This window comes from Rhinopithecus roxellana, chromosome 19, assembly GCF_007565055.1.
Source record: "Rhinopithecus roxellana isolate Shanxi Qingling chromosome 19, ASM756505v1, whole genome shotgun sequence".
NCBI lineage: Eukaryota > Metazoa > Chordata > Mammalia > Primates > Cercopithecidae > Rhinopithecus > Rhinopithecus roxellana.
In genome coordinates this window covers 39951392-40079069 of record NC_044567.1, presented here as the reverse complement: position 1 = coordinate 40079069, position 127678 = coordinate 39951392, and the positions used below count along the sequence as shown (strand labels likewise).

The window sequence follows — 127678 nt, the reverse complement described above, 5'->3', positions numbered from 1 at the left end:
AAGTAAACTAAAAACAGGGATAATTAGAGTGTGGGGATTTGGAGGGACCATAAATCTGCGGCGCCTTTTCCACTGGAATCAGGAGCCTTTATGGCTTATTGAGTTTTATTTTGAGAGAAATGAGATCCCTGGCTTTGGTGCAGGCGGGTGTGCACTCTGAGCGTCTTTCGTGGGGCGGGGGGGAGGGGGGAGCGAGGAGATTCGCGCAGCCAGGGCGCTGCGAACCCCGAGTCTCGGTCCTCGAAGGCGGCAGGAGAAACAGCGCGCTGTGCCCCGACCCCTCTCGCCCCCAGGGCATTTCTCTCCCCAGCTCGGAAACCGCGACTTGGGACGAGCTGGGGGAGGTTCCCCAGGGCTCCAGACGCCCGGGCCGAAAACCAGGCCATGGGTACCAAACCCGACTCTAGGCGGGGATTCACTTTGTCCCCACCCAAACTCTGATGAGCTATTTGGGAGTGCGCGGGGACTGGGAAGTGGCCGATTTTTATAACGTTCTTCTTTCGACTCCGGCTTCCGAGCCCACTGCCCATCGTGCCTCCTTCGCCTCCGCCCTTTGTTCTAAATTGGGGAGGGGGGACAGGGGAGAGAAAAGGACACAAAATCACCCCCCGCCCCGTCAAATCCTTAAATTTCCAATCTTCCGCAAAATGGCCAGGAATCCATTTCACTCCAGTTCTATCCCCCACCGGGTGGAGGCCAGCTTTCCAATCTCCCACACAGGCAGGATCTTTCCCACTTCCGAAAGTCTTCAAACCCAGTCACCCCAAATGCAAACATCGTGTGAAACCCCATTAATCAGTTAAGAAAGTAGGAAGAGCTCTGACTCAGCTGCCTCTAATTTTGGGAGGAGAAAGTGAGTTTCTCTTTCATCAAGTACCCCAAAATAACAGCGCTCCTTCCCTTCAGCCCGCTTCAACCGCAGCCTTGCCTTTGTTGTAAGACTCCTGTCCTTCCTAGAAAGGGGGGCGGGGAGGACTACAGGCTCACATTCCGAAGAGTTTTGTCCCCAAAACTGTTAGAAGATTCTTTTGTTTGACGTGCGCATGGGGGAGGGGAAGGAGCCCGCTCAGGCTACTCGGCCTCCTCGGACCCCGCAGAATACCTGCAAAGCCCATGGGCGTCTCCTAACCGTCTAAGTCCGGGGCTCCGGGGGCTAGTAGGGGCTGCTCCGAGACAAGGCGAGCTGCCTGCCAGACTGGGGCCAATATCGGGTTTTCCCAACCCAAGCTTCCTCCGAACACAACCCCCTCAAAACTGAGCATCCCTGGAAAATCCGGATTTTCCAGGAGGACGGGGTGGGGAGGGCTCCGGAGAACAAAGCCCGGTCATTCCAGCTCTGAGGCCGAGGCAGGGCGCACCACCTCCCGGGCGAATTCAATCGGAGCTGCAGAAAAGGGACAAGCATTTCCAAACTGGCACCCGCTCCGAGCCCACGGTGAGGGTGGAAAAGAGTCCCGGGTGGAAGCTGCAGGAATACCTTGGGCCGGGGTCTACCCCGTGTTCGGCGGACCCCCGAACCCCGCAGAAAGACACGTTTGCAGCGAAAGGATCTTACACACCAACCGGGATTTTATTCGTTCCCTAACGAGAGTGCGCACTGGGAGCGCGGGAAACAAGGAAAACGCACGTACCTGGCGGCGCTCAGAGGGCGGCCTCGCGGGCCCTCCGCTGGCGAAGGCCCCCAGAAGCCACTCCCCGCCCAGCTGCTCGCCCCACGGCCAGTCCCTCCCTCCCCGGCGACGCACCCCGCCGAGTCAGCTCACAGGAAGCTCCAGGAGCCGGAGACCCGGCTCGCCTTTCCGGGAGCTGCGTCCGTCTTCGACCGCCAGGGCCCGAGTCCTCTTCCCGGCCAGAGGGTCCCCGCGGTGGGTCCTGGCTCGGGCACGTCCTTCTGGGTTCGAGTTCCCGCGTTCCCAGATTCCTGGCCGAAATGTGGAGACTGACGCGGAGCCCTCGGGGAAGACAAGGCGGCGGCGGCCGCCGTCCGAGCAGGAGCCCCGGGGCGGGAGGGGTGCAGGGCAGAGAAGGCGGGCGGAGGAGCGGGCGGGATCCCAGCGCCCCGCGCCCCGCGGCCACCGCCCTCCGGGGCGCCCAGCCCCACCCACGTGGAACCGCCCCACCCACGTGGAACCGTCCCGCCCCCGCCGCCCCGCCCCGCGAGGGAAGGCGCCCGAGCAACGCCGCACACCAGCAACTCCCGGCCCCGGGCCCGAAACGCCGCGCCCCTCCCCCTGGGCCGCGCTCCCCGCCTCCCCAGCGCGCGGCTCCCGCCCGACCCGCGCTCTCGCCCGGCCCGCCCCCAACCCCGCCCAATCACCGCCCGCCGCGGCCGCTCCCTTTGTCTGAGCCGCCGGCGCAGGCCAATGGGATCGCGCGGAGGCGCGGGAGGCTTGGCCAATGGGTGGCCCAGGGGGCGTGGCTGGCGGGAGGCGCTGCAGGCGGCCGGGATCTGTGCGCGGAGACTGGAGACTGCGGCGCCCGCGGTTGCTCCCCAGACGCCTAGCTACAGCCAGCAGGATCCCGCCGCCGTGTTGTGGGTTTCCGACCCTCCCTCCGCTGTCGGGAGAAGCGCCCGAGTCGGGAGGGAGGTGGGAGAAGATGACCCCGCGTCCAGGCTGCGGGGAGCGGGACGGCGGTTTGAATGGACATGGTCAGCCCCGGGGCCGGAGAGGGTTCGGCTCAGAGCAGCCTGGGTTAGGTTCAGAGCCCTGCTGTGCACGTTTCCGCGAGGATCTGCAGAGAGACGTACAGGCGACGCAGGCCCCGGGAAGGAAGGAGGGTGCCTGGGCTCGGACGAACGATAACGCTGTGTTCTGTACAAAGGGATCCGTACAAAGGGATCCTGGAGTCCAGGGAATGCGTCCCAGGCCCCGAGCCCGGACAGGGTTCGTGAGATTGGCGTCCGCTGCCCCGGGCTCACCCCGAATGGGGAGTGACCCCTGTCGCCTGAGCTGTGTCACATTGAGGGGAAATGCCAGGACACCCTCAGCAGGGCCCAGGGACTGAGATCTGGAGCGGAGCACAGCCAGGCGGCGTGGCCTGTGCCCTCCGCCCTGCCCAGAGGGAGTCTTCTTCCAGGCTGGAGCGAGCATCTCCCCTGGAGCAAGGGATGAAGGAAGGGGCTCCTGTGCCCTCAGTCCGGCCCTGTAGGGCAGCAGGGGCGGAGAATGCCTGGACCTTCTTATCCCTGATTGCCTTCACCGTGGCAGGAGAAAAAGTGACAAAACTGTCTTTGAGATGCCAAAGAGCTGGTGAGTGTCGCCTTCTCTGTAACAGAAACATGTGAAGCGGGTTGTCTGCTTCGAGGTGGAGGACTTTAGTGCGCTGTGTCCTGCATCTTCTTTAAAAGTAACAGACACAGTCTTAATTTCCTGAGAAGGAGGCACATGTGGGTGTCAGTGGTCCTAGGCCTCAGGGAACGTGCTTTTCACATTTTCCTAAGTTTCCAAATCTTGTCAAAGTGAAATCACAAACCAGAATAAAAACAGGAGCAAAGCAGCCCCTGACTGTGAGATTTCAAAGGGCCTCTCCCTGCAGGGTCCAGTCCATCCCTGCAGAGTAAGTGGAACCCTGGGCATAAATAAGGCACAGCATGGCAGAGGAGCCAGCACCAGGGAACACAGTCTTATCACAAACATCCCAGGACCTGCTGGAGTCCTGCCGGGCCAGCCTGGGCCTTCTCAGTCCTTATGTCCCTGGCACTGTTGTCACCAAAGCTACCATCCAACTCAACTGCTGTTGCCAAAGCCACTAGACAGCAACTTTTAAGGCTCCACCCTGGGGTTCCCCACTCCAGGGGTCACCAGAATTCTGAGGGAGGCACTCTCTGTGTCCCCTGAGGTCCACAGCAGCTCCGGGGTCTGGGGGACGCAGGCAGGACTTCCTAGCATCCTGACCTCCTCCAGCCCTGGTTGCAGTCCACAGACCCACATCAATATGACCTTAATGGTGTGGCTCCCAGGGATTAAGCAGCCAAGGCCAGAGACCTGGATAGGTTTAGAGGCTGAGAAGGGATTTAATCAAGGTAGCCCTCCATACAGTTCCTCCTGACACCCTCCTCTCCTGTTTCCAGTCCCTGAAAATGACATTAAAAAAACAAAAAACCTGACACACTCCTCTCCTGTTTCCAGTCCCTGGAGATGACCAAAAAAAAAAAAAAAAAACCTGAGGCCAGGCGCAGGGGCTCACGCCTGTCTCTCATCCCAGCACTTTGGGAGTCCGAGGCAGGCAGATCACCTGAGGTCAGGAGTTCAAGACCAGCCTGACCAACATGGAGAAACCCCGTCTCCACTAAAAATACAAAATTAGCCAGGCGTGGTGACGCATGCCTGTAGTCCCAACTACTCAGGAGGCTGAGGCAGAATTGCTTGAACCCAGGGGGTGGAGGTTGTGGTGAGCCGAGATCGTGCCATTGCACTCCAGCCTGGGCAACAACAAGAGTGAAACTCCATCTCAAAAAAAACAAAAACAAAAAAACTGTAAGTCTATTATAACCAGGAGGGATAAGAAGGGTGCCCTCCGTGGCCCAGAAATCTGGAGGAGTCATGGGGAGACAGGGGTGGGGGACGTTGCTCTGGCTGGAGGGAAGAAACGACAGCCTTGGTGCCCAGAAGTGAAACCTGCTGGCAGGTGACGGCAGCTCCCAGGGGAGCCGAGGGGCCCTGGGACAGTTGTAGGGGGATGGCTGGGGGTGTCTGTGGGAGGGCAGCCTCACTCTTGGCTGAGTATACTCAGCACAGGCGATGGACAGAGAAGAGATCCCATTGTAGAATAACACCTAGAGAGAGCGGGGAGTCATGGGCCCCAAGCCGTCAGCCACAGCTGAGGTGCCTGACCATGTGCTGATGGACAAGCAGGGATCCCACACACAGCTGGGATCACCAACCCCAAGGACGCACCACAAACCAAAGAACTAACACGAGCGAACTAACCAGCGCAGAGCCTGCGCTGTCCAGCGAGATTGGGTGCCCCTCGTCCTGGGCCTGGGCTAGATTGAATCCGCCAGGTTCCCTGGCAAGGGGTGTGCCCAGGTGGCCACCTGCAGTGGAGGTGACAGCAGTGACGTGTGCCTCTCCTGTGACTGGCCCAAAAGGCCCTCTGTTCACTTTCCCTTTCCCAGGGCCTGGCAACAACCAAGGTGACACAGGAAGCTTTGCTTGAGGACAACAGAGTCACCCTCAGCCTGGGGCCCTGAATGACTGGCCATTGTCAAACTGAAACCCTGCCATGGTTGTCAAGAGAGAAATCCACTTCTCTTTTGTTTAGGCATTTACACCAGTCTATGCCTTAGAGCAGTTTAACTTACAATTCAATTAGCGAGTTAATCATTGGTTTTTCACTCCCCTGTAGCAGAATTTTACCTCCATCTTCTCGCCGTGGCCTCTGGGTGGTGGGTGGGCTCTCCTCCCTTGACTTTGGACTGGCTCTGGCCAGTCGGATGGAGGTAGCAGATTCAAAGTGGGCAAAGGCTTGGAACATGCCAGCAAGGGCAGCCTGGTCTTCTGCTTGCCAGGGACCCACTGCAAGCAGGCCGTGCCCCAGAGAAGAATGGAGAAGGATGGAGGATGCAGATACTGACGGGTGCTCCAAGGAGGAGCGAGAAACCTGGGTGGACCTCAGCCCGGCCCACATCCCAGAACCCGGAGGCCAGGGGCTCGGCCGGGTGGAGGTGGGCCCTAGCCCTGTGAGCGTGAGAATTGCTGCCAAGCTTTGAGGTCCTCGTTATGCAGCATTGTTGTGGCAGTAGCCGACTGATACGCCTGCCCCAATCACACAGAAGTCGGTACACAGGGCGCTGGGTCGGTGGTTGGACTGGGGACACGGAAACGGATGTGGTGAATTGGAGATGATAACACACGTCCCTTGGTGTGCCGAGGCAAAGGCTTGGGAACGCTGGGAAGGGGGAGGAAAGAGCCAGAAGGTTAGTGTGAGGCGCGCCTTCCCTGTAGCTTGGCCACCGTTTCCAGAAAGTGAGGGCTGGTTTGCAATTAGAGTTATCCCAGAAAGATGAGACTCACAGGTTGAAAGAGCCACTGTTTATGCCTCAAACAGTAGGAGAAAAGATGGTGGCTGTTCAAGGCCTGTCACTCAGGCAGCTCAGTCCAACAAAAGTGTGCAGGCCTGCGGCAGAGATCAGATGAAGGCTCAGGTTGCGGGGGAGGGGAGCAGATGGCTTTAATGAATCATCTGTCAGTTGGACCCACGGAAAGGCTCCGCCCATCCTAGACAGGCAGGCTTTGGGCTGGGTCTGCTCCCTGGAGACGATGGTGACTTTTTCTAACACGAGGTGTGGAAGGAAGGGTGGGTCTCACAGATGTCTGGAGGCCAAGGGCTGGCTGGCCGCCGTCCGGCTGTCCAACAGAAGCCGTTACCCCTTCTCATGGGGCCCCTGGCTGCTCTGCACTCCCAGGCTCCTTTGCAGGAGGTGTGGCTGAGTAACTGGTGGTGTCCAACAGAATCTGGCAGAAGCAACGTGCGCCAGTTTCAGGAGTACGTGAACCTTCCAGGAGGCTTTTAGGGTTCCCCCTTCTGATGGCTGGAATGGGGACATCAGAGAGATTGTAGAAGGCAAATGTGCAAGATGACAGGGCAGCCTTCAGCCTGGGGCCCACCCAGGCCCCACCCCGCAGGAGCATTTGCTCAGGCAGATCAGGGATAAATTAGCTGCTGGCTGGCGTGGGCAGCTATGTTTGGGGTCTGTTTGCTACAGTTGTGTAACTTGCACTGAGCAAGAGTCTCGGAACACACAGTGTTCAAAAACAACACCAGTAATAGCTTCAGAGAGAAGAGAAAGATATTTTCCTCTTTCAAAAAAGAATCTGGGGACTTGAACTCAGATTTTTGCTTTTTTCCGTATAATTTTACGTATTATTCAAAAATTTACAGAAGATTCAGAAATAATAACCAACAAAACCACATTCATGTGAACAAATAAAAATAAGCTTTGGGGCCGGGCACTGTGGCTTGCGCCTGTAATCCCAGCACTTTGGGAGGCCAAGGTGAGTGGATTGCTTGAGGTCAGGCATTTGAGACCAGCTTGACCAACATGGTGAAACCCTCGTCTCTACTAAAAATACAAAAATGAGCTGGGTGTGATGTCAGGTGCCTGTAATCCCAGCTAGTTGGGAGGCTGAGGCAGGAGAATCACTTGAACCCGGGAGGCAGAGGTTGCAGTGAGGCAAGATTGCGTCATTGCACTCCAGCCTGGATGACAAAGCAAGACTCTGCCTCAAAAAATATAAAAAATAAGTAAAAATAAGCTTAGGAAGATACTTCCCAAAAGTCCACTAGATATCTTGGGAAATTAAAATGTGGGGCATTGAAACAGGAAATCCTCAAACCAATGGGCCTCAGCTGAGCCTGAGTGAGTGGGCTGGGAGGTCCAGCCAGAGAATTCAGTGGAACACAGGTCACAGGGCAGAAAGGTTATAATGTGTGAAGGAAAAGTTCAGAAACATGGAAAACAGGCCCAGTGTTTTCTCCATCCACTTAAATGGAATTCCAGGGCAGAGGGAACGGGAGGGAGAGAATGTTAAAGGAAACCAAGAAAGAAAACTGCCGAGAGCCGAAAAGACACTTGAAGACGTTTTGGAACACAGGGAAAAAAGAGAAAAGTGTCAAGTGGGGAAAAAACCTGTGAGTTTAAACAAACAACAACAAAAAAGACAGTGAAGAAGAAGAAGGAGGGGAGAAGGAGCAGGAAGAGGAAGAAGAAGAGGAGGAGGAGGAGGAAGGAAAAAAGAAGAAAGGAGGAGGGGAAGACGAGATGAAAAAGCCTTCATCTGACATCACACATTGGCAACCTGGGATTCAGACACTGTGGAGGGGGCACCTTCACGGCTCGGAGGGGAAGATTTGGAGGCTCTAATTCGATGCCAGGCCCAACAGCCATTCAGTGGGGAGGAAGAACAAACACTGTTTTCGGTCATGCCAAGTGCTCAGAGAGTTTCTTTCCAACAAGTACTCTCTGAAATCGTTACTAGATGAGGTCCCCTAGCAAAACAAAACACAAGTCCAAGAGGGAGATGAGAGATACATGGGCCAGTGAGGGGCTTCATGTTGGAAACACACCTCTCTGCAAGGCAGCTCTGGATGATGCCAGCATGGGCCGTGGGAGGGGAGGAGGAGGGAGGGAAAACCGCACAGCGGCCGCGTCTTTTCAGAGGGGATCATGTACGACTGAGGAACTCTGGACGGGGGTAGGAAGAGAGAAATACAGTGCACATGTTAAACATTTAAAATAACTGGCTGGGCGCGGTGGCTCATGCCTGTAATCCCAGCACTTTGGGAGCCTGAGGTGGGTGGATCACCTGAGGTCAGGAGTTTGAGACCAGCCTGGCCAAGATGGTGAAAGCTTGTCTCTACTAAAAAATACAAAAATTAGCTGGGCATGGTGTCAGACACCTGTAATGCCATCTACTTGGGAGGCTGAGGCAAGAGAGTAATTTGAACTGAGGAGGCGGAGGTTGCAGTGAACCAAGATTGCGCCACTACACTCCAGCCTGGACAAGAGTGAAACTCCATCTCAAAAAAAAAAAAAAAAAAAAAAAATTAACGTCACCACTAGATAAATAGAAATATGTAAATCTTCCAAACCATTAGAAGAAAAAAATGGGACAGGCCGGGCATGGTGGCTCACGCCTATAATCCCAGCACTTTGGGAAGCCTAGGTGGGCGGGTCACCTGAGGTCAGGAGTTCGAGACCAGTTTGGCCAACATGGTGAACCCTCGCCTCTACTAAAAATACAAAAATGAGCCGAGTGTAGTGATAAGCGTCTGTAATCCCAGCTGCTCAGGAGGCTGAGGCAGGAGAATCACTTGAATCCAGGAGAGGTTGTGGTGAGCCAAGATGGCACCACTGCACTCCAGCCTGGGCAACAAGAGCAAGACTCCGTCTCAAAAAAAAAAAATAAATAAATAAATGGAACAAAGAAGACTTGATGAATCTAACAAAAGCAGGAAATGGGGGGCTGTCAGGCAGACAGGAACAGTAAGAAAATGCGGCAACTGAAACCCCAGAGCTAAGTGCCAGGAGGAGGCCCCATGCAGTCATCTCAACAAATGTGAGCAAATCACAGTCATGCATGAAACAACAGATACGCACGGCTTAGATAAAAATTCACAATCCACACGCGCACTGTCATTGAGGCCAACCCCAACCACTGCCCGCCCCAGGTGCTGGCCTCGGCCCAGTGTCCCTAACCCCACAGAAAGACCGCCGGCAGGAAGTTCATGGGAGAGCCAGAGGGTATGTGGACTTGAATAGGGCAACATTATCATCTTTAAAAAATTATTTGGAGGGCCGGGCGCCGTGGCTCACACCTGTAACCTCAGCATTTTGGGAGGCCAAGGCGGGGGGATCACGAAGTCAGGAGTTAGAGACCAGCCTGGCCAGCATGGTAAAAGCCCATCTCAACTAAAAATACAAAAATGAGCCAGGTGTGGTGCTGCACACCTGTAGTCCCAGCTACTCGGGAGGCTGGGGCAGAAGAAGTATCACTTGAACCCAGGAGGCGGAGGTTTTGGTGAGCAGAGATTGCGCCATAGCACTCCAGCCTGGGTGACAGAGCAAGACCCCGTCTCAAATAATTAAAAAAAAAAAAATTATTTGGGCTTGTTTGGTTTTGTGGAGTTTTTGAAGCAGGGAGTACAGCAGCAGGATCACAGCTCATTGCAGCCTCAACCTTTCAGGGTCAAGCAATCCTCCCACTTCAGCCTCCCAAGTAGCTGGGACCAGAGGGTTTGAGCCACTACACCCAGCTAATTTTTCGTGTTTGCTTTGTAGAGATGAGGTCTTGCTGTGTTGTCCAGGCTGGTGTGAAACTCCTGGCCTCAAGTGATCCTCCCTGCTTGACCTCCCAAGGTGCTGGGATTACAGGCGTGAGCCACCACACCCCGTCCCACTTTTCTTTTTTTTTTTTTTTTTGGCTAATCAGCCCCAACTCATTATTCATTTTCACTGATCTCTAACTAAAATTTGATATTCCCTTCAGTGACGAATGTACGACGTAACTGAAATAACTAAAATGACTCAAATCATGCTGTGATCGTTGCAGATGTCTTTTTTTTGAGACGGAGTCTTGCTCTGTCACCCAGGCTAGAGTGCAGTGGTGCCATCTTGGCTCATTGCACCCTCTGCCTCCCGGGTTTAAGTGATTCTCCTGCCTCAGCCTCCCAAGGAGCTGGGACTATAGGTGCACGCCACCACTTCTGGCTTATTTTTGTATTTTTAGTAGAGACGGGATTTCACCATGTTGGCCAGGATGGTCTCTATCTCCTGACCTCATGGTCCATCCACCTCGGCCTCCCAAAGTGCTGGGGTTACAGACGTGAGCCACCGCGCCTGGCCAGCCAGGCTGGTCTTAAACTCCTGATCTCAAGTAATCCACCTGCCTTGGCCTTCAAAGTGCTGGGATTACAGGCATCAGCCACCACACCCGGCCACAGATATCTTAAAATACTGTTTCTGTTCATCACAAACACATGTACTGCATGTACCAGAACTTTTGTGATCCATTAATAGGTATAATTAATATGCATTAATGTGTACAAGTATAAAAAATATATGCAGGGGCAGGGCGTGCTGGCTCATGCTGTAATCCCAGTGTTTTGGGAGGCTGAGGAAATAGGATTGCTTGAGTCCAGGAATTCAAGACCAGCTGGGCAACATGGGGAGCCCCTGCATCTCTACAAAAAATTTAAAAATTAGCTAGGCATGGTGGTGCATGCCTGTAGTCCCAGCTACTTAGGAGGCTGAGGCAGGATTGCTTGAGGCCAGGAGTTCAAGGCTGCAGTGAGCCGTGATTGTGCCACTGCACTCCAGCCTGGACAACAGAGCAAGACCTTGTCTCAAAAAAGAAATTAAGAAAGAAAGCAAGAAATATATAATATATATTATATATATATTTATATATATATTTATATATATAAATATATATTATATATAATATATATTTTTATATATTTATATATTTATATATATATATATTTATATTTATATATATATATATATTTATATATATATATATTTATATTTATATATATATTATATATTTATATATATATATCTTTCTCTTTCTCTCTCTCTTTCTCTCTCTCCTTTCTTTATCTTTCTCTTTCTCTCTCTTCTCTCTTCTCTCTCTCCTCTCTCTTTCTCTTTCTCTCTCTCTTCTCTCTCTTTCTTCTCTCCTCTCTCTTTCTCTCTTCTCTCTCTTTCTCTCTTCTCTCTCCCTCTCTCTCTTTTATTATTGTATTTCAGTGTAATTGGTTCTCTTTATAATCCTATATACTTTATTTTAAAAACACTTTTGAGATGGGGTCCACCAACTTCGTCAGTGCCAAGAGGGGCCCGGGCCAATGATGGTGACCATGGTCACAGCCGGGCTGGGTGGATGTGGGGCAAGTGTTGCACGCTGGACACAAGGGCAGTGTGCCCCAGGGCTGCTGGGGGAGACGCTCTCCCCTTCCTCTGGATCCCCTGGGTGTAAGTGGGACACCTGCCCCTGCCACGGTGCCTGCCAACTGACTTGCTCCTGTCCTGAGTCAGAGCTGAGAAGTGTAAGGACTTGGGACTGGGAGGTGCTGGGACCTCTGGGTGCTGCCCGTGCACCTGCCCATCTCAGTTGTGTGAAATGTTCTGCTTCTTGATCATAGAGGTCCATTTGAGGCAGAGGCTCTGTGACCCGCACACACCTCCCAGAAGAAGATAATGCAGAAACACTGAAACTGGAAAGAGGGAAAAAGTTGCCCCACACAAAGGTTCCGTTTTTTGACCCGGGTGTAGGCTGCATGGGTGTGTTCATTATGTGGGCATTTGTAGGACAGTACATTGAAAATAGGTGTCCTTTGATATATGTTTATTATCCTTCAACAAAACAGACAAATGCTAGCAAAAAAAAGGAACAGATATCATAATATTAATAAAAGACACAAAGAAATAAAGACCACAAATATGGGATGGGTAGAAACCCATATGATTTCCGCTACAACCCTCACAGAGATATGCCAGCTGCATCGGCTGCTTCTGTAACCGTCCAGCTGCAAATGCCAGGAAACTTCCCAGCGCACAGGTTTGTCTACTGCAGTGCAGTGGAAGAGGGTAGAAGTCCAAGGTGAATGCAGCCACCTGTGACATCATCTCAGATAAGGGTTCTGTCTCTTGGTGGTTTTTGGCTTCTGTCCTTGTGGTTGGGAGATGGTTGCTGCCCCCCCAGTCAAGATATCCTGTTCCAGAAGAAGGAAGAGCTGAGGCAACAGGCCATCTCCACAAAGCTTCTCTCTTTCTGCCTACATCTCCTTGGCCAGAACCAGGTCATATGGACAACCCTATCTCTGAGGGAGACCAGGAATCTGGGCATTTCCCTTGAGAAGAGGAAGGCAAAGAGAAGGGTGGGAGTAGGTGACGAGCCTCTTTCTTACAGAGTCTGCCACACCAGTTGTGGACTACCATGGACCAACCAACATATCTTCAAAACAGAGAGAGCAAAAAATCATAGAAGCACACATATTAATAAATCCACATTTAGTCTCAGAAATTGAGACACAAGTGGACCCAAAGCAATTACGGATATAATAGATTTGAAAAGCACAAATAGGCCGGGTGCAGTGGCTTACGCCTGTAATCCCAGCACTTTGGGAGGCCAAGGCAGGCAGATCACGAGGTCAGGAGATCGAGACCATCCTGGCTAACATGGCGAAACCCTGTCTCTACTAAAAAATACAAAAAAATTAGCTGGGCATGGTGGCGGGTGCCTGTAGTCCCAACTACTCAGGAGGTTGAGGCAGGAGAATGGCGTGAACCCAGGAGGCAGGGCTTGCAGTGAGCCGAGATTGTGCCACTGCACTCCAGCCTGGGCAACAGAGCGAGACTCCATCTCAAAAACAAAAAAAAGGCCGGGCGCAGTGGCTCACGCCTGTAATCCCAGCACTTTGGGAGGCCGAGATGGGCGGATCATGAGGTCAGGAGATCGAGACCATCCTGGCTAACATGGTGAAACCCCGTCTCTACTAAAAAATACAAAAAACTAGCCGGGCGAGGTGGTGGGCGCCTGTAGTCCCAGCTACTCGGGAGGCTGAGGCAGGAGAATGGCGTAAACCGGCCAGGCGGAGCTTGCAGTGAGCTGAGATCCGGCCACTGCACTCCAGCCTGGGTGACAAAGCGAGACTCCGTCTCAAAAAAAAAAAAAAAGAAAAAAAAGAAAAAGAAAAGCACAAATAACAAACAATCCAAAGGATCTATATAATGGAACTTTATAATCATTGAACAGAGACTATATTATTTTCACACATAAGTTAGTCCCCAGAATTGAACATTTATTGGACCACAAAAGAAATCTCAATAGGTTACAAGCAGAAACCATACAGTTGACATTCTTTGACTATAATGAAATCACTTAGAAATTAAGAGTAAGAGCCAGGTGCAGTGGCTCACGCCTATAATCCCTCCTAGCACTTTGGGAGGGCAGGAGGACTGCTTGAGGCCAGGAGTTCAAGACCAGCCTGGTCAGCTGGGCCCGGTGGCTCATGCCTGTAATCCCAGCATTTTGGGAGGCAAAGGTGGGTGGATCACAAGGTCAGGAGATCAAGACCATCCTGGCTGACACGGTGAAACCCCGTCTCTACTAAAAATACAAAAAATTAGCCGGGTGCAGTGGCACCCGCCTGTGGTCCCAGCTACTCGGGAGGCTGAGGCAGGAGAATCGCTTGAATCTGGGAGGCGGAGCCTGCAGTGAGCCAAGATTGTGCCACTGTACTCTAGCCTGGGCGACAGAGTGAGACTGTCAAAAAAACAAAACAAAACAAACAAAAAAAAAACAACGCCACCAGGTCCAGATGGTCTCAAAAAAAAAAAAAATTTTTTTTTTGAGACGAAGTCTCGCTCTGTTGCCCAGGCTGGAGTGCAGTGGCACAGTCTTGGCTCACTGCAAGCTCCACCTCCCAGGTTCGAAAGATTCTCCTGCCTCAGGGTCCCGAGTAGCAGGGACTATGGGCGCGTGCCTCCGTGCCGGGCTGATATTTTGTATTTTTAGTAGAGACGGGGTTTCACCGTGTTAGCCAGGAATGGTCTTGATCTCCTGACCTCGTGATCAGTCCGCCTCCGCCTCCCAAAGTGCTGGGATTATAGGTGTGAGCCACCGCGCCTGGCCCTGGTGGCATTTTTTTTTTTTTTTTGAGACAGAGTCTCGCTCTGTCGCCCAGGCTGGAGTGCAGTGGCCGGATCTCAGCTCACTGCAAGCTCCGCCTCCCGGGTTTACGCCGTTCTCCTGCCTCAGTCTCCCGAGTAGCTGGGACTACAGACGCCCACCACCTCGCCCGGCTAGTTTTTTGTATTTTTTTTAGTAGAGATGGGGTTTCACCGTGTTAGCCAGGATGGTCTCGATCTCCTGACCTCGTGATCCACCCGTCTCGGCCTCCCAAAGTGCTGGGATTACAGGCTTGAGCCACCGTACCCGGCCCCTGGTGGCATTTTTATGAGTAGATCATGATCACATTTCCAGCGTCTTCCATGATTATTTCTACTTCTTCTTGAGTCAAAATTTAGTATTTTGTTTTCTAGAAAGTGGTCTACATGTTTTTTTTTATTTTGTTGATGCAGAGTTGTACCTAGAGTTCTCATAATTAAAACAAAACAAAACTTTCCATTGGTATCTTCAGCCTCCGTTCTCATTCACCACGTGTAACGTGCACACAAACACCCTCCTTCCCACCGCTCAGGAGGTGACTTCACTCCATCGGTTCTCCCTTCTCTCTCCTGTATCCCATCATGTCTGTTTTTCTCTACTTGCTTTCTCTCCTCAACTTATAAACATGCTCAAGTTTCTCTCATCCTAAAAGTAAACAGCAATAAACCAACTAATGAAAAATAACTCCCTTCACACTAAATGCCCCGTTCATCTGTCCCACTCCCTCTCTCCTCAGCAGAACATCTGGAAAGAATCGTCTTCACCAGGGCTTCCGTGATTTTGTTTTTTTCCCAAGCCATTGCAGACTAATACTTTTGTAAAAGATAATAAAATGAATTACTGGAAAAGTGAAGTCAAAGCCCTAAAGACCCAAAATGCAGGCCTCATTCTGTGAGATTCGGCTCAGCAGGCGTGGATCACTCTGCCGCTGGCCATCCAAGTTGCTGAACACTTGCCCTCCCCATTCCTGGGCTTATCTTGACATGGACTAAACACACAGCTCAGCACAGGCCTGTTCTGAGGCCACACCTGGAGAGGAGCACTGCTCCGCACATCCCATCCACTTCTGGGCCACCCATATCCTCCTGAATCTGCAGCTCCTGGCTTCTGCTTCTCCCCACTTTGCTCAGGCAAAAGTCCCCCAAGGCTTCCAGGATTTTTCTGCCTTTATCTCCAGGCACCTCCTTGACTGTTTTTGTTCCTTTTCTTTTCTGTGTCTCGCCCTGTCACCCAGGCTGGAGTGCAGTGGTACAATCTCAGCTCACTGCAACCTCTGCCTCCCAGGTTCAAGCAATTCTCCGGCCTCAGCCTCCCAAGTAGCTGGGACTACAGGCGTGTGCCACCACGCCCAGCTAATTTTTGTACTTTTAGTAGAGATGGGGTTTCACCATGTTGGCCAGAATGGTCTTGATCTCTTGACCTCGTGATCCGTCCGCCTTGGCCTCCCAAAGTGTTGGGATTACAGGCGTGAGCTGCCGCGCCCGGACTTTATATGTATTTTAAGACGGAGTCTCCCTCTGTTACCCAGGCTGGAGTGCAGCAGTGGGATCCTCGGCTCCCTGCAGCCTCGACCTCCTGGGCTCAAGGGATCCTCCCACCTCAGCCTCCTGAGCAGCTGGGACCACAGGTGCGTACCACCACACCTGGTAATTTTTGTAATTTTTGTAGAGATGAGGTGTTCTTATGTTGTCAAACTGGTCTCGAACTCCTGGACTCAAGCGATGCTCCTGCCTCAGCCTCCCAAAGTGCTGAGATTATAGGCATGAGCCACCGCGCGGCTTCTGCTGCTTTCTTTGCTAGCGTTGCTCTCTCCTGTCCCCCACACGTCTCTATTTCTTTGCGATCTCCTTGATAGGCCCTTCTTTCTCTGCCCAGCCCTTGAACAGTGGTACCCTGGGCCCAAGGCTCCTCTCTCTGCCACTCTCTCAGGATGACTGCAGTCATCAGGGTCTGATTTCCAGCCACACCCCCGTGTTGAGGACTAGTAAGTCTATCCTCCCAGCCATAACCTCCTTCCTGTCCTTTGGTGCCTCTACTTGCATGGCCATGGCACCTGGCGGCCAACATGGCTGCACCAGTTAGAATTCTTGAAATTAACTTGAGAGGGTGCAGGTGGGCTCACAGATCAGAGGAGAGAGCTGCACATCCTGGCATCCAACAAGACAGGAGGCGAGGCTGCTCCTGAGATCCAGATGGGGAGCCCGGGGCACCTACTTGGGCTGTACCATGGGATGCGTCTTCTGTGCTCCAGGTACTAATGCAGCATCACAAACAATCCCAAAGCCGAATGACTAGAACCCCCACGTCATGGTGCTCACGCTCTGTGGGCCTGCAGTTTGGACTGGGCAACCCGGGCTGACTTGTCTTTGCTCCATGATGTCTGAGGTCTCCGTTGGGAAGACTCCACAGCTGGGAGTGACTTGAACTGCCTGGGGACTGGAATCACGTGGAAACCTCTTCCTTCATGTATCTGATGGTTGCTCCTGGCAATCAGTGGGGCACTTGGCTGGACTGTCTACCAGAGTAGTTGAAGGACCAGGCCCGGTCCCTCTACGCTGCCTGGGCTTCCTCACGACATGGCAGTCTCGGGGGCTGGGGCTTCTCACACAGTGGCTCGGGCTCTGCAGGCGAATATCCCGCAAGAACCAGGGGGAAGCTACAGGGCTTCTCTGAGCCGGCCACACCAGCCGCCAAGGCCAGCTCTGATTCCAGGGGAGGGTGTAGACCCACTCGCAATGGGAGTACCACCAAATAACGGGTGAACATGTTTTTTTTTTTTTTTCTCCTTTGAGATGGAGTCTCGCACTGTCACCCAGCCTGGAGTGCAATGGCATGATCTCTGCTCGCTGCAAGCTCTGCCTCCTGGGTTCACACCATTCTCCCGCATTCACACCATTCTCCTGCCTCAGCCTCCCAAGTAGTTGGGACTACAGGCACCCGCCATCACGCCTGGCTAATTTTTTTATTTTTTATTTTTTTGTATTTTTAGAAGAGACGGGGTTTCACCGTGTTAACCAGGATGGTCTCGATCTCCTGACCGCGAGATCCGCCCACCTCAGCCTCCCAAAGTCCTGGGATTACGGGTATGAGCCACCGCACCTGGCTGTGAACGTGGTTTTTTTTGTTTTGTTTTGTTTTTCTGTTTTTTGTTTGTTTGTTTTGAGACGGAGTCTTGCTCTGTCGCCAGGCTGGAGTGCAGTGATGCGATCTCAGCTCACTACAACCTCCGCCTCTTGGGTTCAAGAGATCCTCCTGCCTCAGCCTCCTGAGTAGCTGGAACAGCAGGCGCCCGCCACCTCGCCCAGCTAATTGTTTGTATTTTTAGTGGGGACGGGTTTTCACCATGTTGGCCAGGCTGGCCTCGAACTCCTGACCTCGTGATCCGCCCGCCTCGACCTCCCAAAGTGCTGGGGTTACAGGGGTGAGCCACTGTGCCTGGCCTCGTGAACATGTTTTGTTGTCCAACTGCTGCATCAGGGAAACGTTTTCCGAATCTCTGTCACTGCTGCAGAGTCCAAAGCCCCAGGGGCAAGAGTCATGCTGCGGAGACTCCTGTCCACAGGCGGGATTCTCCCTGGGAGAGCCCATGTTGAATTCTGATTCCGAGCCAGGAAATTTGGTTTCTTCACTTGCGGCGGGGGCCCAGGAAGCTGGCAGAACAGGCTCCCTTAGTGATTCTGGTGCAGGTTCCTGTGGAAACCTGACTCAGACGCATCCGTGTAACTTTCTCCTGGTTTTCCCAGTGTGTGAGTGGTCAAAGCGGTGCTAAAGGGCAGCAGGGGCGTGGCTGAGGCAGTGGTGGACAAAGAGCCACTGCTCCACGCTCTGCTCCACGCTCTGCTCCACGCAGGGCCACTGCTTGCCTGCTGTGCCCTTGAGTCCCTTCCTGGAGGTCCTCACACCAAGCCTTGGTCACCGAGGGGTGAACAAATGATTGGAAATTGGTTCCCAGGTTCTGGCGGGGTATGGGGTGCTGATGAACTTGGTCTGAGCGGGATCCCATAAGAGTAAAAGACAGCCCCAGGCAGTTGTGGGAGGAGTTGCGAGGCATGGCGGATGGGAGCTGGGGCTGCGGGGGGCTGTGGCCCCTGGGAACTGGCCTTGCTTCCTGGACTGTCTTTGTGCACCAACCTCGACTGCGTCCCCTCCTAGCCTGGGAGTTGCACGTGACAGCAGGTCCCGCCTGCTGTGTATTCTGGGCTCCAGCCCAGTGCCTGGCTCCCAGCACATTCTCAAATAACAGACGTGGAATTGCAGTGGGAGGTCATGGCCTAGTGGAGGTGGTGGACTTGGGAAGATATGCATCTTCTCTGCAGACCCTGGAGGTCTCCTGAGACTTCGTCTCATAATCGACTTGGGAATTTGCCAACAGGCAGAGCCTTGGCCAACAATATGTAATGATTATGTAAAATCACACACGCACACGCATGCACGTGAACACGCGCACACGCAAACACACCAGGATATTTTTGGTAAGCTTTTGCATTTGAAATAGTTGTAGTTTCACATGCAGTTACCAGAAGTAATACAGTAGGCCGGGCGCGGTGGCTCGCGCCTGTCATGCCAGCACTTTGGGAGGCCGAGGCGGGAGGATCACCTGAGGTCGGGAGTTTGAGACCAGCCTGACCAACACGGAGAAACCCCATCTCTACTGAAAATACAAAATTAGTTGGGCGTGGTGGTGCATGCCTCTAATCCCAGCTACTTGGGAGGCTGAAGCAAGAAAATCGCTTGAACCTGGGAGGCGGAGGTTGCAGTGGGCCGAGATCGCACCACTGAACTCCAGCCTGGGCAACAAGAGTTAAACTCTGTCCCAAAAAAAAAAAAGAAAAGAAAAGAGAAAGAAATAACACAGTGATCCCACATACCCTTTTCCCCATTTCTCCCAATGGTAACATCCTGCAAAACTATACTACAATGCCCCAGCAAGGATAGCGAGGATACTGGCATAGGGATCATCAAGACACAGAGGCTTTCCATCGCCATAAGGGTCTGGGTGTTGCCTGTTTACAGCCACACCCAAAGGGCCTCCATCCTCTCCTGAGCCCCGTGGTGGGATGGGCTGTTTTCTCTTAGCATAATTCTCTGGAAATCCATCCGGGCTGTGGTGTCAAGAGCTCGCTCCTTCCTTCCTTCCTTCCTCTCTCTCTCTCTCTCTCGCTCTTTCTTTTCTTTCTCTCTTTCTCTTTCAAACAGAGTCTCGCTCTGTCACCCAGGTTGGAGTGCAGTGGTGCGATCTCAGCTCACTGTAACCTCTGTCTCCTGGGTTCAGGTGATTCTCCTGCCTCAGCCTCCCGAGTAGCTGGGATTACAGGCACCCAGCACCACACCCAGCTAATTTTTGTAGTTTTAGTAGAGATGGGGTTTCGCCATATTGGCCAGGCTGGTCTCGAACTCCTGACCTTAAATGATCCGCTCACCTCGCCCTCCCAAAGTGCTGGGATTTACAGGCGTGAGGTACCGTGCCTGGCCAAGAGCTCATTCATTTATTTGTTGAGTAGTATTCCAGGGTATGGAGGTACCACAGTGTCTTTGACCGTTAACCCACTCAGAGGCATCTGGGTTCTTTCTACGGTTGGCTCTTATGAATAGAGCTGCATGTACATTTGTGTTTAGGATTTTGTGTGAACATAAATCTTTACTCTGGGACAAATGCCTAGGAATGCAATTGCAGGGCTCTTTAGTAGTTACATGTGTAATTTTAATTTGTTGTTGTTGTTGTTTAGATGAAGTCTCACTCTGCCGCCCAGGCTGGAGTGCAGTGGCGTGATCTCCTCTCCCTCCCTCCTTCCCTCCCTCCCTCCCTTCCTTCCTCTCTCTCTTTCTCTCTTTCTCTCTTTCTTGGAATCTTGCTTTGTCACCAGGTTGGAGTGCAGTGGCGTGGTCTCAGCTCACTGCAGCCTCCACCTCCCAGGTTCAAGCAATTCTCCTGCCTCAGTCTCCCAAGTAGCTGGGACTACAGGTGCGTACCACCATGCCCGGCTAATTGTTTTGTAATTTTAGTAGACACGGGGTTTCACCATGTTGGCCAGGATGGTCTTGATCTCCTGACCTCGTGACCTGCCCACTTCGGCCTCCCAAAGGGCTGGGATTACAGGCGTGAGCCACCATGCCCGGCCCATCTTTATTTCTTATCCAACGATAAATTGTATTTCCTTAAAGGTAACATCTTCCTTAAAGATAAACCTTCACCTCCCAAGTTCAAATGATTCTCCTGTCTCAGCCTCCTGAGTAGGTAGAATTACAGGCATGCGCCACCATGTGTAGCTAATTTTTGTATTTTTAGTAGAGACAGGGTTTCACTATGTTGGCCAGACTGATCTTGAGCTCCTGACCTCAGGTGATCCACCCGCCTCGGCCTCCCAGAGTGCTGGGATGACAGGCGTGAGCCACCACGCCCGGCCTGGACTGGGAACTCTTGAATGTCATTGTTGACTGATAAGGCAGCTCAGTGAGGTCAGAGAGCAAGAGGACCACTCTTTGAAAATCTAATTTAAAACATGATCCATTTTTATTTTTTGAATTTGTCTTTCTTTGTATTTCATGACTGTGGTATTTTTGAACAGTACAGGCTGGTTACTTTGTAAAATATCTCCAAGTTTGGGTTTGTCTAGGGGCTCCTGATGATTGGATACCATTTCTGGAGTTTGGGCAGGCACAGCTCAGAAGTGATGGTGTTCTCCTCAGTGCAGTGTGTCACGAGCCACACGATGATATGCTGGGACTCGTTCCACCCCGGTGATAGTAGTTTATTATCTGGCTAAGGTGATGTCTGCCAGGTTCCTTCACTGTACAGTTAATGAATTTACTTTGTACTTACTAATTAACAACTAGTAAAGAGTAAATGCTGTGTGAGGAGATTTGAGGCTACATGGATTGCCTGCTTCCACTGGCCTTTCACCAGTAGTTTAAGCGCTGGAGTTCACACTTCCCTGAATCAATGAATATGCTGGTTGCCAAATGGAAGTTCTCTTTCTTTCTTTTTTTTGTCTCGCTCTTTTGCCCAGGCTGGAGTGCAGTGGCATGATCTCAGCTCACTGCAACCTCCACCTGCCAGGTTCAAGCGATTCTCCTGCCTCAGTCTCCTGAGTAGCTGGGACTACAGGGGTGTGCCACCATGCCTGGCTAATTTTTTGTATTTTTTGTAGAGACGGGGTTTCACCATGCTGGCCAGGCTGGTCTCAAACTCCTGATCTTGTGATGCGCCCACCTCTGCCTCCCTAAGTGCCAGGATTATAGGCATGAGCCACCATGCCTGGCCTACTTTTTTTTTTTTTTTTTTTTGAGACGGAGTTTCACTTTGGTTGCCCAGACTGGAGTACAGTGTTATAATCTCAGCTCACTGCAACCTCTGCCTCCTGGGTTCAAGTGATTCTCCTGCCTCAGCCTCCTAAGTAGCTGGGATTACAGGTGCATGCCACCATGTCTAGCTAATTTTTTGTATTTTTAGTAGAGACAGGGTGTCACCATGTTGGCCAGGCTGGTCTCAAACTAACCTCAGGTGATCCTACCTGTCTCAGCCTCCAAAAGTGCTGGGATTACACGTGTAAGCCACCATGCCCAGCCATGTCAAATGGAAGTTTTATAATTCCATTATTCCTTTTGCTGCAACCCCCATTTATGTATAAATTGTCCTAGGTTTGGCCAGAGGGAAGCCCCTTGAGCCATCTCTTGCCTTTTGACACATCTCCATCTTTTATTTATTTATGTTGAGATGGTCCCACTCTGTTGCCTAGGCTGGAGTGCAGTGGTGCAATCTTGGCTCACTGCAGCCTCGACTGCCCCAGCTCAAGTGATCTTCCTGCTTCAGCTTCCCGAGCACCTGGGACCACAGACATGTGTCACTGATATGGTGTGGCTGTGTCCCCATGCAAATCACGTCTTGAGTTGTCGCTCCCATAATTCCCCTGTGTGGTGGGAGGGACCCAGTGGGAGGAAATTGATCATGGGAGTCGGGTCTTTCCCGTGCTGTCTTCATGAGGTAGTAAATAAGTCTCACGGGATCTGATGGTTTTTTTTTTTTTTTTGAGATGGAGTCTCACTCTGTCGCCCAGGCTGGAGTGCAGTGGCGTGATGTTGGCTCACTGCAAGCTCCGCCTCCCGGGTTCATGCCATTCTCCTGCCTCAGCCTCCCGAGTAGCTGGGACTACAGGCGCCCGCCACCACGCCCAGCTAATTTTTTGTATTTTTTTAGTAGAGACGGGGTTTCACCGTGTTAGTCAGCATGGTCTGGATCTCCTGACCTCGTGATCCGCCCGCCTCGGCCTCCCAAAGTGCTGGGATTACAGGCATGAGCCACCACGCCCAGCCTGTTTCCCTGAGTGCTTCCTGACTTCCTGGCACAACAGGATATCCCAGGCTCATCTCAAACATTCCCTGCCCCAGCCCTGGATGTAGCCTTCGCTCCAAAGAACCTCTGTTCCTGTTAGTGGGAAACGGAACTGAGATCTGGGCAGGGCATTGGGTGTGCACATGACTACTGGGACTTCATTGTTTCTGGGCCCTTCTGACAGGCAGAGCTGGGAACTGCACACACACACACACACAAACACACACCCCTCTACCTCGCTATATTCATTTACTGTATGAAAAAGTATGAAGCCGTGCATGGTGGCACATGCTTGTAGTCCAAGCTACTCAGGAGGCTGAGGAGAGAGGATCAGTTGAGCCCAGGAGTTTGAGGTTACAGTGAGCCTTGATCACTGCACCCCAGCATGGGCAGCAAGAGTGAGACCCTTAACAAAAAAGAAAGAGAGAGAGAGAGCGAGACCGGGCACGGTGGCTCACACCTGTAATCCCAGCACTTTGGGAGGCCGAGGCAGGCGGATCACAAGGTCAGGAGTTCGAGACCAGCCTGGCCAATGTGGTGAAACTCCATCTCTACTAAAAATACAAAAATTAGCTGGGTGTGGTGGCGCATGCCTATAATCCCAGCTACTCAGGAGACTGAGGCAGGAGAATTGCTTGAACCCGGGAGGCGGAGGTGGCAGTGAGCTGAGATTGTGCCATTGCACTGTAGCCTGAGTGACACAGTAAGACTCCATCTCAGAAAAAAGAAAAGAAAAGCCACATGCATTCACACCAATACTGCAATTGTAGTCCAGCACCAGAGAGCTGACTCCAGCCTTCCTCCTTTCCATGTTTGATTAAGACTTTCATCTCGGCCGGGCGCGGTGGCTCAAGCCTGTAATCCCAGCACTTTGGGAGGCCGAGGCGGGCGGATCACAAGGTCAGGAGATCGAGACCATCCTGGCTGACACGGTGAAACCCCGTCTCTACTAAAAAATACAAAAAACTAGCCGGGCGAGGTGGCGGGCGCCTGTAGTCCCAGCTACTCGGGAGGCTGAGGCAGGAGAATGGCGTAAACACAGGAAGCAGAGCTTGCAGTGAGCCGAGATCGTGCCACTGCACTCCAGCCTGGGCGACAGAGCGAGACTCCGTCTCAAAAAAAAAAAAAAAAAAAAAAAAAAAAGACTTTCATCTCCACTGACCAGCGCAGCCGGGCACCTCCTCCTTTGTGACTCCCCTTGCCCATGGGGAGAAGCGGGCTTCACCTCCTTTAGGATGCCTCCTCCCTGCTCCCCTGCTTGCATGCCTTGCTCTCTGACCTCCTGTCGCTCCTCCCACCATGCAAGGCACTAGCTAGTTCCTTGACTCCCACTAAAGGGAAGGGAAGGGAAAACGGGAGGGAGTCGTATGCATGTCCTCGGGCTGCCGTACCAAACGACCACAAACTGAGGGCTTCAAATAACAGAAATGTGGCCGGGCGCAGTCACTCATACTTATAATCCCAGCACTTTGAGAGGCCGAGCCCGGTGGATCACCTGAGGTCGGGAGTTTGAGACCAGCTTGACCAACATGGAGAGAAACCCTGTCTCTACTAGAAATACAAAATATTAGCCGGGCGTGGTGGCATGTGCCTGTAATTCCAGCTGCTCTGGAGGCTGAGGCAGGAGAATCACTTGAATCCGGGAGGCGGAGGTTGTGGTGAGCCGAGATTGCGCCATTGCACTCCAGCCTGGGTGACAGAGCGCGACTCCGTCTCCAAACAGCAACAACAGCAACGACAACAACAACAAAACCACAACAGAAATTCATTTTCTTGTGGCTCTGGAGGCCTGAAGTCTGAGAACAAGGTGTCGGCAGGACTGGTTCTGTCTCAGGTTCTGCAGGAGAACTTGGCCCAGGCCTCTCCCCCAGCTCCTGGCGACCCTTGTAGACCCTACTCCATCTTTGACTCCGTCTTCACGCACCCTTCTGTCCCCTCCACTTGTCCCTGTGATAAAATGTCCCTCTTTCTTTTCTTTTTTTTTTTTGAGACAGAGTCTAACTCTGTCACCCAGGCTGGAGTGCAGTGGCACGATCTCAGCTCACTGCAAGCTCCGCCTCCCGGGTTCATGCCATTCTCCTGCCTCAGCCTCCCGAGTAGCTGGGACTACAGGCGCCCGCCAGCACGCCCAGCTAATTTTTTATATTTTTTAGTAGAGACAGGGTTTCACCATGTTAGCCAGGCTGGTCTGGATCTCCTGACCTCGTGATCCGCCCGCCTCGGCCTCCCAAAGTGCTGGGATTACAGGCGTGAGCCATCGCACCCGGTCAAAATGTCCCTCTTTCTATAAGGATGAGAGTCACTGGATCAGGGCCTTGGTAATAAAACGAAATTCCCTTCCAGTTCAGCTGCCAACACAGCCGCAGGCAGGTTCTCTCATCTTCACTTGGTCACATCTGCAAAGACGCTATTTCCAAATAAGGCCGCAGTGTCAGGCGCGGGGGATGAGGAGGACTTCAGTGTACCTCCTGGGGGGACCCAGTGCCGGAACACGGTGGGTGGAACCGCATCTGTAATAGGCCCAAGGGGTTTCTCTGCACCGTCATCCCAGATACCTGGGTGTGGTGTCTGAGTTCAACAGCCAGAGAGGGGCCCGGACCTGCATGGGGGCAGCCAGGGCAGAGGCTGTGTTGGGGACAGGAGGGCTGCTGGCAGCACCACAGACACGGGACAGGGCAGCCCTGCCCAGGGATAAGGCCCCCTCACCTCGTGACAGCTGGGGGACACTGGCTTGGAGGCCCTTTCACGACGCACCAGCTCCAGCCTCAGCCCCAAGAGAGGCTCCGGCCTTTGCTTCTGGCCTTAGCACCGCAGTGGCCTGAGGTCGCAGGTCCAACAGGCTGGGAAGGCCAGAGCGGATCTTCCTGGACTGCCCAGGGGGTCTGTGAGGGGGCTTACCCCAGTCCCAGCGCTGCCCGCAGTGTGAGCTGAGTGACCCTGAGTGACAGCCAAGACCTCCCAGGCTCAGTTCCTTCATGTCCAGTAAAGGGGCTGACCGGAGGCCCCCACCTGAGTTGGTGCCCACAAGCACCCCTGCCCGGAGGCCGCCCTTCCAGCTCTGTGGTAGCATCGGGCCATTTAGAACCCTGTGCTGGGCTTACAACTTAAAGCAGCGGTTCCCAACCTTTGTGACCCCCAGGACGGGTTTTGTGAAAGGCAGTTTTTCCACGGGCAGTGAGGGTGGTGGTGGTTTCGGGATGAAACTGTTCCACCTGAGACCATCAGCCGTTAGAGTCGCATAAGAAGGGTGCAACCCAGGTCCCTCGCATACGCAGTTCACACTAGGGTTCTCGGGTTCTGCGCCTATGAGAATCCAACGCCACCGCTGACCTGGCGGGAGGCGGAGCACAGGCCGGGACGCTGACTCGCCAGCAGCTCACTTGCTGCGGCGTGGTCCAGTTCCTAACAGGACGCCAACAGGTCCGTGGCCCGGGGGGGTTGAGGACCCCTGACTTAAAGGACACCCCCAGCCTGATAAGCACCGTCACTGAGCGCAGGCTGGCACGGAGGCCGCAGAGGGCTGCCCCCTGGGTGTTGCTAAGCACCCCGCCCCGGGAGGGAACCGGCTCTGAAACCTGCTGTCGCAGCAGGGTCAGCTGGGATGCTGTCGCATTTTAGCAGGACTGGGTCAAAGCTGGCGTCTGGAATTCAGAAGGAAAAATCAGACATTGCTGGGCCAATCATGGAAGCGGCCTCTCCCCAGAGAGCTGGGGAAATTGAGGCCCAGAGAGACGTATGGAGTCACTGGTGGGATGGGACCACCTACCTGTCTGCTGCGGACCAGCCCCCGTCTCTGCCCTGGGCAAGGTTCTGTTTGGGGCCAGGAAGACACGGGCCTAGAGCTCAGGGGAAAGGCTGGAAAGGGCCTTGGAGTGGACGCTTATCTCCACTGGAGTGCACAGAGGCTGGACGCACACCGCCCTCTGCGCTCACGGGTTCATTTGTTTGATGAATTTGTCATAACTTGAAAGGCTCTGGTTTATATGCTAACTTCCTGTTCCAGTTCAGTGCCAACATAACCACAGGCAGGTTAATTGCGTGTCCATCAACACGCCCGGGAGCGAGCCAAGCCTTCCCTCCCGCCTTCATGGCCACAGATTCCTGCAGCCAGAGCGCTCTGGCGCATGGGCAGGGGCTGTGGCGGGTGCCAGCCCCGCAGGAAGCCCCGCATGCCAGGTGCTACAGCCAGGCCTGCCCTGGACTGCAGGTCCTCCGTCCTTCAGTCCTTCCTGTGAAGTAGTCCAGCTGGGGGTGGGAAGGGAGGTGCCTGTGACTGCTGGAGAGACTCCTCCAGCCACCCTCAACCAATAAAATGCTCTTCACCCAGCAATTCTACTTCCAGGGATGTCTCCCACCACCAAGTCCCACCAGGGTGCCACGACGTAGAGGCAGGACATTTGTGGGAACGTGCCGGCGGCACCTGGAGCTGGACGCAGGCTAAGTGCCTGGGACGGGGAGGCTGGGTAAGGGAGGGGTGAGCCAAGGCCATGGAGTCTGGTAGCCATGGAGAAGAAGGAGATTACGTGGACAAGTGGTTAAAGACCTTCTAGGTGCTGCTCCCAGACAAAGGTGAGGTGCCACGCCTGTGCCGTGGGTGGGACTTTGCTAAAACCAAATGGGAGGTGAACCGTGCCTGGAGGGTCCCTGAACAGTATAATCTTCTATGCCTTTGAGGTGTAAAAGCAGTGTTGTTTTACTTTCCTAAACTGCTGTAACAAATTTCCACAAAGTTGTTCATGTTAAACAACAAAGTTCCATTCTCTCACGGGTCTGGAGGCCACAAGTCCAGAATCAAGGTGCCCGAGGGCCTCATTCCCTCTGGAGGCGCCCGGGGAGGCGGGGTCGGGGGCATCCTTCCTGGTCTCTTCCAGCTTCTGGGGGCCCCAGGTGCTCCTGGGCTTGCAGCCCCACATGGCTCCAGCCTCCGCCCCCACCTCCGCGCACCGCCCCACAGGCCTCCAGCCTCCGCCCCACCTCCGCGCACCGCCCCACAGGGCTCCAGCCTCCGCCCCACCTCCGCGCACCGCCCCACAGGGCTCCAGCCTCCGCCCCACCTCCGCGCACCGCCCCACAGGGCTCCAGCCTCCGCCCCACCTCCGCGCACCGCCCCACAGGGCTCCAGCCTCCGCCCCACCTCCGCGCACCGCCCCACAGGGCTCCAGCCTCCGCCCCACCTCCGCGCACCGCCCCACAGGGCTCCAGCCTCCGCCCCCACCTCCGCGCACCGGCCCACAGGGCTCCAGCCTCCGCCCCACCTCCGCGCACCGCCCCACAGGGCTCCAGCCTCCGCCCCACCTCCGCGCACGGCCCACAGGGCTCCAGCCTCCGCCCCCACCTCCGCGCACCGCCCCACAGGGCTCCAGCCTCCGCCCCACCTCCGCGCACCGTCTCCACTCTGGGTCTCAGTCACCCTCTGACTTTCCCTTTCCCCAATGTCTAAGTATCATTGGATTTAGGGCCCAACCTAAGTTCAGGGTGACCTCGTCCGGAAATTAGATGTCAATCAGAAGCTGGAGGTTAATGGGGCCCCAGCTCTATGAATGCAGGGTCTATGTCCTGGGAGGAGGTGACAGTCCAAGCGGGACCTGGACACCTGGGAACCCGGGTGTCTGGACACTTGGAGCCTGGACATCTGGACGCTAGGACACCTAGACACCCCCACAACACCCCTTTCCCCAAGCCCAGGCTTCCCTGACCGGCCTTGTGTCCAGGGCCCACAAGGAGGAGGGGGTGGTGGTAAGAAGGAAGGCGTCGGAAGCTACCACTGAGGCATCGATGTGTGTTTGAGGCCTCAGAACCGAGTGCAGCCAAGAGCGTGGACCATGCAAAGACCAGCTGGCCAGGCCTGGTGCAGCTGAGGCGGCTTATCCCAGACTGCACCCCTGGGGAGTCCCCACCCACCTCGTGTGGCGCTTTCCCACGTGGCAACCCCAAAGCCAGCAGGTGCAGTGTTTGGGTCAGGCTACCTGGGCAATGTCCACAGCTGGGGGGCCTTGGACAAGGGACCTCTGGTGCTCATTTGGACAGCGGCATCACCGTGGCTGCCTTCGGGCTGGTGGGATTACCCAGTGGGACAGCTCAGGAGGCAACCTTTTTTTTTTTTTTTTTGAGATGGAGTCTTGCTCTGTCACCCAGACTGGAGTGCAGTGGCGCAATCTCGGCTCACTGCAACCTCTGCCTCCCGGGTTCAAGCAATTCTGCTGCCTCAGCCTCCCCAGTAGCTGGGATTACAGGTGTGCACCACCACGCCTGGCTAATTTTTGTATTTTTAGTAGAGATGGGTGTCACCATTGTTGGCCAGGCTGGTCTCTAACTCCTGACGTCAAGTGATCCACCCACCTCGGCCTCCCAAAGTGCTGGGATTACAGGTGTGAGTCACTGCGCCCAGTCAGGGCCACCTTTCAACAGATGGGCCCCGGCGGCCATTCTCGGGCGGGACTGATCTGGTCCTGCTGCTGCCTTCACTGAGGGGCGCCTGGAGAACCAGGTGACTCTGCGCTCCCAGCCCGGCTGGGTCTGCCCTGGAGTCTGGGGCTCGTGACGGTGTCCCTGTGTGTAGGTCTGCAGAACAAGGTGGTGCAGGAAGGCTGGGCCCTGGGTCCCACTGACCAAAGCTCTGGAACTTCCTTCTCCATGTTGGATGCAGGCTCGGGCTGGAGCTGTGATGCACCAGCACCCTGCTGGGGGTGGGCGGAAAGTACAGAGCCCCAAGGTCCAGGGGCAGCTCTGCTCTCTCTGCCCAGTGGGCCCATGGCAGCCTTAGCGGGGAGTCAGGGTACAGAGGGGTGGCAGAGGACCCTCGGCAGAGCTCAGGGTCCCTCGTGCCCCCAGGCCTTCTCTGTGGAGACTGGGAGGCTTGGAGGTCCTGGGGCAGCTGCAGGCCCTTTCTGGGCTGGCTCTTCACATGCACAGATGTGCCCTGGAGCTCCCTGGCCATGATCTGCCTTCACAGAAACCCCGGGGGGCCAGACAGGAAGGCTCCAGAGAAACGGGCTGTCCGGCTGTCAAGGAGCTCGCATCCAGATGGGGTCCCTCGGCAGACTTGGCGAGGACATACAGAACGCAAAATAAATGCCCCGAGGGTGTGTCTTATGGCCCGCAGCACGGGCCTGGTGGATCTTGGTCAGCCTTTCTTTGACCCCAGTAGTGGGGCGCCAGTGCCTCCTCATGGCTGGCCCTGCTCCTTGTCACTGCTGGGAGCCAATGATCCCCTCTCATTCTCCCAGGCACCCCCTGAGAGAGACTTGTGTGAGTCCTATTTTCTTTTTTTTTTTTTTTTTTTTTGAGACGGAGTCTCGCTCTGCCGCCCAGGCTGGAGTGCAGTGGCCGGATCTCAGCTCACTGCAAGCTCCGCCTCCTGGGTTCCCGCCATTCTCCTGCCTCAGCCTCCCAAGTAGCTGGAACTACAGGCGCCCGCCACGTCGCCCGGCTAGTTTTTTGTATTTTTTAGTAGAGACGGGGTTTCACCGTGTTAGCCAGGATGGTCTCGATCTCCTGACCTCGTGATCCGCCCGTCTCGGCCTCCCAAAGTGCTGGGATTACAGGCGTGAGCCACCGCGCCCGGCCGTTTTTTGTATTTTTTTTTAGTAGAGACGGGGTTTCACCATGTCAGCCAGGATGGTCTCGATCTCCTGACCTCGTGATCCGCCCGTCTCGGCCTCCCAGAGTGCTGGGATTACAGGCGTGAGCCACCGCGCCCGGCCGTTTTTTGTATTTTTTTTTTAGTAGAGACGGGGTTTCACCGTGTTAGCCAGGATGGTCTCGATCTCCTGACCTCGTGATCCGCCCGCCTCGGCCTCCCAGAGTGCTGGGATTACAGGCGTGAGCCACCGCGCCCGGCCGTTTTTTGTATTTTTTAGTAGAGACGGGGTTTCACCGTGTTAGCCAGGATGGTCTCGAATCTCCTGACCTCGTGATCCGCCCGCCTCGGCCTTCCAGAGTGCTGGGATTACAGGCGTGAGCCTCCGCGCCCGGCCGTGAGTCCTATTTTCTTCTTTCTTTCTTTTTTTGAGATAGGGTCTCAGTCTGTTGTCTAGGCTGTGGTGGGATCAGTGCTTAATGCTGCCCCAACCTCCTGGGCTCACGCAGTCCTCCCGCCTCAGCCTCTGGAATAGCTGGAACTACAGGTACGTGCCACCACACCCAGGCAATTTTTTGTTTTTATTTTGTAGAGTGGGGGGTCTCATTATGTTGCCCAAGCTGGACTTGAACTTCTAACCTCAAGCAATCCTGCTGCCTCGGTCTCTCAAAATGCTGGGATAACAGGCATGTACCACCGTGCCTGGCTTAGTCTGATCTTTTTTTTTTTTGAGACAGTCTCACTCTGTCGCCCAGGCTGGAGTGCAATGGCGCAAACTCAGCTCACTGCAACCTCTGCCGCCCAGGTTCAAGTGATTATCTTGCCTCAGCCTCCTGAGTAGTTGGGATTACAGGCACCTGCCACTGCGCCTGGCTAATTTTTGTATTTTTAGTAGAGACAAAGTTTCACCATCTTGGCCAGGCTGGTTTTGCACTCCTGACCTCATGATCTGCTTGCTTTGGCCTCCCACAGTGCTGGGATTACAGGCGTGAGCCACCCCTCCCAGCCAAGTCTGATTTTCAAATGAGGCTCAGCAGGTCCTGGAGCTACCTGGTTGCCCACACACAGGCAGATCTGGGAGAAGGTGGTTTCCTGTGGGGTCCTGGGACCTGTTGCAGACAGAGCCTCTAACCCTACTCCTGGTGGGGGCCTAGTCCTAGATACCTGGGGAAGTTGCTGAGCTTCAGTTCCTGGGCCCTTGGTCCCTGGCACCCCAGAGCCTGCCTGGCCTCTGACCCCTCCAGCCTCTCACGTTTTCCTTCTTTTCCTCAAGGCTCCTCTCCCATTTTCTAAACCTTCTCCTTCAAAACAACCCTCTCAAGGCTGGGTCCTAGAGCAAAGATCCTCAGGGTCGGCCGGGTGCAGTGGCTCACGCCTGTAATCCCAACACTGTGGAAGGCCAAGGTGGGCAGATCACCTGAGGTCAGGAGTTTAAGAACAGCCTGCCCAACATGGTGAAACCCTGTCTTTACTAAAAATACAAAAATTAGCTGGGCGTGGTGGCAGGTGCCTGTAATCCCAGCTACTCGGGAGGCTGAGCAGTAGAATCGCTTAAACCCGGGAAGTGGAGGTTGTGGTGAGCCGAGATCGTGCTACTGCTCACCAGCCTGGTGACAGAGTGAGACTCCATCTAAAAAAAAAAAAAAATCCTCAGGGTTCCCGGGAACCTACTGGAGCCAGGGGCAGCCACATCTGGATGGAAACCGCAGTGCCCTATGGGGTCAGGCACATGCTAGAGGCAGCCGGGTCCCAGAGGAGGAGGAAGGAGAGGAGGTGCTGGCCTCGGGGGCAGGGGTGTGGGGGACAGGGCTAAGCCGGCCGTCTCCACTAGAAGCAGGCAGCCCTTCCTGAAATGGACTTTGAGAGTCTGTGATATCATACTTGACGTCACTGCCTGCCGGAGTCAGGAACCGGCCCAGAGTGTCATCCATCCCCTTCGCTTCAAGCCTGACTCAGAAGGTGGAATTGTGCCCCCCAAATATGTCCAAGTCCTGACGCCCTCATACCTGTGAATGTGACCTTATTTAGAAATAGGGTTGGCCGGGTGCGGCAGCTCACACCTGTAATCCCAGCACTTTGGGAGGCCGAGGCGGGCGGATCACCTGAGGTTGGGAGTTTGAGACCAGCCTGACCAACATGGAGAAACCCCCTCTCTACTAAAAATACAAAAAATTAGCTGGGCGTGGTGGCACATGCCTGTAATCCCAGCTACTCGGGCTGAGGTAGGAGAATCACTTGAACCCGGGAGGCAGAGGTTGCGGTGAGCTGAGATCATGCCATTGCACTCCAGCCTGGACAACAGGAGCAAAACTCCATCTCAAAAAAAAAAAAAAAAAAAAAAGAAATATGGTCTTTGCAGCTGTAATCAAGCTAAGATGAGGTCAGACTGGAGTAGAGTGGGCCCTAATCCAGTGCCTGGTGTCCTTCTAAGAGTGAGACACTGAGGCCGGGTGCGGTGGCTCCTTTGGGAGGCCGAGGTGGGTGGATCACGAGGTCAAGAGATCGAGACCATCCTGGCCAACATGGTGAAACCCCGTCTCTACTAAAAATACAAAAATTAGCTGGGTGTGGTGGCGTGCACCTGTAGTACCAGTTACTTGCGGGGTTGAGGCAGGAGAATCACTTGAACCCTGGAGGCGGAGATTGTGATTGGCCGAGATCGTGCCACTGCACTCCAGCCTGGGCGACAGAGCAAGGCTCCATCTCAAAAAATATAAATAAATAAATAAATAAATAAATAAATAAATAAATAAATAAGTGAGACACTGAGCCAGTCCCAATGCCAATGAGCTGTGCACTTAAAAATGGTTAAAATAGTAAATTATATATATAGCTACAATTTAAAAAATAACCATATAAAATTTTGGCCGGGTGTGGTGGCTCAAACCTGTAATCTCAGCACTTTGGGAGGCCGAGACGGGTGGATCACGAGGTCAGGAGATCGAGACCATCCTGGCTAACACGGTGAAACCCCGTCTCTACTAAAAAAATACAAAAAACTAGCCGGGCGAGGTGGCAGGCGCCTGTAGTCCCAGCTACTTGCAGGGGGCTGAGGCAGGAGAATGGCGTGAACTTGGGAGGCGGAGCTTGCAGTGAGCTGAGATCCAGCCACTGCACTCCAGCCCGGGAGACAGAGCGAGACTCCATCTCAAAAAAAAAAAAAAAGAAAAATTTTAGGAGCCTGAAGTTGTGGGGCGTGTACACAGTGAGGGACCGCACCACCCGCCAGCAGCTTTCATCTGTCAACTCCTAGTGAGACAAACACAAACCCATCAAAAAAAGGAAAAATTGCAAATGGTTCTGATTTCGAGGGTAAGTGCTTGTTTGCTTGCAGGGCATTTGAGTATATGAAGCCAAATGGACAAATTCAAACCCGGGCGTTGTTAGCAGGCAAGTTACTGAAATACTTCATTCAGTTTCGCCACCTGACAATATACAATTTTAGAAAGAATATACAAAAAAAGAGTGAGGCAGAGAAAGATTAGAGACCGCCTGAAGCTGGGACAGAGGCTGCGACAGGCCTCCCTGCAGAGCCCCCGGAAGGATTCACACCAACACAGGTTGGTGGCCAGCTTCTGGCTTCTCAGTCCATAAGAAAAGAACTTCCTGCCATTGAAGCACCCAGTCTGTGGCCATTTGTTGCATAGCCGAGGACACCAAGGCCCACACCCAGCTATGTGTGCGCCCTGGGGAAGCAGAGGGTGAGGGGGACTCTCTGCTCCCAGGGTCAGTGCTTGGCGGGGTCTCCCAGGAGCAGGTGGGACAGGGCTCCTCCCTTCTCCAGGGCAGGTTGGGAGGCCTCAGGGAGCTCCACCTGCCAGGAATGTCCATGGGCCCAGGAAGCACAGGGTGGGGTTCCTGAAAGCTCTGGATGCTGTGGCTGGAGAAAACAGGCTGTTCCAGGGAGGGGCCCTGGGACTGCGGCCACACACGGGCTTGGAAGGATCTGGCCTGTGCCTGGGCACTTAGCCTGAGTGTCGGGGGGACCAGGGCCTGTGCAGGTCACGTGGCCTCCACGGCGTCAGCTCCAAGGGACACCGCTCGGCCTCTTAGTCAACCCGGGGACGACTCCTTCCTGGTGGGACCTCCCTTCTTGAGGCTTTCAGGAGACATTCTTGTGTCTCTGGTCTCTGCTTCCCGGCCCCTCCTTCCTCCTGAAGCTCCATCCTGTGTCCAGTGTCCCTGAGATGACCTCATCCACACCGGTTTCCCATTCCGTGCTCTGCAGCAGGCTCCGGAGTCCACATCTCCAAGCCAAGTAGGCGTCCCTCACATGCTCCTGCTCAAACCGGCCGCCTGACTACTTCTTTGAGCCCGGCAGACGGCCACGCAGAGCCCTGAGTTGCCATGGAATCTACTGGCCCTCTGGCACCCAGCTCAGTGAGAGCCCCCCCACCCCAGGAGCACAGGCCCGTGGCTGTGTCCCCCACACCCACATGAACACCCACAACAGATCTGGGGCATCTTCAAAATTCAGGCAATGTCCAGCTTGGGCCTTCCCAGCCAGTCGGCTCCCTCCCCGACCCAGCACCGTTACCTCTTCCCTGGCCCTGCATCGCCTCCACTGGGACCCCCTCTGGTTCCCTCCCTGTAAGCAGCCCAGGCTCCAAGAACTCCACGGGCCCCCCAAGGCACAGTCCCGGAGCCAAAGTCTTCCCCTCGGCCTTCCAAGACCTCTGGAATCCAGCCACCGGCTTGAACCCTCTGACCTCATCTCTTCTCCGCTCCCCATTTCCTGCCCCACTGAAGGCCCAGCTGCCTCCTTTCCTTCCTGGAAGCCCCAGGGCCTTTGTGCCTTCCAGTCCCCTAATCAGAAATGCCCCCCAGCTGTATGCCTCCTCCTTGCCTGCAGTACTGTGCTCCAAGGTCACCTTGGCTGCCCCGTTGAACACTGCAGCCCCCATGCAGTCCCTTGAGCAGCTATGCACACTCTCGACAACGTAGGTGCCAGCGCTTGGCTCCGTGCCGTGTCCCAGCTCCTGTGCACCCACACTGGCCCTATGTGCCCATGTGGTGACTGAATCAGGCAGCCGGCTGACCCATGGGGTGCCCCTTCCCTGAGAGCTGCTTCCTTCCTCATCCACAGGGTACTCAGAGACTGGCCCCAGGCTGGGCCTCTGTCTGGAGCGCCTGGGATGACTGCAGAGGCTGCTGTCAAGGTAGCTGTGCTCCGTGGCCAGGACAAGCAAGTTGACCTGGGGCCCAGGACACTACGATGAACTCTCTGGCCCCACAGCCCGGCCCTGAGCCTCCTCTACTGAAGCCAGCGGGGTCCTGGATGATTGGCCCAGGAATAAGCAAAGAGACCCTGGACCAGAGGGCGGGTCCAGAAAGCGGCCCCTCCCCTATGCCGATTGATAACAAAGGCCTCTGCAGAGCAGGGGGCAGAGGTGGCCTTTCCCTGCCAGGTACCCAGTATCGGTTGGACATTGACAGAAGAAAGTGACCCCATCCCCACAATTAATTTAAAATGAGTCATACAGCAGGCTAGGCACGGTGGCTCACACCTGTAATCCCAACACTTTGGGAGGCCGAGGCAGGCAGATCACTTCAAGCCAGGAGTTCAAGACCAGCCTGGCCAACATGGTGAAACCCTGTCTCTGCTAAAAATACAAAAATTAGCTGGGCGTGGTGGCACACTCCTGTAATCCCAGCTACTCGGGAGACTGAAGCACAAGAATCATTTGAACCTGGGAGGCAGAGGTTGCGGTGAGCTGAAATTGCACCACCACACTCCAGCCTGGGTGACAGAGCGAGACTTTATCTCAAAATATAATAATAAAAAATGAAATAAAATAAGACGTAGAACAAAGTGTGAAAAATAAGCCCCAAAACTTCTAGAATAAAACATAGCAAAATCTCTTCAAGACACTGTGGTCAGGCCAGACGCAGTGGCTCACACCTGTAATCCCAGCACTTTGGGAGGCCGAGGTGGGTGGATCACCTGAGGTCAGGAGTTCGAGAACAGCCGGGCCAACATGGTGAAACCCTGTCCCTACTAAAAATACAAAAATTAGCTAGGTATGGTGGCAGGCACCTGAAATCCCTCCTATTCGGGAGGCTGAGGCAGGAGAATCACTGGAACCCAGGAGGTGGAAGTTGCAGTGAGCTGAGATCACGCCACTGCACTCCGACCTGGGTGACAAAGCAAGACTCCATCTCAAAAGAAAAAAGAAGACACTGTGGTTAGCAAAGATTTCTAAGATAGAACACAAAGGGACTTGCCATAAAAGACTGGACTTCCGGCCCGGCGCGGTGGCTCAAGCCTGTAATCCCAGCACTTTGGGAGGCTGAGAAGGGTGGATCACGAGGTCAGGAGATCGAGACCATCCTGGCTAACACGGTGAAACCCCGTCTCTACTAAAAAATACAAAAAACTAGCTGGGCGAGGTGGCGGGCGCCTGTAGTCCCAGCTACTTGGGAGGCTGAGGCAGGAGAATGGCGTGAACCCGGGAGGCGGAGCTTGCAGTGAGCTGAGATCCGGCCACAGTACTCCAGCCCGGGCGACAGAGCGAGACCATGCCTCAAAAAAAAAAAAAAAAAAAAAAAAGACTGGACTTCCTTAAAATCAACCACTTCAAGACACCATCAAGAGAGTGAAAAGGTAAGTTGCAGACGAATGCGCTGTTTGCCTCGGTGTGTCTCCATAGATTCTGGACCAAAGTCTTCTGCCCAGATATATCAAGAACTCCTACAAACTGATGAGAAAAAGATAAACAAACCAGTTTTTTAAATGGGCAATACACTTGAACAGGCACTTCACAGACCTGAGGCACATTGAAAGCGCTAAATGCAGTGAAAAACTGGTCAGCCTCATTAGTCACCAGGGAAATAAGCATTTAAACCACAGTGAGATGCCACTTCATACCTTCACAAAGGCTAAAATTACGGACTGACTATTCTTTCTTTCTTTATTTATTTTGGAGACAGAGTCTTGCTCTGTTGCCCACACTGGAGTGCGGTGGTACGATCTTGGCTCACTGCAACCTCTGCCTCCTGGGTTCAAACTATTCTCCTGCCTCAGCCTCCCAAGTAGCTGGAATTACAGGCATGCACCACTACACAAGGCTAATTTTTGCATTTTTAGTAGAGATGGGGTTTTACCACGTTCGTCAGGTTGGTTTTGAACTCTTGATCTCAGATGATCCACCCACCATGGCCTCCCAAAGTGCTGGGGTTACAGGTTTCAGCCACTGCGCCTGGCCAAAGACTGCCTATTCTAAACGTTGGTGAGGATGTGGAACAACCACAGCTCTCCTCTCCTTCCAGTGGGAGTTTAACGTGGCACAACCTCCTGAAAACACAACCTCCTGGAAACCATTTGGTGACTCTGTGAATTCCTATGCCTTCCGTAGGACCCCGTAATTCCACTCCTAGATGGAGTTAACCTGTGATGGTTAATTTTCTGTGTCAACTTGTCTGGGGCACGGGGTGCCCAGATGTTTGCTCAGCACAATTTGGGCTGTTTCTTCGAGGGTGTTTCTGGATGAGATGACCCGGTGCTCTCAGTGAAGCTGACTGCCCTCCCCAGTGTGGGCTGGCCCCATGCGCTCAGCTGAGGAAACACTGGGATGGAATAAGAAATCCCAGGAGTCAGAAGGCCGGCTTTCCCTGGGTCTCAAGCCAGCCAGCTTTCAGCCTGGAGTGGTGGTATCGCCCTCTGGGGTCTCCAGGGTGCCAACTGTGGCTCTCGGGGCTTGTCAGCCTCCATCACCACAAGAGCAGATTCCTTCTCATCGATCTCTTTCTCCAGATACAGAGATGGGTGTGTCTCCTGTTGGCTCTGGTTCTTTGGAGAACCCCGGCTAATACACACCCAAGATGGAGAAAGGCTTCTATGACCAAGGGACACAAACAGGAACCTACCGAGCAGAGTTCCTCATCACAGCCCTTGTGCGTTTTTTTTTTTTTTTTTGAGATGGAGTCTCGTTCTGTCGCCCAGGCTGGAGTGCAGTGGCTGGATCTCAGCTCACTGGCTCACTGCAAGCTCCGCCTCCCGGGTTTACACCATTCTCCTGCCTCAGCCTCCTGAGTAGCTGGGACTACAGGCCCCCGCCACCTCGCCCGGCTAGTTTTTTGTATTTTTTTAGTAGAGACGGGGTTTCACCATGTTAGCCAGGATGGTCTCGATCTCCTGACCTCGTGATCCGCCCGTCTCGGCCTCCCAAAGTGCTGGGATTACAGGCTTGAACCACCGCGCCTGGCCCCTTGTGTGTTTCTTTAGGGATACCGTAACAAAGTTCCCCAATCGGGCAGCTTAAAGCAACACCAGTGCATTCTCTCACAGTCTGGGAAACCAAGGCCTGGAATCAAGGCGTGGGCAGGATTGGCTCCTGAAAGCTCTGAGGGAAAATCCTTCTGGCACCTCTCCCCAGCTTCTGGGGGCTGCAGCAACGCCCCCGTGTATCTGTGTCTAGACTCCCTCCGCCTCGATCTTCTTTTTTTTTTTTTTTTTTTTTTTTTTTTTGAGACGGAGTCTCGCTCTGTCGCCCAGGCTGGAGTGCAGTGGCCGGATCTCAGCTCACTGCAAGCTCCACCTCCCAGGTTTACGCCATTCTTCTGCCTCAGCCTCCCGAGTAGCTGGGACTACAGGCCCCCGCCACCTCGCCCGGCTAGTTTTTTGTATTTTTTAGTAGAGACGGGGTTTCACCGTGTCAGCCAGGATGGTCTCGATCTCCTGACCTCGTGATCCGCCCATCTCGGCCTCCCAAAGTGCTGGGATTACAGGCTTGAGCCACCGCGCCCGGCCTCCGCCTCGATCTTCTAAGGACACCTGTCATTGGATTTAGGACCCACCCAACTCCAAGATAATCTCAGCTCAATGTCATTAATGAATGACATTTACAAAGATTATTTTTCCAAAGAAGGTTCCTTTCATAGGATCTGGGTAGACACATCTTTTGGGTGCCACCATTCAACAAGCCCCAGACCAGAAATAACTGAAATGTCCATCAGTGGGAGGCTGGGTCAGTGTGCGGTGGTTTATTTCTACAATGGAATACAATTCAGCAACCAAGAGGAACCGCTGATGCACGCGGCGACTCAGATGAATCTCCCAGGCATGACACTGAACTCAAGCAGTAAGACAGGACTAAGGCCTGAGGAAGGTGAAGCGACACACGTGAGCTGGCTCAGTATTTGTTTGTTTGTTTTTTTCCAGATGGAGTTTTGTTCTTGTTGCCCAGGCTGGAGTGCAATGGCGTGGTCTCAGCTCACTGCAACCTCCGCCTCCCTGGTTCAAGCAATACTTCTGCCTCGGCCACCCAAGTGGCTGGGATTACAGGTACTCGCTACCACATCCAGCTAATTTTTTTGTATTTTTAGTAGAGATGGGGTTTCTCCATGTTGGTCAGGCTGGTCTCAAACTCCTGACCTCAGGTGATCCACCCGCCTTGGCCTCCCAAAGTACTGGGATTATAGGTGTGAGCCACTGCACCGGGCTCGGGCCTTTTTTTTTTTTTTAAAAAAAAAAGAGAGAGTTTGCTCTGTCACCCAGGCTGGAGTGCAGGTGGTATGATCTCAGCTCACTGCAGCCTCCACCTCCCGGGTTCAAGAAATTTTCCCACCTCAGCCTCCCGAGTAGCTGGGATTACAGGCACCCACCACGCCTGACTAATTTTTGTATTTTTAGTAGAGACAGGGTTTCACCATGTTGGCCAGGCTGATCTCGAACTCCTGATCCCAGGTGATCCACCTGCCTCGGCCTCCCAAAGTACTGGGATTACAGGTGTGAGCCACCGCGCCCGGCTGAGACTCTTTTGATGTCAGAAAAAATGCCTAATGCCAGAATCTGGGCTCATGGTGTGTGGGCGGCTCCACATGGGGTTTGGCACGTATGTTGAGGGGTCTGCCTTTGCCCCTCCCTTCCTGGGCCCAAGCGGATGGGGTAGCAGGCGGGGAGGGGCCTCAGTTGTCCGGGTGGGACCCCTCCACACAGGATGGGGTGTCCTGCTGGGTGAGGGAGCCTCAGGGTTCCCATGCAATCTGAACGCTGGAGCTTGGGTCTCCTCCCCAGGGTGCAACAGGCCTCACATCATAGGGCACCCCCACCCTACCTCCCCCTCAACCCCACTCAGTCAGGCCAGGCTCTGCCTAGGCCCCTTGGGGCTGCAGTTTCTCAGGAAACAGCACTGCCCAGGGCACCTCCCCCGCAGCAGCCACTGCCCACCCCACCCTGGGCATCACTCCTTGCGGCCTGACAGGTGCATGCCGGTGGCAGCATGGCAGCAGGCTCCCTGTGCAGTGTGCTTCCTGCCAGGGAACTCGTTGGCCTCCTGCTGGCATCACACATCCCTGACCCTCCCTGAGGGTCCTCCCAGGTTTCTCAGGCCTGGGACAGGGGGCAGAGCAGCAGGAGACAGAAGTGGTGATCCACCAGGCAAGGGGCTGGGCTGGCGAAGGCACCCCCTGGGATCCCTGGCCAGGCTGGGGCCAGGAATGGGAGAGGCTCAGGGCGGGTGCTGGGGCAGAGCCCGGGAGCTGGAGGAGAAGCAGGTGGGGAGAGAGCAGAGCCCCACTGAAGGGAGCCACAGTGAGCCCCAGCCACAGATGGGACAGGCCTCGAGTCCTCTTTGGCCAGGAGACTTCCAGGACGAATGGTGAGAATGCAGGGGTGGGCCGCCAGGAGCCTAGGAGCCCGTCCACACCTGCCAGGCACCGTCTGTACGAGAGGCCAGCTTCCAGCGTGGTTGAGGTCCCAGGTCCCTCCAGCGCCCAGCAATGCCTGGGTCCCAGACAGCACAGTTGCTGCCTCCTTCTCACCAGCAGGACCTGCTGAGCATCTGAGATGCCTGGGGTGTCACAGGTGAGCCAGCAGTGACAGGTGGGAGGTGATGTGTCATGGGTGAGCTAGTGGTAGCGGGTGGGAGGTGCTGAGCCAGTCCTGGGTGACATATGGGTGGATGGGAGATGTCCCATGCCACACTTTGTTTTTTTTGTGGGTTTTTTTTTTTTTTTTTTTGAGACGGAGTCTCGCTCTGTCACCCAGGCTGGAGTGCAGTGGCCGGATCTCAGCTCACTGCAAGCTCCGCCTCCTGGGCTCACGCCATTCTCCTGCCTCAGCCTCCCGAGTAGCTGGGACTACAAACACCCGCCACCTCGCCCGGCTAGTTTTTTGTATTTTTAGTAGAGACAGGGTTTCACCGTGTTAGCCAGGATGGTCTCGATCTCCTGACCTCGTAATCCGCCCGTCTCGGCCTCCCAAAGTGCTGGGATTACAGGCTTGAGCCACTGCACCCGGCTTTTTTTTTTTTTTTTTTTTTTTTTGAGATGGAGTCTTGTTGTGTCATCCAGGCTGGAGTGCAGTGGCAAGATCTCGGCTCACTGCAAACTCCGCCTCCTGGGTTCACACCATTTTCCTGCCTCAGCCTCCTGAGAAGCTGGGACTACAGGTGCCCACCACCATGCCCCTCTAATTTTTTGTATTTTTAGTAGAGACGGGGTTTCACCGTGTTAGCCAGGATGGTCTCCATCTCCTGACCTTGTGATCCACCCACCTCGGCCTCCCAGAGCGCTGGGATTACAGGCGTGAGCCACCGCGCCCCAGGCCACACTTTGAAAAGGACAAATGGACCGGGATGCTGCCCTCGAGCTCATAATGTGCACCTGGCTGTGCCTCCGTTCCCCAACCCCCCGCTCTCCCCCAGATCCCCCCTGCTCCCGGGTCCCCACCCCCTGCCCCCACCCCGGGCAAGCCTCAGGGGTGGGGGCTGTGCCTGCAGGAGCAGAGCCAGAACAACTGGCAGAGACCAAACCTGGTCATCCCTCACAGGCTATGTGGCCATGGGCAAGTCACTCTACCTCTCTGGGTCCCGGTCTCCACATTTTCAGAGTAGGGGCAGTTTCTCTGTGCCCTGAAAGTGGCTGGGAGTCTAGGTCAGGTGACAGCTCAGGGCAAGTTCTCAAGGGCCCCAGAAGCATCTAGGGTGCAGGGGAGGCTCCAGGATCCCCAGTTTCCCACTTTTAAATGAGGTGACTCGAGACCCTCTGAGATGAAGGGACCCTGGACATTGATCATTTTGACCTCACATCTCTAGGAGCATGTCCAGAGTCTGCCATTCCTTCCAGAAAGGAAAAAGGAGAGCTCACGCCAAGGTCTCCCTTGTTTAGCCAGGGAGGTGGGAGTGGGGTCGAGGGGCAGCCAGGAAACATGAGCACATTCGTCATGGGGGGCAGGGGCTGCACGGGTGGCCGGGCAAGGCGAGTCCATGGTCAGCACCAGCGGCAAACTGTCCTCTCCCTGTGCCTCAGTTCCCTTCTCTGTAAAACAGGAGAACTCTGCACCCCACCCCCCATGCCGAAGTGTGGGGCAAAGCTGCGAAGGTGCTGGTGCCCGGCCACCCTCAGTCAAGGCGGCCAGAAGCCCTCGGTGAGTGGACGTGGCCCCACAGGGATGTAGGGGATGAGGCAGAACCCAAGGCTCCCGGAGTTCCCAGTCCATGCTCCCCTGCACGCAGGCCCACCCGCCGCCCTTTCCAGAGAGAAAAAGAAATTTGTCTAAAGCCTGTCAGAACGGCCCCAGACTCCACACTGGTGACGTCTGCATCCCCCCGGGCACCGGTGTGGCCTCAGTCCTTCCTCCCAGCCAGTTCACACCACCCTTGCTCCCTGCCCGCCCCCAGGTCCTGGTCCTTCTGCCACAGGCTGGTAGGCGCCCAACAGCCCAATGGCAGCTCAGATGGAGACTGGGGTCCTGGATCTGCTGGGGGGAAAGTCACAGCCACACCCTCCACCGGGCTGGGGACAGCTGCCCATAGGCCAGGCCAGTGCTGGGATTATGTCTGGGGCCACCCAACAAAGGACCACAAATGGGGCAGCTGCAGACAACAGAAGTTTATTCTCTCCCTGTCCTGGTGGCCGGAACCAAAATCAAGCTGTCGGCAGGACCGTCCTCTGTCCGCAGGCTGCAGGGGAGGTTCCTTCTGCCTCTTCTGGCGTTTGGTGGCCCCAGGCGTCCCGTGGCCTTGGCCGTGTCACTCCAGTCTCTGCCTCGTCTTCGTGTGGCCTCTCTCACCCTCCTCAAATCTTCTCCGATCTCTATCTTCTAAGGGCCTTTGTCTCTGGACAAAGACCCTTTTCCCAAATAAGCCTGTTGTGTTCACAGGCTCCAGGTGGACCCATCATTTGGGGGCCCACTGCAGTGCAGCTCCTACAGTACTTCAGAGTCGGAGACAGGGCCACTCATGGCCATGAGGCCACAAATGGGTGTGGGGCCTGAGAGCAGCAGGCGGGTCACCCAACACCAGACAGGAGCAAGCCCAGGCAGGGGCGGCCGAGAGAGCCGGGAGGGTGATCGGGTGAGGCGCCTGCCCTCAGAGGAAGAGACGGGACAGGGCACACGGCGGGGCCTCACCCGCACCCTCTGGTTCTCCCCGTGCCTTGGGGCCACCCCCACTCCATCCTGTTCCTTCACTCCCCTATTGGAGAGGGTTTTCCCACGATGGCCTGGACATGGAGGGCTCGGGAGGTGGGTGACCTGCCCAGTGTGCCCAGCTGGAACTGGCCGACTTGGGCCCAGGTCCGTGTGAGTCCCGGGCCCCGCCGCCTCCTGAGACCAAGGAGCATTTCCCTCTCTGGCGATGGGCACGGGAGTTCCTGCCCTGCGCTTCTAGCAGGATGGCGACTGTCCGGCGGGCCCCGAGAGGAGGCAGCTGCTGTACCCTCTGCACTGGCTCTCAGGGATGGCTGGGCTGTTAGGCCCGAGCTAGACCTGGGGCCGCCGTGTGGAGAGGTGGCCCCAGGAGCCCACTGTCTTGGATGTGGGCCACCCCCATGCCTGTGCCTGTCCCCATCACACACCAGGCAGGCCCCACTAGCGCCCACACCCTCACCAGGGTGCTCCATGGCCCCTCTTCTGGTCCCCACCCATGTGTCAGCTCCTCACAGTTCCAAGGGGCCACCCAGCATCCCTGGGGCCCAAGCCCTTGGAGGATGCGGTCTGGGAGGGTGGGACAGACACCTCTTCCCCAGGCCTGCCTCTGATGTGTCACCCAAACCTTTAAACTTTGCACCTCAGGTTTATGTATTTATTTATTTATATTTTTTTGAGACAGACTCGCTCTGTTGCCCAGACTGCAGGGCAGTGGCGTGATCTCGCCTCACTGCAACCTCTGCCTCCCAGGTTCACGTGATTTTCCTGCCTCAGCCTCCCGAGTAGCTGGGATTACAGGGGCGCGCCACCACACTAATTTCTGTTTTTTAGTAGACATGGGGTTTCACTATGTTGGTCATGCTGGTCTCGAACTCCTGAGCTCAAGTGATCCACCTGCCTCAGCCTCCCAAAGTGCTAGGATTACAGGCATCAGCCAACGCGCCTGGCGGGACCTCAGGTCTATAATCATCTAAATCACCCAACAGGGGGAGGCAGCAAGACCTGGGCAGGCAGGGCCAGGCAGGAGGGCCATCCGCCTGTCCCCTCCCCACCCCCAGCTCTCCCAGGCACTACAGCCTGGGGCAGCCCCTCCCCCAGGGCCCCACCCTCAGCCTCCTGTGCGGGTGAGGAGGAGCAGGCAGCCTCACTGGAGCCCAGATGACCAAGCTGAGGCGCTCCCCTGCCCCACCCCACCTGCATTTGAGGGGTGGGCTCTGTTTGTGGCCATGGGGAAGGACAGACCCCCACACTCCACAAAGCCCTCCCCTTGGCTGCTCGGGCGTCTGGGCCAATTCTGGTTGTCCTGAACCAGAGGCCACCAGTGGCCCCTGTGGAGGCTCAGAACCAAAATCTCACATTCTTGGAGGCTCTTGGGGTCCTCAGGGTTGAGGAGTGCAGCAGCGTGCAGGCTGGGAGGGAAGCCTGGGATCAAATCCTGCCTCCCCTTCTTCCTGTTGGGTGGCCTTGATGGGGAGTGAGGGCTTCCTGGTGACTGAGCCTCAGTGTCCTTGTGTGTCCTGGGCTCGGAGAAGTCCCTTCTGGAGGCAGGAGGGTCCCTTCCTCGTGGTCAGGGCAGGGAGGAAATGCGCCCCAAGGAAGGATGGCAGCGCCCACTGCGCCCGTTTCTTCTTCCCCCCACTCCGGGCTCCTCCTCTGATTCTGTGTTGGGGACTCTTTTCTCCCCCTCAGAGTCTGAGGCTTCTAGGCCTGTGCTGTTCATACCTTGACCCCACCCCAGCCCCCATGTTCACAAGCCCATATCCGCCGGAGCCGCTTGTGACATACGACCCTCTCCTAGAAGTCCCTGGGCTCCACTCGCCCCCACAGGGTTTCCAGCCTGCTTGCAGGCCCAGGGTCCTAGGACGGGTGCAGGGAGGCGAAGTGGCCCCCAGCCCACGGACCCACACCATGCAGAAAATTCGGCAAAACCCAGCTTCCCCTGAGTGAGGTGGCTGTCCCAGGGCAAGCTTGGTGAGGGCATTGTTGCCCCACTGTCCCTTGGCCTTGGCAGGGTGAGGTTATGGCGTGGGCAAGACTCAGGGGTGCAGAAATCAGAAGGGGGATCCAAAAGGGGGTCCAGCCCTGCCGGGCAGCCTCACCACCTGGTGGCTCATCACCCCCATGCAGGCGATCCGCTCCCCCTCCAGGGCGGGGCTCCAAACCGCTCTGGGGGAGGCTGGCCTCAGCCCGGTGTCGGGGGACCTGGGCCCATGTGCATGGATGCTGCCAGGCACCCTGCCCCTCTGGCTCCCTGGGGCCCTGGGCCTCTCGCCGGCAGGAATGCCGTCTGTGCTGTCTGGCCAGGGCTCCCCTCACTGTGCACACTGGCGTTTTGGGGCGTGGGAAGGAGTTCAAGGCTGGTTTCTGTCTCCCTGTCAAGCCCTGACTGGAGTGCAATCAGAGGCTGGCCAGTGGCTCCCCGGGCACCTAGGGGAGGCTGTGGGCAAACTGAGACAGTCCAGAGCCTACAATCACTCCAGGAGCCTGTGGGGCAGGGATGGGGCTGAGGGGGCCTGGCACCCTGTGGGTTCCCCAGCTGTGTGGGTGGGGACAGAGCCCACCTTGCAGCCTCTGATCTCTGGCAGGGGGAGGCTGGACATTTGTTTGGAATAGTCTTCATTGGTTTGCTTTGTTTTCTTTTTTTTGAGACGGAGTCCCTCTCTGTTGCCCAGGCTGGACTGCAGTGGCAAGATCTCGGCTCACTGCAACCTCTGCCTCCTGGGTTTGAGCAATTCTCGTGCCTCAGCCTCCCAAGTAGCTGGGACTGCAGGTGCCTACCACCACGCCTGGCTAATTTTTGTATTCTTAGTAGAGACAGGGTTTCACCAAGTTGGACAGGCTGGTCTTGGGACTCCTGGCCTCAGGTGATCTACCCGCTTCAGCCTCCCAAAGTGCTGGGATTACAGGTGTGAACCACCATGCCTGGCCTGTTTTGTTTTCTGATTACAATATGAGTACATTTCAAAAGGGCAATTTGAAAAATATAGAACATTTTAAAGAAGAGAATATAACCCGGCCGGGCGCGGTGGCTCAAGCCTGTAATCCCAGCACTTTGGGAGGCCGAGACGGGCGGATCACGAGGTCAGGAGATCGAGACCATCCTGGCTAACACGGTGAAACCCCGTCTCTACTAAAAAATACAAAAAACTAGCCGGGCGAGGTGGCGGGCGCCTGTAGTCCCAGCTACCCGGGAGGCTGAGGCAGGAGAATGGCGTAAACCCGGGAGGCGGAGCTTGCAGTGAGCTGAGATCCGGCCACTGCACTCCAGCCCGGGAGATAGAGCGAGACTCCGTCTCAAAAAAAAAAAAAAAGGCCGGGCGCGGTGGCTCAAGCCTGTAATCCCAGCACTTTGGGAGGCCGAGACGGGCGGATCACGAGGTCAGGAGATCGAGACCATCCTGACTAACACAGTGAAACCCCGTCTCTACTAAAAATACAAAAAAAAAAACTAGCCGGGCGAGGTGGCGGGCGCCTGTAGTCCCAGCTACTCGGGAGGCTGAGGCGGGAGAATGGCGCAAACCCGGGAGGCGGAGCTTGCAGTGAGCTGAGATCCGGCCACTGCACTCCAGTCCGGGCGACAGAGCGAGACTTCGCCTCAAAAAAAAAAAAAAAAAGAAGAGAATATAACCCACCCATCAACCCATCACACTATACCCAGGTGCACTACCTCCAGCTTCCAGGTCTCCCAACCTCGGCTGAGGGTCTCCTTATACTTCTCCCTTCTGTAATGGGGTCGTCCTGCGGGGGCTGGGGCCTGCGTGGATGGATGCCCAGGGTGGGGGCTACCACCAAGACCTCCCCAGCAATGCGGTGCATGCTGGAACCAGACCAGGACCGGTGCGTACTCACCATGAGCTTCTGTTGCCATCTGGGCCTGGGTTGGGAGCAGGAATCTCTGGGGAAGGCCAAGTATATTTCGGAGTCATCAGGATCAGGACCACCCTCTCCCTCCCCCAGTGTCTGCAGCCATTTTCATAGGAAAAAAACTGGGTTTAAAAAAGCTGTTCCAGACCTCGGGACCTGAAACTGATTTCTACCCTTCCGTGTGGCCCTAAGGCTCCCAGGCACGAGGCGCGTAGCTCGGGAAAGACAGTGCCTCTGACACCCATTTAAGAGTTAACTGAGGCCAAAAAGCAGCTCTGCACGCCCCTCCTGTTCAGAGGCCCACTGATCCCCTGGTCCCATGGTCACCACGGGGCATGGGTGCAGACAAAGCTGTGTTCATGGAAGCCCTGGGCCTGATGACAGTGGCACAAGGACCCCATTCTCTACTGTCCCCAGCTGCATCCCCTCCCCCAGCGGACCTGACATCAGAGACAGCGGGTCAGACATCCCGGGAGCTCCCACTCCCACCCCAGGGCGCAGGCTCAGCTGCTGGGGCTCAGGGAAATTCACAAGGGGGCCTGTGTCGGGGAGACAGGGGGTGGATGAGCTGCCTGAGTGGTGCAGACAGCTGTGGCTTGGCCCAGCAAGTCTTCAGTGGGAAGCTGCCTGCATTTTTACAACTGATTTTTGAACCTGAAAGTGGAGGTTCACATCCAGCCTGTTCAACGTAATCTTGTTGGTTTCAGTCCAACCTGACCTTTTGGAATCTGCTTTCCAGACTCTTGCCATATATTAGCAGTTCCTCCCGGCTGCAGGCTGCGATCTGCCTTGCTGGGGCCTCATCCCAGTGACAGAGAAACAGGCCAGCCGCGAGCTTTGGGAAGGGCTTCCCAGGGAGAGCTGGACCCTGACACATCTTTCTGTGGGTGCTGTGGCCAAGGCGCCCAATGGCTGGTCATGAGGCCCATTTTGCTCTGCCCCTGGTCTACAAGGTAGAAGTTGGGACACATCATGTCTGCCCCAGCCATGAGTCTTAGGGTTGTCCGAGGCCCAAAAGCCAGCCAATCCTAGGACTAGTTTTCCAGAAGAATCCAGGGCCTATGCACCCAGGCCCCAGGTGTGAACAAGAGCATGTTATTTGTTCTCACAGTCTCCTTCTGCTCATCCGTAAAATGGGCATGGCCACCATGCCCTCTATGTCCCAGGCTGTCTAGAGGGTTGAACAGGCAGGGTAGGATCCGGTACCCCTGCTGCCGACGATAACCACGCAGGCCAGAGAGGTGAGTAATGGAGTTGGCTCAGGCAGGGCAGGATTGGAGTTGGCTGAGGCCTGGCCCTCCCGTTCCCTCTCTGGGCTATGAACCAGGGTTCTGTTTGTCCCCTGGGGCTGTCTCCCTCAGGCCAGGGCTTCTTTATTCTCCCTGTTTAGCACCAGGGGCATGGGGATGGCAGCATCATTTCCCCAAGCAGCCCCCACAGGGCTCCCTGGATTCCTCTCTGAGAAACACATGCGCCGGCTCCGGTCATGGCTGTGTGTAACCCAGCACGACAGGACAAGTGCTACAAGACCAACGCCTGCAGGGCCGCAGCAAGTGCCCCGAGGGGCGGAGGAGAGGGTAGGGGGTATGCCGGCGCCCGGCAGCGTCGCTGTCCCCGCGCCACCCCCCGGTGTGACCTTTCCTGACACGCGGACAAAGGCCAGCAGAGCAGGCGGCGCCTTTAAGGACTCGGCGCGGAGGGTTCGGTGCCAGGAGGCGCCGGGGGGCGGAGGGAGCGGGCGCTCGAGGCCAGAGGAGCGACCCCCGGCAGCCACCCAGGCGCGCCCCGCTCGTCTCTCGCTCTCTTCTCCCACTTGCGCCGGCCGGGGACGGGCGCGGCGGCGAGGGCGGGGGCTGGGCAGCCGGGGTCCTCCCTCCCCAGCTGTGCTGGAGGCAGCGGGGCGCTCCCCGGACCTGGGGCACGGACGGAGGACCGAGGGCGCGTCGGAGCCTCATCCGGCTTGGGCCCTCGGAGCGGGAGCGACCCGGGTGCGGGGCCCCACTCTGCCTGGCCGCCCCGGGCACGGAGCTGAGGTTGCGGCCCGCGAAGGGGTGCGGTCGGGCGGGGGTCGCGCGCCCGAAGCACGCGGCCTGGGCTCTGGAATCCGGGAGAAGCCTCCGGCACGGGCTTCCGAGCGCACAAACTCGGGGACGCCCTTGCTCTGGTCCCTGGTTCCCTCCCCGAAAAGCGAGGGGGACGGGGCTGGAGGGAAAGGGATTCGGCTTCGCTCCGTTCTCGTCAATTTTCTGTTTAATGTCACCGGGCCCCACTGTGGGAGTAGGAAGCACGTCACCCGGGCCATAAATTTGCGGTGATGGCGCCTCCGGCCGCCTCCCCAGACGGAGGGACAGGGCCGACTCCGGAGCAGGTGGGGCCGCCGGGACTCGACCCCCACGGTGGGCGCTGCGCGGCTTCTCCCGACGCGGGTCCCGGGCGCGCTTGGCCGCCCCTCCTGCCGCATCCGCCCGCGCGCCCGGCCCCGCCGCGGGATTTCCAAAGGGCTTTTGTTCCGGGCTTGGATGTAGACGCTTTGAGTTTTTACCACCCGCCTCAGGAGACTTTTTGCTTGGAAAAGTCCTGCTATTAAAACAAAAACAAAAAACAATCAATTCCAGAGGGAAGAAAATGCCTCCAGTGTGTCTCTGCGCTTCCCCCGGGCCGAGGGCGGTCGTCGGGGCTGCGTATTGCCCGGACCCCGGGTAGTGGAGGCGCAGAGACCTGGCCCTAATGGACTTCGCTCGGAAAGGCCCCGGCAGAAGTGGCCGGGAGAGCGGGCTGCTGCGCGGGTCTGGGCCCTGGCCCGGGGCAGGCTCCTCTGGCCTTCCTGCCTTGGCTGTTGGGAAAGGGATTTTTCGGGAGTCTCCCTTTCGGGGCACTTTCCCCGAAACTCTTCTCCCACCTGGGGAATTACCCCTGCAGCGAGTACTGATGCTTCATGAATTGAAGTAGAATACGTATTTGTGCAGGCCAGAAAAAAAATGAATCTATTGAATTAGTTTTAATTTAATGGATCAACTGTCCCGTTAACAAAAGAGGTGGTGGCCGTATTTGGAGCAGGCGGAGGCAGCAGTCAGGTGGTCCAGGGGCTGGAGGTGAGGGCTCTGCCCCAGGCACACGCTGCTCTGTGAGAATTCCAAATAACTTACTGGAGGGCTATAAATGCTGTAGGTAACCAGGCCAAGGACTCCAGTGGCCCCAGAAGTCGCAGGGGAGAGGCAGTCTGTCCCCTCTGGTGCAGCCCAGGGAGGGCCTGCAGCCTCCCAATGGGAGCCATGGCCAAGGGAGAGAAAAGTCTCCAGAGCTGGAGGGCAGGTGGGCGGTGGGGCTCATCTCAGGGGCGGGGCGTGGGGGTTTATGGGCCAGGACCCACTAGAAGGCTGGGTCTGGGAGGTGCGGGGGGAGCCCAGGTCGATCTGGTGTGTGCCCTGCCGGATGCCCCGAGGCCTCCTGCTTGTGTTGGCAGCAACTGCCTTTGGGAGCCCTCAGCTGGGGCCACGATGCTGGCAGGGTGAGGCCTGGCAGGGTCTGGGGCTTTTGGAGGGTGGGGGCTAAGGGAACCCCTGGTGGAAGCTGGCTTCAGAGTTCCTGCCTGCCTTGAGGATGGGTGGGAAGGGGCCGGGCCCTGCCCTCCTGCTGCCTGGGTTCTGTAACTGATGCTCAGAGGACAGGGTGGGGTTGGGTGGGAGACCTAAATGCTCCATGGTCCTGTAGGTCACCGCTGGCCTGGCCCCGCCACCCAGCCTGTACCCCTCCACTAGGGCCCTCCCACCAATGTGAGAATAGGCCTGGGGAAGTCTGGGCCGCCGAGGCCCTCTGAGCCCCACTGTCCAGACACCCTGACAGCGATACGTGTAAACACAGCCAAACAGTGGAGAGCCAAATAGTGGAGACAGGCAGCCGTGACGCCCCTTCACCTCTGCAGCCAGGCCTGGTCTGGCAGGGAGTGGAGGCAGGTGTCCTTGCAGGGAGGGCCTGAAGCCAGGCTCTGCTCTGGAGGATGCTCCCAGAAGGACCACATAAGCAGTGCCCTCATTTGGATTGGTCCTGCCTGAGCACTGTCCCCAAGCAGGGCAGTTTCAGCCACTAGGCCCTCCCAGCCCCCATCTGTCTGATCTGGACTTTTTCTCCCGGGTCTGGCTTCCTGTCCCCGTTGTCCTTGTGGGTAGGAAGACTGAGGGCTGTTTGGGGTCAACCTCCTGTGGGGAAAACCAATTACTCTTTATTCCAGCAGATCCCCAAAGCGCATCCCTTGGCCCAGAGATTCTCAGAGAACCCTGCCCCTCCAGGTCCCCTCCAGGTCCACCCCCAGACTGGCTGCCTGTGGGGAAGGAGCCCGCCTTTAGGGAAGGCAGCCTGGCACAGTGGAGATTCCCAGGGCTCCTGGGCCTTTCTCCAGTCCTCCAGCCGCAGAGGAGGTGACAGTGACCAGGAGGCTGGAAGGGCAGCAGGACAATGGTGAGTGGAAGGGGGCTGGGAGGCTCCCTCCTCAGCATGGGGGCCCCTGGCAACTCCCACCTTCCTTGGTCCCCTCTAATAATTGCAACAATCACACTGTCACTAATAAAAAGGCAGGGGAAACCAGGCGGAGGGGCACTTCTGTCCTTTATGAAAATCACTTTAATTTAACCCAGATGGGTCTCCTTGATAACCTCATACAACAAGCACCCTGAATTATACTTTCCGTGCAAACACACTGGTTATATTTAGTCACAAATTACGACTCTGTGTTTAACAAGCAACTTTGAGAACGGGGAGGGGGCCGGGCAGCCTCCTGACCTGGTTGGACAAAACCGGCAACTGCAGCAATGGAGCCCCCTCACTGGAGGGGAGTCCAGAAAGTCGCGCCCCGGGCTCCTGAGTCCCTTTCCTCTGCTGCTCTGATTTCTTTAAAAAACTTACAACCTCCTCCCAAGGTCTGTCGAGGAGACCATGGCCTGCAGGTACAACCTGAACCTCTCCCAGGATCCCTGGGACTTCTGCCTTCCCACATCCCCAACCTGGCTCCCCGCTTAGGCCGGAGCCGGGACTCTCTGGGAGGGCCCAAGAAGGGACAGACAGCCTTGTGCGCCGGGCTGGGAGCTGTGTGTGCCTGGAAGACAATCTCCCACCCAGGCCTGGCCCCTGACAAGCCTTGCTCCTCTGTGGCCTGCCTCAGCCCCCATACCCTGGGCCTCAGCCCAGGCGCTGGGGACGAGGGTGCAGCGCTCCCTCCATGCAGCCCCCTCCCCTGCCACCTCATCCTCTGGGTCCTGATAAATAAAGGGGCTGTGATTGGAAGCTTTGTTTTCAGTGGGGGCAGCCCCCTTCGCTTCAGAACCTTCGCCGTCCTCTCCCCTCCACAACAGTTCTGCTCCTAGGAAGGGTAAGCTCCCGAAGGCAGAAGCTGTGGCAGAGAAAAGGCTGCCCCCCACCTCCAAGGCACAGACCCTGGGGCTTCCCAATCCTCCCCAGAGCCAGAAGTCACACTGCTGAGCAGGGGAGGTGAGGGGGGGAGCACATGGACCTTTCCCCCACACCCTCTTCCCTCCAGGCACCAGGAAAGGCCCTGATGGAAAGAACTCCCCCCAGTCTATAGCAGAGGAGCTCCTACAGGCAGATGGGTGGGGTGGGGTGGGGGGTCAGGGCCTCTTCTGGGAGGGAGTGGGATTGTTCCTAACCCCCCGCCCCAGCTGTCCTCCCGAACACTGATTCTGGGGTGGGGGTGAGCTGCTGCTGTCCTCCGGTGGAGGGAGGTCTCTGCTGTGAACCATTTTAGGCCCCCCACCTCGACCCCTGCCTACCCCTCCTGATGCCAGCCCCAGTCTCAGGCCTGGCCCCTGGACTTGTCTCCCTGTGCCTCTGGTGGGAAGAATTAAAAGTCAATTTTTGTCATCAAGAAATTGTTTCCAATTTGCCCTTTGACTAACAGCCCAGGGAACAATGGAGTGACACCCAACACAGGATTACTGGGGGTGCCGTGCTGCTGCTCTCTGGCCGAAGCAGGCATTTATTTGGAGCAATGGCTAATTCACAATTTCATGCAACTTGCCTGACACCCCCACCCCCTTATATTAAAAAATGATTATTTATGTGATTATTTCAGACAGAGCAGGATCTCAGTGGTTTGGGAGCCGGGAGACCTACATCTGCTGCCATTCTTGGGGAGCGTGGGGGTGGGAGAGGAGTGCTGGAGGGGGCTCCAGGGCTGGGCCCAGTTCTGGGGGAACAGGGGCCCCTAGGCTGGAAGGGAGAAGGTGGTTCTCGGGAGTGCTTCTGCATGTGTGATGTGCCTCTGCATGCATGTTTTGTGCATGTGGGAGTGTGACATGCTGCATGAGGCTCACCTGTCTGCCCATCTGTGCTGTCGGTTTGGGTGTATACACTTCCAAGTGATTCACATGTTGGCACATGAGTGCGTACAGACAGACGTATGTGCACACCCTCAAGACTGTGCACAAGTGTGTGCGTGCATTCAAGTGTGATGTGTGAGCCGGCCTGCCAGGTGTAGAAACGCAGCTGGTTATGTGGGGTGGGGGTTTATCTTCTCCCTAGGCCAGAGGGCAAACCTGGAGTGGTGTCTGCCAGCCCCATGGCAGTAACCCCAGATCCTGCTGGAGAGGGATCAAGGTGGGGTTCAAGGCCACTCCTGGCACTATTCCAGGCCCCACTGGGTGTCCACAGGCCCAGCCTCACTTGCAGCCCACTCATCTGTAAAGCTGCAGGAACTTCGGAGACCTGGGCACTCCAGCATCAAGACTGACCTTGGGTTTATTATCCCCTCTCCTTTCTCCCTCCTCTGTCCCCTCCCTGGTCCTCTCCTCAGTGGAAGGCGAACCTGCAGATCCCCATACCATGTTCCTCTAAAATTAAAAACATTTGTTAGCTCTGGACAGCCGGAAGAGTAAAAAAGGAAACCAAGGAGGTTTCCTCCAAGCAGATCGCCAGCCTGAGCTCCCAGCGGCCCAAGTCTTCCAGGAGAACTCGGGAGCTTATTTTGGTATTGCGGGAGCTGCCCAGCGGCCAGGCGCCCGTGCTGGGCAGCTGCCAGCCCCTCTCCACCAAGTCCAGCAGACCCGTCTGCAGTTATTTGCTGTAACAACTGTTTTGAAACAGTATTGAAAAAAAAAAACAAAAAGCCCAGTACAATTTGTTTTAAGTGAACACTGGGGGAGGAGGAGGCAGGAGTGGGGAGGAAGGAGAAGGACAGGGAGCCTCTGCAGTGCTCTGGAAGGTGCACTCAATGCCTCGGGGCCTTTGCCCACCTGGCCGAGCAGCCTCTCTTGGGGACACGAAGGGACCAGCACTTGGGGGATGTGAAGCCAGTGCTCACCCTGGGGATCTGGTGAGGCTGAGCTAGAAGGGTCTAAACTAGCTTCAGGACAGGGGCCACGCACCTGGGAGCTACTCTCTGCCCTCCCATGTCCCTGGCAGTGGGCATTTCTCGGATGGTGAACGATGACTGGGGATGGGGGCAGGCAAGCTGAGGGCCCATCCTTCAGGCTCCAGGACCCTAGAACAATCTGCCCAAGGGAGAGGGGAGGCTGGTTTAGGGGCTCTGTGGGGCCTTTCCAGTCACTCTCCTTGCAACACATTCTGGAGGGGACCAGGACTCCCAGGGGCTTGAGGCCTCCCTTTCCCCCACAGGTCGGTTTGAGGTGGAGCCCCTGCCCTGACTCGGGGAGCTCAGAGCAAGTCCTGGGAGACCACGGTGTTCTCTTTGTTGGAGCCAATGTTTTTCTCATATACATATTTTCCTATATTAAAAAATTCAAATGAGGCTTTAAAAATTAACTTGAAAAAGGTTCCTGATCCGGAAACAAGCTCATCGGAGGCAGTGACGGGAAATCGGTTCCTTAGGAGAGTAGGAAACGCGCCGTCTGTGAGGGGCGCCCTGCGTGGACCCGGGGCTTCGGGGCGCGTCTACTCACCCGAGCCAGGAGAGACTGGGCCCCATGGTGTTAGCCCCGGGCCCGGGCCCGCGCGCCGCTTCTAGCTCGCGCCTCCTCCATCCCCTGAGGGTTGCGCGGGTCCCCGGCGACCCGTCCCTGTGCAGGGTCCGGGAACCTTGCCCTCCCCTCCTTTCTCAAGCGCCATTTCTCCGGAGCCGGGCCGGCCGTCCTCGGTGTACGCGGGAAGCGGGCAGCCTCCGCCTGCACCCGCGGGGCTGGGACCCGGAGGCGCCCAGTTCCCCAACACACTCGCTGGGGCCGCTACTCCAGCCTCCCGATGCCACGGCCAAAGCCCGGGGGTCGGCGCCAAACACACCCCCAGCCGGCGACCGCGCCCAGGGACCTAATTCAATCGTCCCCGCCCTAATGAATAGCCGCGCGCTAATCTCATCTCCGCGCGCAACGGGGATTTACGCTTCCCGACTCTGCCCCTCGGGCCCCGCGGCCCGCCAGACGTCGCTTCCGAAGGCGCCGGCCTGGGGCCTGGCCAGGGGCTCGGTCGCTGGGGGTCCCGGCCGCCGGAGCCGGGAGACGCCGGAGCCGGGACCCGGGCCTGCGCGACCGCCACTCCTGAGCCAGCCGGGGCGAGCCCCGCGCCTTGTCCTGAGCCCCCGGCCCGGCCCGCGGAGCCCTGGCGCTTACCTGCGAGCCCCGGGCTCTCCGGAGCTCCCCTCCCGGCTGCGCCGCCCAAAGCCGGCGCCGGCGCAGGCCCCGACTCAGGCAGGCGGGAAATCCCGGAGTCCCCACCCGCGGCCCGCGGCCCCCCACCCCAGGTCTGCGTGGCCTGCGGGGGGGAAGGCCGGCCGGGGCCGGCCGCCCGCTTCCCCTTTCTCTCCAGATTCCTTTGATCCGCGGGCTCTCCGCTGCACCTCGGCTCCCGGGCTGCCCGGGTCGGCCCGCGGGGATCCTGGAAACGGTCCCCAGCTTATCTCCTTTCATCAAGCGGCCTTGGGCCGCCTTGAAACCGCGGAGCCAGTAATTGCTTTTTTCAGGAGGCCCAGTGCGGACTGGACAACAGCCAATCAGCGCCTTGTTTACACTCGGTGATGGACAGTCCGCTGGCGGAGTGCCAACCAATCCCAGCGGTCCCGCGGGAGCGGGAGTGGGGGCGGGGAAACAGAGAGACAACAGGCTTTGAGTTTAACTCTTTCGTGTCCCTGCTGGAATGAGACGGTGGAGAATTTCGAATGCGTGTGAATCTGTCATTTGGCTTCTAGTTTAAATATCCTTTTTTCCCCCAGAGGGGGAGGCAGAGATTCACAGGGAGAAAGAGGAGCAAAAATAAATGTATCCATCGCCACTAAGACATCACCTCGACTCCCTGAGAATAAATAGCATTTGGGTGGGAAACCAAATTCTAACAGAAATATTTGTTTGCAGAATATTTTAGAAGTGGTTTGCATCTGATTACGATAAAAATTGTTCAGTAGCTTGCTTTAGTTGGAGTGAGGATTTAGCAGATATGCAGACAGGGAGCAGCATTGAGAAATACTATACATGGTTTACCACACCATACCGCCTTCCCCCATTATCGAGCTGAAAATATTTTTTAAATCTAGGTGTAGATGAAGAAAGGGCAATCCTTGTCTTCGCAATAAATCCCTGATTTTCATTTTAGTAGTTGCTCTGTTGCAAAGTGTGGCAGAGGGAGATAAAATTGAGAGCCAGTAATGTAGACGGCTGGAGACTCAGAACTCACTTCCCAGGGTCTGATCCCCAGGTCAGGGGGAGGAGAGGGCCGGGCGGGCTATTCAAAGCTTGTACTGCCCAAGCAGCGGGCGGGCGTGCATCCGTAAGCTCGGGTCCGGGCAGGCAGCAGCCTCAGAGCGATAGATGGGCCAGGCAACCTGGGGAGGCCTCTGGGCTTGGAGGTCTGGCCTACCTGCCACCTGCCAGACAGATCACAGGGAGAAAAAGGAGCTACTTTTAAGGGGTGGCGGTGTTTCTTCCTTTGGTCTTCCGTGCGGCAGAAGCCAAACGTTAGACCTGCTGGATTAAACATATATGTGTGTGTGTGTCTGTGTCTGTGTATACGCCTCCCCCTCCGCCGGGACACGCGCACTGCTGGTTCCAGCTCCCTCTCCTGCCCTGCGCCACCACATTCCCATTCAGCAGCAATGATCTGCGCAGAGGAGCTGCGCAGTCGCCGGGCTTGAATTAGGCGCCATCGGGCTTGGTAGTAGCCCCGCTGCTTCCTGATTGGCAGCTCCCTGGCCTGGCGCCAGCCTATTGGGAGGCCTGTTTACGCCGAATGAGTGGCACGAGCTCCCGGCCGTGGAGGGCTGCGCGGCCAATCAGCGCGCTGGCTGCTCCGGGCTGAGTGGCACGAGCTTATTAGTATGCAGGGCCCGTGGCTCGCCGCGCCAGGCTGCAGGTTTGAGAGCCGCTCTGGATGGGCTCGCTAGAGTCGTTGTTGTGGAAGCGGTGCATTTACAGTGCAACAGTCAGCACATTGAAAATACCAATAGGAATACAAAACAAAGTCACATTTACTGATTTAATTGTATTGCATTCAGTTGTATCCAGGAAACAGCCTCCAGTAAGTAACTGAAATTGCTTTCATTTTTTTTTTTTGTTTTTGTATTTTTATTATTATTTTTTATTCTGGCTTTGGGGTTTTACATTTTTTTTTTTTTTTAGCAAAAGAAATTCAGGGTTGTGATGTTAAGAAATATATACCTTCCCTTTTAACAAAATCCGTTAAAATGTCGAAGCTTTTTTTTCTTAAAAAATATGGACTATATAAGCGATTTTTTTCTCTGAAAAATCTTATCGATCGGTTTAAAATTCCCCCCGTAATGCGTCCTTGCTTTGCTCTGAACGCTTGTTGTCTCGATCGACACCCAGCATAAAAAATACTCGAGACAGGACAGGGACCGCCAGGCTGCGTCTGGCGCGAGCCGCGCGGGTGGCACCGGGCGGACAGTCGGCGAAGTCCGGGCGCCGCCAGCGTGCTCCCAGCTTTGGGTGACGCACGAACGAACCCCAACTATTCGCTCCCCTAGCCTGCTCCCCTCCCCGAAGCAGTCCTGAGTTGGCCCCGCCCGGTCGGTCCGCGGCTAGGGGAACCGGCCGGCTCGTGGTACCCACGGCCGCTGCCCTGAAGGGCCTTCCGGGCCGAGGCTAGGGGCCGGGGAGGGAAACGGTCATGGCGAGTTTTTCGGTCTTCGTTCCCATTTCAGATTTTTTTTTCGGAGAAGGGGTGGAGGAGGGGGGCCGAGCGAGGCTGGCGCAGCGGGGCGTTTTCACCGCGCGCGTTCGGGACAGCGCGCGGGGCTCGGGTCACGGCCCGTGTGGCGGGGTCCGCGGGCTGGTTTTCCACAGGCGCGGGGGTCAGGCGCGACCCTCGTTCTCGTAACTCTCCTCGGGAGCGGGTGCGGCTGTTTCGCAGGGAGCGGGTTCTGCGGCGGCGGCCGAGCCACTCGCGCCCCGGGGCGCGCCAGGTCCCAGCCCGGCCTGCAGGCCCCACCGCGCCCGCGCTGCCGGAGACGGCGCCGGAGGGAGGCAGGCGGGTCGGAGTCCGGGTCTCCGACAGGCGGGCGAGGAGAGAGCGGGTTTTTAGATGCAAAAGCAGAAAACAAAGCAAACCTGTAGAAGCCCCAGATCCTGGAGCGCGCCAGCCACGCCTGGGGCCGCGGGAAGAGGGACCCGCGGCTCCGGGGTCACGCCCTGCCTTCCCGGGAAGGAGCCCTGTGCTCCGAGGTTCAGCTCCTCCCGAAATGCCCTCGTCAGCGATTCTCCGCCCGCCCGGGGTCCTCTGCCCGCCATCACTTTTCGCTCCGTTTCCTCCCTTAGCTCAGCCTGACCTGGCGCTGCGGCGCGATCCTCGCGGTCCTCCTGCGCGGCCTCTCCTGGAGCTGGGCTGGGGGTGGGCCCGGGCCTCGGCACTCGGCGGGTGGCGGCGTCGCGGCTGCGGGACGGTGGGGCTCCCAGCCCAGGCCGTGTGGCCGTCCTTCCTCGTCCCGCTTCCTGGCCTCCTCGGGCTCCCCAGGCCCCCGAAGCCCGGCGCTGGCAGACGCGGAGGCGCCGCGCGGCCTCTCCCCGGGAGGAGAGAACACAAAGAAAAGCCCTCTCCAATCCGGTCAGAGCCGTGGCGGCGCAGGCGGGCGACAGTAATCCGCCTCTTGTTTGCTTAAAAAGTCGAGCCGGCTGGTGAGAAAGGAACAATCGGGCCTGCGATCCGCCCGCAGGGGGTGCGAGATTAAAATTGCTGCTTCGTAGCCGAGCCCGCGTCCCGAGAATCGCCAGCAGCTCACGCTTTCTCAACTTTGAAATTTCTCATTGGAAAAAAAAAACACCACCACCAAACAAAAGCACAGCACACACGACTCCCCGGAGGCCTCCAGGAAGCCTGGCACCCCCGCGTGCGCCGCCCCCGGCCTTTCTCCGGCCCTCGGCGCCTTTGAAGCTGCAGGTTTCTGACCTCTCTCTCTTTCCTTCTTTCCCTTTGTCCCGCCCGGCGCTCTCCGGAGCTCGGGAGGCACCGGCCGGTGCTGGGAGCCCCCACGTCCCTAGTCCTGCCCGGGCAGCCCCTCCCCTGACCCCAGCGCTCGCAGCCCCCTCGCCAGAGTACTCTCCGGGCCCTGGCGGCTGGGCACTCGCTTTGCAGGCCGGGCTCGGAGCTTGGGAGCCGAGCTGTTTGTTAGACCGGGGGAGAGAGCTGGCGATCCCAGAGGGAAGGGAGCCCCAAACGCCGTTGTATGTAGTTGCCAGACAAAGAGAACTCTTTGTGTAGACCCATTTATTTACAATGCAAAAGCTCTCCGAATAAATATTAAAAAAGCTTATCAGCTGAGCAAATATGTATTCACTTAATACATTATGTTTTCGGTTATAGATTAAATCAGACACAAAATAGTCTGCAAATAAGACGTTTTAGAACCCGCAGCATAAAATATCGCAATTTAAAAAGGTATTCAGGAGATGGAAAACATCTTAATCGCTTTGTTGTCATGGTAGGGATGGCTACAAAAACACAAGGTTTTCTGCAAAGTTCCTAATTAAGAATATCAAGCCTATCCATCTCCCTTTTGTTGGAGGCGATAAACATTAAAAACAATACGTATTTAGGAGATGAGGAGGAATATGTGAAGTGCGGCCCGGGAGCGCCTTTGGAGGAACGCCTTTGGAGGAACGCCTGGGAGCAAGGTGGTGCACGTAGCTTCTATCACTGGCTCCGACCCTCGGCACCCAGAGTCTGAAATTGTCCGCAATTTCGCCTGAGTGGATGCTCCGCGTTGGGTGGGGGTGAAAGAAAATGGAAGTGAGGGTCATTTTAGGTGGCCCCGCCGGAGGTCCGGGCGGGGTCTGCTGGCTGGCAGTAGGTTGTGCTGGGCCGGGCCCACCTTCCCCGACTGGAGGTCCGAACTGGGCGCCGCAGACCCCGCGTACCCAGGCCGCCCCGCCATGCAGAGACCGGCCTCTGCTCGCGGTCCCCGGCAGGAGCTGAAAGAAGAAATCCTAGGGCCGATTTGGGCCGTTGAGAGAGCAGCATTCTGACTCTGAAAGCATCCCCCCCAACCCCCAAGCCCCCAATCCGCAGAGGAAGATCCTGGGCGAATTTGATTGGGGGGCGGGGTGATTGTTACAGCCTCAACAGGAAGCTCCCGGCTCCGGGACAGCAGGCCGGGCACTGCGGCGTGGCGGCCCAGGTGATGCCGGTGGCGGTTGCGGGGCGCCCGGGGCTCTGAGGAGCCGGCCTGGGGTCCTGAAGCGATTCTGGGGACAGGAGCTGGTCCCGCTGGGGCTGGGGAGGGAGGACGACGGCGGATTCAGAAGAATGGGCCGAAAGATGCATGGGGGGGATGGGAGTGGGGAAAAAGGAAGGTTATTAAAAAAAAAAAAACTCTTGAGTTACAATCAATAAAATTACTCGCTTAATTAGCATAGTTATTCGGTTAAGCGGAATGCAGTAAAAGCTGGATCTCGGCATGAGGTGGGGAGAGAGAGTGAGCGAGCGTGGACCCCAGGCCTTTTCCTCCGAGACACCTTTGGGCAGCGGGGGAGGGGAGAGGGTGTGCGTGTGAGTGTGTGTGTGTGCGCGAGTGTGCGTGATGGCTTCGCAGATTTGGGTTTTTATCACCCAGCAGAGCCAGCAGCCTCTTCGCCGCGGTGCCCTCGCTGCAGGGACCCGCGGGGACGAGAACGGGAGGCGGCTAGCAGCGCGGCTGGGTTCCCCCAGCTGCCCCGGGCCAAGCGTGGCCCGGACGGTGCGTGCGCGCGCGGGGTCCCAGGTGCTGGGCTGCGCGCGCCTGCCGCGGGGAGACACCGAGCGCCCCGGCCCCGCCACCCGGCCTGGCCACCGCTCGCTCGGGCCGGCGGGGGTGGGGGGTGGGGGGGGAAGTGGGCGAGCGGGCGGGGCGGGGACCCCAGGGCGAACCGAGCCCCCCAGTCACCCGTGTCTCCTCTGCTTTTGCCTCTACAGACCATGAACCCGCACAGCGGCCGCCGGCTCGGTGCGCGGCCACCCGCCGAGAAGCCCAGTCCTCCCGTGTGCTGACCGGCCCCGCCGCCACCACCGCCTGTGATCCCGGACGCCGCCGCCTCTGCACCGAGCCGCCCCCGGGCCCCGGCCGCGCTGCTCCGAGGAAGCGGCGGCGGACCGGGGCCGGGGCCCGGCATGGATGGCCGCGACTTTGCGCCGCCGCCGCATCTGCTGTCGGAGCGCGGGAGCTTGGGCCACCGCAGTGCCGCCGCCGCCGCGCGCCTCGCCCCGGCCGGGCCCGCCGCGCAGCCCCCCGCGCACTTCCAGCCGGGAAAGTACTTCCCGTCGCCGCTGCCCATGGCTTCGCACACAGGTCAGTGCCCGGCCGGGGCGGGCGCGGGACGGGAGCGTTCGAGAGTGGAACAGGGTGCCCACCGCTCCACTCCCGGGAGCAGAGAAGCTTTGGTTTCATTTCCCGGCCCCGGCCGCGGTGGCCGCCTGGGTGCTGAGCGGGGCCGCGCGTCCCGCCAGCCCCCCACGCTGCATCGCTGCGATTTTGAGCGGCCCTTCTCTGGCCACCCTCCCCCGGGGGTCTCGGAGGGGCAGCCCCGGAGCCGGCTGAAATTAAAGCCTTTCCGCGCCTCGCCACCCTCCCCCGCCCCCTCCTGCAAATCTAAATTCCACGGAAACCTCTTTTCTGCATTCTGCATTCACCTCCTTACGACGTTCTGGGGCTGGGACAACGAGGCGCTTTCTGCGGGAACAAAACGGCTGTTGTGGCAGGGGGAGGGGACCAGGGTACGCCGCGGCCTCGCGGATTAGGGTGGTGTGTGCGCCGGGCGAGCGTTAATAGGGACTGCCGGTGTAAGACGAGCAAATCCTGTTTCTATATAAAGCCTTGAAGTGTCAGGGCGAGAATGGGTTTGCAGGGATGCATTTGCTTTAACGAGTGCCTCTGGTATCCCGCTAAAGCCGGACAAAGCGTGGCCGGAGTGCGGCCCAGCCTCACAGCCTGCAGCCCGGGGAGGAGGGCAGCGCGGGCTCGGGCTGGGGTGGCGCGGGGCGGCGCTCATGATTTCGGTGCAGGCGAGAGTGCGGTGGATGTGCTCCAAGAGGAGAACGTGGTGGATTTGCTCCAAGAGGAGAGCGCGGGGCGCCGGTGCTGGGCCTCGCAGGGAGGCCCGGTGGCCGTCCCCTTGGACTCCCTGCCCGAGAGGGTCAGTCCTTGGCAGAGCGGGCCCAGGCTTCCAGGGCAGCTCTCTTCCTGGTGTCTTTGATATGAGTGTCGAGGGAGGTCAGGGAAGAGGCAGCTACCACGCCTGAAGCCTGGGAGGTCACCGGGCGGCGCGCGTGGAGTTCGGGGGAAGCGCGCAGGGCTGCGCTAGGGACCCGCCTGGTCACCCTCGTACATGGGTGGCTTTTGTTTACAGTTTGTTCTAAACATCAGAAATGTTTACCGCTTAAAAAAAATTGGCAGTAAGAGTTATTATTGGTAGCTTGATGAACTGTGAATACTAATAAAATTATATCTGCTTTAATGGGATTACAATTAGTGTGTGGATTAAAACGGATGGGGCTAGAAGGGAAAACGTCGGAAGAAGGGAGGGCACTCAAAAACGTACGTTTCCTAGAAAAAAAACAAACTCGAAATTGCTTAGTTGCTAACGGGCTTCCAGCATTTGCAGCGCCAGGAGATTGGAACAGGGAGCCACCCATTGGAGAGGTCTCCCCAGTGCTTCCCCAGTTGGCCCATACCTGCTTCCCTCCCTGCCTGGGCCTTTGGTGAAGCTGCCCTTTTCTCTCTGTCGCTCTTCCTTTTCTGCCTTTTTTTTTTCTCCTCTAGATTTATAACTGGAAAGAGAAGGAGAAAAAGCACTTGCCTGAGCGATGGGTGATTTAAAAATATCTCTTCCGCTGTCCCTGTGGTTATCAAGCTTGTCTTCCTGCCCCTGCATGGGAGCTGCTGCCCACCCGGCTCAGGTGCACGGGGCGCTGAGGCTGGGGCCGCCTGGCAGAAGGGACAGCTCGCCAGCCTCCCCACCAGCCCCTCTTCTGGCTGCAGGCGGGTGGCCCCTACTGGGGGTAGGGGGAGCGTGTGCACCCCACCTCCACTGTGCTGTGCCCTCCAGCCTGGCAAGTAACAGCACGACAGAGACGGGGGGCCCCTGACACCGAGGCTTGCATGTTGGTAGGCTGGGGCTGGAGCTGTCCCCTCCGGGAGGCCAGGCCAGATTCCCCATCAGGTCAGGTCAGCGCTGCCTCCTTGACCCCATGCCCCAGCTCACATCCTGGCCAGGTCCAGGCCAGCCTCATTCTCCCCCTTCTGCCCTTACTTCCAGGTCTAGGCAGCACCCGGGTAGGTGGGCGCCGGGTCGGGTGGCCTAGCCCTTTGTCTTGCTCATTCTAAGTTTGGCCACGTGGTTCTTGGTGTGTAGGCCCGGAAGAGCTCTGGGCTCTGGCCTGGCCTGTGTCCTCCGTGCTGCTTCTTGATCCCAGGCCCTCCCAGCCTCCCTAAGCACAGGGTGCTCTAGAGGGCGCTGGAGGCCCCTCGGGGCTACCTCCTTCAGGGTCTGAAGGGCCATGTGTCCCCTGTCCCTGGAGGCCCTGTTTCCTCCCCACTGCAGACCGAAGAGACCGCTTGTGCTCGGAGATGTTCAACCCATTTGTGATGAGCAGCTTGGCCACACAGACATCCAGCTAGAAGCATCTGTAGCTCAAAGAAAGCTTTTTGAAATTGCTAAGAGCCAAAATATTGTATTGGTTTTTAAAATTTAGCTGCATGTGTTTTTTTGAAAAAAGAATTATACCCCAGATCATTTGCTTTGGTTTGTGTCTATATATGATCTAGTTTAGAGAGAAAAAAGTATAATTAAGTTAAACATTTTTTTTGCATCTCGTGTGCGGACTTCCAAATGGCCGGTTTGGCCGCCTTACTTCCCATTTTCCTGGATGGCCTCAGTCCGCAGGCCACAGCTGCAGCCGGCCCGCCCCTCCCTCTGCTGACTGCCCCTCAGAAAGGAAAATTGACCTGGATTCTTCCTGCCTGTCTGGGAGTAGGATCCAGCCATTGGAGATGGAGGCCCTGGCCTCTGCGAGGCTGCCTCTTTTTGCTGGGCTGCTCTTCCTGTGCCTGTCTGGCCTGGCACTGCCACCCCAGCTGGACTGAGGCTGTCCCCACTGGCTGCCTGGGCTGCCCTTCTCCAACCCCACCCAGCACTTTCAGAATGTCAGCCTGAGGGGCCCTGATGGCTGGGATATGGGGCTCTCCGGCTTCTTCCATTGTTTTTCTAAAAATGAAAGTGCTGGGAGCTGTAGACTCGGGCTGTAGGGTTTTATGTTAAAGTGCTGTTCTAGTAACCTTGTCACCGAAAGGTGCAATTAAAATGTTTGGAATCATTATTTTTAGTTCAGTGTTAGATTTTGTCTCTAATACAGATGGTCTGGAGGCAAAGCTGTGAAATCTAGGGGGGAAAAAAGAGAAATCAACAAGAACCAACCCAAGATTTTTCATCAGTGCTACTGCCTGGAGCCACTGGGGCTGGCGCCTCTGCTGGGAGTGTGTGTGTGATCTGGAGGCAGCCCCGGCCTGGGGAGAGGCCCACATAGACAGCCCACCGTCCTCCTGGCTTCTGACTGGACCAGCTCCTGTCTGTCCTGGTCTGTAGGCCTCCCCTCTCCAGGGGCCAGGGCTCCACCAAGGCGCTATTTCTCATCTTGGTTTCAGTAATCTGCTCAGATTCCCCTCCCACCCCTTCTCTTGTCTTCTTTGGGGTGTAAATTGCTGGGGCCTGGGAAACCAGGTGCTCTGAGCCTGGGGGTTGTTGTGGGAGAAAGGCGAGGCTCCTTCTGGTGGGAGAACTGCAAACTACTTCTTTCCTGCTAAAAAAGTGCTTCCTACCGCCAATCTCAAAAAGAAAAAAAAAAAGAAAAAGAAAAAACCACAAAACAAAACCAAAAAATACCCCCAACTCGGTAGAGGAAAAAAAAAGATAATTTCCTAGTGTGGAAGGACCCCATCACAGGCTCCCCTCCCTCATCATGTGATATTTTTTTGTAAAGAAAAAAAATACATTTTCTTAAATACCTCATTAACTCCATGACACGATGGAGTGTTTCTGCAACAGTTACCAACATTAAGTAGGTGTGAAAAGAGTTACTTTCCGAAGACGTCACCCATCCTGCTCCATAAGTGACAGAGGTAGACATCAAAGTTGCCCCGAGCCCAAAGGAGCTACAGGAATCCGGGAGGGTGAGGCCCGTGGACCCGCAGCGGTGGCCCGCCACGCCCGCCCTGCCGAAGCACTGTTTGGAATGTGGGTTTCCCCCAGTGGGGCTCGTACTGCCACCACATCTGATTATCCCTGTACGGAGCCGCCGCACTTTCTGTAGGAATATCCAGGTCACGTGAGTAATAAGGCAAATTAGTGAGCCAGGCAGAGAATGGCGTTGTGCAAATAGCGCATCTCCCCTGGAAAACGCGCGTCCCCCCAAACGCTCCCCGGTTATTCTTAGAAATCTTCCCTCATCTCCCTGTGAGACAGGGTTCAACAGCCCCCACAGACAGGACAAAATGCATAGGAGGCTGTTAGAATAACATGGATGAGGCTAAAAATACCCCTCAGAGACACACATAAAAAAGCCAAATCCAACAACAGAACGAGCTAAAAATATTCCAGGCTTTGGCAAAGAGCACAGAGTTAAATAAATTATACAAGAGCCATTCATGGGAGCAAGTTGACTTTCTCTCTTACGGGAACTTGGTTCAAGCTAATAAAAATAATAATTTACTAGCCACTGAGCTTTGCATGAGTTTAAATTTAATTGGTGGGGCTTCTGGCGTTTGTCACTTCTTGGCGATTAGTGGGCTTGCCCTGGCCTGGGCCAGAGTGGGGAGGGGATGCTGAGGCTGGGGCTCCTGGCAGCAGGGACACTGTCCCCTGAGGAGCAGGGCCTGGGTGCAAGGGCAGATTACCCAGGAGGTTAGAGGAGGATGGAGACTACTGGGGGTTCCATCCAGGAAGGTAGAAAAAGAACTGGCAAGGCACGGCTATTTTAATTTGATAAATGATTGTACACCTTTAAGAGTGTTTTAACAATCAAGATACACTCCAGCAAGTTGATAGGATGTTCGCTGTCAACTTACATATGTCATCAGAGCTGGCTGTGAGCATAAATAATGTGTGAGCGCTTGGGACAGCTGCAGTCTCTCCTGGAGGCCGAGGCATGGCAGGTAGCACCTCTGTCCCCTGGCAGGCACCTTTGTTCTCCTTCTCTCTCTGTGTGTCTGGAGGCAGGGGCCAGAGGAGAACAATCATGGGGAATCACTGAATGCTGCTTTCATCCTGGGTGGTTTGATTGGGGTCCCTCCTCTCGGGACTTTCTAGGTCTCCCTACCAAAATAAGAGTCCCCAAAATTACTTGATCAGAGAAGCCATATGTGGATATGATCTGAGACTAGAATGGTAGCATTGTCTGGTGTGTTTGTTTGTTTTTGTTTTTCTTTTCGTTTTTGTTTTTTGAGACAGTCTGGCTCTGTCTCCCAGGCTGGAGTGCAGTGGCGCGATCCCAGCTCACTGGCTCACTGCAACCTCCGCCTCCCCGGTTCAAGCCATTCTCGTGCCTCAGTCTCCCTAGTAGCTGGGATTATAGGCATGTACCACCACGCCCTAATTTTTTGTATTTTTAGTAGAGACAGGATTTCACCAGGTTGCCCATGCTGGTCTTGAACTCCTGAGCTCAAGCAATCTGCCCACCTCAGCCTCCCAAAGTGCTGGGATTACAGGCGTGAGCCACCGTGCCCGGTCTCTGGTGTCTTTTGAGGCAGCAGATGTTTATATATACAGCCACTTCCCAGGAGTTTTGAACATCCACCCTGGGGTTGGAGTAAGGGTAACTCCCTTTACTCCCTCCTCTTCCTTGGCTGTTTCTTAACTCAATGCTCTCCCCTCTTCCTTGGCTGTTTCTTAACTCAATACCCCGCCCCCGCCCAGAAATCCTGGCCGGCCCTTCTAACTCCCAAAGGACTACATTTCCCAGAATACCCTGATCTTACTCAGGGTCTGAGCCGAGACTGCCCATGTCCCTGGGCTGGGAATTCCTAAGCACAGATAGAGTTCAGCCAGTCCCGCTGGGAATAAGTACTTTCCTGGTGGAAGAAAGCCTTGCTCCATTGTGCCCCCCACCCTTCCTTCTGGAAGAAGCTTCTGGGCCCCCCGGCCTGGCTTCCTCCCTACCATAAATATCTGAATATCGGCGCGTAACAAATGGGACCTGTCCTCTGTCCTCTGCCCTCTGGATCCTGTGAAGCAGCTACTGTGATTGTCATGGCCAAAGCCCCACCAGAGAGTCTTGCCCGACCCCCTGAGCTCAGTACATGGCACAGGCCCTCTTTTGGAACGGCCTTCTCAGAGGGACCTGGTCGCCCAGCAGCTGCTGTGGAAGCCATACAGGGACTCCTCCTGGGTGGCAGCGGGGCCAGCCTCTGCCTAGGGAGTCCCTCGAGAAAATACCTCCTAGCCTTTGGGGTGCCCTGTTGCCCTCCTGACACCCGCAAACAACAGAAGCTGTCTGTCTTCTTGATGGGTTCATCCTGAATGACAGGTTTCCAAAAAGAAGCCCTCCCTCACGACGCACTGCCTCATTCCCCTGAGGAGGAAGGCAGGCTCGTCCTGGCCTGCCCGGGGAGGGTCCGAAACCCTCAGCTCCTGGGCAGCCTCCTCGAGGGGAGGTGGCCTCCCCAGGTGTCCCCTACCTCGCAGATGTGCTGTGAATGGATTTGGACTCAGGGCACGCCCCTGTCTGTTGGGTAGCTCTGCATTCACCCCCCGACCCCCGCTCCCCGCCCACCTGGGAGCAGCTTCCCTGGGGTTCCCCGGTCCCCATTAACCTCCGGGACCTCATTTCCCCTCACCGAAGACAGAGTATAACAAGCAAAAAACAAAATCAGAGCCAGCGTGCAGTGTCTGGAAAATCACTGCAGCCCAGGTCCTTCTGCGAAGGATGGGGCCTGGAAGGGCCTTGGGTGTGGGGCCGCACTCCGCTCTGGCTCTGCTGCTCTGCCCGCTGACGTTTTTATGGGATAATATACCGTTTCGCTCACGCAGACCTATTTGTCAGTGGGCTGCCCCTGTTTGTTGTAATCTATAATATTACTGCCTCCCGTGGCCCCGGAGCAGCTGCCGCCGGGGAATCCAGGGACGGTGGGCGCTAGGCGTGGGCTGAGGGGATGTGGTGGCAGGCGCTGGGGGCAGGCGGCGCCCAGGTCCTGTGATGAGGTCGGCATGGGGTTTGCAGCGAGCCTCGGGTCTGGTGGGGAGGCGTCCAGCGCCCAAGCTGGGAGCCAGCCGGGCTGGCATGCTGCAGCTATCCACACGATTAGGTTCCAGATCGGATCAGCCAGGAAGAGGATTTTTTTCATTCTGACCTGCTGTGGGGAGGAAGGGAGGGACAAACAGGTGGGTTGGGTTCCTGCCTCCCCTCCTGTCCCCTAGGATCCCCCAACAAAAAGTCCAGTGTCTTGACATGCGGAGACTCTGAGGCTCTCCGGAAGTGCTGCCCCTTCTCTGGGGTCTGTGGGAGACCCACTGTCTCCCAGCTCAGTGCAGGGACATGGTTCTCCAGTGGAAACTTCCAGAAATGGGAGATGGGTGTGCTTCCGATAGGGTCCTCTGAGCAGCAGGCTGGGCTCCCCGAGGCAGAGGGTGACATTGGGGGGCAGTGCCCCATATTGGTGGGGCCGTACCCCACCAAAAAAGAGAAGCCTTAGCCATATTAAGAAAGAAAGAAACCAGCCTGCTGGCGTCTTCAAGGGAAGTCCGGTCTCAGTGCGACTCCCTCTCCCTCTGGTCCTTGGGGCACAGTTGAAGCTTTGTTTTCTTCCCCTGAGACTTCTGCAAGCAGAGGCCTCTCCTGTTCTTACACATGGCATAGGTGAGAGTGAGCAGATCCAGGGAAGAAGAGATAGGGGATGCCCAGACCGGAGACCCAAGGGACCTGAGCCCAGGATTGGGGGTGCCACGGTGGGTGGGGGAAGGGGTGTGCTGCAGGGCAGGTGCCTCCCTCAGGCATGAACACGCATTGCCGCCTGGCAGGGGTTTCCTGGCCCTGCGGATGGTAGAGTTGTGGCCCCCTCTTGGGTGAGGCCCACTCTGTAGACCCCAGGAAGGACATCCCAGCGGGGTCCAGTCACAGGTTCACTGACCAAGCTCACAGCTGCTCATACTCACAGATGTGGCAACGTACACCTGCTCTTGTGTGCTCACACCACAAGGCAGGCTTTCACCTGCATACTCACACACACTCACACTCCCACCGTTCACAACTGACCCGCAAGGAGTCCCATTCCAGTGGCCCCTGGGAAAGCCAGGCTGCCTAGTGACTGGCACGGGCATCTGTCTGCCCCCTACGTCCTCCGCACCAGCTCCATCCTCCATCTCCTGGCTCATGGTTCCTGGCCACCTGCAGGAGGGAGCAGAGCCCCAGATCCGCATGACCCTCTGCGGCTCAGCCTCCCTTCAGCGCCTTCCCTGGCCCGCTTCCTTCTGCTGCCACAGTGTGGCTGTGGACCCTGTCCTCAGGCTCCAGCTGAATTTGGCCTTGCCCTTTCCTGAGCTCCTGCTCGGCAGGAGGACATTCCCGTCAAGATCAATTCTAGTGCATGGCGAGTGCCTCGGGATCAGGTCTGGTCCCTGGCTTGCCCTGAGACTGTCTGGCTATCTTGGAAGCCACTGCCTGCTTTGGGCGCTGCTTCCTGTCCCGTGTGGCCGCCTCCACCCCAGCCTCTGTGCCTGGGGTCCTAGAGGTTCCTAGATGCTCGGCTACCCCAGGCCCCACCTTCCTCCCACCCCCCAGGCTCCCACCCTGCACTCCCACCTCTCAGCTGCCCCCAGTACCATCTCTGCCCTCCTGGGGCCTACCCCTGCCCGGCCTTTCACTTGGTCAGCTTCTACAATCCCCAGTGCCTGCCCCTGCCACCCTGGAGGTCTGATCTTGGCGTCACATCCTCTCAGAGCCCCCATGTGACCCTGCCTAAGTGGAGAGGGGCCCCCGACTGCTCCATGCCCACCTCTCCTTTCCTCCATGCCCCACACCAGCTGAGCTGTTCTTGGCAGCAGCATCTCCTGGGCCTGCAGCCCTTCTTGTCCCCTTCTGTGACCTCCCAGCCCTGACCACCCACCTGGATCTGTCCCACAAAGTCTGGCAGCAGCCCCTGCCCAGCCCCCTGGCTGGCTTGCTTGGGGCCAGTGCCTTTCCCCCGATATCAGCCACCTTTCCTGGGGGACTGCAGGCTCCTGAGTCGGTGGGGGGCATGTCTTTCTGTCCCTTCCTATCCCCAGAGCTGGGCTGAGCCACGCTGGCCTCCGTCTCCTGCCGCGGTACATAAGTGCCTATCCACACTCGGGTGACACACACAGGCACACACGTGTGGGTATGAAGAGCTCTGCTTTTCCCCTAGGATTTCACCCCCATGCTGGAAAAGATGAACGATTAACTCTGGGATAAAACTAAGTTAAGAGGTGGCAGTGGCGAGAGGCCCAGCCAGGGTCTCTGGTCTCTCTATTAAAAATCAAGGTGTTCCTCCAACACTGAACCGTGGCATGGGGACACAGGCTGTGTGGCCACCTGCCTGGGGGACATGGCAGCATCCCCTGGCCTTCCTGTAGCGTCTTCAGCTGTCATGGCGGCTCCTGAGGCTGCGTGCCCTACACCTTAAAGGGTGTCAGAGCCCAGGGGATTGGCAGATGGAGCTGTCCTCTGGTGATTAGCACCACATGAGGTGGGGGGAGACAGAAGTGGGGGTGGGGCTCCTGTTCCCCAAAGACTAGTTGGAGCTGCGCTGGCTGAGTGGCCTGGGGAAGGGGGGACGTGTGTGTGAGTGGAGGGAGGCGGCCCACAGCTGTGAAGGAGAGTCATGGAGGGCCAGGAGTGGGCTCAGGGTGGGGGCCAGTTCCTGTTCGTCTCGTGGCCCTGGCTGGGGCTGTGAGGCGACTCCCCGATTGTCCACGCGAGGTTGTGGGGGTACAGCTAGGATTGGGAGCAAAAGCCAATGGCTTCATCTGGGTCATAGGGCACTGGTGGGTGAGAAGGGACACCTGGGGAGGGCTGCTCCTCCCCCCACCCATGGGCCTGCTCCCCTTCCCACCGACCAGAGGGAAATCAGGGCCTGAGGAGAAGGCCGAGTGCGAATCAGCTGCCTCACCTTCTGCAACATCTCTATGCACAGTCTGGCCCTGCAAGCACCTCCCCAGCAGGCTGGGCTGTGCCAGCGACGGGGAGGCCATGGCCCCGGGACTCATGTCACCAGGCCACAGTGCTGCCTCAGGCCCTTCACATTGTGGGTTTTGCCTTCCAGACTTCGGTCCCTGGAGAGCTCCTGGCCTCAGCGCCTGCCCGAACTGAGGGGAGCATGCGTGATGGGGCCCTGCCAAGCCGCCTTGGCTGCAGCTGCCCCGGCCTAGGGTGGGGGTCGGTGGCCCCTCCTCTTCCCTCCCTGAATCTAGGCCTTCCACCTCTAAAATGGGCAGTAGCCCTGCCTTGCCGGAGGGTTGAGTGGGATTAGGGGATACAGTCCTGGCCCTGGTGCCCTCCCGGGGGCACTGCGGCCATCCCTGTCACCTGCGGGGTCCTGGGAGCCTGCATGAGCTGCCGGAGGCACACAGCCAGCCTGTGCACGGCCCTTCTCTGGTGGAGACTCAGAGGCCTGGGGAGGAGGCGGCTGTGTCCGGGGCCCCTTGGTGGGACCTCCGCTCTTGGCAGGCAGTGAGACTCCTGAGGGCCCCACCTCATGCCTCAGAGGCCCAGGCCCTCTCCTGTGTGTCCGTAAAGGGGTTCAGTGACCTTGAGGCCTTAGTCTGGCCACAGAACTAGGAAACCTGGGCCCTTGGCTCCTGTGCTCTGGCATGGGGGTCCAGCTGCCCCACTTACCCCACCTGTGCAGGGGCTGGCATGGGCTTGGCATGAAGGTGGACGCCCACCCTCCAGCGTGTCCTGGGGCGTTGGATGTGATTGGAATGGGCAGATGTGGCCCTGCTCTGAGGCACCATGGGTCCTGGCACCCCGGGCAGTGCAGGCGCTCTGGACCCCCAGGTGGGGCCTGGGTGCTGGGGGGCCTTCGTGACCTTCCGGGTCTGCTGGGCTCTAGGACTTGAGAGAGCTTCCCAGTGGCAGAGGGGGACTGGCCCAGGGGAGACACTAGCACATGACGTGCAACAGGACCGCAGAGCCAGAAGAGCAAAGATGTCCCTGTATACCCCCAGTCTTGGGGCGGGGGTGGGGCTGTCTGCCTGGGGTTGGGGGACAGTGAAGCAGGCTATGCTTCCCCCGAGTCCAGGGGTGTGGAAGGCCGTTCATCAAACACTCTACTTCCCGGGGGTGGGTTTCAGAGCTCTCTAGGTCCCTCCCAGGGAAGGAGGGCTTCGGAGCTGTGCCTGGGTCTTTGCTCTCCGTGTGTCTCTGTGAAGACCTGGGGCCCCCATGCACCTCCCCTCAGGCCTGAGCGGTGGTCCCTCTCTCTGGGGTCACGCTCCGTTGTTCTCAGTCGTGCAGCCGTCCTCCGCCTGAGCCCATTCATTGCATGCCTGCAGGTGCCCATGTCCTGTCTCTGCCCCAAACTGAGGCCGAGGGTCTGCGCCATGTGCCTGATGGGGCCCCAGGAGGACTCACCACACCCAGTTGAGCAGCTCCCCAGTCAACACCTGGCCTGCTCCCCTTCTTGGCAGCCCCCAAACCCGGACCCCAGACAGGCAGCAAGAGGTGGACTTGCAGTCAGCCTGGGCCCGAGAGAGAGGCTGGGGAGACAGGAGGCACTGTTGCCCTGTGGGTGGGAGCCACGGCTGGCTCCATCCTCCACTGCATTCAGATTGATCAGGGAGGGTGTTGGGGAGCGGGGTCCTTGAGATCGTCGGCCAGCCCCACCCCCACTTGCCTGCCTTCCTTCCTTCCTTCAGAGGCCTCTCCACCCAGCACCCACAAAGACGGGTGAGCTGCTGGCCACCCGGAGAGGGTAGGGGGTGGCCCGGGGTGTAGGTTTGGGGCATCCCAGACCTGAGGCCCTCTGGGCAGCTCCCCTTACACTCTACCCAGCCCACCCTGCTGGGGATGCCTCAGCATAGTCCTCGAGCTCTGGGGACCCCAGCCCAGCCTCCCTGGGTCTCTGGGCTTTTGCCTTTACCCACACTTGCACACCTCAGCAAGGTCCTTCCCAACAAGCCCCTTGCCGCCCTGGCCCCTGCCCCTCCGCACCCTGGTCACTCTTCCCTCCAGCTCCGCACTCACCATCGTATCCCTGCGTCTGCGGGTAGCTTTGCTGCAGGCAGCATTTACATTCAGTGAGACACACAGGTGCACAGAGACCCACGAGTGGCCACGATGAGGGTAGGACCAGGGCCCCATGGTCTCCTGGTTGCTGGCTTCAGCTGGTGACCCCAGGAGGCCCGATGGCAGGTCCCCCATCCCTGGCCGGTGAACTGGCCCTGGAGTGACAGGAAAGAGCCCAGCTCTGTGATCACCCAGGATATGCCGGGTCTCCATAGTGGGACGGCCACCCCACTGAGCCGGCCCTGCTGTGGGCCCTGGTCACACCAGGCCAGCAGGTCGCCTTGCGACCAGTTTTCCTGGAAGCCAGTCCCCTCTCTGAGAGTTTTTGCATCCCTTTGGTATCTAAAAATAAACTTTTAATTTATTTTAGTGTAATACCAAAATTAAAAAGCTCTTAGTGTGGGCCGGGCGCGGTGGCTCAAGCCTGTAATCCCAGCACTTTGGGAGGCCGAGACGGGCGGATCACGAGGTCAGGAGATCGAGACCATCCTGGCTAACACGGTGAAACCCCGTCTCTACTAAAAAATACAAAAAACTAGCCGGGTGAGGTGGCGGGCGCCTGTAGTCCCAGCTACTCGGGAGGCTGAGGCCGGAGAATGGCGTGAACCCGGGAGGCGGAGCTTGCAGTGAGCTGAGATCCGGCCACTGCACTCCAGCCCGGGCAACAGAGCGAGACTCCGTCTCAAAAAAAAAAAAAAAAAAAAAAAAGCTCTTAGTGTGTGTAAATACAGATAAAATTGAAGAAAATTCGAAAACTGTATGTGAGGCTATGCCATCCTTCCTAACCCATTGAGAGTTTGATGGTAAATACTTAGCAGAAATCCAAAGTGCCTAAGACTGGAGGGCCTCAGGTGGGAGGTGGCTGGGTGGACACCCTTGAAAATGCTGAAAGTCAGAAAAGCCAGAGAGAGACACGTGGCCCCCAGAGGCCCGGGGGCAGCTTCCCACACCTTGGTCAGAGACCCTTGGGGCCGGTCGGCCAGGGCAGGGAGCAGCCACCAGGCTTCGGCCTGCACTGCTGATGCGTGCGAGGCAGGTCTTTCTGGAGTCACCGACTCTCTCTCCTGGCCCCTCTCATACCTTCCCAGGGGCACTTTCCCTGTCCGCGCCCCCCGCCCCACCCTGGGGCTCTGTCTCTTCTCTGCATGAGTAGCTGGGGCTCTCTCACATTATCTCAAAACTCAGTAGCTTAAAACAGTGAACGCTGATTATTTCCTAGCTTCTGTGAGTCGGGAATCTGACTCAGGGCCAGGTGTTGGCTGGGGCCTCAGACATATCCAGACCCAGCTGTGGGGAGTTGCCTCCCAAGGCCACCCTCCGGCTGTCGTGGGTATCGGATTCTTGCTGGCTGCTGGCAGGAGGGCGAGAGTGAGAGAGCAGGACGGAAGCTCGGTGTGGTGCGGCCTCACCTTGGGGGGCAGTGGGTGGTGTCACTTCTACCATATCCTATTTCTAGAAATGAGTCCAGGTCCTGTCCACACCAAGGGTTGATGACACAAATGTGAACCCCAGGGTCCATGGTTATCGGGGCCTTCCTGAGGCCACCCACAGCAGTCATAGCCTCCACCACCCCAGAGTGGGCCATCGGGACCCCACCCGTGGCTGTGGCTGCCTCCCCTGTGCTGACCATGCCCTCCCTGGGTTCTCGCTGCTGCCTGGGGGAGACCTGCCCTCAGGGGTTTGTGCCTCTCCTCTGCCTCATGCCCTCGGCCTCCTTCCATGTGACTTGGCCAAGTGCAAGCCCCAGACTCACTGGAAGCCTGCTCCCTCTCAGTCTCTGTACCTGCTGTGCCAGCCTGGTCCTGGACATCTGAGGCGAGGCTGGCCCTGTTCATCCCTCACCACTCTTCCTCCCCCTTCTCTCTTCCCGGAACACCACACCACCACCTCCACTCTGGGCTGTCCCCTCTGCAGCAGCAGGCCCCTGGATACCTGTGGACTGTCCCCACCCCAGCCAGGGCAGTGCTGTCCATGCAGGTGCAGTGTCGTCTCAGCACCTGTGGGAGGTCCGTTCCCAGATGTTCTGCCAACTGGTGGAGCGAGCCGAACCCAAAACAGCCATGAGGTCACGGGGTCTGTAGCAAGGCCCCAGGGCCCATGCAGGAGGCAGGCCGCTCAGACTACCTGTGGTTTCCCTGGACTCCAGGCTGGACTCAGGGCGAGGGTCGGTGACCCTGGCCTGTCATGGGCACTCAGCAGCTGTTCGTGTACTAGCTGGGATAAGGTGTCCTTCTCTGGATGGAGCGCAGGGCTTGCTGTGGGGTGCTGGGGCCGTTGTGTTCTCTGATCTAGGCAGCGCTTTCTCCTTCTGTTTCTGCATCAGCTGCCTGCCTGGGTGGGGTGCGCAGGTGCATCAGCGCCCCCAGGGGCTCCCCCAGCCCACCTTGGGCCGACACTGGCAGCCCACCTGGGTGCCCTCGGGATGGAGAGCTAGCCCTGGACCTTCTGAGCATGTCTCTGGACTCTCCTCCGAAGCTGTGGGGGTGCCTTCTGGGCCCTGCCCCACGCTGGGGAGCCCCAGCACCCCAAGCCGCCTGCCCGGGACCAGCCACGGCCCCCTTGATGTCCCCCTTGGCAGCAAAGTGGCTCCTCCCAAGGCAGGACCTGTCCTGAGGCAGGGGCAACAGTGTGGGGGTGCCTCCTTCGGCGAGGACCATTGCCTGGCGCCCTGGTCCCTGGGGCAGGTCCTGTCTGGGCAGCAGAGGCTCAGGAGTGTGCTGGTCCTCCCAATGGTCCGTGAGGCCGGCAGGGGTGTGCAGGCGGCCAGCCTCGCTGCCCGGACTCCACAGAGGTGGAGCTCGAGCTGCAGGGCCGGGTGTTGAGGGCACCAGGAGCTGCCGGACCTCACCAGGGCCTTTTCTCCCTTGGGCCTCCCACCCGGACCCCAAGCCGCCTCAGCCAGCCCCATTTGCCCCATCCCAGAGGTCCCTGCTTGAGCCACCCGCCTTGCCTGCCCACCTGCAGAGTTCCTAGGAATGCCGAGTTTTTACCTCAGAAGGCTGAGGTGAAAAATAAGATGAACAAGATGAACGTGTGTGTCATGAGAGCGTGAGGGTGTGGGGCCGTGCGGCAGGAGCGCTGGCCATCGGGAGGGCCTGGCGTGCCGCCGCCCCCTCTCTCGGGGCAGGAAGGACTGAGGCTCCCTGGGGTTTGTCACAGCTTCACCACGTGTCCCCAAACCCCAAGGCCCCGGGACAGGGTGAGGCTTGGGGTGGAGGTGGCAGGCACCCCCTGGGCCCAGCCCTGCTTGCTCCTGTCGCTGCCACACTGTGCTGAGAAGTCTCGTGGGTTCCCTGGATCCCAGCATGGTCTCCGTCTCCCCGCCCCAGCCTGTCCTGTCCCCACCCGGCTGGCCGTCACCCACCACGATGCCCTGTCCTCGCCAGAGGCCGTGCACTCTGCACGTTTGCTGTGGGCTTCCATCGGAGCTCTGCCCTTCCTGCCCCGGCCCCCCTTCCAGGGCCACCAGATGCTGCACAGGGGGGCTGGGGACAGGCCCAGGCAAGGGGGCTGGAGGAGGGCACCTGGCCTGGTGACCCCCGCTCTCTGAGACTTGTCTGCTGGCAGCTTCCTGGTTCCTTCCTCTCCTTCTCCAGCCATCTCCCTGGACCCTGGGATAGCCCAGAGCCCACACCTGGCTCGCTGCCACACAGCAGCAATAGGCGTGCTCAGCCCCTTGGGGTTGCAGCAGGTTGCTGCCTGGAGGGTCCTGCAGTGGTGGGGAGTTCCGAGGGGGACCTTCATTGTGAAGGAGGGCAGGCTGGGCTTTTTGGAGGTGGCTGGGTGTGAACCAAGCCTTGAGAAACAGAGTTTGGCAAGGGGCATACGTCCCTGGAAGGGTAACACAGGTGCGAGGCCCCATATGGCTGGAGCCAGCTGTACCAAAAGCAGTTGGCTGGGGAATAACAAAATGGCACTTCAGTGGGGGCCGGTCCTCGGTGGGGCTGGTCCCTGCCCTTTCAGCCTCCAGTGGCCTGTCTTGGCCCCAGCCCCCACCTAGCCCCTTCCTGGGATACTGCACCTGGAGCCAACCTCATTGTAGGAGTCAGGCCCTTGGCACCCGGTCCTTCTCAGCACCAGGGGCAAGGGTGACCTGAGCCCTCTCGGTGGCAGGTGGACTCTCTCGGCCAACATAGCAGCCACCTCCACACTGGACGTGGTGACCACACTGGACGTGGTGACCACAGCGTGCGAAGCTGCCCCTGCTCCCTGACCTACCCCTTAGCCCTGCGTAAGCTGACACAGACCATCGTTCCTCTCGCCTGGGTGCAGGGACCCCAGCTCTGGGGGCTACAACTACCCACAGAACCATCACAACAGCCCAGGCTGGCTGTGGGCAGAGCACCCCGCCCTGCCAGGGAGACCACAGGCCTCACACCTCCAGGCAGGCCAGTCTGGGAAACAAGTAGTGTGCGTGTGTGTGTGTGCACACGCGCGCCCATGAGGATGGGTGTATGCACGTGTATGTATGTGTGTCCATGAGGATGGGTGTATGTGCATGTGTACATGTGCGTGTGTGCGTCCATGAGGATGGGTGTATGTGCCTGTGTACATGTGTGTGTGTCCATGAGGATGGGTGTATTCACGTATGTGTGTGTTTGTGTGCATGAGGATGAGTGTGTGTGTGTGTACATGTGTATCCATGAGAATGGGTGTATACACGTGTGTGTGTCCATGAAGGTGGGTGTATGCGCATGTATGTGCATGTGTTTGTCCATGAGGATGGTTGTACATGTGTGTACATGTGCATGTCAATGAGTTTGGGTGTATGCGCATGTGTGTGTGCGTCCATGAGGATGGGTATATGCGTGTGTGTGTCCATGAGGATGGGTGTATGCACATGTGTACGTGTGTGTGTCCATGAGGATGGGTGTATACACGTGTGTATGTGTCCATGAGGGTGGGTGTATGGTGTGTGTGTGCGTGTGTGTGCATGTGTTTGTGTGTCCATGAGGATGGTTGTACATGTGTGTACATGTGCATGTCAATGAGTTTGGGTGTATGGTCATGTGTGTGTGTGTCCATGAGGATGGGTGTATGCGTGTGTGTCCATGAGGATGGGTGTATGCATGTGTGTACGTGTGTGTGTGTTCATGAGAGTGGGTGTATACGCATGTGTATGTGTGTGTTCATGAGGATGGGTGTATGCACGTGTGTGCATGTGTGTATGTCCATGAAGTTGGGTATATATGTGTGTGTGTGTTCATGAGGATGGATGTATGCACGTGTGTACGTGTGTCCATGAGGATGGGTGTATGTGCGTGTGTACATGTGCATGTGTATGTGTGTCCAGGTCCATGAGGATGGGTGTATACGTGGGGTGTGTGTCCATGAGGGTGGGTGTGCGTGTGTGTACGTGTGTGTATCCATGAAGATGGTGTATGAGTGTGTGTGCATGTGTGTGTATGTCCATGTCCATGAGGTTGGGTATATGCATGTGTACGTGTGTGTGTTCATGAGAATGGGTGTATATGCATGTGTACGTGTGTGTTCATGAGGATGAGTATATGAGCATGTGTACATGTGTGTGTGTGTGTCCATGTCCATGAGGATGGGTGTATACATGTGTGTGTGTGTTCATGAGAATGGGTGTATATGCGTGTGTACCTGTGTGTTCAAGAGGTTGGGTGTATGCACGTGTGTACATGTGCATGTGTGTATGTGTCCATGTCCATGAGGATGGGTGTATACTCGTGTGTACGTGTGTGTGTGTCCATGAGGATGGGTATATACACGTGTGTGTGTGTCCATGTCCATAAGGATGGGTGTATACGCATGTGTACATGTGTGTGTCCATGTCCACGAGGATGGGTGTATACACGTGTGTGTCCATGTCCATGAGGATGGGTGTATACACATGTGTACGTGTGTGTGTGTCCATGAAGATGGGTGTGTATGCATGTGTGTGTGTTCATGAGGATGGGTATATGTGGATGTGTATGGGTGTATGCGCGTGTGTACATGTGTATGTCCATGAGGATGGGTGTATGCGCGTGTGTATGTGTGTGTGTCCATGAGGATGGGTGTGTGTGTGTGTGTCCATGAGGATGGGTGTGTATGTGTGTCCATGAGGATGGGTGTATGCGCGTGTGTGTGTGTGTCTGTCCATGAGGATGGGGGTGTGTGTGTGTGTCTGTCCATGAGGATGGGTGTATGTGCGTGTGTCCATGAGGATGGGTGTATGTGCGTGTACATGTCCACAAGAATGGGTCAACATGCAGGAGGGTGAGAGCCTGCCCCCCGGCCACCCCGAGCCTGCACCTGCCTCTGCCCACCCTTCTTCAGCTGCTCTGGTATGGAGCCTGTGTCATTGATGTCGCCTGTGTGGGCCAGGTGGCAGGAGTAGGAGCACACTCCCAGCCGTGGCTGTGGCTAGTCCACTGGAGGATGAGAGGGGCCGGCCAGCAAGGCCACATGGCTGTGTGGACACAGGGCCAAGAGCACTAGAGTCTCCCTACAGCCCGGCTCTGTTGGGGCTCATCTGTGGCTGGTATGCCCGGGCAGGCCCTGGGTCCCCATCCGTTGCCCTGTGTCCCCTCCACGTCCACAGCTAGACTGGACATGTCCAGGGTCAGGGCTGGGGGCGGGGGCCCCAGTTGAGAGGCCGGAGTGCAGGAGGGCAGGGTGGGTGTCCACATGGCCTCCTTTGTTCTGCAGGGACCTGTGGGCCAGGGTGGATACCTGGGCTGGGGTGTGCGTGCGTGTGCCCCTGACATCTTCACCGGCGTGTCTGTCTCCCGCGACTGGCTCTCTCAAGATGGTGGGATGGGACGTGTTCGGTTTGGAGCGGGGAGACTCATCCAGCTGTGGTGGGGGGTTGCCGAGGGAGTGGCACTGACCACCCTGATTGCCTTCCCACGCCCCTGGCCAGCCGCCCCACGGCCTTCCAGACTGTCTTGGGGGCAAGGGGAGGTCCTGGCCACCTGCCCGCCCAGGAGTGCGGGTGAGAGACATGGGAGAAGGTGTGAAGAACTGTAGACGCAGAGAGGGAGCCAGCCTGCGCCCCCCCACTCCCCAGCCCCCACCATGGCTGCTCTGAGTCACTTGGCCCAGAGCTCTTGGGGGAGGGAGACCGAGGAGGGACCCCATGGGGAGCATCGGCCACCCCTACCCCGCCCTAGCCAAAAAGCTAAATTTACCCTTTTAATAAGAACCAGACTTATATCCGATTTTCCTTTTCTTTTATTAGTTCTGGGCTGTTGGTGGCTGAGCCCATCCTCTGTCATCATCGGCTCCCGGCCGTTTCCACGCTGGTTGGGTTGGGTACACAGAAACCACAGAGTTTTCCTATTAAGGCCTGAGAGATGCTGCCTCTGGGCCAGTGCAGGCTTCTGGGAGGTTCTCCTGAGCGAGCCGAGGGGCTTCCCGGGTGACGTGCTCCTATTCCTGGGCGGACGCCCCTCCCACAGGCTGCTCCAGGTCCTGAGCTGAGCCCCTGGCTGCGTGCTCTTGGCCTTCCCTCCAGCCTCTCCCTCGCTGCCCCCATGCTGGTTCCTGTCCTTTTGTGCCCCATTTCTTCTCTGTTACTCCTTTCTCCCTGTGCCCGCCTCAGTCTCCACTTGTCTAGCCTCTTTCGTGGAGCTGTGGGTGGGTGGGGAGGTTTGGTGACCCCAGGGGGCCAAGGTACCCTCAGACACTTCCAGGCTGTGGGGGCAGAAAAGGCAACGCTAGGCAGGGCAGGCCCCGTGTCCCGCCAGGCGTGGAGGGAGACGTGCTGGACAGACGGACATCTGGTGGCAGCAGGTGTGCAGTCGGGACAGAGGGCCGCCCCGGATCTGGACAGTTTGCCGGCCCTGGAGAGGGCTTCAGATTGGAGAGGACTCCAGGACAGCCCAAGGAACGCTGGGGCCTGCTTCTCCACCGCAGAGGGGAACTGGGCCTGGCCACATGACCTGCTGGCCAGCCCCAGAATCTACAAGACTCCTGGGGGCCACTTTAGGGTCTGGAGTCTCACTGCCCCAGGAGAGGCAGCTCAGAACTGAGCAGCTGTGCTGGGTGGGGGGCTGGCTCCCATGCAGCAGGGGACTGGGGGCTGGAGCTGCAACTTGGTGCAGATCTGAGGCCCCCTCCACCACCAGTGGACCGGGACGTGCCCTGACCCAGGGCAGCTGTTCATCCCAGTGCCCCTTCCATGCCACCTTGTGCACAGCGGAGGCCAAGAGCCTTTGCCAAGGTTCAGGCCAGTAAGGGGATAAGCCTGGTGGAGGCCTGAGCCCTGGGAAGCAGCATCTTTGAAGACTTGCCCAGCTATGTGGCTCCCGTGCCCGAGAACAGAGTCTGCCAAGGTGTGCATACCCACAGACGTGTGTGTAGCCATTCATCCCAGACATGCGAGCACAGTCAGACCTTGTGTTCATATCCATAGTCACGTGCACATGCCCAGAGACAGGTTTGCACACTCAGACACACCCTGTGAGTCTCACACACTCTCCCTCCCCTGCCTCCGTGCAAGTGTAAGTGTGCACAAGTGTGAGGTGCACCCCACATCTTCTCGAGTTTGGACCACTAGTGATTGCAGCCAGGGTGGGGGAAGCATCACTGGGTTGTATCTGGGGGTTGAGCCTGCAAACACCTGCACACCCAGCGTGCACCTGCCTGTTTCCTAGCCACATCTGCACACCTAGGGTGGCATGTGGCTGGGCCTCTAGCCCCTGCCACAGCAGCTTCTGGTCTCCTGGTGTGGGTGGCGGTCCCAGAGTGGCCTCTCACCCCAAGGCAGGGCCTGGTCTCCCCACCCCTGTCCCTCACTCCTCTTCCTTGGCAGCCAAATGGTCAGATGCTACACCCCTGCCTCCAAGCAGGCTGCACCTCCCCTCTGCATCCACCAGGAACCTGTGCAGTGTGGCTTCCTCCCCCGCCTTTCCCGGAATGAGGAATGTGGGGCAGGGCCAGCAGCGGGGCTGCTCCTCCTTCCTGCCTCCCCTCCCCTCCTGCGCAGCTCCCTTGGGAGCCTGGCTCGTGGGAAGGGTGCTTGAGACTGCCTATCACTCCATTCCCAGCCACTCCTGGTGTCTTGGGGGAGACCAAGGGACAGCCCCAGGGGAGCCTGGTGTCCCCCGCCTGGGCGGACCCTGTCGGGGGCGGGGAAGGTGTGGAGCGGAAGCCAGTGCTGAGGGAAGAGGGGAGCCTGAGCGGGTGTGGGTCGGGGGTGGGAGCTGGCGCAGGCGGCGGGTGCAGCCGCCAGACTCGGAGCTGGGGAGGCCCATGCCAGCAGCCCGGCAGCTGGGCTTCCGGAAACAGCGGGAGCCGGGAGCCTGGGAAGGGCCTCGCTGCTTCTCTGGAGCTGCCGCCATCTCAGCCAGGCTTTTTTTTTTTTTTTTTTTTTTACAACCCATTTCACAGTTTCCAGAAAAGGAGGATGTCTCGGCGGCTCACTTAACTCAAAACAAATGCTCGTTGTGCCGGCTCTGCGCCCGCCTCTCCCGGCTCCCAGGCCCTGCAGTCCTCTTGTTCCGTCTGTCTTCAGTCTGGTGCCACAGGGCAGAGCAGGGTCAGCCTGGCAGGAGAGTGGGGTCGGGCGCAGTGGGCACCTGGCCATCCGGTTGCCCAGGCCCAGCCTCTGGTGTGTGGATCCTCGGGAACCCTGGATGGGGGCTGCTGGCATGACTGCTGGACCGACCCTCACGGAGGGAGTGGCTTGCCGGGGAGTCCTGGGCTCCAGGGCCCCAGCATGCTCTGTACCCCTCGGGCTGCCCAGTATGTGTTGCCCTTCTTGGCCATCCATGGCAGGGAGCCTGGCAGACAGGTTGGGAGGAGGTAGGCCAGCTCCCATCGGCGTCCTGGCCACTTAGGGCCACATCTGCTGCAAGCCCATGTGGCCAACTCTCACCTATTGTGTGCCAGCCTCCTCATACAGCAGCCCTGGGCCGGGGCCGGGCTCAGTGGGCATCGAGACTCTAGCCCAGCTGTTGTGCAGCTGTTCCCCAGTCCTCCTCCCGCTGCTAGGCCGCCCTGGGACAGCAGGTTCAGGCACAGCCTGCCTCCCTGTCTAGTTGGCTGGACCTTGGGCTCCAGATCAGATTGGCCTTCCAGGGATAGGGCTGTGCCCAAGGACCTGAGCCACCTGGGGGTGGCCACAGACCTCCCAGCATTGCTGTCTCCCGAAACTGTTTCCTCAGCTAGCCGGGCGTCTGAACCAGGCCTCTGCAGCATCTTAGGCAGAGCTGAGGTGGCCCTGGAGCTGGGGCCAGAGCCTAGTCCGGATCTAGAGTTGCAAACCCGGCCTGGGCTGGCTGGGCAGTGAGGGCAGCCGGCTGGAGGCCAGTGTGCAGTCCTCGGTGGCCCCGCTGACACCACGTCCAGCTTCCTGGTCCCTTCCCCAGGAACATCCAAAGTTGTGCTGCATCTCTGTGATGAGAGCTGATGGGAAGCCTGGCAGAGCGGCCCCAGGCAGGCTCTGTGCGGGGCCAAGGCGCCCTGACCGTGCAGTGTGGCGGGGGACAGGCCATGTTCAGCCCCCAGCAGAGCACTTGGGGCTATGGGCCTGGACCAGCAACTTAGACTCGGTCATGCTCCATCTCTTACCAGCCCCATGGCGGGCCCACGACTGACGTTGGGAGCATGGTGGCACTAGGTCACATGAGTCTGAAGCCCCAGGCAAGGAAGGTGCCACTGCAGGCAGTGCCAGGGTGGGGCACTTGGCCTGAGGAGGCCTAGGTCAAGACCCCTCCCCGGCTCCCAGCTGCCTCCTCCTGGGCTGGTAACCACAGCACTTGGTAGACAGGGACTTTGCCAAGAGGAAAGAACCCTCAGCCCAGTTCCCGGCTGGCCTTGTCCCACGCGGTCTGGCCCTGGCTGGATCCCAGGCTACACTCGGCTCCCAGGCAGCTGAGGCCCAGGCTGTCTGGGGTTGGCCAGTGGTCGGCAGGTGGGGGCTGGGGAGGTGGCAGCCTGGTCTGCCTGTGGCTCTGCTGGCCAGTCACAGTGCCATCCCCAAACACCTGGAGGTGCGGGTGACAGTAGAGGCGTGATGCTCTGTCTTGGGGTTTCCTGGACTCCTCAGGAGCTGGGTGGGATAGGGAGGGCCTCAGGTGGCCAGGAGTCCCATCTCCCACACTCACGGGGTCACCACAGTAGGGACCACCTGGCAGGGCCTGCAGAATCTGCTTCCAAGTTTCAAGCCAAGGCCAGGGCCATGGGGGAGAAATCCCCCCTTTAGAGTAAGTCCCAGCCATGTGCAGGGCCCGTGCTCATGGGGCAGAGGCTCCTCCCCTGCCTGGTCTGGTCTCCGAGGTGCTGGCCTGCTGAGCCGCCAGCGAGGATCCCTGGCAGCAGCTGCCGCCCAAGTCAGGATTTCCAGAAGCAAAAGAGGCCACCCTAGTCTCTTGTGGGGGATGGTGGGCCTCTCATGGTAGGCTCAGTACCCAGGATGCCCGGACATGGAATTGGGGTGCAGCATGCGACCCAGTGTGCTACTGGAGAAGTATGTATGCCGCTGTGCCCACAGTGGTCCTGGAATGCTCACACGAGGGCCTCGGGGCAGGGGTCTCGGGTGACTCGGCTTCCTCTCTCGTGATTTTTTTTTTCTTGGAGGCGGAGTCCCACTCTGTCATCCAGGCTGGAGGGCAGTGGAACAATCTCGGCTCACTGCAATCCTCGCCTCCCAGATTCAAGCGATTCTCCCACCCTCAACGTCCCGAATAGCTGGGATTACAGGGCGCACCACCGTGCCCGGATAATTTCTGTATTTTTGTAGAGACGGAGTTTCACCATGTTGGCCAGGGTGGTCTTGAACTCCTGACCTCAAGTGATCCACCACCTTGGCCTTCCAAAGTGCTGGGATTATAAGAGTGAGCCACCATGTCTGGCCTCCCTTGTGCTTTATTACCTGAGGTTATTATGGTGAAAATACAAAGACGTGATGTTTGTATGACAAGGAGACAGCAATCCAGCTGGCCCGTTTCCAGAATGAAAGGGAAAAGAGGTGAAAGAGACCCCCACGTCAGCGGCCCTGCCTGACTCTGGGCACAGACAGCACTTTGGGGCCCCCAGCTTGGTGAGGCTGGTCAGGTGCAGGGAGGGGCTAGGCTGGAGCCCCCATCCGCTTCCCTCTCATTCCCCAGATTCTGGGGCTGGGGACCCTTCCTTAGTGGGCTCAGATAAGGCAGCACAGCAGGGTCCCCCAAGTCTGGAGACAGGCTGGTTGCCTACTTAGGGCCCCGTGGGACACCAGGGTGTGTCCCGCCCCTGCCTGACGTGGTGTGGGAGAGCTCAAGGTACGGGGTTCTCAGGCCAGGATCCTGGAGAAATCCCTTCTCCAGACCCAACTTTTGGACTTAGTTGCTTCCCACCATCCCAGGGAGGAAGAGGCGGGAGGGACTTCCCCAGGAGGGTGTGGGGGTGGGAAGGCCTGGGGGACTCGAGGCGGGCCTGGGCGAGGCAGCAGCAAGCTTCCAACTCCAAGGGGAGCCCACACTCACCCCACAGGCATGCCCCAGTGTCCCCAAGCAGGGGAAGCCAGCACTTCCCTTCCCAACCCAGAGTCCCCTCCCTGGCCGCTGGGCCTGTGGTCTGGCCCTGGCCCATGGCAGTCCCAGCCCTGTGGTCCGGGAAGCCCCTGGCTCGCGGGCACCTTCGCCCCCTGCCCTGGGCCTGGACCTGGGCCTGCTTCACAGTCCCTTGGGCCAGCTCTTCCTCTCCACCCGCCCACCCGCTGCAGAGGCCAGCTCACAGCCCACGTCCCCCACCAGCACTTACAGACCCTCCTCTGCTGCCACGACCGGGAGAGGCCCCTTGAGTCCACGTGGCTGCGTTCACACACGAAAGGGGAAGGGGCCTTGGGGGCCCTGGGCTGGGAACTGGCTCCGCACAGCAGGACCCTGCCAGGGCCCTGCAGGGCAGCCCCCGCCACCCCCCTGGCCCCGCCGCCTCTGCTGAGTCACTTCATGTCTGGGAAGTTCCCAGGGCCAAGCCAGGCTGGATGAGGCATCAGAAATTCACAAATTCCCCCTGCCTCCCGGGCAGGGGAATGGCTGTCCTGACTCACCTCGGGCTGGGCCCCTGCAGACCCCCACTGTCCCCATACTCAGCCTCATACCCTCTTTCCCGAGGGGGCAGTGCCCCCGCCCCGGGTTCCTGGGATGGTCCCAGGCCAGGCTTGCTGCCCGTGGAATGGAGATGACAGGGTGCCAGGGTGCCTGGCTGGGGTGGGGGCCGCTCAGTGACAGCCTCAGACCACCCACGGAGCAGCAAGGCCACCGTGTGCAGAAATCTGTGTGTGCTGTCCTCCGTGTGCAGGAGCTGGTAGTCATGGCAACCCTGGGAGGCTCCCTCGGGCTGGCCTTGGCCACTGGACTTGGGCAGAGGGGGCACGGCCAATGGGCCACAAGCAAGCATGCAGGCAGGTCGATGGGCCTGGAGGGCTGGGCTGGACGGGGCCTGGGGTCCTGGGGGCTCACCATTTCCCACACTGAGGCTGCCAGGGGAAGTGCGGGGTATCCTGGCGGTACCCAGGAAGGAGCCTCTCGCTGCCTCCACCTGACCCAGAGGTGAGCGCCATTCGCAGCTCTGTGCCAGCCGAGTTGGGGCCCAGCCCTAGGAACCCTGAAGGGATTTTAGAAGCAGATCTGTCCTCAGCGCTGCCCTTCCTTCCTCTGTCCCCCACCCTCGGTCTTCTGCCTGGCTCAGTTTCTCCCTCCGCTCACCGGGGACTGGGGCACACCTCTGACAAGTCAGTTTATTGGGTCTGGGTAGAGGGATGAAGACCCCACTCAGGAGAGAGAATAGCTCCTCCCAGTGCTGCCTGGAGGGGCCGAGACTGCGGGGCCCGTGGAGCTGACACATGGCCTATGGCTGGGGCCCCGCTGACCCTGGTGCCTCAGGTGTCACCTTGGCCTTTTTAGCAAGTTCGCCAGTGTCTAAGGGGCCTTGGAGCTGCCCACCGCTGTGGGCTGGGAGAGTCGGGGTGCTCTCCCTGTGAAGAGAAGGCCTATCCACAGGCCATGAAAGTTGATTTGGCACAGTACCCAGCACCTGGGTGGTGGTGGTGGTGGTGATGATGGTGGTGGTGGTGAGTGATGTGGTTATTGATGGTGATTGGGTATTGATGGCGATATGGTTGTTGTTGGTGGTAATTGGTTGGTGATGGTGATGGTGATGTGGTTGTCATTGAATGTGGTTGCTGATGGTGGTGGATGATGTGGTTGGTCATGCTGGTGGTGGGTGATGTGGTTGGTGGTAATGGTAGTGGTAATGTGTTTGGGGGCATAGTGGTGGAGGTGATGTGGTTGATGATGTGGTTAGTGGTAATGTGGTTGGTGGTAACGTGGTTGGTGGTGTGTTGTGATGGTGATGCGGTTGGGGTGGTGGTGATGATGTTGGGGGTGATAGTGGTGGATGACGTGGTTGGGGGTGATAGTGGTGGATGATGTGGTTGGGGGTGATAGTGGTAGGTGATGTGGCTGGTGGTGGTGGTGATGTGGTTGTAACAAAGATGACATTCTTGGGTTTTGCATCAGCAGGAGGGTGTCAGTACCGGAACACCTGAGGCACCAAAAGACTCAGGACTCTGAGTGTGGCTGTCAAAGGCCTGTGTGGGTAGCCTTTCCCATCATCGGCTTCTTGGGTATTGAAAGACAAAGACTCCAGGGGAGATTGGGCCTGAGAGTCCCCCATGGAGAAGGGCTGGGGTGTTGCCCCTGCCCTGCCTCAGGCCACACCCTGGGACCTGCCCCCAGACTCACTCTTGCCCTGTGTCCACAGCCAGCAGCCGCCTGATGGGAAGTTCTCCGGCCTCCTCTTTCATGGGCAGTTTCCTCTCCAGCAGCCTGGGCTCGGCAGCCTCCACGCACCCCAGCGGCCCCAGCTCCTCCCCCTCTGAGCAGGCCTATCGTGGCTCCCACCCTGCCACCTCCCAGATCTGGTTCTCCCACTCCCACGAAGGTAAGTTGGCAGACTGGGCTCTCAGCGATGCCCTGGTGGCCAAGAGACTGACCCTGGTGCCCGGGCCAGGGGCAGGTGAGGGGCTCCCACGAAGGCAGTGGGAACCTGGCTGGTGGACGCTGACAAGCAGGCTCTGGTGAGGCTGCCTCCCTGCCGAGGAAGCCCCAGGGGAAGTGGTGATTGGTTGGAAACAAGGGCAGCCTGTTCAGCAGTGGTCCTGACCAGATGTGTGCTCCAGATGGGCAGCAAGGGGGAACGGGGGAGCCAGGAGGGGCTCTGGGGAGCTGAGAAAATGTGGAGTACAGCTGGGCCGGCCGGGCTGGGCTCACCCTCACAGTGGCCGCGCCCCACTTCCCCAGATGCTAGGAGGTGGGCTCCAGATCTGCCAGCCGGGAGGGGAGGGGGCGGGGAGAGCTGTCATTGCACACAGGCTGCCACCCTGGGGCCTGGCCCAGGACAAAGAGTTCCTCCCAGGCCACCTGCCTCCCCATGGGACACAGCCCTGGGCACACAGTAGGCACCTCACGAATACTGGCTACTCTCAGGCTGCCTGGCCAGCAGGAGGCCCCTGGAGGCCCCCCTGGCCTTTCACTGGCAGGGCAACCCTGCCCGGATCCCCTTGCTTGGCTCAGACCCCTGGCCCTGCAGCCTAGGCGGCGGCCCTGGGCCCCCATGTCCCTGGGCCCACAGTTGCTGGTATTCCCTCGGCTACCCCAACCCTGCAGTGTGGGAAGGGTTAAGCTCCCCCCACCCCCCGCGGCTGGCACGCAGAGAGGTAATTGCAGTTGGCAGCGGGCACACAGGGCTCTCTGCTCCTGGCACCCGGCGCTGCCGTAACTCAATGACTGCTGAGCGGCGGGCGTCGTGTTTACAGAGTGCTGCGGACCCACACACCACGCCACCGCCCCGTTCCAGGCAGGGAGATTAGCACCCGGCACTGCTGGAAGCAGAGAAACCTCTCTTTGTGCAACAAGAAAGGGGCTGTTTTCCAAGCAGAACAGGTGACGAGTGAGGGGCAGTTGCTGAAATAATCTGGGCTTTCGGCGCAGGGCGCACATGTTGGGCAGGCGACAAGGAACAACCTCTTCCTGGGTGCAGGGGAGGCCGCTACCTTGAGATGTCGTGGATAGCATGGGGTCCTCGGTCCAGACTCCCCTGCCCCTTCCTCCCACCCCTGTACTCCTAGCGGCCTCCTGGAGGGGAGACCAGGCTGGCCATGGCTCCTGGGCTGGCTGTGGGGGCCCCGCCTTCCTGGCTCATACCCCCTACCCCGCCTCAGCCTTCTGTGTCTGTGGGCAAACGCCCCCGCCAGCCACAGCATCTGGCTCCCAGGATGTCTTTGGGAGGGAGGAGGGTGGCCTGGCATGGGGGGAGCAGGAAGGGGACGCCTGCGGCAGCCGTGGTGAACCCCCCCACAACAGACGCAACGGCTGCTGCCTGGCCCTGGCCCAGCCACAGGTGCACAGATCCACCTAGGACCGCTGACTTGGTTTCCCCTCCTGGCAGTGGTGGCCCCTAGTCAGGGCCCAGAAGTGGCACCAACCCATCTCCAGTGTTTTCCGCACCAGGAGAGAGCTCCTATGCCACTCCCTCTGCCCACCCTGGAGGACTCCAGCAGCAAGGAGGGCCGTTTGTGGGTAGCACCACCTGCCTTGGAGCCCCCGTCCCGCCCCTCTGGGGGCTGCTCAGAGGGTGGGTGTGTGGTGGCCCACAGGCAGACAGCACCCACAACGGCCTCTAGACACTCACTTCCCCTCGTGCCAACGGCTGCCTGGGCGGAGCTGACCACATCCCACCCTGGGGACCCCACCACCTCTCAGCCCCTCACGTGGGGCCCGGCATCAGCGGGTTCCATCTGCTCCCGAGCCCCTGGGAGTCCCCCTGGCTGGGTGGGAGACCTGTGTCCTGCCACAAGGCTCGACATGAGCCCCTGGCGTCTGGGTTCCTGAGCCCCTTCTGTCTGTGTCCCAGGGAAGTAGGTCCTCCGGGCAGGGGCGGCCTGAGCAGGAGGAGAGGACTGTGCCCACAGTGGCCCTGGCTGTGTCACACCAAGGAGGTTCACCTGTCTAGCCTGCTGGGCACCTGGCACCCTGGCTGGGTGAGATGCATCTCCCGCCATCCGTGTCAGGTTGGGGCGGGCACGTGTGCAGGACAGTGGTCTGGGTGGACCAGCACAGGTGGAGGCAGGACAAGAGGATGCGGGGCGTAGCCTCTGAGCCGCCCGCCTGGGCCCCAGAACGCAGGGCCCACCCGGGGCTGAGGATGGGTGTGGGCACCCCCCGAGGGTGGCAGAGCCTCCAAGGCCACACACCTGTGAGGCCTGTGCTCCGGCTTGTTGTCCCCTGCGCTGCCTTCAGTTCAGTTGTCCCACCCCCCGGGATCCCCTCCCCTCCCTGCAGGGGTTCCCTGCCACGCAGCCGTGCTCCCCGACAGACCACATGGAGCTGCCGCACTGAGCTGAGCGGCAGAGGCCAGGGAGGGTGGGCCAGGGTGAGAGGCTGGCTGGCTGCCCGGGCAGCATGCCTGGCTGCTAGTTTGACAGGGTGCCAGCTGGCTCCCGTGCGCAGGGCCTGTTTCTCTGCCGTGTGTGTTCATGGGGGAAGGGGAGCGAGGTGGGCGGGGGGCACGCGACTCGGCTGGAGAGTGGGGGCCAGCAGGCACAGCGGGCTGCCTGGGCGGTTGGCCTCGCCCACATATCCTTCCAGTGGCCCAGGATGGGCAGGAGGCAAGTGCCCCACCAGGCCAGCTTGCCACCCCCTCCCTAGCCCAGGGCTTTTGTTGAGGGCAGGGAGGCCAGGATGGGGCAAGCCAGCAGGAACCCAGGTTGGGGTAGCCCCAGGAACCCCCTGACGCCAGGCAGGGCCTCCTCTCTCCCCATCTGCAGGGCAGCCCCTGGAGCGGGCCAGGGCTTCCTGCTTCCCTGGGGGAGCAGCCGGGGGTGCAGCAGAGGCAGCCTGGAGCTGGAGGAGCTGCCTGGAACATCTGGCCTGTTCAGCTCCTCCCAGCCCGCAGCTCACACGAGGCTTGGGCTCCCACCAGCGGTGGGCCTCCCTGGGGCTTTGGGTGGGGTGGGCAGCGGAACTGGCCAGGGGCAGAGGTGAGCTTCTGTCAGCCAGCCTGTCCTGGGTGGGTGAGAGCGGGGGTGGAGGCACGCACAGCTGGTCCTATTGTCGGTAAGCCTGGTCCCCTCCCTCCCTACCGCGCCCCCCAGCTGCCCGGCCAGGACCACCCACAGGGCCAATGAAAGAGGATTCTGTTCCTGGGGGGCTCAGCTGGGAAGGGTGGGGGCAGGGGCTGCTGAGCCGCCCACTGAGGCCACTCGTGGTCTCTTGTGCCACCTGAGGGGAGCCCTGGCGGCGACAGGCACACACACACGCTGGCTGTCCGCCTGGCCAGCCTCTTGGTCAGAACCACGCCCCCCCCAGCGGCCACCTCTCACCGGGCCTGGCCAGCTCCCAGGGGTCCGGGGCTACGCATGCGGAGTGCTCCCTGCCGACAGAGCCCTGCAACTTCCTACATCCTGCCGGCTGCCCCCCCCGTCCGCTTCATCCCCTCTGAGGTCTCAGGATTCGCTGGTGCTGCTGGGAGTGAGCAGGAGCTGGGACCACATCTGTTTGAGGGACAGAGATCCCACCAGCCTCCACCCACCCTGAGTGCCCTCAGAGGTGCTGCGGCCCCAGCTCCATCCTTCCTGTGATGCCTGCCCAGGACCCGCCACTTCCTCCCAGACCCCGTCAGCAATTCCTTCCTCTCCTGGCCTCGGTTTCCTCAGTGGCTAAAACGGCCTCTTGACCTGTCCCCCACAGGCCTGCTGACCACCCCAGCACTGACGTTTCTACCTGGGCTCACTCCAGGCCCCCCACATCTATGCGAGGGAGGGGGAGCCCTTCCCCTGCCTGGACCTGCTGTCCCCTCCCATGTGCGAGGGAGAGTTGGGCCAGTGAGGACAAGCTGGCTCCCCTGGGATGCAAGGGACAGCATGGGTGTCCTGGTGTGGGGATGGAGGGGACAGCGTGGGGATCCCAGCGTGGGGATTGGAGGACAGGGTGGGGATCCCGGCGTTGGGGTAGAAGGGCTCTGCCAGACTGGCTACCTCTGGCCAGCTTCTTGCAGCCAGAGGGTGGCTGCCCCGTCCAGGTCTGTGACCCCCCTCCAGCCAGCTTCTCGCAGCCAGAGGGCCTCCCCACTCTGGAGGCATCCTGTGGCTTTCTGGAGCTAGCACTCCCAAACCCTTGGCCCCTCACCATGGCCTGCCCTGGCCAGCTGCCCTGCCCTCCTGCCCTGCCCTCCTGTCCCCACTAGAGTCTACCCTCAGGCCCTGGCAGTTCCCGAACCCCAGCCCGCTAAGACTTTATGAGTGTCATGTTCACGGCCTGGCTGAGTGCTGCTAGTCACTGTTGAGGGCAGGAGTTTCATCTCATGGCCATGGTGACCAGCACCCAGGTCCACACCTGGCAGAGGGCTGTATGGAGGTGGCTGGGGGAGACACAGGCCTGGGGAAGCCAGGGTAGGGGCATCCCAGGTGGTAGAAGCTGAGCCCCAGGGAGGTTGGGGAGAGGACCAACCCTGGTTTGGATAAAGGGCCTGGTCCCTGCAGCTGCAGGGTTCCCAGGGCCAGCCCAGGCTCGAGGTTGGGCAGGATGACAACACTTCTGTCATGAGCCTGGCCCTGGGACGGCACCTGCCTCCCTCTGGCAACGCCGCACAGCACAGTGGCACTTGCGCCCATTTTACAGGTGAGGAAACTGAGGCTGAGGATTTTGTGTGACTGAGAGCCTGTTCCCTCACCCTCTCCCTGCTCTCTGACCTGCCGTGCTTTGGAGTGGGTGCCCCCTCTGCTCTCCAAGAGCCAGGGACTTGGCCAGGGACTTGGGCTAGAGGCTGCTCTGGGACCTAGGAGGCTACACCCAAGGCCCTGCCCACACCCAGGCACCGCAGGACAGGGCGGGACTGTGGCGGATGCGGCATGGGCCCCTGCCACGTGCAGAGCAGGTGGGCAGGGCGGGGGTCTTCACAGACCCAGAGCTGCCTTAGCCTCGAGTTCACATGCCCAGCCTCAGTTTCTCCATCTGCCACACCAGTGAGAACAGCTGTCCAGACCCCATGTGATACAGGCACAGAGAGCACCTTCCCTCCCGTGTCCGGCGGCAGCTGTCCACTGCTGGGGCCAGTGGCCTTGGTCACTGGGGGTGGGGTGCGACCTTCCTGGGCTGACATCCCTGGACCTGACCGGTGGGGGTGCAGCCACCCCGGCAGGTGCACCGTCCACTGTGTGCCTGTGAGTCGGGCTGGCTGGTGGTGTGCCTGTGGCCTGGGGGCCGTGACCTGTGTGTCAAGGACGCTGCCTGGAGAACGTGAGGAAGGTCCCAGTGGCAGGCAGGAGGGAGTTCCCTGGCAGCCAGAGTTGCTGTCCAGGGTACCAGCGAAGGCTGTGGGGGTCGTGCGGTTGCTTTTAGCTCCACACTCTGAGGATTGTCCATTACCTCCCGTGGTTTGAGGACGGCCCCAGCCTCGGACCCACCCTATCCCCAATCCCCGGGCCACCATCCCCCAACATCCCCAGGAGGGCTGTGCTCCTCCCTGTGGGGTTGGTGCCTGGATCCTGGGCAGGCTGCTTGCTGCGTTTGTTCTAGAGGCTCCCATGGGAACCTGGCACCTGTCCCCGCTCTTAGCCTAGGAACAGACAGAGATGGCCCGGCCTGCCCCTGAGGGGCATCACTTGGGCCAGTTCCCTGCAGGCCTGTGGATGGGGAAGGGGCTGAGCTGCCCCAGCCTCAGGGGGCCCCAGGGATTGGGCAGTCCAGCTCCAAGAAGGAATCTCCTGCCATGCGCCCCACCAACCACTCATGACCCGGGAGCTGCACTTTGAAACCCAGCCTGGATGCCCAGGGGTCTGCCCACCTGGGGTGAGGGGCCTGTGTGTAGGAGCAGGGGTGTTCGGCAGAGAGCAGACAGGACTGGGGACGGGTGCTGGGAGGTTGTAAGCCCTTCCAGCCCTAGAGTGGGAGTGAGAACTGCCCGCAGCTGCAGTCACCACTGAGGCCCCTCCTGTGCCCAGGGCAGGCGTCATCAGTCGACTACAGTGCTTTGTGTGCCGCATGCGGACAGGGTTTCAGAATCCGTGTCAGCCCAGCACTTGTGGCCTGGCAGTCATCCGGTAGACCCATGCACTGCACCTGAAACCCACTGACACCTGAGTGAAGGGGGTGTACCCTGAAAAGCCAGTGCCGAGTTGCGGGCTGGTGGAGGCCAGGCTGAGCCTCATGCATGTGGCTACATGGCAGGGAGGCAGGGACATCCTACGTGACGGGGGACGTATGGGGTCACAGGAAGAGCAGGGACCACTTGCCAGGCCAGGGGTCTCCTGGGACTCCCCTGGGGTCACTGTGGGAGAAGTAACGGGATTTGGCAGACTTGGCAGGAGGTGGGGGAGGGTTGTCTGCTTCTGAGCCCGGAGGATGGGCCCTTACTGGACGGTGGACATTTGAGACAGTCCCCAGAGCCTCCCACGTCTCCCAGGGCCTCCCAGGCTGGCTGCCACGTGCAGATTTCAGGCCTGGGGCCACGCCCAGTTGGCTGCAGTGACCCACTGCCCACCCGTCCAGGTGCGTGTAGGAGCCGAAGTGGTACCACAGTGGGAGACAGGTCGAGGCTCAGCCGTGGGAGGCCGGCGTGGCTGACACAGGTGCCCAGTCCTTCCCCCAGGGAGGAGGCACTGCTGTTTGTCAGGATGGTGGGGTGTCTGCTGCCGAAGGTTTTGTCATCAAAGGCGTGGGGGCTGGGGCAGGGTGCTCGAGGTGTACTTTAGCACCCCCAGAAGTTTGCTAAGCCTGCAGCATCCGGGCCCTGAGCTCCGTGGCCCCAAGCGGAGCTTCCTGGGTGACCCTGCAGTGGGAAGTCCCCTGACCCCCCGGGTGATCTCAGTCCTTCTGCTGGCTGGCGTCCTCCCTCCTAGATCTGACCGTGAAGACACCCCAAGTCCAGCATCCTGAGAGACCCAGGAACAGCCCCCCGGTCTTCCACCACAGGGATGTTCCCTGGGGGGTGGGTTGTGGCCACCTCTCCAGTCTGGCAAGAGGAGGAAGGCGCAGGCTGGCCTGGAGAGGGCAGGGCCTCGACGCGCTGGGCTGCTGGGAAAATGTGTCAGAATGCAGGAGGGATGAGGGAAATGAGGTGCCTAGAGTGGGGGTGCCCGGCAGGCAGCCAGGGCTGGTGTGAGCAGAGACACTGGGCCAGGCCCTGTGTGCCGTGGGTGGGGGCTGCTTCTCCCTCTCCAGGGGTGAGAAACCTCCAGGCTTCCCTTCTCCAGGTGGGCAGGAGGAGAGGAGGGGTCCCCTCACGCCTGGCTGCCCCCAGCCCCCATTTCTTGGTACTGTGCCCTCCCATTCTTCTGTCCCTCAGCCCTGCCCAGGGGCAGCCTTGACCCCCCCCCCGACTGCCCACTGTCTCTCCTCCTGCCCACACCACAGGCCTCCTACCTGCAGCCCTTGACCTCCCCAGACATGGTGAGCTCAGGCCTGGGGGAGGTTGGGAGGGGTCTGGGGATGTGGCTGTTGTGCCCCCTGCCAAGCCCATGTGTGGCCTCCTGGCTTTACTCACCCATCAGGTGCTTGTGACCTTGAGCCTCTGTCTCCTGCAGTCCATCCCATCACGGGACTGAGTTTGGAGTCTCTCGCCCGCCACAGTAGCAGGGGCAGGATGTGGGGACCTCGGTGCAACCCCCACTGCCCCCAGGGTTCTTCCCCACACTCTGCCAGGCTCTGAGGGCACCAGCAGCCTGAGTCCTGCCCGCCCGTCTGGGAGGTTCGTTTAGCCTAGGGCTTGCCCTCGTCTGCTGGGGTGATCATAAAAGCTCCCGTCTCAAAGGGGTGCGGGAAGGGGAGGTTCTGGGGCCCTGGCGTTCTAGCAGGAACTTGCAGTTGAGGACCTCTGGCTCTGGTCTCATGTGCCCCGAGGCCCTGCTGGCTGAGCCCTCTTGGTCTCTGGCCCTGGAATGTCTCCTCCATGCCATCTGGGGCCTCTACGGTCCCCCTGGAGCCCTCCCCAGGACCACCACCCCCACTCTTCAGTGGCAGCCCCTTCCAGGACGCCGTTGTGTCCCCGGCCCAGCCACAGCAGCCCTGCCTTCTGGCTTCTGGTCTCAAAACAGCTGCTCTGATTCATGAAAATCATTTTTTTTATTTTCTTTTTCAGTTTTGAGAGTACAGTCTTGTTGGGAAAAAGAAAGGGGCTTTTTGTTGCTGGGCGAGGAGGACCTCTTCCCTTCCTCTCTCTGCCCCCTGCCCAAAGATGACCCCACCCTGCCGGCTGGGCCTCTCCGGCACCCCAGCCCCTCCGTCTCTGCTCCCTGCCCCTGCATCCCATCTCCCCACTCCCTCCTCCTCCCCACTCCCTAACTTCCCCTCTGGGGCCTCAGAGGTGGGGACTGAGCAGGAAAGGATGGGGGCAGCGGCCAGGCCTTTGGTCTTAGGGCCCTGACTAATGCTGCCCTGCTCCCTAGCCCAGGGGCCACCAGTCAAGGCCCAGCAGCTGAGGGACATGCATAGCTGCCCACCCTCAGCTGCCCGCAGAGGGGACCGGCGGGAAGGAGCCCACTCCTCGGCCAGCTGAGTGCTGCTCCCCCCGAGAGTGGATGGACTGGGGGACAGGGGCTCCGTGCCTGGGAAACGGTGTCTGGGAAGGAGGAATTTACAGACTTCTGTTTACCAAAACGAGGCCTCGTAAAACATTTAACAGCAGCCAATTAAAGGGGGACAGCTGCGGAAGTTTAGCCAGTGCCCCCCAAGGCCCTGCCCCTTGCCCTGCCACTCCCCTACCCCCGCCCCAGTTCGTTCCCACCCAGTCCCTCTCAGCTTTGGTCAAGTCTTCCAGGAGCAGAGTTCAATCTGGTAAACAGCTGCTCCAGATGCAGCTCCCACACAGAGCAGGCCAGTCGGCCAGGCTCGAGCCTCAGCCTGGTGTCCTCAGCTGGAGGGCAGCTGCAGGGCCGCACCAGGGCCAGGGCGCCTTCGCCAGGTCCCCAGACTTGGCCTGGGATGTGCGGCCTCACAGGGAGATGGGACTTCGCCCTGTCAAGCAGGCTTCCGTGTCTCAGGACTTCCCAGAGCCTTCCCTGTGCTCATGCCCTGCACAAGACTCCAGATGGGATGGGTGTGGGGTGCATGCTTGGAGCTGGTGACCCAGAGCTTGGGTTTCCTGGAGCATCTCCTGGGGCTCAAGCTCCACAGATTTCCCTGGGATCCACTGAGCCAGAGAAGATCGAACGGTAGCTGGGTGGTGCCTGCCACTGCTGGGGGTCCCAGTGGGATTGGGGTGTGGGGTGCACCAGTTGGACTCAGGGGCCCGTTTTCCAGGAAAGATTCAGAGCAGGAGTCTTAGAAGGTGAGGCCCCCGCCGTCCTGCCCCACCCAGCTGCGTTCATTCTGGTTCATTCTGGCTCATTCTGGCAGGTTGAAGCTATAGGTTGCTGCCTCAAATGTCTTCTCAGGCCTATAGAGGGGCTGCCAGACACCCAACCACAGCCACCCCTCGGCCTTCATGTTCAGGCAGCTGCTATGGTGGGCCGGCCAGCACCAGCACCAGCACCAGCACCACTGGGACTGCACGCGGGGCTGGGGATGGGGTTGGGCAGGTCTGAGTCTGAGAACTCTGCCTGTGGCCCGGGTTCCTGCTGGGGAACCAGAAGCCACACTTCTTGTGACTGGTGTCTCTGATGTCCAGCAGACATGCTCTCTGCAGCCCTTGGGCTGCGTTCTGGTGCCTGCAGGCCTCCCAGGCCGTGCTCAGCCCTGTCCTGACCTGCCAGCTGTGCTTCACGCCTTGGGTGGGGCAGGTGTGCCCTACACAACCAGAGCTGTCCCAAGGCCCAGGGCCAGCCACGTGGGTGGCTGGGTGTGGCTGGCTTTCCTGTATTGGGCAGGGGCAGGTTGCTCAGAAATGTGGCTGCCTTGAGGGACAGACAGACCCCTTAGCCTAGAGAGGGGCCTGTCTGGCATGACTTGGAGTCACCGCCTGGGGTTTGGGGGCTAGGGCCTGTGCAAGGAACTCTTTGCCCCTGTCCCCTCCCCACCCTGTGCAGATCTCAGAGACGGAAGAGGCCTGGCCATGGTGGGAACTCGGCGTCGGATGGACACACCTGTGACCTCCAGCCAGGGTCGGGGGAGGCTGGCCACACCCCAGCAGCACTGGTCCCTGGCCTGGGCTGTCCACTGGGCCCTGGGGCCTGCCTTGGAGAGGCCAAGTCCAGGCCTGGCTGTCCTTTGGGCAGGACCTTGGCGCAGTGTCTGTCCACCGTGCCCCCTCCTCCCACAGAACTTCCCTGGAGTCCCTTTTCTTGTTCAGCCTGGGAGCTGTGATCCTGAGTGCTGCTGGGAGGGAACAGAGGCCCCCTCGTCCGTCCTCCCCTCTCCCCAGCCCATCAGCAATTCAATTTGTGCCGCACCAGAGGGACGGCATTAGTCGAGTCAGAGTTAATATGATGTATTGACGGGTTGATTTCCCCCCGGCGGCAGCGTGCTGGGCTCTGCCGGGCATCACTCCTGGGCTGCCTGCCGGCTTCTTGCCTCCCTGGGGTCAGGGCAAGTGTGGGCCGCGGGCTGGGAGTTGCCTCTGCAGCTGGGTCTCCTTGCTTCTCTAGCTCCGGGGTACCCCAGATTTTCGGGGAGTCTGGCATCCACCTTCCTACCCGTGAGCCACTTGGATCACCATGGAAACAGCAACGTTCTCTACGGGCAGCACCGTTTCTATGGAACCCAAAAAGGCAAGTGCAGCCTGGGGCCGGCGTGGGGAGCAGGCATGCTGGAGGTGGGGAGGGGGCACAGGAGCTTCTGGGTCACAAGGGAAAGACCAGCCTAGGTGAGCCCTCCCACCAGGTGTCATCGAGGCCAGGGTGGGGGCTAGAGGAGAGGGTGGGTCTGCCCCTCAGGATTTAAACCCAGGGGCCCAGGACCACCCCCAGGCGCAGGTTCAGTTCCCAGATCACGCTGTCTCAAGACCTCTCGCTGCTCAGGTGGGAGCAGCTGAGCTGGTGCCCACCTTCCTTATTACCCTAGTCCCACCAGCTTCCTCAGGACCTGGCCTTGCCCTGCAGCCCCAAGCAGCCCCCGGATCGTGGGGTGGCTCAGGAGGACACATCCGGTGGGGGCTGGAGGAAGCCCACAGAAACCTGCACTTCCTGGCTTACACACTCAGTGGCCTGGGCTAGAGCTGGGCTGCAGGAGGCCCAGCCCCCCAGCCCCGTGTCCTGGTGGACAGAAGGGCTGCTTACCCTATTGACAGCAGGCATCCCCGAAGAAGGGATGCAGAGTTTGAGTCTGCTGAGAAGTCAGAATCGGTGGGGCCTTGGGGAAGAGGAAGTGCAGGCCCAGCAGAGCCAAGTCCTGGTGCCAGCGAGTTCCTCCCGGAGTCCCCGAGACGGCCTGGCTGGAGGTGGGATGGGTGTGGGTCCTTATCTCCAAGTTGGTAGGGTGACATCTCATTTGCATTTTAAAAAGTTCCCCTTGGGGTGACACCAGGAGGCTGGAGCAGGAAGCCGTCGGTTAGTTACTGGGCTTCACTGAGAAGCAGTACAGGTGTGGGGTCCCGCAGGGGCCGGCATCAGTGATATCTAGGAGGGGGATTGGGGGCAGGGAGGGATAGAGGGGTCTAGGTGACCCTCAGTTTCTGGCCTGGGCTATGGGAGGGCGCACCTGGGGAGAAGCAGTTGGATGGTGGTGTGAGTTCTGCCTCAGTGCAGAGGGGCTGGGACGTCTCCCCGGGAGGATCTGAGAGGTGTCTGGACACACGGGGTGCGGTCAGTGTGGAGAGGTGGACTGGGAGGTTGTCCCGGCTGTGGAAAGGGACACCCAGGCTGTGGGGAGTGAGAAGGGAGGTGGGGACAGATGGCTTCCGCACAGCCCCTGGGAGCCCAGGAGCCCTGGCGTTTAGGGCTGGAGCTCCGGGTCGCGGCAGAGGAAAGGCCCAGAAAGCCCCTGCAGGGCCTGAGAGGCAGACTAGACACGCTGCAGGGAACAGAGTGGGGGACCCCAGTGAGCCTGTGCTCATGAGTGGTCATGATGACCCCAACTCTGAGTGAGCTGAGGGGTGGGGACCTGAGGCCAGTCTGCCCACCCTCGCTTGGCTGCCCGTCGGCCCCTTCTCCCCACCTCACACTCACTCCAGGACCTCTGTGTGGCCTGCACCTCCGCACCTGCAGGAGCCCAAGATTTGCTAAGGCTCAGGTGGGCTTTGGCCTACGCCCATGCCAGCCAGCTGCAGGGGAGCAGGCATGGGGGCCAGGAACTCACCACCAGCCCCACCCAGGGAATTCAGCTCTCACCCAGGACAGGCACCCAAACCCATCTCCTCACCCTACACCCCAGCTCCTGTGGCTGCAGGCTGAGGGGCTCTGCTGCTCAGAGGACAGCCCCGCAGGCCCGGTTGCCCCAGACCCATGTCAGCCCCGGCACGTGCAGTTATTTTGACAGTGTTTATCAAGGGCGGGCAGGTGGCTGGTCCCAGCCCCAGAAACCCAGCCCCTCCACCAGCACAGGGGACTCCCTCTGGGCAGTGGGCCGGCCAGGCCTCTCGGCTTTCACAATATTGTGGTGCAGCTACGTCCAAGAACAGTATTTGGTTTTGGAAATGGAGCTAATTAGGTTTCGCTGGGGCTAGCCCCTTCCCGCTCCCCTTCCCCCTTGTTTCTAATTAGCAGGAAATTGACAAGGAATTTACATGCCTGAGGACAATTTTACAAGTTCCAAATGTTTCTTTTGTTTCCTCCCTTGTCTGCTCCCTCGGCTCTTGGCACCACCCCGCTGCCCACCCACCCAGCTGGGCGTGGAGAGGAACAGCCCCCCACAGGGTCCCCAGAGGCGGTGACCTGGCCCCCTCTGTGGGGTGATGGGTACCCCCAGGGCAGCCAGGAGTGTGGAGAGCTTGGGGCAGACCCTAGCCGGGAAGGGTGGGCCCAGGCCCAGGGCCCAGGCTGGGCAACTGTTTCAGGGACCGGCAGAGGGAGCCCCCAGACACCCACCAGCCACCAGGCAGAGTGAGCATAGCTGCTGCTCTCTGCCCCCGGAGCCACTGGCCTTTCTCCATTTCAACCCATTACCCTAGCCCCACCAGACTGAGACACCCAGACGAGAGGCCGAGGGGCTGGGAGCTCCCAGGGGGTCCAGCAGGTGGGTGAGCCCCTCCTCCATGACCGCCTGTCCTTCCTCGCCTCTTCTCCGGGGGTGCCAGGAGCTGCGCCTGACACCTGTCCCTGATTTCCAAGGTCCTGGTGCCTGTTTGTAAAGACCCAGCGGGGATGCTCTGTAACACTCACTGCCTGCCCTGTGTCCCCCGAAAATCCACTGCCTGCCCCGCATCCCCCAAAAATCCACTGCCTGCCCTACGTCCCCCGAAAATCCACTGCCTGCCCCCGTCCCCTGAAAATCTACTGCTTGCCCCGTGTCCCCCGAAAATCCCTACTGACACTAGGCCAGGTGGGGGAGAGACTGGCCTCGGGTTTGCATCTCCCATCTCTGAGGTGTGGGGGCTGAACATGGGGGCAGAGGGTGAGTGTTTCACGGGGACAGAGAACTTCAGTTCTGGGAGGTGAGAGGTTCTGGCCACGAATGCTTGTGACGGCTGCACGGCAGGGGGAATGTGCCCAGTGCCCCTGAACTGTGCACCAAAAATGGGAAATTTTATGTTATCCATATTTCACTACAATTTTATAAAAACAAAAGCAAAAAATGACCGGGCACGATGGCTCACGCCTGTAATCCCAACACTGTGGGAGGCCGAGGCAGGTGATCACTTGAGCTCAGGAGACCAGCCTGGGCAACATGGTGAAACCTTGTCTCTAAAATAAAATAAAATAAAATAAAAGAATAGGCCGGGCGCGGTGGCTCAAGCCTGTAATCCCAGCACTTTGGGAGGCCGAGACGGGCGGATCACGAGGTCAGGAGATCGAGACCATTCTGGTGAACACGGTGAAACCCCGTCTCTACTAAAAATACAAAAAACTAACCGGGTGAGGTGGAGGGCGCCTGTAGTCCCAGCTACTCGGGAGGCTGAGGCAGGAGAATGGCGTGAACCCGGGAGGTGGAACTTGCAGTGAGCCGAGATCGCGCCACCGCACTCCAGCCTGGGCGACAGAGGACAGGGCGAGACTCCATCTCAAAAAAAAAAAAAAAAAGCAAAAAACCTTCCCTAGGCTGTAACCTGGGGTCAGTGCCAGCTGGTGTCCGGGAGGCACCTAGAACACCTGTCTCAGGGAGTCTTCCTCCAGCCTCACCCCTAAGGCCTCCCATCGACCTTGGCTCTTTCCCACACAGATAACTTCTACCTGCGCAACCTACCGCCCCAGCCCACGCTGCTGCCGGCCAACCACAACTTCCCCAGCGTGGCCCGGGCCGCCCCTGCCCACCCCACGGGCTCCTGCAGCCGGGATCGAGACCGGGGCGAGGCTGGCTCCCTGCAGAAGGGCCCCAAGGACTTCGACCGCTTCCTCGTGGGCAAGGAGCTGGGCAGAGAGAAGGCGGGCAAGGTGGCTGAGGGCAAGGAGCGGCCGGCGGCAGAGGAGGACGGTGGCAAGGAGCGGCACAAGCTGGTGCTGCCCGTGCCGGCTGACGGGCACTGCAGGGAGGGTGGCCCCGCACCCCGAGGAGCCTGTGAGGGCCGCTCCAAGCACCTCACCTCCTGCCTCCTCAACACCAAGGTGCTCAATGGCGAGATGGGCAGGGCTGCGCTAGCCAGCTGTGCGGGGGGCATGCTAGGGCGGCCTGGTGCGGGGGTGGCAACCTCTGGGCGCTGTGCGAAGGAGGCAGCAGGCCCCCCGGAGCCCGGGCCGGCCTTCAGCGAGTGCCTGGAGCGGCGGCAGATGCTACACCACACCGCGTCCTACGCCGGGCCGCCCCCGCCCCTCAGCACGGCCGCTGGCTCCTTCCCCTGCCTGCAGCTGCACGGGGGCCCTGACGGGCTCTGCCCGCTGCAGGACAAAGTCCCCCGGGACCTAAAGGCCAGCGGGCCCACCTTCGTGCCTTCTGTGGGACACCTGGCTGACAAGGGCCGCCCCTTCCAGGCCACTGAGGCCTGCGCTGTGGCAGGGGAGGGCAAGGACCGGCACCTGGAGGGAACCATGGCCCCCGACCACGCTGCACCCTATGGAGTCTCCTATGCCCACCTGAAGGCTGAGAGCAAGGGCGAGCGGCGGCCTGGGGGCTTTGAGGCGGCCCTCAACCCCCGGCTAAAGGGCCTAGACTATCTCAGCAGCGCAGGCCCCGAGGCCTCCTTCTCTGGACTCTCTAAAGGTGGTCTGGACAAAAGCGGCTACTTCGAGTTGCCCACCTCTTCACAGGACTGTGCCCGGCCTGGTCACCAGGACCCGCTGGGTGGGAAGGCTCCCCAGGCCTGCTGCACTTTAGATAAGACTGCTGGCAAGGAAGCCCCAGTCGGCCCCCCGGGGGCACAGAAGGTGGCCCGGATCCGGCACCAGCAGCACTTGGTGGCCCCCGAGGTGGAACAGGGGGGCATTGGGGCTGAGGCCAAGCGCAAGTCCCTGGAGCTGGCATCCCTGGGCTACAGCGGGCCCCACCTGCCCCCATGGGGTGTCCAGGCAGGCCCGGGCACCGCCATGGCCATCAGTGAGGAGCGCAAGGCTGGCACCTACCTGGACCCCTTTGGCAGCAGCCTGCAGCAGGCGGCCCTTCTGCCCCAGGAACTGCCTGCACCACCGGACGAGGTCTCGGCCATGAAGAACCTGCTTAAGTACAGCAGCCAGGCCCTGGCGGTGGGCCAGAAGGCACCCTTGGTGGGCCTGGGCGGCCTCAAGGCCAGCTGCGTCCAGCAGGAAGCAAAGTTCCTGTCCTCTAAGGCCCCAGGCCAGTCGGAGAGGCCGGACTGTGCCCGCAGCCGGGAGCACGACACCATGCACGGTGACGGGGAGGTGCGGCAGCCTCCTGTGGGCATCGCAGTGGCCTTGGCCCGGCAGAAGGACACGGCGAGCCGGTCTGAGGCAGCCTACGGCACCAACACTGTGCGGCAGGGCCGGGCCGCCCCCGCTTTCAAAGGTACAGGCCCTGCACAGAGAGGGAGGCAGGCCGGGCCAGTCTAGGATGCCCAGCTGGCCCTGCCCTGCCCCCCTGCTCGCCAACTCCCACACCTGCCCTTGGCAGACCCTCCAAGGCCCCAGGACCAGGGGATCCTCCTCAGGGCATCAGGCCCCTGAGCTCGAAGCGGGGTCACTGCTTGCCTTAGCTGGTGGCTCCCTGGCCGCCCAACCCTCTCCTTTCTGCTGTCTCGACCCTGTGCAGCTGGCGGTGGGCCCCGTTCCACACACGCGCTGGACCTGGAGGCCGAGGAGGAGAGGACCCGGCTATGTGATGACCGCCTGGGACTCGCCGGCCGCGAGCTGCTGCTGCAGTGAGAGCTGGGCCTGTGGCCCTGGGGAGTAGGGCTGGGCCTGGGTTTGGGGCTCCCCACTCGGAGCCACGTGGAGGAAGAGGGTGGTCATGGCTGGGGCAGCAGATTCTATGGCTGGCTGTGGGTGGGTTTCTACCCACCTCTAGAGCCTTTCTGGGGTCTCACCCTGGGTCGGGGGTCTCGGCTAACCCCCTGCAACAGTCAGGTTGCCCACTCTCAGGGGCCAGGAGAGGGCCCCCAGTCAGCCCTGCAGAGCACTGAGGCTGGAGCCTGGGGTTTTCCCTGAGCCTCCAGGGCCCGTTCTCTCTCCCAGGTTGATAGCAGGGGGTGGGGTGGGGAGCTGGGCATTGGCGCTGGTGGCAGGGCTGAGCCCCAGGTCTTACAGGGACAGCAAAGACCGCGTAGAGTTCGCCCGGATCCACCCACCGAGCAGCTGCCCTGGGGACCTGGCCCCCCACCTCATGATGCAGAGCAGCCAGCTGGGCGGGGACCCAGCCCCCCACACCCACCCCCATCCCCCCTGGCTGCCCCGCACCCGCAGCCCCTCCCTGTGGATGGGGGGGCACTCCTACGGTCAGTGATCCCAGGGTGGGGGCTGGCCTGGGGCTGACGGGGGTTCCCTACTGGTCCCTGAGAGTGGGAGGCCTGACCACTGTGCCCTCTGCCTCCCAGGCCTGGGGCACCCTGCCCTGCACCAGAACCTGCCCCCTGGCTTCCCCGCCTCTGTGGCTGGCCCCGTGCCCTCTGTCTTCCCCCTTCCCCAGGATGCCCCCACGCAGCTGGTCATCCTGCCCTCAGAGCCCGCACCCCACAGCGCCCCCCACGCACTTGGTAAGGGCCCCTGGTCCAGGCCGCCACACTTGGGGGGCTGTTGGAAGGAGGGACAGCTGGGGGTGGGCTGGCCAGGGCTCAGGAGGGAGCAGTGGGCTTGGTGGGCTAAGGAAAGGATGACAGGGACTCGGGGAAGCAGCCCCGGAGCTGTCCCCTCCCCGACCAGGCTGACCCCTCCTGGGCCCTACCCACAGCGGATGTCATGGACCAGGCCTCGCTGTGGCCCCCCATGTATGGGGGCCGGGGCCCTGCCTCTCACATGCAGCACCCCGGCCAGCTCCCCGTGTACTCGAGGCCACAGCTCCTCCGGCAGCAGGAGCTCTATGCTTTGCAGCAGCAGAGGGCCACCCAGTTCCAGGTACCGCCCCCAGCCACACCTGCCTGGGCCAGGCACTTCTCCCCCTCCCTGCCTGGCCGGGCCTGGCTCCGGGAGACCCCTGCACGCCTGCCCTCCGGCGGGATGAACCCAAGCAGGGGACCCTCTGGGGTCAGGGGAGCCTGAGCCTGCCTGAGCTTTCCCCTATCCCTGACAGCGGAAGCCCGAAGACCAGCACCTGGATCTGGAGGAGCCCGCCCAGGAGAAGGCCCCGAAGTCCACTCACAAGCCAGTTGCCTTAACCCCCACGGCCCCAGGCGCCCCCTCACCCGCTGCAGGCCCCACCAAGCTGCCACCCTGCTGCCACCCGCCCGCCCCAAAGCCCCCTGCCAGCTGCCCCACCCCACCTCAGCCCAGCGCCCCGTGCACTTTAAATGTCTGCCCTGCCAGCAGCCCTGGGCCTGGCTCCCGGGTGCCCAGTGCCGAGGAAAAGACTGGGGAGGGTCCGCAGTCCACGGCTGACATCGTCACGTCCGAACCAGGTGAGAGCAGCCGCCTGGCCTGGCCCGCTGTGCTCCGCTCCAAGCCCTCCCGCCCCTGCCTGGCAGGGCTGAATCCGGGCTGCCTGCAGGGCTGCTCCACACCAGCCCAGGCCCAGGACAGCGTGGCTGTTCCCTTCCTTTCTCTTCCCTCTTCCCAACCCTCCCAATGGGCATGGGAGAAGCACACAGCGGCCCAGCTGCCTCCTTCCTGGTCCTGGGCTGACGAAGGCGCAATGAAGACGGTCCCACTGGCTGTCGTGGGGATGCTCCAGCAATGAAGGCAGGGCCTGCTGGTGGTGGTGCTGGCACCCTGGGGAGCACCGGGCATGGGACCTGACCAGGCTGCCATTCAGGGTCTCGGCAAAGCTGAGTGAGGGAGGGGCAGTGAGGCGGGGTGCCTGGGTGGGGGAGGGTCTCGGACCTGGCCTCAACCCCTGCCACTCGCCCATCCACTCCCCGCCAGCCTATTTGATTCTGTCTGAATGGGGCTGAGAGTTCACACTGGAAACCGTGTGGCGAACATAAAACCCGGCCTAGTTTCATGGTCAGGAGACGGAGCCAGCAGAGGGTTTTTCAGTTTTTCTCCCTTAGTTTTTTTTTTTTCTGCAGTTAATGGGACGTGATGCCTCTGACATGCTGCCGGCTCGTTCTGGTTCAGGGAAAACCCTGATTCAAGCATCATGTTTTACAAATTTCCCCTTTTCTGGTTACCCACAGCACACCATGCCAGAGATGGCTCCTGAGGCCACCCCAGCCCGGGCGGCCAGGGTTGTTGGGGGAACATTAGAGCCACTTGGCGGGGGAATGAGGGCCTGGCCTCAGGCTGCTCACACTTTTTTTTTTTTCTTTATTTTTTTGAGACAGGGTGTCTCCCTCTGTCGCCCAGGCTGGAGTGTGGTGGCGCGAACATGGTTCACTGCAGCCTCGGCCTCCTGGGCTCAAGCCATCCTCCCACCTCAGCCTCCCGTGTAGCTTGGACCACGGGCATGCACCACCACGCCCAGCTAATTGTTCTTTTGTTTTTTTGTAGTGGTGCGTGCACTCTGTTACCCAGGCTGGTCTTGAACTCCTGGCCTTAATGATTCTCCCTCCTCAGCCTTCCAAAGTATTGGGGTTACAGGCGTGAGCCACTGTGCCCAGCCAGGCTGCCCCCTTAATTAACGTTAACACTTTCCCCGCCACCAGTCTTGCAGACCTGCAGCTAGCCCAGGACCCTTCTGCATGGGCTTGGGTCTGAGGGTTCAAGGTCACTGTCCTCTGTCCTATCGCAGGACACCCCCTCACCACCACTCCCAGCTCCCTGCTGACCTGTCCCCTCCTTTGCAGACCTGCCTCCCGGATACTTGCGCCCCGTGGCTGGCCTGGGCTTCTCCCTACCTTCAGACGTGCACTCTTCTAACCTCGAGGACCCTGAAACTATGCAAACCGCCACCCTGGGGGCCCAGCCTGAGCCCACAAGGACATTCCTGCCTGGGGAGCCACCTCCCTGCAGCCCTAGGAGCCTGGAGGAGCCCGGGCTGCTCTCAGGGGCCAGGGAGGCCACCCAGGACCTTGCCGCCACCCCCCACCCTGCCGAGCGGGGACCCCAGGGGAAGGCAGCGGACCGCAGCCCACTTGAGGGGCTACAAGAACTGCAATGTGGGGTCCTCCTCGAGGCAGGGGGCCCCGAGGCCACCGGCCAGGCTCATTCTACTCAGGGAGGGGCACGAGAAGAGAGGAGCAGGGAGGAGGGGGAGCAGGAGCCCTCATCAGGGGCCTCCCCCCAAGTCCTGGAGCAGCAAGCAGGGAGCCCGGGTGCCCTTGAGGACGAGGGAGAGCAGCCGACCCCTGAGGAGGACGAGCTGGAGGAAGATGAGCTGGGGCAGCAGAGCATGGAGGACTCAGAGGAGGACTGTGGGGGAGCTCCCAACAACAGCCACCCACCCAGGGCGCTACCAGGCCTGGATGCCTTGGTGGCCGCCACCATCGACCTGGGGGACCTGCCCAGCGACAGCGCACCAGACCCTCAGCCCCCAGCAGCCTCTGGGCCCCCCAGCACAGCCCCCCTGCCCCATAGCTCAGGGACTCATGGAATCGCTCTGCTTAGCGAGCTGGCTGACCTGGCAATCCAGCGGCAGAGGAGTGAGAGGGCTGTGCCAGGTAAGCCCGGTGGTTGCCGCCACCCCCCAAAGCCCCAGCGGTGGGACCCGCAGGCCTGGCTCACGGTCACCTGGCCAGATGGCAGCCTTGGGCCCCGCTCAGTTGTCCCCAAAGTGTGGTGGGTCCCCTGGAGAGTGTCCACCTCCCCTTGCCGACCCTCGTCCGTGGAAGTCCAAGGCAGGTGTGCCTTTTCCGAATCCCCCTGTCCCAGGTGGGGTCCTGGGAGCAGGACTCACCCGCATGGTGGTTTCAAAGGCTCCTCACTCAGGCCCAGGATAGGTAGCAGGAGGTTAGGGCTCTTGCTGCAGGGAGGCCTGTGGGAGCGGGAGCTCCTGGGCTCTTCCACCCACCCAGAGGCCCCAAGGACAGCCGGACAACAGTGGGCGGGGCCAGATCACCTGAGACACCTGAGGGCCCGGTCTCTGCTTAGCCTACCCCAGCCCTTGGTCTGGGCACTCCCTGCGGTCCAGCGCTCCCGGGAAAGCCCCTGCTTCCTGCCATCTTCCTTGTGGACCCCGCAGAAAGCCCCAGGGTGGAGGGCGTCCCCCAGCCGGGCACACGAACCTGACAGTCCTCAGGGCTTGGCCACTGCTTTCTGGATGCATAAATCTCACCACCACAATCAAGAGAATGTTCTTGAACAGTGCATTTCCCCAGGGGCCTCTGGTCACTCTCTGCTGGATGAGGCTGCTGGCCTGCACCCGGCAGGGGTGTTCTGCAGTGCTGGGAGCTGCCTGCCCTCGGGGGTACCTGGCCCAGAGTCCCTGCCTCTGGGTGGGCTGTGCAGAGGGTTTGAGGAAGCTTGGAGTCCTGTCAGGGTGGGCTCCACCGGGACCCCCCAGAGGCCCTCCATTGGGCCTCCAGCCAGCAGTGTACGAGAAGGTAGATAGGGCGAGGTGGAGGCACCTCGGCACGGCCTGAGCTGCCGGGGACCCGCCGTGGGAGGGTCTCGGGGACCCTCACCCGGCAGCATGAGGAGGCGTCAACAGAAAGCAGGTGCCGTGTGTGTGGCCAGAGTGGCCCGTCTGCCTGTGTGAACACCTGCAGGACAGGAGCCCGTTCACTGCATGAATAATCAGGTGTAGACCACGTGTCCCAGGTAGGGAGCCATGTGGCTTAACCCAGCATGGATATCATCACACTCTGGCCAGACCAGGTGTCCCAGTCACCAGGGTGTGCAGAGGCAGAGTCAGGGCCAGCTCTGCCCTCTGGGTCTCCACCTCACGGTCCCCTCCTGGGCCGCCACCCTCGCCCCTGCCCTCCCCTTGTCCCAATTAATGGGCAGGTCTGTGCAGCTGCTGGGCTCAGAGCTCAACCCTACAAGTATAGTGACCACTTTGGTTGAAATTAATTAGGAGGCTGGTTTTGTCCTGTGCCAGACAGCAGGATTTCAGACAGCAGGATTTGCAGAGGGGAAAGTGGGAGGAAAGTCCCCGGCATTGGGGCCAGGCGGGCATAGAGCCCCCAGGCCTGGCAGAGCCATCTGGGTGAGGCCACGTGGGGGCCACACGCCTGTAGCCTGCAAGGGCAGGGAAGGCACAGAGAGACTTCTGGCCAACTGCAGTGACCCGGAGACCAGGAGACCTGGGGCCTTCGGTGGAAGGGGCCTGCAGATGCATCTCCCCAGCTGCTGATGGCAGCAGCTGCTCAGTCCACCCCCTCGGCCCTCTCTCCCCTCCCGTTCCCTGCGGACCCTGGACCCAGCAGCCTGAGCGTTCCCGTGGTCCCCACCAGATCTGTGGTCTCAGTCCAGAGCTTTGCACCCCAGCATCTGCCCCTCCGAGTTCCTCCTGGCTTCTGAGTAATGACCTCTGCGGATGGATCAACCCTTGGGCTGGGCTTGTGGCCTCCAGGCCCTCCCCTGTACTTGAGGAGGGAACTGGCCGCGCACCGTGGAGCGCCTCCCAGCCGGGGCGTTCGGATTGATGCCTTTGGTGGAATCTCAGGTGCATCCCCCAGCGGTCAGGCGCTGATGCGCCCCATTAGGGATGGGGTTTGCTCTGGTCGTCCCGCACTCCTGCCTCTGGCTGAGATCAACCATGTCTCTAGGGAGCCCAAGTCCGTTAAGTGGAGCATGGGGTTCAGAGGCAGAGACCAGGTTTGGGGTGCTGATTGCTGTGAGGTTATCGTTACTCCTAGGCTTTCCCGGGGGTGCCAGCACCTCTATTCTGACCCCATAGGGGTCCCCCAATTCTCCCGCCTTCCTGGCCATAACCACTTACCCCCACTGCAAGCTGTCTGGCCCCTGTCTCCTGCTGGATGTCCTTGTGGGATCAGCCCATGGGGGCCCCGTTCCTGGTCTCTGTTGTCAGCCCCCAGGGCTGGGTCCCCCTACTCAGGCCCTGAATCCCCATGCTGGGCCCTCCCCTGCATGGATGCCAGCCTCTGCTGGCCCAAGCTCTGACCCCGAGATGGGCCGTCCCTTCCCCGGGCCACTCCCTGGGCTATTGGGCTGCTGCTGTTCCTGCAGTCACTGTGAGGGTAGCTCCCCCGCCCTGGCCCCCAGGTTGAGGTCCCAGAGGATACGGCCCTGGCAGCCCCTCCCTCCTGACCTGTGCTCAACCCCTGGCCCTCCTGCCTCCAACAGGGCTGGAGTGTGTGGAAAGGGCCTGGCAGAGCCCAGCACTGTGTTCAGAGACGGGGCAGGGGCAGGGGTTTGGTGCTCTGAGGGAGGATGGAGGAATGGTGGGGGCCCCTCTGAGAAGGGTCACAGCAGGTAAGGCTGCATCCAGATACCCCTGCCACTGCCATCCTCACAAGGAATTGAGGGCCTGGGGTCCCAGCTACCCAGGAGGCTGAGGTGGGAGGGTGCTGGAGCCCAGGAGTTCGAGGTTGCAGTGAGCCGTGGTGGAGCCGCTGCACTCCAGCCTGGGCAATAAAGCAGGGCCCTGTCTCAAACCTAAAGGTATCAAAGGGACTTGTCCCCTCCCTCTGCACTGACCACTGGCCTCCCTGCAGCCACTGCTCCTTAGGTGTCCACACAGGCAAGTAGACGGAAGGACTGATGGGCAGATGGACGGGCAGTGGCACGTCTTAGCTGCTGGGGGACACCAGCCTCCACCACCTGGGTTGAGTGATGCCAGGTACTGAAGCCCACAGTTCCAAAGCCATCTCTCCACGTGACTTTGAACTTGGTTAAAGCCACATGGACAGACGTCTGAGGGAACCAACCGCGGGCTTGAGCCACTGAATTGAACTTGGTTGAACTTCAACAGCTTCCATGCTCGAAGCCTCGGCGGCTTCTTGCAGGCACTGCCTGTGTCTCTGAGGGCCCCAGAGCGCGTGCCCCTTCCCAGGGCTGCCGTTCGAAGCAGTGCACCGGGGGGCACACAGGCATTTCCGTTAGAAGCAGTGACCAGCAGCTTACTTTCATTTACATGGTTTGGGGCCTGTCTTGCTCTGTGACATGGAGGACCCTGCCACATGGGTCCTCCCAGCTGGCCCTGCCCTACAACCAAGGGAGTGTCTCCCCAGCCTGGAACCAAACGGGTGCCGGATGCCAATCCTGATACCCACCTCACTCTTCCCGGCCTCCTGACCCTCATCCTGGTCTTCACCGCTGGGTGGCTTCAGGGGGCCACGGCTGACGTCAAGAGCCTGTGAGGGGCAGTGTGTGCCCAGCTGTGCCCATTCTGACCTTCCCATGCCCCACAGAGGAGGAAGAGGACGTGCTAGCCTTCAACCTGCAGTACCTGGCCACGCTGGCCACAGCCTGGTCCCTGGTGGAGGCCGCTGGCCTAGACAGCACCACTGTCCCAGCACAGCCACGCACGGCTGACCCCTGTAGCAGCCCCAGGCTCACCCCCCGCATGCAGATCCTGCAGCGCAAGGACATCTGGACCCCCAAGACCAAGCCTGTGAGTAGGGGTCCCAGTGCCCACATTGCCCAATGCGTTGCCACACAGCCCCAGCCTGGGCCCTGGCCCAGCTCACAGGCCCCTGTGCCCCTGCCCACCAGGTGTGCCCCCTGAAGGCCGCCATCGACCGGCTGGACACACAAGAGGTGGGGATGCGTGTGCAGCTGGCGGAGCTGCAGCGGCGCTACAAGGAGAAGCAGCGGGAGCTGGCCCGCCTGCAGCGCAGGCACGACCATGAGTACGCCTGGCGTGGTGGGAGGGCCTGGGAGGGTCGCTGCACCCCCACCCCTGGGAGGTGCCCACGGTGGTGGGGCCGATGTGGGAACAGGCCAGGACTGGGCTCTGCACCCTGCCTGTGGGTAGACACTGGGGTCTGTCGGGGAGGCCTTCCCAGAGGCAGTGGGGCCCAAGGAGGGAGGCATTTGGCCAAGCGAGACCAAGCAGCAGGACTGGGCGTCTGGAAGAGCCGCTCGGCAGAGCCTGGTGTGCAGGAGGCCAGCTGCAGGGTGGTGGGTGAGGGGACGGTGGCAGAAAGGGGAGTAGGGAGGACTAGGGGCGCTGGGGGGCCAGGGCAGAAGTTGGAAGTTTCTCTGGGGGAGGGGACACCCTGCAGTTGCAACAAGGGCAGGGGCACTGCCTGACCAGTGTGTGTGGATGGTGGGAGGTGGGGGCGGCGGGGGCCCTGGCTGGCCTTGCCTTCTGCTTGAGGGGTCAGGCTCCCCAGGCCAAGTCTGGGCCCCACCTTTCCCTGCACCCAGTAGCCATCTAAGGCCAATGCCCTCGCCTGGAACCTTGTTGGGGCGCTGGATTCTGCGTGAGCATCTGACCATCCCCCTTGTGGCCCCCAGGAGAGACGAGAGCTCAAGGAGCCCTGCACGGCGGGGGCCTGGCCGGCCGAGGAAGCGCAAACACTCAAGCTCACTGCCCGCCCCACGTCCCACGGGGCCGCTCCCCAGGAGCGATGGCAAGAAAGTCAAGTGAGTCCTGGGCACTGGCATTGCAAGGCACTTGTGGCTGGCCCTGGGCCCTCGAGGCTGGGGCAGCAGGGTTCAGTTCCTCTGAGGCTTCCGGGGCTGCTGGTGCCCCTTCACAGCCACTCTGAAGGCCTGGCCCTGCCCCTCCTAGACCATCGAGAGTGACCAGTGGACAGAGCTCTGCTCCAGACAGGCTTTGTCCAGCTGGCAGCTCCCAGCAGCACCCTGGCACGGGTCCCCCTCTGGAAGCCACAGCTCCCAGGCCCGGCCACACTGGCTCTGCACACCTGGCTGTGGCATCGTCCCCGCCCGCGCCCCACCCGGTCCCCTGGAGTGGGAGGCGGCGTTGCGTGCCGGCCTCTTTATCTGTGCTGTATAAAGTCGTTGGTCACGCTGCGGCTCTGCTCACGGCTGCTGACGCGATGTTATCCATTACCCGCCCGGCACAGCCGTTGGTGCACTCCCGGGCCTGGTATAATTGTCCTTCTCGGCTACAAATTGCCTCTCCCGGCAGGCCCATTTGCATAAATCCTCCGAGCTCCTCCAAACACGATTGGCGCGTGCGTGTGCGCACTGCATCAATTCTGATGATTTGGTAATAATAGTTAAATCGGCACTAAATGGTTCCTTCAATTAAGACAGAGGCAAAAAATTAATCTCAGGGCTTTATGTCACAAAACATTAGCAAATGCAGGGAAGGTTATAGGGAGGGGCTGCGTGGCTGTGGGCAGTGGAGGGGTCACCATATGGCAGCCCCCCAGAGCTGCCCCTGCCCTGCCCAGGTGTCTCCTGGGGGCGTCTCCTGGGGTCTCCCTTTGAGAACCGGCCAGCACTGTGGGAGCTGCTGGGCAGGACAGGGCCCCTGGAAGCCAGGGTCTGGCTAGAAGGCAGCAGCCTCAGGACCTCAGGGAAACTGAGTCCAGGACCCCTCTTCCTGAGGGTCAGGGCCCTCCCTCACCCTTCCACCTCCTGCCCTCACTCATCCAGGCAGTGGTGGCGGAGGCAGTTGGCCCCGGGATGGGCCTTCTACTGTGTAGGAAGTTGGGGAGTGGGGGTCCGGGGGTGTCTTCTGGCCCACGGCTTCCTGCCTGGCCCCTCAGCCCTCAGAAGCCCAGCCTCCTCTGTGGGCAGGAAGGTGGAAAGGGACGTCCGGCCATGCCAGCCAGGGCCAGGCAGGGCTCTCTGTCTCCATCTGATTCATTTTCTTGAGCAGCTGGGGCTCCCTTTGCACCTGTGAGTCAGGGGGTTGAAAGGTGAGAGGCCAAGCCCCCAGCCCCGGTCTAGCCAGGAACAGGCAGAAAGACTCCCCGAGCCTTGGCTTCCCCATGTGAAATGGGGCAGTGGGAGGTTCTGGGGAGAGTGGATCACCCACACAAGATGGGGAGTCTGGGATGTGGGGGAATCAGGTGGGACCTGTTTGGGGGCATCTGGAGGTAGCTGCTAGGCCCATGTTAGCTGGAGTCGATTTCTGCCCCAGCTCCCAGCCTAGGGGACAGCACAGCTATGGGGCATGGGGAACACTGAGGCTCGGCCTCCACAGTGTCCAGGGCTCCCAACCTAGGGGACAGCACAGCTATGGGGCGTGGGGAACACTGAGGCTCGGCCTCCACAGTGTCCAGGGCTCTATCTGGGAGGGGCTGAGGATGCATAGTTCCGTCCTCAACACATGCGTGGAAGACGGGACGGGCTCCTGAGAGGGCCTGAGCCAGGCCGTGGGGTCCCTGGGGACTCGGGGGAAAGCCCAGGCTTCTCTGGACCCTGCCCCGCCCGCCTGCCCCTACCGCCGCCCCTGGTGGGACTCCAGTTGGCGTGTCCTCTTCCAGCTATGGCAGAAATGTGGATGCAGTTCTCACAGACCTGCCTGGTGCCCACCCCACTCCTAAGGGTGGTAATATCAGGCCCTGAACACCTGCCAAGGGCCTGGCCCAGCCTGCATAAGAAGCCGTGCCTCAGACTCACAGATGGCGCGTGTGCGGCTGTCCCTTGTTCCAGGTGCCAAGGCTGAGGCTACAGCCCCACTAGAGCCCCACTAGCAGCAGAGCCCTGGCTCCTGAGTACTGGGTGGCCCCTCAGAGCCCTCACTGGCCCCAGTCCCTGACACCTGGCTTCTGGGTCACTATAGCTAGGACCAGACAGCACTGCCAGGGCGTTTCTTCCTAGCAGGCTGTGGAAGGATGGGATTCGGGTAACAGAAGCGTGCCTACTTCCAGTATAGCTTAGTGGGGGATGGGGTGGATTTGAGGATGCAGGGACTGCTGAGGGCTGGTGGTTGGCAGGCAGAGGGGCTGGCTGGAGGCAGGTGCTGAGGGGAGGTCAGAGCTGGCTCAGCCCCTGAGGCCCCTCACCCTCAGCTCTGTCTGCCTGAGACATAGGGCCCTTGGAGGAGTGTGACCCACTGCAGAGACAGTAGGGGGACAAGGCTGGGGCGGCCAGGACTGCATCTGCCCTGCACCCACCACCCCTTCCCCCCAGGGCGGTGCGGACAAGCCTGGGTCTGCTGTGCGCGGAGCTGCGAGGGGGCAGCGGGGGCGAGCCTGCAAAGAAACGGAGCAAGCTGGAGAGGAGCGTCTACCCAGGCCTGCAGACCGCCTCTGTGGTGAGTGCTGAAGCACCTGCCTTGACCCAGGGCCCTTCAGGTCCCTTCCTGGGCAGGTAGCAGATAGTGGACTCTCCCCAGCCCTGTGCTGACACCCATTGCTCAGAACCAAGCGAACCAAGGCTGGGGAGCTCTGAGTGCCAACAGCAGGAGGAGGAGCCCGACCCTGTGGTGTGACGTGGGAAGGTCTGACCGGGTGGCCCTGCTGCCACTTGCCTGTGTGTCTCCACCCTCCTCGTCTCACTCTAGCAGGAAAGCAAATGCCGAGGCCACACTCTGCTCACAGAGACTCCCTGGAGCGAGGCCCTGCCTTTCCTCAGTGGCCCGGGGCACACTTGGTGTGGCGGGGGCTCCCCCAGCTGCCGGCACCCCTTCCTTCTTGGCACAGCAGATGCCTCCTGCCCTCCCCTCTCCGTGGCCTCGGGGCCGGGTGAGAGGTGGGCCCCAGCATGCTCCGCCTGTCTGCCCAGGGGGCTGATCCTTCTGTCCAAATGCTGTTTTATCTCTGCCTTGAGAAAAGCTAACGGCCTGGCCCCACAACCCACAGCCACTGGGCCCTCAGCCTCCTCCGTGCCCCCTAAGTGGGGTGGGCAGTTGGTAGGCAGTGGAGTGGGTGGGAAAGGCCCAAGCGTAGGCTCCAGGGGCAGGCCCCTGTGTCTCTGGGCCAGACATCCCTTCAGTCCCTGTGGATCGAGGGCAGGGACCTGGGAGGTACCAGTTCTGAGCCGGGCATCAACAGAGAGGCACCTAACCACCCAGGGGCTGTGGTTTGCAGAGGGCGCCCTGAGAGTGCAGCTGCCCCTCCCTGTTCACAGGAGAAGGCACAGTGTAAGAAGAGCAGCTGCCAGGACAGGCTGGCACCCTCTGTGGCCCACAGGGTGGCCCAGCTGAAACCCAAGGTCAAGAGCAAAGGGCTGCCCACAGGCCTCAGCTCTTTCCAGCAGAAGGAGGCCACCCCCGGGAGGCGCATCCGGGAGAAGCTGTCCCGAGCCAAGAGTGCCAAGGTGTCTGGGGCCACACAGCACCCACAGCCCAAGGGCCACAGCAGCCGGGAGACACCCAGGTGCCCAGCCCAGCCCTCTGTGGCTGCGTCCCGGGAGGCAGGCAAGTTGCTGGCGTGAGTGGCCACTGCCAGGAGCCCCGGTCATGGTCACTGGGGGGCTGGAGGAGGGGGTGGCAAGTTCACGGCCACCACCAGGGCTGGGTCAGGGCTCGTGGGGTGTGACAAGTCCAAGGAGACCTTCTCACTAGACAGGCTGGGGAAGAAGGCGAATGTCTCACAGAAGGAGACCCCCGTCCGCAAGGCAAGCTCAGTGGCTCTCAGTGTGCCTCACCCCCATGTTGGGGCTGAAGGGGAAGGAAGGACGCCCCCTGGAAGCATCCAGGTTAAAAATAGCCCTCCCAACGGCCCCAGCCCTTGCGACTGTAGCGTCCGGCTGGGCTGACCCTGAGGCATTATCTGACCCTCCAGCAAACACGTGTGTCCAGAAACAGGAGCCTAGAAAAATAGAAGCTTCCTTTCTCCCGCCAGCCCCTTCCCCCAAGGTCTCAGACGCCTGAGAAAGAACAAAGGGAGGGCTGCTTGGACCTAGGGGAGGGGCAAAGGGCCATCTGGGCGGGTGGGGGACAGTAGAAAGAGGGGAACAGACTTCCTGGGGAGGGGGCACCAGCCCTGCCAGGCAGGTGCCCCATTGCCCAGGCTATAAAGAAAAAATCACGCGTCCCCACACCCATACAAATCCCTTCAGGCTGGAAGCCAGGACCTCAGGTGCCTGCCCCCAAAGCAGCCCCACAGAGCAGCCCAGAGGGTGACAGTGACTGGTCCCACTCACAGCCCCGCCATAACCGCATGCCCAGAGGGTCACCTCCCCCATCTCTCAATGGCACAGCTTAACATCAAGTCATCGGGACCCCTCTGCCTCTCTCCCAGGCAGTGGCTATGACAGTGAGGACTGTGAGGGTCTCCTGGGGGCAGAGGCACCACCCAGGGAGGCAGGGCTGCTGCTGCATGCCGGGGCCAGTGTGGCTGTGCTGGGGCCCTCGCCCTCCTCTGTGGTCAAGATGGAGGCCAACCAGAAGGCCAAGAAGAAGAAGGAGAGGCAGGGATTGCTAGGTAACCAAGAGGGAGGGCAGGAAATGCTAGATAACCAGGAGGGAGGGCAGGTATTGCTAGGTAACCAGGAGGGAGGGCAGGGGTTGCTAGGTAACCAGGAGGGAGGGCAGGGGTTGCTAGGTAACCAGGAGGGAGGGCAGGGGTTGCTAGGTAACCAGGAGGGAGGGCAGGGGTTGCTAGGTAACGAGAAGAGAGGACAGGTACAGTCAGCCCAACCAGCCAGGTCTCCAGGTTGGGGATCCCTGCGATGGCCTTCCCTCCCTCCCCCAGGGGCCTGTCGCCTGTCCAGCCCTGAAAGTGAGGTCAAGATCAAGAGGCGGCCGGTGAAGGCCAAGGTGGGCACCACCCTGGAGCGGGCCTCAGGGCAGAGGCCCCCAGGTGCACTGGGCAAGAAGAAAGCCAAGGGCAAGGCCAAGGGCGGCCTGCGGGCAGAGCCAGGGGCCACCCCCAGCAGGGACACCCTCTTCAGCCCCTCCCGGGCCTTCACCTGCCATGAGGAGGGCAGCCAGCTGGCCAGCGAACGCCTCAAGAGGGCCACGCGCAAGGGCACGGTGCTGCAGCCAGTGCTGCGGGTGAGGCTGGGCTCTGGGGTGCTGGGCCAAGAGGCTGGGTGCCTATGAAGAAAGGCCTTCCCCGCCCTCCCCCACATGCCGGCCCCTGAGCCCTGGGTCAGCCTCAGGCTGTCCCACCACCCTCGGCTCAGCGCCTTCTCTGCCTGCCCATGTACAGCGGAAGAACGGGGCCCTGTCCATCACACTGGCTGCACGCAATGCCAAGGCCATTCTGGGGAAGGGCCGGAAGCCAAGCAAGGTGAAGCGCAAGGCCGGCAAGCAGGTAGCAGTCCCCCCAACCCTGGGAGCCCACTGTGCACTCACCTGCACCCTGCCTGCACCCCACCCAAGCCTGACCCCTCTGGCCCCCAGGGCAAGGGCCGGGCCGTGAGCCGCCTGCTGGAAAGCTTCGCTGTGGAGGACGACTTTGAGTTTGACGACAACAGCAGCTTCTCAGAAGAGGAGGAGGACGAGGAGGAAGAGGAGGAGGACAGCGGCCCCCTGAGCGCAGAGCAGAGTGCCGCCCTGGGTGAGCAGGGCCAGGAAAGGCACCAGCCACCTGGGGAGGGATAATGGGTAGGCCATGCTGGCTGCTGACACCCTGTGCCCACAGCACGCTCATGTGCCATCCATAAGGAGGACCTGCGGGACGGGCTGCCCGTGCTTATCCCCAAGGAAGACAGCCTGCTGTACGCGGGCAGCGTCAGGACCCTGCAGCCACCCGACATGTGAGGCCTGGGCACGGTGGGGCAGGGCAGGGGCCTGGAGGGCAACCGAGACCCATGACGCCTCACACTCCCCAATGCCCCCAGCTATAGCATCGTCATCGAGGGCGAGCGGGGCAACCGGCAGAGGATCTACTCACTGGAGCAGCTGCTGCAGGAAGCGGTGAGGACCGGACCCGCCTGCCCTGGGGAGGGGCCTGACTGACTTGCCCCAGAACAAAGGAGTGCCTTGGCCTGGGCCACAGCCACTCCTGGGCCCAGGGACCAGGCTCTCAGGCAACCCTGGGCTGGACCCCACCTGCTCACAGCCGCCACCCGCTTTCCTGCAGGTTCTTGACGTGCGGCCACAATCCAGCCGGTACCTCCCGCCCGGCACGCGGGTCTGCGCCTACTGGAGCCAGAAGTCTCGATGTCTGTACCCGGGCAACGTGGTCCGGGGTAAGCTATACCCAAGGCGGGAGCTGGGGCAGGCCCTTCTGGGACCCACAGGCTCATGTCTGGCCCCACCAGCCTGACTTCCGAGGCTGGTGAGGGCAGAACCAGCTCTCTGCTTAGACAGAGTACGACAATAAAATGAGCTCCCAGGTGCCGTGAAAAAGCACAGGGTGTGTGGGGAGGGAGGGAGGGGGCTCCGGCCTCCAGCCAAGCAGAGAGGGCCCAGCAGGAAGGGACCCAGAGCCCTGCTGCTGGGGGTCACGGAGTACATCAGGGGGGCACCAGCTCCCTTGGGCAAAACCTGCTGACTACAGGCAGGGCATGTAGGTCCCTAGGGTGAAAGGCACAAAGATCCTACAGGCAAGTGGCCAGGCAGGTGGGAGGTGGGCACGTGGGCATCAGCACGTGTGGGGAGGTCAGGTTCCGGTCGGGGTGGGGTGACGGTGGCATCGCATGGGAGGCACTGCAGGAGTTGGAGAGGGGGCCCCGGCTCCTGGGCTGCAGGGCGGCTCCACCCTCCGTGTGGTCAAGGAGAACCCTGGAGCCCTCCCCTCGCCCTCCCCACCGGCCTCGGCAGCCCCGCCTCCTTGTTTCGGGCACCTGCTGGGGGTTCCAGCCACAAGCTCAGGTGTGCCGTCCACAGGGGCCTCCGGTGACGAAGATGAGGACCTGGACTCGGTAGTGGTGGAATTTGACGATGGGGACACCGGCCACATCGCTGTCTCCAACGTCAGGCTGCTGCCGCCTGACTTCAAGATCCAGTGTGAGCCTGGGACCTGCGTGGGGCAGGGCCCTGCCTGGGCTCCACTGTGTCCAGACAGGCTCCCAAGGAAGGGTTGGGATGGCAGTACCCCACAGCCATGGCACTGAAGCCCTTGGCCCATGCTATCCACAGGCACAGAGCCCTCTCCAGCTCTGCTAGTGTCTAGCAGCTGCCGGAGGACCAAGAAGGCGTCCAGCGAGGCCCCCCCGCCCAGTGAAGCCGCCACCCCCAGCCTGTCCCCCAAAGCACAGGATGGCCCTGAAGCTTTGAAGACACCCGGGAAGAAATCCATTAGCAAAGACAAAGCTGGTATTTTGCTGGACTTCCCAGAACCCGGGTCGGGGGGAGGCATCCTCTGGGGGCTGGGGGAACGAGGAGACCCATGGGGCAGGCAGGGTCCAGGGAGGGGCAGGTGGAGGCAGTTTCATGGGCCCAGCTGGGGCTGATTCCGCTGGGCTTTTGTCCTCAGGTAAAGCCGAACTCCTAACCTCAGGTGCCAAATCCCCCACGGGGTCCTCCGACCACTTCCTGGGCCGCCGTGGCAGCCCCTTGCTGAGCTGGTCCGCAGTGGCGCAGACCAAGCGGAAGGCAGTGGCAGCGGCCAGCAAGGGGCCGGGGGTGCTGCAGAACCTCTTCCAGCTGAACGGCAGCAGCAAGAAGCTGCGGGCCCGCGAGGCCCTGTTCCCGGTGCACAGCATGGCCACGCCCGTGTTCGGCAACGGCTTCCGCGCTGACTCCTTCAGCAGCCTGGCCAGCTCCTACGCGCCCTTCGTTGGGGGGACTGGGCCGGGCCTCCCCGGGGGAGCCCACAAGCTGCTTCGGGCCAAGAAGGCCGAGAGGGTGGAGGCCGAGAAGGGTGGGCGGCGGCGGGCGGGCGGCGAGTTCCTGGTCAAGCTGGACCACGAGGGTGTGACCTCCCCTAAGAACAAAACATGCAGGGCACTGCTTATGGGGGACAAGGACTTCAGCCCCAAGCTCGGGCGGCCCCTGCCCAGCCCCAGCTATGCGCACCCCGCCCTTGTGGGCAAGGACAAGAAGGGGCGGGCACCCATTCCCCCGCTGTCCATGGGGCTGGCACTGCGCAAGTATGCGGGCCAGGCAGAGTTCCCACTGCCCTACGACAGCGACTGCCACAGCTCCTTCTCGGACGAGGACGAGGACGGGCCGGGGCTGGCGGCCGGTGTGCCCTCCCGCTTCCTCGCCCGCCTGTCTGTGTCCTCCTCCTCCTCCGGCTCGTCCACCTCCTCCTCCTCAGGCTCTATGTCCACCTCCAGCCTCTGCTCCTCTGACAATGAGGACTCGTCCTACAGCTCAGACGACGAGGACCCAGCCCTGCTGCTGCAGACCTGCCTCACCCACCCCGTGCCCACCCTCCTGGCCCAGCCCGAGGCCCTGCGCTCCAAGGGCGGCGGCCCTCACGCGCATGCCCAGCGCTGCTTCCTGTCCAGGGCCACGGTGGCTGGCACCGGTGCGGGCTCAGGCCCCAGCAGCGGCAAATCCAAGCTCAAGCGCAAAGAGGCCCTGAGCTTCTCCAAAGCCAAAGAGCTCTCCCGGAGGCAGCGGCTGCCCTCCGTGGAAAACCGGCCAAAGATCTCAGCCTTCCTGCCCGCCCGGCAGCTCTGGAAGTGGTCGGGGAACCCTACACAGGTAGGTCTCCAGTGGGTGGCAGGAGGAGTTCCGTGTTCCCAAGGAAACCAGGGTGGGCTCACACGCCCTTGCTGCCCTTCCTCTCCTTTTTGCATCTTCCTACTTGATTGCAAGTTAAAAAATGTGGAAAACTCGGCCGGGCGCGGTGGCTCAAGCCTGTAATCCCAGCACTTTGGGAGGCCGAGACGGGCGGATCACGAGGTCAGGAGATCGAGACCATCCTGGCTAACACGGTGAAACCCCGTCTCTACTAAAAACTACAAAAAACTAGCCGGGTGAGGTGGCGGGCGCCTGTAGTCCCAGCTACTCGGGAGGCTGAGACAGGAGAATGGCGTGAACCCGGGAGGCGGAGCTTGCAGTGAGCTGAGATCCGGCCACAGCACTCCAGCCTGGGCAGCAGTGCGAGACTCCGTCTCAAAAAAAAAAAAAAAAAAAAAAATGTGGAAAACTCAAGGGAAGAACAAAAGCCCATCCATGACCCAGTGAGGCAGACAGCTACTTCCGCTGGCCCCTCGCCGGAGCCCACGGACTGCATGACAGTGGAAACGACTTCATGTCGGCGCCGGGCCCGAGCTGCACTCCACATGTGATGGCCTCACTTTTCCACGTCAGTAGTGGCACGGCCAGCTGGAGAGCTGTGGATCCCCGAGCTCAGATGTCAGCGTCTGTCCTCGCCAGGGCACTGCTCGGGGACGCACAGGGCCACTCATGGGTCTTTTGCCCTCGTAAATAACACTGTGGTGAACGTCTCGTCCACACGTCCCTGCCCCAGATCCAGTGTCCAGACGTCATGACTCCATGTGCAGGCTCAGTGGAGGCGCGGCCCCTGCTCCGGATCCACGGCTGCCATCAGCCACAGTGCTGCCGCTTCCCGTCCTTGCGGGCGCCCTGCACACTCCCACGCTCACACTCAGACTCACACACCCACACCACGCCCTCCAGGCCTCCTGGCCGCCGCCTGTCCCCCCTGCCCCCGGCCTCTCAGAGCCACCCTGCCCATGTCCCCCACAGCGGCGTGGCATGAAGGGGAAGGCCCGGAAGCTGTTCTACAAGGCCATCGTGCGGGGCGAGGAGACTCTGCGTGTAGGGGACTGCGCCGTCTTCCTGTCAGCTGGCCGGCCCCACCTCCCCTACATCGGCCGCATCGAGAGCATGTGGGAGTCCTGGGGCAGCAACATGGTGGTCAAGGTCAAGTGGTTCTACCACCCTGAAGAGACCAAGCTGGGCAAGAGGCAGTGCGACGGCAAGGTGAGGCCCAGGCAGGTGCGGGCCCAGCCCTGCTCGGGGCCCCGGGGAGCGGGCACGACAGCAGCCAGCGCTGTGCTCCAACACAGGGCACCTGGCCCCACCACACATCTCCCGCTCAGCAGGTGCCACGGCCCCGCGGGGAGCCGCACAGCCTGTAGCCATGCCCTAGAGCAGGACCCCTGGGTCCCTCCCCACGGTTGGGGGCTGTGGCCCACGGCAGTGCTCAGCATCCGGCAGGCCCAGTTCACTCCGGGGATGTGTGGCAGCCCCCACCCCGTGCGTGGGTCCTCCCTGCCTGCGATGCCAGCCCAGGACAGAAATCGCCCTCAGCACGCCCTCTGCCCCTCCCTGAGAAGAAGCCGTTTTCCAGACCATGTGATGTGTCCCATCTTCCAGGGAAATTAGTATTTCTCTGACTCCGACAGTCCCCAGAGGGTCCCCGACAGGCTCCTCGGCCTCTGGACTGGTTGCCATCTTCCGGTCACACAGTTAGAGGCCCATCCAGTGACCCTTACAGAGCATGGGTGGGCAGCGGGTCTCCTGGCCGGCCGCTGACGCCCCGCGCGCCTTGCCCACAGAACGCACTGTACCAGTCCTGCCATGAGGATGAGAATGATGTGCAGACCATCTCCCACAAGTGCCAGGTTGTGGCGCGCGAGCAGTATGAGCAGATGGCCCGGAGCCGCAAGTGCCAGGACCGGCAGGACCTGTACTACCTGGCGGGCACCTACGACCCCACCACCGGGCGCCTGGTGACAGCCGATGGCGTGCCCATCCTATGCTGAGCCGCCCACCGCAGATGCCTCCCACCTGTGCCAGGGACCCTGTGTGCGGAGCCTGGCATCAGCCAAGCCGCCGGGCAGGAGGCAGCCCCAGCCTCCCAGGGGCGAGTCTGAGCAAATATGCAAAAGCCCACAGGGCAAGACCAGGCTTTCTCACGGTTTTCCCTGGAAAGAGCGTTCCAGGTGTCGGAACCCAGTCCTGTCCCATCCGCTGCGGAGGGTCGGGCTGTGGCCCTGATGGGTCCCTGGCCCGCCCCACCCACAGCACCCTCCGTTTCCCGCACCGGCAGTTCACGGGAGATTCGAATCCAAGCCATATTCCCTAGTACCTCCGACTGTCTCCCACCAGGGAAAGCAGAAATCAGGTGTGTTGTCTATTTATTCCTCTATGTAAATATTGTATTTCTGCGGGGAAGTTTTATGGAAAAAAGTGGAAAAGGGTTTTTCCCCATCCGCGTGACAAGGTGTGTGTGAGTGCGCCTGTGTGTGTGTGCGTGTGTGTGGCGATTTTTGTCCTGGGGTTTCCTTTAGAAATGCACTGTTCTCAGCCCAGCTGGGTTCCAATGGGGGCACCTGGGATGACAGAGGCAGCTCGGGGCAGGGGGCAGAGGCCACGGGAGGGTCAGGTGGGACCCTTGGTGGCACCCTCCAATCTCTTGGGACAACCGTGTAAGATGAAAGTCAGTCGAGTTTATTTGCTTTCAGTGTGTCTCCTAGAAAAGAAGTGTTAGAGCAGGGGGTGGTGATGAGGGGCCTGTAGGGAAAGAAGAATTCAATAGGCAAAGCCCAGACCAGGGAGTGTGACGGCAGCCGTGTGCATCTCACCTCTGTTTAAAACAAGACAAAGACGAACAAATGTTTTAAAGTATGGATAAGAAAAAACGATGTTTGGATTGTATTTCCTGAATCATACTCCAACTTATATCTGATTTCTGTTTCCGGGGCCAGTTGGTCTGAGGCCAAGGAGTCTGGCCTCCACCCAGAGCAGGGAGGGGCTGGCCCCTCGCCCCCCTCACCCTCGCCGCCCTGGCACACTCAGGAAGCAAGGCCCAGCTCTGAGCCCTCCTCACCCCTGGGGTCTTAACTTTCCTGAAAGTAGCAGGTGCCGCGTGAAGGGGCAGCTTGGCCAGGATCCTGAACTGGGCAGGGCTCTGGGCCTACGAGGGCAGGTTTACAGTCCAGCCAGATTGTCTCCTCACCCCCGAGCAGAGTGCATGCAAAAGACACCCCTTTTCCCACCCACCTTATCGGTGCCCCCAAACCCCTGGCCTGCTGGGTAGATGGTGGTGAGGCCAGGCCAGCAGTGCTGTGGCCAAGGGAGAAGAAAATAAAATGCCGACTCTGCCCCACGGCCCACCCCAAGCAGGGGAAGGCCCCTTCCTGGGCCCCCTTTTCCACCAGCCAAGTCTGCCTGGTCCTCAGACCCCTCTGCCTGCCCCGGTGCCTTTAGAGGTTTCTTGGTCTTTTCAGTGCCACTCGGTGGGGCAGATGGCCTGATGGGTGTGCTCGGGGCATAGAATAAGGGTCCCTCTGACCACCCGAACCCACATCCTGGCCCCTGGTGCAAGGAGCACCCCTCGGGGGCTCTACCCCAGTATCCCAGGAGAATTCACATCCCTCCGCTTCTCCCACAGCCCAGGATACATAGGGGGGCTACCTGGACCTGAGCCCAACAGCCTTCAGCTGCAGAAATGCATGGGGGACCACGTACTCCCCGTGTCCTCCCACACCAAGATTCCCCTGGCCCCCACGGGAGCTTCAGGAAAGCCCCCCCAAGTTAGCCACTGCTCTAGGACAAGCTCTGTGTCACCCACACACCACAGGCCTCGGAAGCAGGGGTGCTGGTGGGTGCCCTGCGCTCTAATCCCAGGTCTCCTTGGTCCCCCTATTTTTCTTGGGCCCATTGGGGCCTGTTTCTCACCTGCTGGGCGGACCCCCTGAAGGGCCATTCCCGAAGGCTCCCCAGGAAGCTCAAGGCTGGGGGCTTACGTTGTGGTCAGGGGTCCCTGCCCCCAGCTCCCCGCTCCCACCCCCGAGCCTAGGCTTTGTCTCACATGAGTGCAATATTTCATTCCCGGTGGTCGTCTGGGGAGGTGGTTGTACGAGGTCCTGCTCGAGGCTCGGGGATCAGAACAATGTCAAGTGAAGAAACACGCTGGGGGCACACCGAGCCACTGGAGTTCAGGGAAGGCAGAGGAGGGCGCGGCCACGGAGGTCGGATCCTCTGCTCGGCCGCCTCGTCCTCGTCCCGCTTCTGCTGGGTTCCGCTTTGTCCCTTGTTTTTTCTTTTTTTCCTTTCTGTGTGCGTGCGGTTGGTGTGGCCCCTCCCCTCTCGCCGTGCTTAACGTGACGAAAGCACGATTCCTGTAAATGTGTAAACTAAGGGGATGGTTGGATTTTTTTTTTCAATGTAAACACTAAAAACAAAATGGACAAAAAAACACACAAAGGTTTTATGAACAGCAGACTATGTAAAGGCATTTTAGTATCAAATTTTTTATTGATAACTTGCTTAAGAATAAATATATGGACGATTGTACAGGTTTTCGGGGGTCCAGGGTCCTGTGTCCCACGGTACTCCTGGGGGGCTCCAGGGGCTCCGCAGAAGCCTCATTCCCAGAGCTGGGGCTTCTGGACCAGGCCTCCCCACTGCCCCCTGTGTAGCCCCTCAGGGCACTGAGTCTCAGGCCACAAAAGGGTCATGTGACTGGAATGGCTTAGGGTGGTCTTAGGGGTGGGGTCCCTCCAGGAGGAGGGCCCCTTTCCTGGTTGCTCTCACAGACCCCTGGTCAGTCCATGTCCAGCCTGAACCAGAGTCCGGGGCCAGAGTAGGTTCCACTGGAGAGGACAAGGGGCAAGAGCAGTCTCCGAACCGCCACGCTGGGCAGGGCCTCCGATGTGA

At 59.3% G+C, this 127678-nt stretch overlaps 1 protein-coding gene and 2 pseudogenes across 3 annotated transcripts; 2 read left to right on the top strand and 1 right to left on the bottom strand.

Moving 5' to 3' along the window:
- Window positions 1-40205: 40205 nt before the first annotated feature.
- Window positions 40206-43930, bottom strand: LOC104655009 (annotated as a pseudogene).
- Window positions 43931-57679: 13749 nt separating this feature from the next.
- Window positions 57680-127320, top strand: BAHCC1 (BAH domain and coiled-coil containing 1). Of its 2 annotated transcripts, none has more exons than XM_030923906.1 (28): window positions 57680-57788; window positions 61674-62046; window positions 88689-88868; window positions 99505-99627; window positions 103172-104905; window positions 105149-105257; window positions 105643-105830; window positions 105930-106088; window positions 106283-106446; window positions 106622-106946; window positions 108273-109085; window positions 112740-112942; window positions 113044-113180; window positions 113791-113919; window positions 116389-116512; window positions 117328-117616; window positions 118443-118625; window positions 118896-119197; window positions 119355-119459; window positions 119549-119705; window positions 119790-119904; window positions 119989-120064; window positions 120231-120339; window positions 120980-121099; window positions 121232-121408; window positions 121569-122746; window positions 123758-123994; window positions 124573-127320. In XM_030923906.1, exons 2-28 carry the CDS (start codon window positions 61869-61871, stop codon window positions 124777-124779), a joined length of 7821 nt encoding a protein of 2606 aa, XP_030779766.1. In that variant the 5' UTR covers window positions 57680-57788; window positions 61674-61868; the 3' UTR covers window positions 124780-127320. The 2 variants fall into 2 exon arrangements, with proteins under 2 accessions (XP_030779766.1, XP_030779767.1); XM_030923907.1 differs by lacking the exon at window positions 57680-57788 and adding an exon at window positions 61333-61458.
- On the top strand, window positions 125522-127320 carry LOC115894895 (annotated as a pseudogene). The gene has a single exon (XR_004055129.1). The product of XR_004055129.1 is annotated as an uncharacterized LOC115894895 (transcript).
- Window positions 127321-127678: the final 358 nt, after the last annotated feature.

Bases quoted from the DNA above. Each gene is read 5' to 3' on its own strand.
- BAHCC1 (XM_030923906.1), top strand. From the start codon at position 61,869: ATGGATGGCCGCGACTTTGCGCCGCCGCCGCATCTGCTGTCGGAGCGC. The intron at 106,447-106,621 runs GTACCGCCCCCA...TATCCCTGACAG, and splicing joins AGAGGGCCACCCAGTTCCAG to CGGAAGCCCGAAGACCAGCA. The intron at 117,617-118,442 runs GCAAGTTGCTGG...CCTCTCTCCCAG, and splicing joins GGCTGCGTCCCGGGAGGCAG to GCAGTGGCTATGACAGTGAG.